A 144179-nucleotide genomic window follows, 5' to 3' on the forward strand; every position below is an offset into this window, starting at 1 on the left:
CACAACCGTTATCTAGAAGAACAAAGGGAGAAGGTGCAGTGGTTTATCTGGAGTACAGCTGACGAGTGAATGAAATGCAGGTGAGGAGGTGGGCGGGGCCGGTGGAGCTGATGAGGAGAATGGCAACAGGTGTGTAGGTGGGAGGGGACGTCAGGAGAGAAGGACTGAGGGCATCTGGTGGAAGGACTACAGGATGGCAGGTCCGGGGCTGAGAGCCTAAGCTGGAGACGGGGACAGAGAACCAGGCCAGGCAAAACATGAACCAAACTATGAAGTCTGTGTTCATGCGGCCTTCATGTGCCAATAAAAGTATGTGTCACTATATTCAAATATAAGTGTGAATAAATGAGATAGCCTTATTGTGACACATTTTTCATTTGATGATGTACACTGTCACAGGATGATGCTAAACAGAGGAGCTGGAGGAACTTGGGGGTGTGATAATATATCCATCTACATTCTTCTCATGATGTTTCACAATGACAACAGCATTGAACACATTTACACGAGTAAAAATACATAAATTTCAAATTCACCACATGAAGAAGTCTAGGAAACTTATTGAGGTCCTTTTGTTTATGTGTCATTAAATCTGATATTCAGAGGTCTTCACACATAATCCCCAAATCAGTGCCGCTGTCTCAACTGACTTCTTCAGGACTTCACAGTCTAACATATTAATATCTGCTTTAGCTTTGACAGATTAAAAATAGTTAGCAATACACAAGATATGATACTGCAGGCCTACGTATAGTGGAACATAAACGTTAATTGATAATACATTATTTTAATTCTAATACAAAAAACAATTGTAAGTCTATGTCTTTTGTCACCATTAATCTCCTATGAAAAACACATGTAAAATTAAATTAAAAATGTTTAACTTTCCAAATATTCGCATCACAAAAAGTGAAAAATCATGACGTGGGTCGAGTCATCATCAAACACACCAGTGGTGCAGTGCTGTTGTTCCACACTGAGAACACAGTAATGGGATATGACAGGAGGGTAATCTTTGATTCAGTCAGATATACTGCAGATATTTGCATGTCACGAAGCTGAAACCCTTTGAGCAGAGCGTAGCTCATTCTTTACACTGTAAAAAGACAGAGAATGTGGTCAGACTAATGGCAGATGTTGTGCCTGTGGGCAGGCCGCCCGTCATTAAGCCAGGTAGCGGCTCAAAAACATCCCTCCATGCTGATTTGGCCGGTGCCACTGAAATGTTATACCAGTCATGTGTTTTTAAAAGTCTGCTGCCACATGTGATGTGTTCGAAATGGCCCAGACTTTGCTCTTCTGGTCCAGAAATGCTCAACAAATCTCTCTCTCTCTCACACACACACACACACACACACACACACACACACACACACACACACACACACACACACACACACACACACACACACACACACACACACACACACACACACACACACACACACACACACACACACACACACACACAAAGTCTGGGTTTTTGTACACTCAGATGCCCAAACAGGCTCTGCAAAGATGGAATGTCTCTTTTATGTGAAATTAAATAAGATCAGCTTGTGGGCCTCTCTCCTTCCTGTTCCGCTTTCCGTTTTATGTTCATTTCCATTCCCGAACAAAGCCGTCTCTCCACGGTGTATTAATGCCCATCAAAGGCCTCAATCAAGTTGCTTTGCCACAGGCTAAAGCCGAGCTGGAGAGACTGAAGTTTAATGTTGTCAGTCGGAGCAAGGATGTGGGCTCATGTCTCTTTTGCGTCCTTGTGTTTTCTTTTAAAGCCCACATTCGCAGGCATCTTGCAAGTCCGATTAGTGTAACAAGGCATCTGAAAACGGCACACAGCGAAGGGCCATTTCAAGGTCACTGACTGTGACAACAGACTTACTCATTGTGCCCCTAGAACAATGTATGTATGTATTTCACTGGAGGGGGACATTTAGGAAATAAAACATAATTACACAGGGCTTCCTAAAAAATGTAGTCACGGTTGAGACTCAATAGACTCTTAGTTTAGGAGTATCCGGCAATAAGAGATATTAATTATACAATAATATATAAGAAGCTGTCCACTGTCTGACATTTTTAGTGGAATATTGCTCGTGTTCCTGTCAGTCTCCGGGTCTTAAACTTTGCTTTAAACTCATTAACCCTACACCTCAGCAGTACAAATACATTGTATGTAATTAACAACAGGGATGGATTTGATATTTTCCTCGCTTAAGCATAAGAGATGGAGAAAAAAATGCTAAAAACGATATGCAAAGTATAACTTTTAATCCCATATATTTGTCTTTCTGCTATCGATGAATGCATTTCTCTTTATAATAAAATGAAATAAGATATATAATAGATTTCATGTGATCCTTATAAACAAGCCAATTCAGACCAGTTTTCTCTCCACAGGGGAATAAAAACCTACAATCAATCATATGATCATCACTCCAGTGTGAATATAAATGTTTCAATTCTGTCATCAGTGCTGACTTTTTCCTAAAAGAATTTGGCTTAATGTTTTTACTTGACGTAGACGGTAGCAACTTTTGTTTCTGGACATAAAATATGACACCAGTGCTTTATTTCCCTTGTGTGTAGGCGTGCAAGAATGCATGTGTGTGTGTGTGTGTGTTATTCGTTATTCACTGCAGGTGGGCTTCAGGGGAAGCTTTCACTCGCTGTGGCAGAAGAGTTACACGTAAATAAAAATCCAACAGTGAGGATCACAGTTCCTCTCGCTCTCCGGCGCATGGTTCTTATAATAAAGCAATTACAGTTAATAAAACGTGGGACACTTTTCCCTGTGAACTGAAAGGAGATCAGTTCATGCTTGTGGACAAAGCATGAACCACACTCTAAACATGCCAATGGAAATATAAAACACACTATATTCCATCTTTATTTACAGCGGTCGCAGACTTCCTGGAGCTGGAGATAAAAAAAATAAAGAAAAACGATTAGATTTGAGATTTAGGCAGACTTTAAAGTCCTGTTGGTGTCCGCTGTGCCTTCTGCTGAGTACAACTTAAATTGTAAATTAATGATGTTTCAGCTCTGGCGCCTTGTGGTGTACAAAACTTGTCTTAGTCTTAAATATGTAGAACCACAGCAGGAAAATGCTGCACACATGAAGTATTGATTTGCATTGCAGAAATCACAAAAGTCAGCCTTCTCACTGAACATGCCATTTTTGCATAAACATGATTACATTACAAAATCATGACCTAACATCAGCTCACTGCTATAAATAGCTCAGACAGAGGTAGCCTATACGGTTTCAGCCGGGTGAGAATTCGGCCAAGTAATCATTATGTCTGGTTCTTTGCCATAAATCTACTGCTGACACACGCAGAGAGACTTCAAAGACATTTGATATTTGTTGGACTGTATTGGATGAAACATAAAGTGTTGTAAAGCCATTTTATCTCAGAGACAGTCAGTTCACAGCTCAATGGGAGACGGTTTCCCACAGCTCGTCCGTACAAGTAACTACACCTTTCAGCCTGACGGACTTCATTTGAAATCCAATCAAATAATTGAGGAGATTTCTTTCTATATTTCCCTCACACATGTGCTTTTATGTGAGCATGTGTCCACCATGTGTGCGTGACTGTACAAGTATGTTTGTATCTGATGCTGCACTTTTTTACTTTAGCTGCAAACAGACAAGACAATATTAACAAAAACACAACAGATATAAAGGAAAGTTTAAAACAAAGCATCGCATCAACAGAATTTTAAGTGGTTCGTATTTTTTTTACAATAATTCCACTATTTCATCTTGTGCTCACACAAACATAATAGAATATAATAATAATAGAATAATAGAAATATCAAAAATATAATTGGACTCAAGGAAAACTGCAATATTGGGAAATAATTCCCTTGGGGATCACATGACTTTGAGGGACACACAAACACAGAATTATTGTGTGCACATACAGAATCTTTAATTAGGGGCTTGTCTTGTACTGAATGTTTTTCTTAATTTTTACACAAAATTACTTTTCAAAACAAACAAACAAAAACACACAACACAATTGCACTGAATTAAATTGGATTGAAAAGTAGTTTTATTCTAGTCTTTATTATAATTTATATATAAAATTTGTCGGTTTAGAATTTTAAAATCTAAATTCCGGTATCATAGTCAACAGCACACGATCTAATACGTCATGCATTGATGCAAAATGTAAATTATTGTCGATCATAACAATTGCAGGGCCTTTAAAACACGGTGAGGCCCTGCACTTGTTATTATCGACGGGTTTCCAGTTATGAAGGAACGACCTGGTGTGTTGGGCACAAAGGTTACGTTGATTTTCCACCCGATGTGTTGACTAAACGACTCGATGGCGCAGGTGGCCTTTCTTCATGACGACTCGCTGTAAAATAATCATCTCAACTCGCAAATACTTACAAATAGTTATGGACGCGCATTTGGACGCCCATACACAAAGGAATCACTTTATATATAATTTATTTGAGTTATTTAGGTTCTGCCTAATAATATGTTTTATCCTGAAATCACGAGAAACAAAGTCATTGATTCTTCAAATTTATATTTTCTTTTTAGATCAAAAATGTTTTATGACTGAAATGGGCGATCAGGATGTAAGTGACTCTGGAATTCGTTCCAATTGATAAAGAAGACATTAACGTTATTATAAACTACATGGCGGTTTTTATTCAGGGGCCACATAGTTGGCCGGAACACAATCAGCTGAGTGTGGCTGATCCGCCCTTGATGAACCATCGCGAATGAAGCGTAAAATTGTGCCCTCTCCGCCCCAGCGCCATCACTCATATAGCTATATTCATATCCAGATTGCATTAATGTCATGTGTTCAGCCCCCGCCCCTGCGTTGCAATCTTTTCCCCCTTTTTTTTTGCCAGCTAATAAGTGTCCTAACCGGTCCGTGTCGTCAGTGTGGGGAAGAGGTCTCGACGCCAGCAGCTCCGCGTCCCCCGTCCTCCCGAGGAGAAGCGGCTTTGTGTGTAACTCTGCTCCAACCTGAGTGGGAGTCTGGAGTGTTTGGTCAACGACAGGCAGCGGTTCCTGGAAAAGATCTGAATCGTTCTCTAACCAAACCCAGCTGCGCTCTGGTGTGCGCTGCGATCCCCGCGTGCACGCGCGCGCGTGTGTGTGTAGGTCCTGTCTGTATGAGGTAGAGGAAGAGGAGGGGGTGTCTGCGCGTCCTTTTCCAAGAGAAAGAGAGAGAGTGGGAGAGTGGGAGAGAGAGAGAGAGAGAGAGAGAGAGAGAGAGAGAGAGAGAGAGAGAGAGAGAGAGAGAGAGAGAGAGAGAGAGAGAGAGAGAAGTTTGGTCTTTTTCCTCCACTTCACTGTGTTTTAGGCATGAACGCCGAGACCTGCCTTTCATACAGCGATATGACATCCATGGATTCATATTATAGTCCCTCCGCAGCGCCAGGTAGGGATCACCAGACGGACCACTTTAGGACATTTCCAGCCACTGACACCAAATACAGCCCCGCCGCCTTCCTGCCCAACAAAGGTCAGGCTTACGGAGAAAAGTCCCGGAGCCCCTTCCAGCAGGAGTGCCAGTCATTGGATGCCGCCGCAGCTGGGCAAGGCACTTTCAGCAAATACCACCTCTTCATGCAGAGGTCTTCTTGCAAGACGCCCCCCGAGGAGGGCAAACTGCACCAGGAGAGCGGACACAACGGCGCGCTCATCCCCTGCTGCGGTGAGTACACTTAAGAAAAACACACACACACAACAACTTTCAGATGAGTTAGAGAATGCTGCGCTGCTGTTTCTCATCATTAAACAGAGGGGTTGTTGTGAAATCTGCAGGAGATGCAACATAATTAATTCCAGTGATCAGGATGATTTCTGCGTGTGCTAATTCATAAGTCGCATACCTGCGCAGATACTTTTAAAAGTCAGCAGTCGTCGTTGATCCACGTGTTCCCACAAAAGGCGCAGATGGTAAGTGTCGAGGGCAATTAAAGGCACTTAAACATGCCACGATGGTTCTTTTAAAAAGTCTGTCTTGTCTCCTGGAGGACGGGGATCCTCCTTCGTGCGTAAAACGCGCCAGTGAAGTTTTGTCTCCAGCAGCAGCGCGCGGGTCATCTCAGCTCGCAGCCACGCGCGTAACACCGTTAAGAAGAGGCACATATACTCTTCTCGACCATCAAATTGTCCCTTTGGCCATCAAAATTAAATTAGGGCGCATTTAATGCGATAATCTGCATTACAATCCTCAATATTGGAGCTGAGTCGGACAATTGAATTAACAGGTTTTCGGATGGCACAAATAGGGAGCTCCAAACTGATAATATTTTCATGTCATTGCTCCGCCTGATTGGCTCCAATTAGATTTAAGTGCGTGGGGACGCTTCTGTAATGGGTGGATGATGAGGGTGTAAATAAAACTTTGACCCTCGTTAGGCAGGCGGCCACTTTGAAGCAGCATTAAATCCTGATTTTTCTTTTTTTCCCTTCTTGCACCACCGCAACACAGTTGTTAAACACGAGACCGGGATGAAAACCGCAGTGTGAAGAGTTGCGTCAAAAGCGTCCAGCAAATTAAAACGTGGACAAACGGAATTTGGTCCGAAACTATGAGCATCCCTACCGCACGCACGCACGCGCGCACACACAGAACTCACATTTATATTTATATATGTATTTGAATTTGAACGTAAAAAAGCGACATAAATCAGGAAAGAAAGAAAGAAAGAAAGAAAGAAAGAAAGAAAGAAAGAACAAACAGGCTTTCAGAATGACTCGTTGTGAACGCTGAGGAGCAACATGGCTCATCCTCATGTCTACGGTTGATTTCGGAGGTCAAAGATCAAACATTTTTATTATATATGGGGAAAAAGCTTTGATGTCGGACGATGAACGTTTGGGTTTGAGGCCTCTCCTCGTATATACATATTATCCTGCGCATCTGAAAATAATGCTGCAAACGGATGAATCAAATAAATAACGTCAAAACAAAATACCCGATGAGCAGAATTTGAAAGACATTTTGAAATTACATAAAAAACGGTATATGGTAGGCCTATGAAGCTAAATATCAAGCTGCAATAATGATGATAATAACAATAATAATAGTAATAATAATAATGATAACAATATTAATAATTATAATGATAATAATAATGATGGAAGACCATTGTTTTCATTTTTTTTACTCGTCACGTGAAACCTTCACTCTTTGTCCGGTGATTTACTGAGCTGCTTCTCCTTCAGGATCACACGGAAATGTTTAAGGATGTTTTGACAGTTTGGGGAAATCGGTCTTAATAAAAAAGCTTTTACATCTCCACAGTGTCAGGGATCAAACTTTTAAAACGTTATATTAGTCTGTTTGTAATGGCTGTAAAGTGTTTTATTGCCTATTAACGTCGACATATCCGGCAAATCGAGACGAAATAAAAACGTTATATTGTGTTGTAAATAAACCGCAGTTATTAGGCGTGTGAACAAACTGCTATTTTGAGTCCAAAGCATGAAGAGAGATTATTTTTAAAACATCCCAAAATTATCTTTCCAATTCCTTTTTCTAAGGATTTGTATTATTATTTACGATCAAGCTGGGGATATCAGTTCGTGCGTAACACCATGCGCGCGAAGGGTTGAGTTATTCAATTATATAAAGTCTCTTTTCTTTGTTTGTCTTCCTTTTTACAGGGGTTAGACTTTTAAAGTCAAATACAAGCGCACGTTTTCAGGTTAATCGCAAAGCAGGCACGTTTCGTTTTACAACAGGGAGACTTAAATATAATCACCGGACTCATGGCAGGAAAAAACATCCCGAAGCTTATAGACAAGAAGAGCTCTGCATTAATGCGACTCAGATGGCAAACTTCTGTGTTTGCCTTTATTCCCCTGCTCACATAGGGACTTGGCCCTCAGAGACAAATCTCCTTCAACTCTCCAGTCTTGGATCAGGAGATTTATATATACATATATATATATATATATATATATATATATATATACATATATACATATATATATATATATATATATATATATATATATACATATATATATATATATATACATATATATATATATATATATATATATATATATATATATATATATATATATATATATATATATATACATATATATATACATATATATATATATATATATATATATATATATATATATATATGTATATATATTTAAGGTGGAAATAATGCAAAGATAGAAACTTTTAAAAGAAGTACATTTTTTGCCGGCTGTGGGTGTTTTCCTTATGAATGTCACAGACTAAAGGGATTCTTGTAAACTCATCTTTCTTTACAGATTTGACACCAAATGGTCATAAACTGAAGGCAGCAGTAACATAGTATGCTAAAGTTTCTTGCAGAAAAGAAAAACAAATGATTCCTGATGTGTTTATCAGAAATGCTGGTGTATTCTACTCATGGAGTCGCTCCTTTAATCAAACCTATATTTTAAACAAAGGCTGGGTATTTGTCAGAGAACGGCTTTGTTGTTGTAATTTGTGGCTTGATCCGTTAAGGTGATGTGATGACTGGTCTCAAGTCTGCCTGAAGCCGTAACGGAGACATTTTGGCCTATATGAAAATCAGCATGTCTGTCTAATAGGAGTCACTAGTTATTCTGTTTCTCAACATTGCCATTGCTACTGAAAGAAACCTCAAGAAAAGGTGTGAGATATTTTTAAAAAGACTGTTTGTTGTAACAAAAGTAGAGGGACGTTCCAAAATCAGCAAAATATCAAAATGATAAGAGATTAAACAGTGGTGGACAAAGTTTTCTTGCACTTTCCTTAAAGGTACAACATTATAAAATGACTATTACAAGTAAAAAAAAAATGCATTTAAAGGGACAGTTCACCCCATAATAAAAACATATTTTTCATCTTACCCGTAGTGCTATTTATAGATCTTGATTGTTTATGTGTGAGTTGCCTAGTTGCCTTGGAAACATTTTTAGCACTTTAAGCCAAGTGCCATATAGTCCCATATTCGAGACAAGGCAGACATCTCTACGGCCCAAATCCCAAAACCAGGCCATAAAGAAAAGAAGTCATCATGCAGAGTATTAGCACATATATTATTGGCATTAGCAGCATTTTATGTATTACACACTACTGGGTCATTTTAGCTATAGAACCACATCATATTTTATAATCTGATGCAAAGTCACAATAAATATAGTGTCAAATAAATGCAGAGAAGTAAAAAGTACAATACTTCTCTCTAAAATGTAGAAGATTTAAGTCACATAAAATAGAAATAGTTAAGTACAGAAAAATGAAAAAAGTCATGATGGTCACAAAAAATGTATTTTTACTGTATCAATATAAAAATGTAATTTAAAAAAAACGGGGCCCTGAGGATGATTCAATCAGTTCATAGTCTTAAAGTGCCACCTACACGTCTTCGTGATCCTCCAGAGACAACATCCCCCCCTCGACCTTTAGCCCGGCTTTCCTGCCCTTGTCTGTTTGGAGAGCGGGACGCGTTTCCCTGCACGAACACACCATAGCAAATCCATTTGAAACCCCCTATTTGAAACTCTCCGGTGTCAAAGCGGATTGCAACATTTGGAGTCCGGTTTTACGCTGTAAACATTTCACTACGCCAATAAGACAAAAGATGTCACTTTGGTGCCGCGTGGACTCGTAGGCCTAAATGAGATGGGGTTGTGTCTTTGATGACGTTGTTTAGTCTTTTGCAGCCACTGATTTTGCAGGGTAATGATAACTTTGGCCCAATAACACTCTGCTGATGTGATGTAGAGACATAAAGGACTGCAGTGTATTTTATTTTTGGGGCAAAGCAAGAATACGATCCAGTTCTCTTGCATCTCTTGCAACATTTGATGACAGTTATCTCCAGTAGGACCAACACTCAGGTGGGATTGCACTGGCTTGTGCGATTTTGTGCCCCCCCTTCACCATCTTTAACCCGGCACGACCATTTCAGCCTCTTGTAGCGGCCGTCTGCGTAGATTGGTTGGAGCAGGGAGTAATGGGAACCAGCCATGGCGCCCAGACAACTGTGGCACACTTCAGCAAGTCAATGACATGATCGGAGGTGACAAGGACTCAGGATCATTTTACCATTTAGCTTAAAGTTTGGCAGGGCAATTTACATTAGGCTCAGTTTGCATGGCCGAGTGAGAGCAGCGGGGCAAAAAAAAAAAAAGGCTCATGCAGGACTTCCTTTGGTCTCTTTGTCACCGCTTCATGTAAACTGAACACCGATACAGGACCGACCGTGGAGGACCGCAGACCAGAGATCCAGTTGTTTTTTTTCTTCTTACCTGTTGTGTGTCGGTATAGTAAGGTGCCTTTTTTCCCCACTGCACTCACTTTACTTCACTTTAAATGTCTATATTATGATTCCCTTGCGAGGCCAGATAATATGTATAGTAATATATATATATATATATATATATATATATATATACATATTACTTGACCACTGAAAGCAGGATTTGAACCTAAATTTTAACTGCAAATAGATATAAATACAATAAAAATGGATATATATTTGTTTTTATTAGCCGTTTCCTGCAGCTATTTTGCTTTTTTGTTATCTTGTTCAAAATTCAGCATCAGCTGGTGATTTTAATACGCAGTTTAAACGCATTGGTAGGCCTACAAAATATAATTTAATATGTTATATTTCTCCAGTTATGATCCCAAAACTCCAAGTATTGTTACAGGTTGATGTCTTCAGAGTTTTGTTGAAGTTGAAATGTTGGTGGAGGAAAAAGTGATTGTGCGTGACGTTAAGTGAGTTTCCCAGAAAAATATTTTTAAATTTTATGTGCGTGCACACAAAAATGTGCTCGAGCGAGTTTCCCCCACTCGTGTGGAATGTTCTCCTTCGATCAGACAACAAAAACATAAGATGAAGGCAATTCTGTGTTGCTCCAAAGTCTGAGAGAAACATTTGGACGGGAGCAGTGGGAGGGAGAGAGAGACACAGAGGGGGAGAAAGGGAGGGAGACAAAGAGTGCGTGATTTATCAGTCTTATGTTTTATGGAGGGATTTTTTTTTTTTTCAGTCTGTGAATTTCGCGCAGCCTGCTGAGATGGTTCATCGCTCTGCTCGGTCAGCAGAGTTGGATTTCAAAGTGAATGGCTACCTATCACATGGTCACGAAAGGAAACTTTCATTTGATAAAAAACAAAAGCAATGTGCTGCTGCTGTGTGTGTGTGTGTGTGTGTGTGTGTGTGTGTGTGTGTGTGTGTGTGTGTGTGTGTGTGTGTGTGTGTGTATTGTCCCAAAACGTTTGGATGAATGCACCTGACACCACACCAAGCAAGTATAGAGCATGCTATTCATAGTCGTGTTATTTGTACTTCCAAAAGAGACAAGGTTGGATTTCAAGAACAGAGGGTCAGAGAACCTGAAACTGCATCATCAGCAGTGCTGAGAGGCGTTTTTACATCCTTCACATGGAGGGTCTAACATGCTCCGTTTCTGTTATGTACATTTTACAGCGGCGGCCCGGAGACACTTTGTGCCGTTGGCTGGTGGAGGGATTTACAAACAGCTTGCTGGCTTTATTCTAAAAATGTGGAATTTGTTTTCCAGTCGGTCATTTGGTTCTCGCGTGTCACATCACTGCTTTGGCCGACGCCCCGGATGCTGACTGCAGATCATTTAACGGCCACTGAGGTCATTAATAACAAGGACTTTCTGATAGTTACACAAAACTATCAGACAAAAACAACTTTGCTGTTTTCGGTTCACACTCGCCGTCAACACAGCTAGCTGGTGAACAGAGATGAGCATTTAGCAGCTGAAGGGCCAGATATTTCCCTAAGGAGGTGGTGGAGACTGGTTTCTTAACAAGTTCACCATATCAACTTAAAAAGTGATAATATGTCAGTGTTGTGTTCATTGTGTTACTTGGATTACTTATTTTAAGGATTTGTTAAGCAGCATTTTAATGTTGTAGCAGGTTAACTGCTGTTTATAGTCAATTTAACCTATAACAATAAATCAGTCTTGATTAAGAAGTCTTATAATGTTTTTTTTTTGTATACAATTTATATTTGTAGAGTGACAGAAAAAGGCTGTGGATTTGAAGCAGAAAGTAGCAGAAGATTAAAACGACAAGTCCAGTATTTGAGCAAATGTACTTAAATTCCACCACTGATCCTCGGCTTGTGCTTTGTCCCTCTGAGGAGGCATAAATAACTGAATATATTACACGAATCGTATTCCTGCCTTGACTTGATTGTCCATCCCACATAGAGTCAGAATCCGCAGCTCAGCCGGCCTTCCGTTTCTGCAGCCGAGCAAGATTTGAGTTATCCGCTGTTCAAGTCTTCACGTTAAATCTCAATCCATCTTAAACCCATAAAACAATCCCCAGATACACATGCAAATAAATACTCTGCTGACGTTACCTTTCCTCTGTAAACTGCACTCTTCTCTTTCCTTCTCCATTTCCTCGTCTCCTTCCTCCTCACTGTTTACGTTTCCCCCTGTTTCGGTTTAAGCAACGTGTTGTTAATCGCCGCCGGTCGCCGTGCGGTATGTAATTTATAGCGTTTCCTCTTAACACCATGAGCTGACCCCAGTCGTCCCAGTCAATAAAGAGGCAGCGAAGGTGCCCTGTCGCTTTACAGCCAGTTAAATTACACTTTGATGTAGCCCCCTCGCGTTCAACTGTGAATGAATAGCTGTCCACGCTAAACGTCTGACGCTGATGTCCACGCGAGAAGTGCCTCACAATATATATATATTAAAAAAATGATGAAATCAATCCTTGTTTTTGATATCAACGACATGCAGAGTTGTAGCACCACACCGTGCTGTGAGTACGGCTGCGTACTCTGCTGCGTTGTTCAGATGTCAGGTGGAAATACTCCCAAGCTAAACCGCTGTTACTGCTCACCTCGTTCCGAAGCACTTCCAGCGTATTTCATTTCTGCAGAAGGTCCTGGTGGGGAACACACAGCGCTGCAGACTCTCCCCTCTCCGCTGCAACGCAGTAATTGGAACAGATGCTGCCCGTTGGATCCACTGCAGTGAAAATAGAACATTCTGTGGTTGCAACATTATGCATGGCATATTCATCTGAAAAGAAAAGGGGGAAAAGAACTTTGCCTGCTTTTGCCAGAGTATCGGCGGGTGTTGAAAACAGACGTGCAGGTGTAAATTGTCTTTTTGTGGAAGAAAAAGCCAATTGTACGAGCCAATTGCACCGAGATCGAAGCCTTCGATGTAGCGTATGTTTTTCATAGTCGCTCCTTCCTGCCTCCTTCCACAGAGATTATATCCTGACAGGCAGTGTTTGACTTCCCTACGTTCCTCCATACATATGGTGTTCCCTGCAGGAGGGCCCAGGGCTGTTCACCTTGTGCACTGCCGGAGAGCCTCACAGCTACAGCAGATCGTATGGATAACAAGCAGAGGATTGTCACAATATCCCGCTTCTGCCAAAAAAACATCAATGACACGCGATATAAACAATAGCCTTTGATCAGTGAGAGGCCTCGTGATTCCAAACAGCCTGACGGCTCTGGCCTTGTGGGGACTGTGGGTGCCAGCCGGGGATGTATGATGAAATAACTAGAAGGTATTTATGCTGGCATAAAACATACTTGGTCCCTTTGAGCCAAACAGGATGTGTTACTCATGGACGGCGAGGCAAAGACCCCCAGCACGCTGTCTGCCACCAAAACCTGAATCTGTTTCCAGCACTGTAGGGCCTGGAGCATCATGGTTCCTCCGTCGCAAACTACAGAACGGCAGGACACTCTTTGACATAGGAATACCTGAAAAGTAACATTTCAATTTCAGCATAAAGAAGGCAATAGTTATTTTCCAAATTTTTACACAAATCTGCAAAACAAAAATCGGTTCTTATACCTGAGCAGAATAAAATGCAACACCAGTACAGCAATGTCATATGACGCTGGGCCTCTGTATGCTTACCTTAAAGGAAAGACAGACAAAAGTCAAATAATGACAATAAAATGAAATAAATCAAAAATATCACCACACACAAATATTATGCACTTAAAAAAATAACGGCAAAATCTTTCCAGAAATAATAGAGGCATGTTTGGTAAATCTGACAACCCTTTGACCTTTTCAAACATCCTTGTTTTTAGATCTTTAAATCGTCACTTTCCCTACTGAGGCAAAAAAAAGATGCACTTAAATACATACTTTTATGAATGTGTCTTTGAGAGAGGATCTATGACAAGATATCCATTCGCCTCACCTTGCAGCACATTACCCAACATGGCTGTGAGTTGCGGGTCACCGGGTTTGTGAGATCTTCTGTGCTGACTGAGTGCTGAGAATTGCATTCGGAGCTCACACACACCTCCTGGTTCTAACCTGACAAATGGTGCGATGGGCAGAGGCGTCCTCCATCCTGAAAATAACTTGGTGTCGAAGGAGCTGCAGGGCTGTGAGCCGCCACTAGAATGAGCCAGAGAGAGAGAGAGAGAGAGAGAGAGAGAGAGAGAGAGAGGTAGAGAGAGAGGGGGCTCAAAGGCCTCATTAAGAAGCCTGAAACCAAACACTTTCTGATATTACATCCTCTTCCATGTAGATGTGTATTAATCCAGGTATGGATATAAACGGGATAATGCAGTGAAGTGCAGCGGCTGGGCAGCTTAGACAAGAACACTGGCAGAGACCCGGCGATGGAAATTTATGATCAGAGAGCTGCCTGAGGTTTTACAGTTAAGCTCCAGTTGTGAAGAAGGCAATCGTGTGTGTGTGTGTGTGTGTGTGTGTGTGTGTGTGTGTGACGGGGAGAGAACGAGAGAGCGTACAAAGATGGGGCTTTCGCTTCCTTGTGTGGCTAAAAGTGTCTCCCAGGCAAATTAATTGCGACAGTCTTGCTGCCAGGTGACTTTGCAGCCACATGATAGAGATCAACCAAATGCAGCAGTGAGTGGAAGAGAAAGAGAGCGGTGTGTATGTGAGGGTGTATTGGGTTTGAGGTGTTTGGGGCGGGTATGCAGTAAAAAAAAAAAAGCTGCAACTTTCTGTCAGTCTCGCATTCTAAGCCAGGGTGTCGGTTCCCCATCACATCCCAGAATGATCTACAACTGGATCCCGTAAGCAGCCAGTGAACCAGGCCATCCATTACACAGGCAGATGCAGACAAACAAATGGGCACACGTACGGAGCGCCGCACGCCAGATTTCACAACTGTCACAGAACTTCCTCAGAAAGAGCGAGACATTCCTTTTGTTCCACCCCATCAGACCCCATGAGTTATTAAGCTGATCCCACAAACAAATTATGCACACACACACACACACTGCCAGAGGCAAGCGACTGAATATTAGAGCTGAGAAAAGGCTCAATAAAAGTAGTTCAAATCTGTTTGCTTTCTAAAAGTACTAAAAGATGCCCCAGCGGAGATTGAGAAAATATATCTAATGTATGACAGAAGGTGAAAAGGTTCTTTATATTTGTACAATTTAAATGCACTGAAACTCCTTTACCCAGAATCTTTTTGTGACAAATGTTGCATTCTGGATAGACAGTGTTGCAAGAAGCCAGTTTGCACCAAAGAGAAGGTTTTGTGGATCTTTGAAGTCTCAATATTAATAACGTTCTCTGTCTTGTTCATCTGAAGAATCCACACACATGGCTTGAATCAGGCGACGCTGCATTACAGCCTAAATCATGAAGCATAGCAGCAGAACGAAACTACATAACATGTACATCTTTATTCTCATCTTCAGTTAGAGGGCGACAAGTTCACAAAGATCTGACTCCATTCTTTCTGTCCGGCTGAATGATAAAAACGTGAACCTCCTCCTCTCTGCAGGTAAAGACAGTTCAGGTCTGACAGACTCCGACTTGGCGCCGGACTCCGACCCGCCTGGAATGGACGCCGGTTATCTTGCCGTGAAGGATCAGGGCGTGAAGGCGGCTTCTGACAGGCCACCGGGCACAGACCTGTCAAGCCATCTGGACAAGGCCGATGGCAGCGAAAGCAACAAGGGCAAGAAAAGGCGCAACCGCACGACCTTCACAAGCTACCAGCTGGAAGAGCTGGAGAAGGTCTTCCAGAAGACGCACTATCCTGACGTTTACGCCCGGGAGCAGCTGGCCCTGAGGACGGACCTGACTGAGGCCCGTGTGCAGGTAAATGCACTCGACAACAGTGTCTTATATGCAGCTATATAGCCAAAAGACAGGAACACAAACAATTTAAAAAAAAACGTACAGTTCAAAGAAGTTGTCTATGGCAAACACATGCCTGTCGTATGAAGGAGGGGAAAAAAAGAGCTCTTCGCATAGCAGAGCAGAGGATGTTTTAACAACACAACCTCGCGGATCCTTCAACATCTGCAGAGATAACGTCACTCACATAACAACATGAGAGATTTATCTGGTAATGTGGGAGTTGAGGGGAGAGAGAGAGTGGGGGAGTGGGAGCTGACAGAGGCCAGGGGGCCCATGGGGCTGAGGTTGGAGCTGCCTGGGCCTCATATGTGCAGTTTTAAGAGAGCAGATTTTCATCAGCGTACGAGGACTCGACTCTTGCTGTGTGTCGATTTTCTTAGTTTCTTCGTACCTGCGCTGTTTTGATATCCTGAATCTGTTGGTTCAGTTCTGCTGGTACAAGCTGGCCTGAGGCCGACGGGAGACGCCTCCGACTGAAACCCTTCTAGCGACCTTCTGGCCCGATTTACACACAATGTGGTCACGAGTGGCGTAATGCATTCCAACACTGGAGAACAGAGAAAGACGGCCGCCACCATTTCTGTACATGTGTGGTGCATGTTGTGTCTTCATGTGCGAGTGTACGTGTGCATCGTGATCTACCAAAGCCCCTGGATTTCCAGTGTTTTTCTTTCATTAACATCCTGTTCAGACAAGAATGTCTCCCTGCTGTGGCGTCCAGGGGAGGTGTCAGACCCCTCCCGTGAGCTTTCAGCGAGTTAGCGACCGATATTCCAAGTCATATCTGAATGTTTGGACATTTTTTAGGCATGTGACGTATTGCCAGCGTTTGCTAAAACTAATGCAATGCTACAGTATTTTGGCGATGTTTTTGTTGTGCACATGGGATGAGATAAGAGGTCAATTAAAAGCAATCTTTTACACGACAATCTCAAACAGTGACCAGAGAAGTTTCACGGTGAAACACAGGAAGTCTCGGCAACCGCAGGGTTATAACTCAGCCCCGAGGCTCTGAAGGTATGTCTGCTGCTTATACTATCACAGACCTGCCTGAAGAGAATGGATGCAGCTTTACAGCCCCGGGCTCTCCCAGCGGCCCTCTCAAACACTCAAGTTAAAAAAGATAAAAGACACGAGATGCCTAGTCGGTCAGAGAACAGGGCTCTGTACTCTATTCAAGGCATTCACACGCAAAAGGACTCACAGCTCATGAAACCTGAGTGTGGGGTGAAAGAAATGATAGGAGGAAAAAAAGGTTACTGCTGCTGGAAAGTTTACTTCAACTTCAATTACAAGGAATTTTGTAAAAATCCGAAATTATGTGGTAAAACGAGGGCCAATATTGCACCTCATTGTCTGATGGTTCTCAGGCTAAACAAGGAAGGTTGGGTTGAAAAACTTCAGGGTTTTCAGTTGTTTGCTTTTTCAGTCTCGGTTTCAAAGGGAGAAAGTAAGTTCAGATCAGAGTCATATGCACTACAGATACACGGGGAGGTCAGGGGTCAAGGGTCGGGGTTTCAACAACATCACATTTCTCAGATTTGCCATTCTGTTAGTCCAGAGAGCTCACAGAGCCGAGATGGCATCTGACATGTGGAGACTGTCTGGCAAACACAGGTGTCCGTATGCGTTTATAGATCCCAACAGTTAACGGAAGATGAAACGGCAGTAAAACCTGATTTGACCAATTAGGATGTGATGGTTCCCTCTGACACAGGGTTAGTCCAACTTGCACACATGCTTAAGGAAGCAAACCCTTTAGAAATACATAAAACATGTAATACATTAAGAAGAGGAATTATGTGAAAGACATTTAAAAAAAATATTTTCCAAGTCAGGTTCCAAACCCATTTGTCAGATTTAGGGATGAAATTATTGATTCATCGATCAACCAATGAACGGGATAGAAATTGGCCACTATCACGATAATAAATTAAACATTTGTCATTTAACAAGCAAATATATCATCGTCTCTTGTTTCAGTTTCATAATTGTGATGGATGGATAATTGTTGGATTTACTGTTTTTATTTGTGATACTAAACGGTTGAACGAAACAATCAAGACATAACTTAAATCTTAAGGAAAATATTATGACCATGTAGTCAGACAATTGATGGACTAAACAAAACAAAAAATTGACAATGCATAATATTTGAATATTAAGTTGCGTCATCCTGTTTTTGTTCTGCACGTCGCCTTTACTTGACCGTGGAAATACGAAATGATGTGGTCGAGGCTTCATGCTAAAAACAAACTTATATTTAATGAGCAACAACACCGGTCGGAGGTGTTTCCAAGATATTCTTGGTGATTTGGGGGTGTTGGAGAACCGAAGCCAGGCTCAGCCTTGGATTTCTTTTTCCTTTGGTATGGAAGCTGACATGAGTGACAGCAGAGGCGGGTTATCAATCCTCTGAGCCGTTCTCTCACTTCAAAGTGTTTTCGGCCCCATACAGCTCTCCTGCTGGGGCCAGTTTGGCATTTCTCTGCTATTTCTCTCTGGGGCCGTAACATAAATAAAGCCTCATTGAAAGTCCACCAGCTACTTAAGCTGTCATGGTCTTTACCAATTACTGTCACGACGCAGTGTGTGTGTGTGTGCACAACACAAAAATATTTTCTCCCAGTGTAATAGCCAACAGACTTGGCACAAGGCGGACAGTGAGCATGTGATACCTCAGATGCATATTTTAATGTATAATAATCATGAAGCAACACTTACTGAGGGAAACGCAGCGATGTTGTACGCGGTTGTGGCTCCTGAGTGACAGCGAGGAAGAGGATGTATGAAGTCATCAAGGAGAGAAGGATTACCTTCTCTAGTGTGTGCTTCTTCAATTTAGGAGGGGACGTCGTTTCAAAGCAGGAGCTTTCAGCCTCAGGAAATTAAAAAGGAAAATGTAAACAAACCCAAGTCATAATCCCGTCTCACTTTTCAAATTCCCACATCGCCTCCTTAGATTTATGAGCAAAGAGCAGATACATGAAATAACAGAAATCAGTCGAATCATATCGGAGAAACAGTCAGGTCGTCAACGGTTGCATAACAAACCTTTACGTTTGGATATTTTGAAGAAAGCACGTCAGGTTTAAAGCCCACTTCCTCACACTCTGATGGTCATTCAAACACAATGATCTTTTTCAATAAACAACAGTGTCGTATTTAGATATCAGGGAGGCTTATGGGAAACATGAGTCATGACGAATAGCTCTTTACATACAACAAATAAGCAAAAGTGAATGTTACCACATCTGATTACATTTGGTTTTCAGGACCTGAAGGTTGCAGCAAACTGTTTACAAACGCTGGTTTCCCTCCTTCAGCTGCACTGACACACACTCGCATCTATATCCCTTCCACTGCTTCTGAATCGTGTTTGTACCCGTGTTTGTTTCCTTCAGAAACTCCTTAAAGAATTTAGCTAAACAATCCTTTTGCCTTTTTTTTCCCCGAATCTAAACTTCACCTTCACCCAAGACATCAGCATCAGAAAGGCGTTTATTGCCAAGTACGTTTTCACATACAAGGAATTTGCCTCTGTGTTCAGTGTGCACAACGATGACAAAGAATAAACCAGAAACAAGCACTGCAGTACATAAACATAAAGAAAGAAAATGACTTTAAATGGACAAAAGACAATATATATACATATGCAGCCATATATACATTAAAAAAAACCTTTTATGACATTCCGACCTTCTCTCTCTGCAGGTGTGGTTTCAGAACCGACGGGCCAAATGGAGGAAAAGGGAGCGCTTCGGTCAGATGCAGCAGGTCCGAACACATTTCTCAACAGCTTACGAGCTTCCTCTTCTGTCGCGTCCTGAGAACTACGCACAGGTACAGAATGACTACTTGTAGCCCTTTAACTCCAAATCACACATATTTATACTAAATTTGATTTCTACTTTCATTCAATAAACTTGCTTATGTCCATTACAACACCCAATTTAATAGCCTTATTTTCTTGCCAGACAGCTATGTGGTTATGGTGTGGTAATGCAGTTATTGACATGTTATTAACAAAGTTGCAGTTGTAGAAAAACAAGACAAAAAAATTAATAAAAAGGTACAGTCCTGTAGTGCATTTTGTGATTTTGCATGAGGAGGAATGCCACTTTCTTGGTGACAGTTAGGTGAGAAGAGTGCGACCATGTCATGTGTATACGACATATGAAGCAACAGGCAGTTAGCTTAGCTTAGCATAAAGACTGGAAACAGGGAAACTCCCAGTCTGACTCCGTCCAAAAGTAACAAAACCTGCCCTAAAGCTTCACTTTACATCGTACAAAAGTGTAAAAAGAAGTTACATATTGGAACTATTTTTGTTTTAACCAAGAAGAGCAACTTTTGCTTTTCAGCAGCGTGAGATATTGATATTGAATTCACCAAAAAGGAATGGTTTCAAAACTGTTTCTGTTCACAACCAAATTACCATCCATATCATATCATATCATATCAAGTAGGAGAAAAAGTTTATGCTCACAGGTCTAAAGTTAGATTTAGTTTCATTTAACTAACTAAATGGAAATTGGTGGCCAGGAAATCTATATTAAATCTTGGTAATCGCCTGACTAATTTATACTAAAGATGTTGTTAATGTGCTGAACAGCCAGTAAAGCATGTTTGATTATGTATATTCTATAATTAGAAAGGAACCGTTGGAGTTGATTCCACAGTTCCTTCCCTCTTTAACAATGTTGATTTCCCATCAATATTTCAGATTCAGAACCCCTCTTGGATTGGTGGCGGCAGCGCAGCATCTCCCGTGCCGGGTTGCGTGGTGCCCTGCGACACCGTGACCCCCTGCATGACACCTCACCCCCACTCCGCCAGCGGGATGTCTGAATTTCTGGGCATGCCGGGCCCTGGGGGTCACATGGGACAGGCTCACATGGGCAGCCTGTTTGGAGGGCCGACTGGCATGGCCACAGGCATCAACACGTACGATCTGAACATGGACCCCGACCGCAAGTCCTCCAGTATTGCCGCCTTGCGTATGAAGGCCAAAGAGCACAGTGCAGCCATATCTTGGGCCACATGATGTGTTGATGCCTGCTGGACGGGGGGAACCTTGTTGACCCCTGAAATGTCTACGCGAACCCTGCGTGGGGTGAGGGGGCGATATAACCGAAATCTAAAAGGCAACAGTGACTACCTTCATAATGTTGCAATAACATAATTATCCAAATATGGACGGCTGAAGAATACCAAGAGAGAACCAGAGATTTGGCAAGATAAGGTGGCCTGGCACTGCCGTGTTTCTCATCCGCGGCGTGTGGAAACCCTGGTGGAAGGCGACGCTGTGCTGTACAACAGGAGTAGCAGTGTAGTTCAGATGGAAGGTGAAGAAACATGTTAGGAAAATAATTTCAAACAAATCCATGCACTTATTTGCCAAAATACAGGAAATTGTGTTTGTACAGTGCTTCTAGTGTCATTATAGTTCTCTGTTGAGGTGCTGTTTGTTTTACTTACTTATTATTTAAATTTTGACTGTTTTTTGTGTGTTTTTTTTTATGTTGTTGTTTTTGCCTCCAGTTATTATTCTAAGGCTATCTTTAGCAGCGTTAGCACATGCAGACGTGTGTAACTTCAGTCACACGGTTGCTATCATAGTGCTCGAGGAAACGGTTTATATCCACCATATCTCTCACATTATGAAGCTTCTCAGATTCAACGCACACATTTCAGTCACTTAAAGGAAGTCAACATGCTCTCGCATTTAAAAGTCAAGCAGATGAAATGTGGGTTTTATTTTAAGTGCGGTCGGGCTGAGAGATCCACCTGCCGCACCGACGCGGCCTGCTGGTGACCAGCGAGAGGAAGGGATGGAGGAGGAAGTGGTGTGTGGGAGGACGAGAGGTGCACAGCAGGCCTGCTGCTCTCAGGGCCGGAGAGCCTGGGAGCGCCAGCCTCCTAACAGAGCCAGCTCTGTTTTCAGGAGGACGGACTGCGAGCGAACACGACTGTGCCCCCTTGCATTTCCAGTCTCGGGAGTTTCAGAGAGAGAAGTGCCTACTAGTCGGTCATTCTGCCAGAAATAACACCGAAAACAGCGGCAGCCACCTTTGAAACAGCGGAGGCTGGTGGAGATTACACACCGTGTGTTGACACTTTTGAACACTGAAAGGATGTCAGTGTTCAACAGCCTTTTCTGGACTTTAAGACGACTGCTTGGCTTCAATGGCTGACTGGTGAATGGTTATGAAACAGCTCTAGCATAATGTATTTCTTTCTCTCTTCTGTCATCTTTTTTTTTTTTTTAAATCCAATCCAAGGAAGCTATTGATCAGATTAATGCAGAGTAACCTCTATCGTCTTCAGCAAGACTTTGACTACATCTTAGTTGGATGAGAAATGGAGTCGGGGATTTCTAAATGATGTTTGAGCTTCCTGAAGTAGCAAAACCTCATCATCACCCAGGCAAATAACACAGGGCCCAAACTCCCAAATTCACTGTCAGTTGTTTTGTTTTTTCCTTTTGGTAATTTGATTGAATTGCAAATTTGTGATTTTGCACCGCAAAAGTGCAATAACAACTGGGTCCTGCATTATTTTGTAATCTTGTAAAGGAGCTGTGTGTCAAATTATTTTAATTATTTTAATTTATATTGTGCTAACATGGTGTATAATCAAAAAAATAAAAAAGTCAATCAAATAGCTGGACAACAAACTAAATGACGTAGAGAAAATGTGGGATCAGGTCGTTTTCCAGCATGTGTTGTGATGGTTGGCTGCTCTACGGTGAGCTGGGTGGACTGTGCTCGAAGGAAACATGGCTAAAGTCAACCCCAAACAGGTTCAAATACAAATAGCCGTAGGGAAGATCAAGTGTGAGGTTTGAGCCCATCCTCATTAGTCTTTTATTGTGATGTGTGAGCAGGTAAAATCAGTAAAGCATAATCAGGGAATGGTGTTCCCGGCCTTCATAATGGTGATGCCATTTACTCCCCGTTTGCTTCCATCTCGAGTTGGAACAATATGTCTGTGCTTGTTTGCCTCTGTGGAAAAAGAAGAGGAGGGGGCCAGCAAGAGATGAGACCAATCTCTCTGACCCCAAATCATATCCTCATATCACTCTAAAAACTAAACCTAGCCTTTCCCCTGGTAACTGCATCCACCAGTGACAGAAATAGCAGATGAGGCTTACCGATGAGGTTATGCATGCTTTGTTTGCAAGGCCCGATTTAAGCGGAACGAGGGGGTTTAAAGCAACCCTCGAACCTTGTACTGGCCGTACACCTTCAGGCTGAGCAACCGTTGCTAATTCTCTAACTTGAACCACATTCACCGTCCTTCTGGGCAGGTAAGAGAAGTGGGCTGCGGGCTATTATATGATCAGAGCGGGTCACCCGAGAGTCCTCGAAATTACATCCAGTTCTACTCCCCTGACCCAAATCCGAGGCATACGCATAATCTGCGTCCTGAGTATGGAGTACATATCTCGGATTTAGACCGAGACGGTCTCCTTGCAAATGTGGACATGGGGGCCCCCTGTGCTCTAGCTGTGAGGTTGGACGGAGGGCGAGCCGCGAGGGCGTCTGCTGTGTTCCAGTGTTCTGGGAAAAGGACAGTGCACACAGCTGTGCTCAGGGGGTTAATGCAAAACAAACATGCCTCACACATGCTTCCCCCTCAGCTGTCATGGCTCTGCTTTCAAAGATCCTCCCCCCCCCCCCCCTCCCTCCTCAATACACATTGCTTTGTGCCTCACCCTTTGCTCACTACCATCACATCCACTGGCTCAAAGCTGCAGCCCCCCAATCGGAGGGTCCGAGGCACAGCCGCACGGTCAACCCGGGAAGGCTTTTTAATTAACGCTGAGCCATGTGGAGCGCAGTATTGTGTGTCAGGACAGATAGGGCCTTCTGTAAGCCCGTTGGTTTAAAGTAGGCTGTTCCTCTGCAACGTGCACCCACACACGCTGGCATTCAGAAGCTCAGGTTAACACAATCCTCACCGATGTCACTAAGTTGCATTCATTTTGGGCCGAAGCATCACGTCTTCCGCCACTAGGAAGCGCAGACCGTCAATCAACTTGCCCTACAATCGCAATAAGAACTGATAACGCAGGATTACATTAAAAAAACAAAACCCCTCCTGTATGCTGCATACCTCCGTCCCTGAGTGATGAAGTCGTCATCCACTTTTCTCATTTTCTAATACTACTGAAGTCAGGCAATCGGTATAGGAGTAAATATATGATAAATATGTGTGCTGTTGTGTGCATGTACATTTTCGTGCATGCAAAAAGGATTGCAGTGTTACAAGACTCTTGGAAACATTACTATTTAGATGTTATGTTTTATTTTGTAAGACAGTGGAAAAATTGTATTTCCAGAGTCGTGTTTTTCTCTTGATATGTAATTCTTCTGGGGTTTTTTTCCAGGTTTTTGTGGCTTAAAGCTGAAATGAGTGTATGGATTTACTCATGCGTGTTTCATTTTGTGCGTGATTAAAGTACAATAAGTTATTGCACTTCTATTCAGAATTTGTATTTGCCATTTCATTTGTTATAAAGTGTAGTATGTCCTTGACCTTGACAGTAAACAGATCATGTTACAGTGGTAAACGTTTCAAATGTGTCCCTGTTTATTTCCTGTTACAGTGTATGTGAATGACACAAGCTGACAAGAAGTAAACAAGGACCCGAGCTGTTGCCTAGCAATGCAGTTCTGTTGAAATGGTCCATAGAGGGTAGAAGGTAATGACGGTTCCCTCCAGCTGTTAACACACAGTACAGAGAAAACCAAAACATCTATTCTCCCGTTAGTATTTTGAAATCGCCGTCATTTCCATTTGAAAGAAAAGCCCACGCAAGTCATCAGCTAAAGATTCTGGTTGACCGAAACTTGCAATTAACGTTGTCTGCCGCTGTTAAAAAAACAATTTATCTTCGGTGTCTTACTGCATTGCAGCACTCTGCCAAGATGTTGTGTCAGCGTTTAGTGAGAATCTGAAATCACCACACATTGCAGCCCCTTTTGAAGAGACACGAGTGCTGAAATAAGATCGCACAACCCGCAAGAGTATCACACTAATTGAAGTTGACAAAAATACGAACTGCGCCCTTTTGAACTGCTGACATTGAACAGGGTGGATTAGGCGGCGTATATTAACAACAGGTGACGGGGCTGGAGTGGAACAGTGGAGCGTCCGTGTCATGGAAGGTCTGCTCTGGACGGTCACAGACCGGACTAAAGACAGACATGAAAAGGAAGGAAAATGTTATTACTTCATCTTCTTCCCACCTCACACACACGCGCAGTTGGAGGAAAAAACATTTAAACTGTGAGTCTGAAACATATTAGTGTGGATTTTACTTAAAAAAAAGTCATGTAGGTACATAATCTCAGGCAAAAAATGGAAATGCAAATAAAACCATCACAAGGCATTGACATCATGAAGACTGCACCGCTCTCAATATTTATGTCTAAATACTGTAGCTGGGACAACTAGTGATGGAAAATTAAAAAAACAACAGATATAAAGGAAAGTTTAAAACAAAGCATTGCATCAACAGTTATTATATATATATATTTATATATATATATATCCGTTTTGAAAATGGTGGATTTGGTAATTGCCTATTCACTGTACAGCATGCGTCTTCCAATGCATTGTAAACAATTCATTACTCGTATAGTTAATGCAATGTTCGTACACTTAACTCAGCTCATGAAATGATTTAGTGACGTATATATAAATATAATGAAAAGCCTTGTGTATAAAATGAGAATTCAAGATGTCCCAGTAGCTCAGCATCAGTCTTTTAAAATCAGTAGTTACTCTCTCTAAATATTAGATTTATGGTACCGGCATTCATTTACTGTACATCGTCTGTTTAACTGTGTGCGATCACATTCAGTAACCATTAGATAAAGCCGCCATACCTGTAGATACGTCCGTGAAGCATATAGATCATGTAAATATAACATTTGTTACTCTTAATACAGGACAGCTAAAAGGGTTAGGTCCATGTCATCTTTTGAAAAGAAAAGAAAAAAAAAAATCATGGGTGGAGCATCATAAATTATGACTATATTACAGCACTGCTGTGAAATACAAATATATACACTGTATACGCTGACTCCAGAGCAGCTGGGCTCAAAGCTACCAGCTCCAAAACGGTAACAGTGAGGGGCCACAAGGCTCCAATCAGTCAGCCTGTCCATCAAACATCAGACTCAGGGAAACCTTCCAACAGCAGTTCATGCAACAATCGTCTCAGCATTTGTGTGTCACTTTAAGCAGAATTAAAAAAAAAAGAAAAAAAAAAAAAAAGAATTCTCATCACACTCGCCACCATCCTCAGATTTCAGTGTTCTGTCATTCAAGGTGTTGACCTAATGTTCTGTACAACTCTACTTTCTAAGTATAAACTCAAAATGAACGTGAGTCTCTTGAACCGAGAGGTGACAGGAGCTTGTACCTCTTTAGTCTGAATATTGACGTCTTCATATAAAAGACAAAGTTGCTGACAAACGTTTAAAGTGTTGAGGCTGCGTCGGGATAGGAACATCCGTTACAGGCTGGTCAGAGGCTGCCGATGTTGGGGAAACTCTTGAGCTTCTCTGGGAAATCGTCTTTGTAGAGCACGGGGTCTGCACGGTGTTCCACCACCTTCAGAGGCATCGTACCAAAAACCGATGCAAACTTGTTGATGCACTCAGACCTAGGGACGAAAAAAAACAAGTTCTTTACCTTAAAAGCCATTAGTAATGTCTGCATTGATGTAGATGGATGAGGTCTTTAACCTTTTCTTTCCTTTTTAATGTTGCACGGTGCCTACCCTCCTCAAATATATATATTTTTTAATTTTCTGCATTTTACAAATGTTTATAGCTCTATTTACAGACATGAAGAGGATATATCCAGTCATTTATCTTGTGTGGTTATTGTTGCACAGCTCACAGAAAGAGGTAACTGGAAAGAATGAAATAATTAAGGCGTAACATTTGTTTTACTGTAAACTCACCATTTACAGTTAAACACAGTTTAAAAACACAACGTTTTTAAAAAATGAGCAGATTATTTTTAATTGAGATTCGACCAAATTTTATGTCACTGTGGAAAGTTTGTGGTTTGAACTGCTGCAATAAAGTATTACAGCAGAAAATGCTTCTGGTAATAGAAAGTGAATAGAAAACTGGGGAGATGTATGATTGTATTTATTGTATTTATAAAATGTAACTGTGGTGTTAATATGCTTTGCAATATTTGAAAAGAAAAATAAACAAAAAACAAAAAGGCAAATAGGAATAAAAACTGCACAATACTGCACACATGCTTAAAAGGAATTATTGCAAGCTGAAATTTGCACACACACAACATTTGAAAAACAAACAAGATTCTGCTTTACTCTCTCAATTTCCCCCCCAAAAAAGAAAAAAAAAGCCATACCTTTCCACCATGTGCGTCTGATCCAGGGACAGTCCATCAATGGCAGTACACTCTGGGCACTTGAACTTCTTCCTGGGGGTCACCTAAACAGAAGCAGAACAAAGTCACACCAGTGATGTCAGCGCACTTTAACCGAGCAGTCAGACAGACACTAATAAACTATGCAGTCTGATGAAATAAGTCTGTAACATCCTACAAAAAACTTTTGTTAAGTACAGCACGCGGGGGAAAAAATGTCTGAATCATCAGCGGACTTGGAGAGATATAGGATGTATGGCTTTCCTCTGTCTGACCTCCATAACATCTACATCCACAACACATGCCTGCACCCAACACTCTGAAGCTGTGAACATATGTGTGCGTACAAGAGAGCGAGAGACACCGAGAGGAGACGGAGTAGGTTGGTGGGAGAGTGTTCTCTGAAGGAACCTGATGGAGCTGTGGTGGGAGGTGGGGAGCACGGGTGCAGGCGGAGGGAAGTTTGCAGCTTGTGATTTGATGGCAGGGTGTGCGTGACCCCCGGTGAGCTTAGGAAAACATACTCGGAGGGGGAGTGCCCATGAGTGACACGCAGATAAGGGAGGTTAAGGCTCGGCTTTAGCTCGGGCCCCTGCACCTGGGCACAGTCAGTGTGATGGGGAGGGGGAGAGACGGTGGAGTCGAAGGGTGAGAACTGATCAAACCCAGAGATGCTGGTCTGCTCTGTCAGGCTTCAGCCTCCCCCTGCGAGCTTAAAGCACCCGGACCAGTCCGAGCCATGAACGTACCTTAATGGGGGCTTTGCCCGTGATGTTTGCCACCAGGAAGTTCATGGCAATATCCTCACAGTTCATGTGGGCATCCACCCAGTTCTTGATGTCTCCAGGCATCTTGTATGTGTACAAATAGTTGAAGTACTGGAACGGAACGGGATTCACAACAACAAATGATTAGTAGGTGTCATATAGATATACTGCAGACGCCGTTTGACATGGTGACCCACGAGTATGTAGGAGAAACCACTGCACTCGAATTTGCTTTGAACTTAAGTAAGTGAATGAGCTTTTAAGTAGACGTGAGATAACCTTGCTCTACCTATGACACCCTGCTAGTCTATCACTGTAATCTTCTTCCCTGGAATCTGACATGTACCCAACACAGAGGTCTACAGGAAATTTCTCAAATCCTTTCTGTAATCATCATCTTTAAATTCTATTTCCAGATGTAATGGACCACTTCCTTTTCAAAATTGGTTCTGCGTGCATCATCGCTAAGCAAAAGTCCTAACGTCCATGAGTAGCTCTAAGGGAATCGTGTGAGAAAGAGCAGAGCTCCAGCAGTCAAAGCTCCTTGATTTCAGGCTTTTCTCAGGTCACCTTGTGGTAAAAGGCGGCTCCAGTTAGAACCATGGAGACCTCGTTGGTCCACTCCGACTCATACTTCCACTTCCCCATTTCATGGTCCCAGAGGTGCAGCCGGCCTGGGTAGCCCACCAGCCTGTCTGGGAACTCCCTCCAAACCTAGAGCAGGACAGGAAACAGATTGTCAAACATTTTCATTTGAACTAAAAGTGAGAACTGATGGCTTACACTAAAAGAAATGAATGATTAAAAATGTAGTTTTAAGTTTCAAAATATCCCTCAGCATTTTTGTCTGAGCCAAAAATCACAACTGAGCGTCGAATTAAGATATTTTCAGATTGAAGTAGCTTTATGTTCGGCTGAATATCTCACACTTGACACCAGCAGTCAGTCTGATTCTGGTTAGACAGACAGCTCCTCTATTCTGCCTGTATTTCCATGTAATTATCCTTAAACGGAGCACAATTTTATTAAATGGCTTCTAAATGGATTCAGGTGAGTGTGCCGGACTAAGTGGGGCCCAACAGGTATGTGGCCATGGAAAGCATCAGCTCCAGACCTGTCATCATTCCTCACACATCAAACGCATACGGCAGGCAGTCAAATCCCCAACTAGAGGAGAATGAGACTGTAATCCCCCTGAATGACTTTAAACTCTGGGATCAACTTGAAATGGTTCCCTGCTATACATGCCGTCAGAGGAAAGATGGGAAAGTATGGTCAAGGTTAAGGTTTTGTTTTTTTCTGGTTGTTTTTTTTAAAGGGGGGGGTCTTTTTCTCACCTCATAGCCAAACTGCAGTTCATCAGATGTCAGCATGATAATGTCATCATCGATGGCGAGCACAGCTTCCGTCTCGATCTCGTCGTAGGGGAAGAAGCGATTACTCAGCTTGTTCTCTTTGGTCCGCACCACTTTGAGAGGAACGCCAATCTTTGGCCAAAGCGACTCTGCCGGGAGGAAAACAATACAATAGCAGCAACTGCATTTATAGTTTTATACACATAGAAACAGGATGGAAACGAGTAAGTCAATTACTCGGTTAAAGTGGTAACCCTTAGGATTTCTCTCCTGACCCGATGTACTTGTGGTAACAGGATACTGGGGGTAGAAAACTAACAACTGTTGTATTTATAAAGAAGTCAGGCAATAATTCCCATTTTCCCATCATTCTGTGAGCAACTGTGTTTTATCTGTGAACGGCGAAAGTGAAAGCAGTTAGTTACCTGAGCAGTTAGGGGCGTGCAGCCTGTTGCCTGCAGCTTTTCATCTAAAACCTCCAACGGCTTCTCCTTCTTGTTCCACTGCTCGCTGCCTTATTTCAAACTGATCCTCTGTCACAAAATGCTGAAAATGACCGGTCTTGTTTTGGAGATGTATTTTTAATTAACAATTACGATCCATGTCAAGCTCACCGACAAACACACTGCAGTTCCTCTGACTACTTCATAATAAAAGCCAGTAACTTAATACCACATTTTTTTTCGGGGAATGTCACCACAGAGACCCAGTTTGTCATACTGCAGATATATAAATAATGCATTACTTTCACCAGTGCGTCATTGGCTCAATCACTCTTGTGTTACCTCATTGAGGAGTGTGTGCCATACAGCCCCGGGCTCGCTGGACTGCATGTGTGCGCTTTTCTGCTAGTGGATACTGCTCTGTGCGCTCTATCACGTACATGTGCCTGGTCTTTATGTGCACAGGTTTTGAGACTAGTTTCGAGTTTCAAGCTCTTTATTATCGTATGCACAAGAATTACTCACTTCAACAATGCTCGATAAATATGTATGTATAGAAAACAAGATTTACACTGTGCTTGTATGGTGTATATGTTTTTTTTTTTATTTCACACATTTCTTGTATTTCTCACTTCTTGTTTCTTGTATGTTATTTACTAGTTATTCTCTGCATTTATTGTATTATATATTTTAGCATTATGTGCAAAATTTACATTTTGCATGGTCCGTTATTTATATTTTGACAACTGGAAAAGGGACAAATCCCCCCCCTTAAAGTATTTCTGATTGTGATTTAATGAATTGGCCTAAATTTGCCATTTCTTGTATGATAGTAAGTTGATTTTTGTCTGTTGGATGGACTAAATTAATTATTTGAAGATGCAAATTAATTAATTGAAAATAATTATTCAGTTGCCACCCTTCATAGATGCATGACAACAGTATGTGACACTATAATACATTTTTGGTCCAACAACATTCATAAGTATAGCCACTATCAAGGGTCTAAAGATGGGTGAGAAATTCTGAGACTGAGAAATTCTGAGACTGAGATATTTGACGTCTGTCCTGCCAGTGGAAAACAGTGCTCCGGGAGTTTAACTTCACTGACTCATATCACAAAGCTAACCTCAAGCACGTGCAAATCTAACCACACAACGATTCTCCATGAGGCACATCAACAAAGTGTCTTTTTCAGGGGGAGCATTTCAAACATCTTGGGCAGTGTCCATGGCACGGACTATGCAGAGATAGATCACACAGAATGTGTCCCCTCATTAATAGGGTAACTGGGGCCTGGCAGCCTATAAGAAGAGCTCCAGGTCCTGCTAACCACGTCTGAGGTCTCCTGTCAAAAGCTATTGTCAGGAAATCTGCCATGTTAAACACCCAGAGTTTCTTCTTTCACTCCGTCCATGTTGCTGTCATTCCTTCTTTCACTTCTTAAGTTGGAAAGAGACAGTAGGAGAGAGGAAATTATAGGGTGTTATATGAATTTTAAAACTGCAGCCCCAACTCGGCATGGGTCAAAATGCCGATCTTGTTCATTATTCTGCGACTACTTCCTAAATTGTATTCAAGAACCAACAAAAACAAAATCCCATGTTCTGAAGAGCAAGCTGCAATTATTTTGGCTGTTTGGCAGTTAATCTAAGCTGCTGTGTCTTTACAAGTCAAGAGATGAACGGATACAAACGCTGCAAGCGGGTAAGGACCATTTGTTAAACGGAATGTAATTTAGGTTTGTTGTAAGACTCCGTCTTTAGACTCACAAACAGAATAGGCAATATATATATAATGCGATTTTGTGTAAAAAAACAAAACAATCAATCACAATTACTGTGCTTGGTGGGTTCTTTAACACAACACACGCATGCACGCACGCACACACGCACACACACACGCACGCACAGAGGCTCAGAGTCTCCAAGCACATCAGATCAAGGCTTGGTGCAAATGGGGAAATCTGCCTTCATATTTGACTGAGCCCCATGATCTGACCCGTCAATGGCCCCTAGTTAATTCTAATAGGTCACAAAGCTCCAGCCAGGCGCCGCTGATGCCTCTAATGAAAAGGCAACTCACAGCCACAAGGGAGAACTTCAAAGTCGTCTCAATACTTCATTACATCAGCCAACTCTTACAGCAGCAGGACCGATTTAATTCCCGGTCCGGCGCAGTCTTTGTCTGCGTTCAGCAGTCAGAGGGGTAAGACACGATTAATTGTTGTCGACTTAATTGCCATATTAAAGGCAAATAATTACAGCGTGAGGTGTAATAAATAACAACTAATAAGAGCCTGCTATGACACATCTATGATGGAGTACAGCTGATGATGAACACTAATGAAAGACAGAAACCTAAACTCAGCGTATGTACACACAACGATATTGTTCGGAAGGCTTCATGAACGTTCTTGTTTTTTTTATGAGAATGTGCTACACTCACCCTCAGGAGGACTCTTGTTCTGGTTATTCCACACCACCAGCAGCTTAGCCAAGCTAGGCACCTTAGAGATTTCTGTGATGACCCGGAAAAGGCTCTCAACGCGATCGTAGGTCAGCACCACCGCAGTGAACCCAGGTGCTCTTGGTGGGATAAGTGGCAAGAACAGAGGGCTGTTCACACTGGACCATTTCTACATGAGATAGGGAACAAAGAAAAAGCACAGGTTGTTTATTTTTTCATCCGTTTTCATTTGTTTTTTGTTCATTGTCATGGAAAGCTAACAGTCGAGTAGTGGAGCTAGCCTTCTGTGTTAAACTCATCTGTGGTGTTTTCCATGATTAAATGCACTATAATTGTGCTTCACTGGACAGTGAGGTCACCTGCAGCACTTTCCAGATTATGGTGTTTATTATGGAGCAAGACTGGTCCAATAATGTCTCTGAGGGGCTAACGGAGGCCGAGCCAAAAGCTTCCAGTCACAATGCCAAGTCAACCCTTCAGAAGTAGCAGTACAGAAGGAAAATAAAGACAGGTTGGCTGCCCACTCGTATCTACAGCTCTGGTGATGTTAGTATGATGGGTCTTCTGGGATGCAGGATAAATAGTGTGGGACAGACACTGTTGCTCTTAAAAACGTCTTGTAAACCCAGAGAGCTGCACTGACTCCGACTTAGATCAAGTGACGCTGTTAATGACGGAAGCTGCAGGAGAAGTTACTGGAGTTTTCTGATGGCACGTGTACAAAACACTAAAGTTTAAAAGTTACAGCCATTTGAATTGCAGTGACCAAATCAGGGATAACCAGTGTTAGTCTGTGTGCAAACAATAACTTTTGTTTAGAGATGTGTTTTCTCAAAGTGAAATAAAAAGATATCTTTCACAAGCATGTGCTACTCAAACACTAGCAAATGCAGGAGCGCCAGGGTTCACGCTTGATACATTTCTTCAAAGGCTTCAAAAATGTTCCACCCTGGTTACATTGACAATCAGTCTGAGAAGGGCAAAGGGAGCATATCTAACGCAGTAAATCTGTGGGCTTCTTGAAGTCCATATAAACCCCCTTTTTTTCTTCTCCTGGACCTAGGTGGCCACACAGTGATTATGTGGTTTCTTCCACAGCATCAACACACGTCTGTCAACAGAGACACAGCCACTGGCTATTACACAACATCAGTGACTCCTCCGCCAATAAAAAAACACTTTACTGGCAAGTGGAAACTTCCTTGTGGTCATTCTCACATTGTCAAACAAGCAGAGGGGGAAATAATTAAACTAACACACATACGCAGCACAGCAGCATTTGAACAGTAGAAAGACCACTTAAGTCATTTGTCAAGCACAATAAATTAGATGAAAAGAAAGCCGCAGCTCATTATGTCACCAACAGCTCTGAAGGAGATAATGTGTTTTGTTGTAATTTATCCTTCGACTAAAAGAAGAAACATTTTATTTGGCTATTTAAACTGTTTGAGCGTTTCTTCATTAATCTTAGGGGTGTGCAGATTAAGAGCAAGACAACAAATAACTATTAAGCATACAAAATACCTTCATCTGTCTGTCTTATCTATCTGTAGAAACACTCCCATGTCTTTAACATTCAACTCTAACACATAATATCCACATGTTAGTGTTACTAATGTAAACAGATTCACATGCACATTCATTTTGAACAATGAAAACAATAAAGTTGCAACATAAGATACAGGATAATCTGCATTAGTAATAATTAAGTGATTGTTATTATATTGGCTCTATTTCAGCCAACTGGTATTCAAAAGAAAATGACTGATGATCAAACTTTCATTTTAGAGGGTATTTAAAATATTCCCCCTCTATCGTGGCCAAAATTGTAGGACTCATTGCATTTATTTACACTTGAGAGATCATGTCTAATGCTATGTTTCCCCACGAGCGGCAAAGCAACAAACCGGCCAATGTGGCCAGCTACACTGTCGTTGAGTCGCTGTTGAAATGTTGCTCAAGCACGCCATGATGTCGTAAATACGTTGTCAAATAGCAACGGGATACGTTTTTCTTACAAAACAGAACAGGAATTGAAAGTAGGCGACTGGAAATGGTGAAATACAAAAAAATTTAATAAAAACATGATGGGTTGATCCTTCACCAGGAAGAAATTTGAGGCCAACTGAACTTTAATTTATTGTTTATCACGCCATTCAGGCTGCGATTACTGCAGGGCGCCGGTTTGTAGCTTCATGTCATCAGCTACCATTGAAAATGTCTTGAAGCCTGCTGCTTTGTTGCTCGTCGGTAAAACATTATACATGTCATAGTACAGGGTTAATTAGTTTCAGATTGTAGACACCCTCAAAATAAATGTGAAAGTCAACACTTCAACCACATAGCAGTTTTCAATTCTAATAAGCTGGAGAAACGAAAACTAAAATGTATTTTTAAACAAGATAGAGATCAAATAAAACAATAAGCAAATCCCCACAACATATTTTTTTAAATCCGAGATGCCTCCATTCTTGTGATGTAGAAACTTTACAAGTATGCCCATTACCTACAGCTCCAAAACAAAAAGCAGCTTGTCCCTTATTCTGAAACCACCCACCCCCACCTCCCTCCAAAGGCACCAGCAATCCTGGGAAATGTGCTTTCAATTATCAGCCTAAAGACTACAGGAGAAGAGGGGGGGGAAAAGTCTGCCTGATTTATTTAGTGCTCTGTGCAAGTTCTTCTCACCATCCAGTCACTGAATCCATCGAGAAAACACTTCATCTCCCATCGCAGGCAAGAATGGCCAAAGGTCTGTACCCTGACGTAATTAACCTCTTCTGGGTCTGAACAAACCTTGAGACATGAGTGATACTGATAGACTGGACTGGGGGGTTCGATGCTTTGACAAAACATTTTGACATAAGTGGGCAATGTCAAGTGTAGCTGCTGATTCACAATCTGCAAACAAACCTGCTCAGAGGAAACAGCCAGCTTGACCAGAAGCCTATTAACCCTGAATGACAAACACACACACAAAAAAAACAGCTCTCCCAGTGCTGCTTGTTTACACCAACGCAACCTGATGGTGACTTATCTTAACACTCCACTCTCTACGGGGATACTTGTAGCCGTTCGACAGATGCAAACACACTATTATGGGTCCAAACGCATGCTCGCATGCACACGCCTCTACCCCACAGACTGAGGATGGAGGAGACTATCAGATCCTGCTGATTAACAACTCCTGAGAGATGGTTGCCCAGCCAAGCTGTCTGCAGCCACAAACTCCCCCAACCACACACACACACACGCATGCGCGCGCGCACACACACACACACGCAACAAACACATGACTCAGACGTGCAGGAACTTATTTTTCACCACAATGGAGGCATCCTCCTAGAGCAGAACTGCTGACACAAACTGGCTGCCTCCGAGCTAGCTGGGTGTACACCAAACTGTGAAGTGCAGCATGTGTGGCGCTTCAGAGAGACTGAAGGCATCTTCTGTCACTCGGCCACAGAGGCTTCGATTTACAACGCACAGGAGAGTGGGGGAAATTCTGTGGCACTTCCAGCTTACGTATGGTCAAAGCTCCCATCCTGGATGGGTTTCACTCAGATGTCTACGATAAAAAGACTTCTAAGGAATTCAGCTGAGCAGCATAGCAGAGTAAAGCACACAGACTAAATGGATTATATAGCGGTACGTTTGGAGAGGTAAAGCTAAATATCATGTATTCTGAAAGACAATCAAAGTTTAGGACCCCCAAAAGTCTTGCTCAATATGAACAAATATTTGCAAAAAGCACATCAACATCAAGTCTACACTGTTACGTACCACCACAGGTGGATTGTTCCACTGCTCATAAGTTCGTGCAGCATACGGGTAGATGCGGTCGTTGATGATCTGAAGCGTTGTCAAGCCAATAGCCTTCATGGAGCTGAAGTAGGCCTCCCAGAACCAGTGTGCCTGTGGACAAATGGAGCAGACTTCTTAAAATGAACACATAAAAAAAACAATGGACCTTCCCTTCACAGATGTAGTCAATGCAGAATGGGATATTTGCACGGATCGGTGAAAGAACATATGATAACAGTTGACAATCCTTGCGTAAAACCCTGTTTTCTTTCTACTGAAATGTCAATGAAAACGTTTTTTTTTTTTTTTCCCCAACAGACAATCCAAATTCACTCTCATTTTTGGAAAAAAATTTAGTCCCGTTGGCATTTCGGCTGACTATATCTGGGCTTTTTTTCGGCATAGCTTCTTCTTGGATGCATGCTTATGATTTAGCATCTGGTCGCTATGTTTTTGGAGAGGTTGACGCCTGGAAACATTTCAAACCCCACACGATAACAAAATACTGGCAGAGTAGATCGATTTTAAGAAAATCTCACATTATGCCTTCAACTTGACTACAACTGTATTTAATGAAAATGTAGGCATGTTATTATTGCATATAAAACTTTTTTTCATTAAATTAATTCTCATTTTACGCTGTGGAGTGATATCTTTTACATGATAAAGGATAACACTTATGTAAAGTCATAGCTGTAAAATCCAGATCCCCCCCCAGTCGCAGACTTGAACCATTTTGCAGCCCTCTCTAGCCTCTGGACCAACAACTCTTCTTCTGAACACTTTAAAATCTCTTATGACTGTGAACGTTCTGCTTCAACTGATCTCTGATGTGAGAAGCAGAGTTATAATAATAGTTTAATTATAACTGAACCCATATCTTAATGATATCACATTGGCTGTTGGACCCAACTCCAACCCACCTCATCCGTAGTTCACATCACATTGAAAAATAATACCTAGTGAATTTGTTTACGCAGATATTTTGTTTTGAAGATACAAAGAAGGAGAAATTTAAAGAGAAATCAATGAAAATTCTATGGGGTTCATGAACTCTTTCCCACTTTTTATACCATCAAACATGAAAGTTACAATGATCAATCTAGAGTAGTGCCACTGACCATGACACATGTGTCTAGCCTCCTTGCCTCCTGCCGGCTTCTATTCTAGTTAGAAACTTCAAGGGACAGTTCAGAGGCGAGAGAAACCCATAAGAGTTAATGACGCTTCAAACAACACTGTCTACTGCCAGGAGGCACGGTGCTACACTGACCCGACTCCACGAGCCCCTCAGTGAACCACAGATCTGGAGTAGAGGATGTGAATATATGAGTATTTGTGTATAAAGCACTGAGATAAGATTCCCATCTCCTCCTATAGCAATGCACCAGCATGTACTAATGAGCGGCTCAAACAAAAACAATCCTAAGTGGCACGTTGACCAATTGCCTGAATCTCCTAAGTCTGAGTATAAGCACTGGAGTTGTACAACAACACAAAAACATCTCTTATTTTTACAGAGGGGGTGAGGAGAAGCCAGAAAGACGTTCTAATCTCAGGGGGGAATCCCAACGGCCCATAAATCAACCGGTGATGAAAGTTTCCTTTCCGAGCAGGAGGAGGCAGAAAGCAAACTTTGCTAGTACGAGGGCCAATACCACCAAAGCAAACAGTGCAAGCGCAAGGGCCCATACCGGCACCCACCACCCTCTCCCCGCGCCTGCAGGAATTTTTATGAGCGTGGAAGAAGAGACAGTGTTGCAGCATCTAGCTAATATTCTCTACACTTTGTTCCCGTTTGTTCTCCTGGCGAATAAAGTGAATAAAATGTGTGGCGGCAAATAGAGCAACTCTGACTAACTAAATCAGACCAAAATGTACTGTATTTCTCCAATAAAAAGGAAAATATGAATAAGAATATGTAATTATAAGCTTGATGCAAATATTGAGAAACAATGCAAATAATCCCAGGAGTCAGGTCTAAAACATAATACTCTCGCAGTTAAACAAAACAGTCGTACGATGCAACGCTTGGTTGAAACCGAATTATCTTCTCATTTCCCCCTGGTTTAGAAAGTTCCGTGGCTGCTCCCACTCCTTTGTAGTTTCAAAAATAAAAAAATAAAAAGGTCAAAGAGATGATCAAAAACTATTTATATTACAGTAGTCTGCATCACTTTGTTTAATTCAGAGGAAGTTGTCAAGTGCCTGACAGATGATTCAACCTATAGACCAAAATTGGCAACCAGTGAGCTGTGGACAACTAGGCAATCATTAGTGTTTTTGGCATAATCAAAAACAGCAGTGAAACCAAGTCTGGTTCAATCATGCGAGCTGCTCACTGGGAATATTGCATATTTTGTCCAAGATTTATTAGCACTTTACTTTTAACTGTGATCAAAACATTTCTATACACACATACACTGCCTGTTAATAATAATAATAACCTTGTCTCACAGGTGGAAATCAGTCCTTATTAGGAGGACTAAAAATAAACTAGCAGCACTTGACAGGGTGTAGAGCAGGGGTTCCCAAAGCGGGGGTCGGGACCCCCCGGGGGGTTCTTTGACTGAGATGTTCTTCTGGTTAAAATTAAGTTTACACATGACAGCAACGCTTAATTCGATACAAATATGTATGTACGATTCATCAGTTAAAATTTTAATGCCGGACTTTCACTTACGGGGGACTCTTTGTACTTTAGTTTTAATATTTACATTTGGACAGTGAAGCTCTAATAGCTCCTGCATTTGTGAAGGTCAGGACAGACATCAGGAATCTGGTGGAGGACCTCGATTTATAGTTCAAGGATATTAAATCTGCACCTCTTCACTGAAAAGATGTTATTACATTTTTGACTGACTTAAAAGCAACTGACACCTGTCATCATCCCGGCTGATGGTTCAGTTCTGCCTGCTGGGATTCAAAAAGAAGACTGGATTGAAGAAAAGCAGACGCCGTGTAATGTAAGGGAGAGTAGACGGAGATGATATATCAGTTACAGCCAGTGTGTTGTTCTGCATGGTGGAGTGCTGGGAGGCTACAAAAAAGTTGGGAAGACCAGTAGGATCAACAGAATGAAAGAAAATACAAGTTGACCCTCAATATCAAGGCAGTCGTAGAGGAATAACCTGAAGCTTATATATTCTAATTTAATAAAAATAATGGATCTGCAGGTGTTAATCTAATAAGGGTCCGTAGCGTATGCATCCTATTTTGAGGGTATGACCCACACAAGGCCCATGGAAGTCAGTGCACATGGGCGTAGTAGTCTCACTTGAGCACTGTGAACATCTCACAGCTGTTAAGTATGTGGCCTTTTAAAATGTGACCTAAATGGATGCTACGACATCACCTCAAAATTGAAAACGAGCACTACTGACTACTGATGGAAGCTCAACTGTAGTCTGTCACAGTTTGATCCGTCCCTGCAGGATGAACTGAAACTGCACTCATTAAATAGATCTTACTCTGCTAGGGAAAGAAACCCTATCAATATTTGAGTGAATTAACACTTTTGGCAATTGATGAATTCCAATTTGAGGACAGTTTTTTAGGAAGCTTAAGATTCAAAGCAACATTTTAGTCCAATACAAATATCATTAAAACAATTATCAATGAATTTTCTTTAGAGAAGGAGTTTCTTTGTTGATATCACAGGTAGTTCTCTGGCTTTCAACTCTTAAAATTAGTAACTTTTCTATTTATGTTGACAAAGCCTTAAACTATACTCAAGAAGTAAAATATAAGTTGTTAATTATATATTTTGTTCCTTTTCAAAAAGTATGCATCGTGTATTATTCTTTTTACATTTGTAAGCACAAGTCAGCCATGGGAACGTAGACAGACACACTATGAAAACAAAGGCTGCTGAGCCCTCTGCTGGCAAAACGAATTAATTACATCATCACCTTCACCATATCAACCAAAGCTCGTCAAAAATATCTGCTTTAAGAAATCAGAATCACAGGACAGCCCAGGTTTTCTCCCAATCTTTTAGACCAGGGAACAAACACTGACTGGTCCATTACAACACTGCAGTACACAGATCCTGGTTTAGATGTTCTGTACTAATGTGACAAATCCATTACGTTGACATTTCCATTCCGTATTACATTTCTGTTCCTGCAGTGACCTTTAGTTTCTTAAGGGTGAGACGAACCTCACTATGAAGTATTAAATTAAGCCAGACAGAGCAGCAAGTCATGTTTTTGAGCTTGTCTGGTGTAATCCAACCCCCCAAGTCCATCTCTGAGCCCTCAGTCTAAAATGTCTGTTTGGCCAGTATAATTAGTAAATGGACTAGAGTTGATACAAGGGAACGAGGAGCAGCTGAACTGCCTCACTCCTCTCAAAGCTGCATTCTCTTTTGTTTATTGTGGCTCAATGCACATATCAAATGGAAGGAGAGCTTGAGTCGTCTTCAGTGCATTTGACTCAAGCTAAAATCAACACAGCTGAGTCCTCTGAAAACTTTTTAAAATCTAAACTGAGAAAAAGGAGGAAATTCAAACTTACAACAATGACAGCGCTTCTGACCACAATGTCAATCCGAGTTCTCAAACAATAACTAAATGTAAACCACTTTAAATCTGTTTTGTTACATCGTGACGGTTACCTGTCTCTGCATCTCTTCCACTTGTCTGTGAGGAATACTCTTTAGGATGGTGTACATCTCTGAAAGCTTCTCCTCTGGAATAACCACAGACGCCCTTGTGCACAGACAGAAACATTAAATTAGTGAGCAGAAAATGGCTGACTATCAAACCATTTTTTTTTTTCTTTTCAACTTTTCAGTGGTTTACCTTTTCCAATCGAGTACTTCAGAGAATGGCAGAATGTAGGAGTCAGCGAGGACGACGGGGACACAGCCAGCCTGCAGCACGTCGCTGAGGGCGGCCTGTCCCAAGCGCGCCCCGCGCAAAACCACACAGAATGAAGACTCCTGTAGGGACACATTGGGCGTTGTACAAGCAAACTCAAACCTATTGACCAATTTTCAATTTTCTTTGAAGTGGTTTAAATGCAATTGTGCTTCCTACCTGCAGGATCTGTGGGTAGTCATACACCTGCCCCTTGCAGCAGCGCTTTCGTGCAGAAGCAGCACCCTGAGATAGGTTGCTACATTTGTCCAGGAGGAGCAGCGCTTCTCCATTTTCTTCCTTCAAGCGCTCCAGTTCGGCCCGGTACTCTCGGTGGATGGCGGTTTGAGAAGACAGAATAAAGAAGCGTCTTGGCCTGGGTGTGTGGAGACAGGAGATGTGCAACTAGTTATAATTTATATTGTTGACTAAAATGACTCCTCAATCAAGACTAGCCTCGAGAGTGATGAACCACAATTACTTTATTATATTTAGAAGTCCATTCTAAATGTCACACATCATTGTTTCCTTGGAGCACTTTCCGAAGAGAACTTGTTGACGGATTACTTATGTAAAGTGTCTGTGATCCGGTCATGATGTGCTACTCAAACAAGATAATGAGAGTTGATGTGTGAGATGTGCTCACCCTGGCTGTCTCTCGGGCAGCTCAACATCTGCGGAGAGGGGGCTGTAAACTGGAATGCTGACATCATAACCTTGTCTGTAGGTCCATGTAGAGAATCCGCCTCCAGCCAGGAGCGCTCTGAAATACACGGTCCTGGATTGTAACAATGCTTCAACACTCATCACTCACATGAGCTGCCGGAAAAATACTTGAAAACACCAAATTATTTATTTTCTTTTTATGAGAATGCCCTGGTTAACAGATTCCATGTAGTGTACCAGGAGATGAGATGTACTTTGGATTCAGTTCTGTTCTCGGGCAAGGTGAGTATAACAAAGAAACACACCGCCAGTCACACACACCTGGTTCTGATCGGGCTCCGAGCCAAATTGACTCCAGCTGGATGAGCCCAGGAAATTCCTTACAGTCAAAGATAGCGTTCATTGTCTCAAGGCTGCATGTTCATAAACCAAACCAATTTCATCCTCAACCATCACTCCAGCCTGCAGGACATCTTGATACACATAGGCTATCCACTGGTAAATACAACCAGATTTGAAATATCTCCTCAAGGCCTCAGCTTCATCATATCATCATTCTTAACACTTTGTGAATGACTGCAGTTAAAATGCTACAAAAGATTGTATAGTCAATTGGAGCATGAACACTTATTTCAACTGTCCCAGAAATATACAAAAACAAGAAATTATTTATCATTTAAAGTTCTACCTAAAAGTGGGAAGTTCCGCTAGGAAAGCGGAACAACATGCTTCCCTCCTCTGATGTTGTGAATAAAATGTGTACTTTTAAGATGATTCTTAAAACTTTAGATGTCTGTGGATCAGTGGATGACATGTTTTTGGTTAATAAAATGCAAGCACCAAGCCTATTCTGCTTGATGCATGAATTGTGTTTCTGTTCTTCACATTTCCATTCAGATTATTGGGAATATATTCTGCGATATCGAGGCGGCTTTGAAGATGTACAGTAGCTACCTGTCTCTGGGCACATCCAAGGCAGTATTGTAGTCTGGTGGGCCTCCAGGTAACATGTTGAAAAGCAGGTGATTCATCCCTTTGTCCCATCTACAAAAAAAAACAAAAAAAAAAACACAAGATTAGTATTGGAAGAACAACATACCTAACATATTTGAATTTGAATAGAAAATGTAATTAGTGTTTTAAAAAAAATGATTTAAAAGTCATTTTTATTAAACGCCAAAATTAAAATGCTTTTCTCCATTTCAATTGACTTTTCATTAAAAACGGTTTGTTCTTTTGAATGTTTGGCAAAAAAGACAAATTTAAAAACATCACGTTGAATATTGAAATTACTATCTGGTGTGGTTGTTATTTCTGAAATTGTAAGAAATTATTAATCAGTATATTATTTGGTATTTAAAAACGTTTTTGTTTCGCTCTCACAACGTATACATGGTTACTTGACTGTAACTTGACTTGACTCGTCATTTTTAAGGGACTAAAATGCTTCATTTGAGATTTGACAGCAATGACAACAATACAGATTTGCGAGCAATTTGAGAAAAAGAGGTTCATAAAAAGAGCTAGAGAGAAAATGGGTGACAAACTACTGCAGGACGAACTGTTTAAGACAATGATTATTTCATGACTGGCTCTAGAGTAAACGTTTACCTGGCTAGCATTGCCAGAGCCTGTGCAGTCTCTCTGATACGCAAGGAGTTCTGGTTCAGCACATCAACAGATGGGATAAAAAGACAGGCCCTGGTGACGTCGTCAGTGTAAAAGTCACTGTCAGAGATGGCACTGAGCAGGTCATTGTATTCTCGGGACAGTCCAGTGCTGCTGATGGGAACCCCCAATTCATCCACAAACTTCTGCAGAGGGTAGATGTACACCTACAAAAGCAACCATTGCAACAATGGGTCAGAATCGCAAGAAAGGTAAATACTGAGGGTAGATTTACTTTGTGTGGGGGCAGTGATGATGTGAGGTTGTTTTGAGAGACACTTACCTTTATTCTGTTTTTAGGATTGTAGCCACATCTGTACACGTCAAAGCAGGTGTGCATCCGACAGCTGAGGTCCCCCCTCTCGGGAATGGGACTGGACACAGGCAGGCGGACCAGAGGCGCGTCGTGAACACTGCGCTTATCAAGGGTCCAGTCAGCGGCCGACTCAATTGAGTGGGGCCAGAACTGAAACATCCCAGTGGCGATGAGTCCAAGCAGCACCACAGAGAAGAGGGTGATGTAGTATATGCGGTGTTTGGTTTTCATCCGCGGGATGAGAGCAGGGCCCCGTGAGCTGTATTTCCCAGAGGCATACATGGCTGACAGACTGGCTTCTGATCAATGACAGCTTCTTTCCACCATGAATCACAGTCCACCCTAGTAAAAAAGACAAGAAAGAAAGCAAAGCTAACTCCAGAGAATGATCAATACGGCCACGGGTCCCACCCAAAACCTCAAAGTGGAGTTCAATTAAAGTTAGCTACCCCAAAACAACAATCCGATGTTTAAATGATAACGTTACATATTGCCGTGCCTTTGTTGCCAACGAAGGGGATAATATCCTTAAAATAATATACCAATAACGTTATCTACCAATATCAGCAAGGCAAAATACTGACCATAACGCAAAGGAAGCATCTTACATATTAATGAGCTAACGTTAGCTTAATACAGAAGCTACCTGGCTAACTGTACCAGCTGTGTAAACATCCATGCTAACGTCGGCTGAGATTATTAAACGTGACGAAACGACTCCAAAAGAAGAGGATAATTCAACTGTTAAAGGCAACGTTGAATGTTGTACCTACCGAGACGTTTAACGGAACGGGGTTCGACGGTTCAGTCTTGGTGTTAATTCATGGCATGTTAGGAACCAGGCTACACTTGAGAATACAGTGTAGATGCTAAGCTAGCATCGAGCTAACGCTAGAGCTACGGCAAATCAGTGGTTTTCGGAAGTCATTCTTCTTCGCCTCTTACAAGTAATGTAATGACTCAAAATACTCTGCTTCCCTCTGGTGGCAGTGAAGGTATACTGACATATTTTTTTTACATTTAGTATCAAGTAAAATGGTTTTAACTGGCTGCTTCTATTTGTCATAACTCATAATAATACTATTTGAATTAGTATTAGCTTGTTATTTCTGAAACCAATGAGGGCTGTGTCAATTATTCAATAGAATTCAAATAATACAAGTTGATATGGGCCTGTTACAACCGTGTTACATAACAGTCCCAGTGATATGCTAGAATTATAGAAAATATATTAGGGAATCTCGACACAAAGATGTAACACTAGTGGGATTTATATAAGGTAATTCACAAATCTGCTTAGACCAATAAACAAATGGTTTACAAATTAAGTCACGGCTCTAAATATTGACCCCTAATTGTTCAGCCTTTACATGTGTTGGTTTTCTTCAAGTGCACTTACCTGCAGTAAAAAGTGGTATATTACTGTTGGATTTATACCCAATACTCTATGCTGCAAGTCAATCATCACATCATTATAATTTAAGTATTGTTAAATTAAAAACAGAGACTTTACTGATCTGATCTGTCCTGAGTTGGGCAGTGGTCACAGATTTCACAAAAAGCCATCCATTGGCAACAGAGTAGTTGAAAGCAATATTGATCTATAAATAAAACACCCACAGACTGTGTTATTTCTGTATAGAGTATGCAGTACACTTTACTTGTACTGAAGCTTTTCCTCATCGCAGTTCACAGTAATTAAAATTCACCAAACAGGTCCGGTAACGCTTTTATCTAACGGTCATTTGACCAATGCAATCTCCATGACGCTCAACAGTAGATTTTGATCTTTTTCAGACTAACTTTTGTCGGACCACACTCATAATACTCTGCACCTACACTTGGGCTTAATTATAGCTCAGAACAACTCAAAAGTCCTAAAACTGATGACACATTCTTTACATTACATCTAAAAGCACAAACCTTTTTTCCCCCACTATGGGTTAATTTGGCATAATCTACTTATAAATACAGTCCTCATGTAGCCATGGTACTTTATGTATATGTATATATATAAATATATATATATACGGTGAGGAAATCAAGCAGACAGTCATCAAACACAGACAATAGTATAATTGTAGTCCATGGTAAAAGAGATTTGACAGAAATTCCTAGTTATTTTTATGGTTTGTAGTTTATTCCATTACAGGCAGGGCAGTGGGGGGGAGGGATTAAATACATTCTCATTGTGGGGCAGGAAAGGAGGGGAAGCAAACCAGGTAAACATGGACAAGACATAGTTGAATTATTCTTCTTTCAATATAGACCAATTTGTAAATCTGCCAATAATTTGGAATAAATAACTTTCAGATCATGTCAATACTGATATCTTTTAATATAGTCATCATCTCCTTATTGTTATATAGTTGTTTTCTATGTGACTATTGGAATTCATCTTTTTTTCTTCTTTTTTTTTTTAGACATCTGCATACATAATTACACATGGAACATGGTGCTGTACACATCATGGTAAAAAGTATTATAGTGCTTTCTTTCAGCAGTGTTTGAGTGGATGACCGGCTGCAAGCAAAGTTACCGTACGTAGGAAATTGCTGGCCCAACCGTAGTGTATCTTGTGAGAGTCTACTGGGACTGGCAGCGCGACTCGAGTAGTGTCAGACTGTAAACTGGCTGGTACTGTCTGCCGTGACTAATCACAGCAAATCTCAATCCAAAACGGAGAGACTGCACCGATCACTATGGTGACTCCGGGCTTGACGATGGCGCTGCACAAAAGGTGAAGTGCTTGTAAAAAGAGCATATCGTCACCATGCCATGGCAAAATGGAAAATACTTTTCAACTAGGACAGAAAAAAAAGCTGAAATAAATAACTCCTTACATTTTGGGAAAATCTTAAAAAAAAAAAAAAAAAAGTTCCCCGCACTGTCCGAAAAAAAGAAAAGTGAGATAAAAACCACTAACATCAAACCAATCTGTTCGTCAAGAGCAATAAGGATAATAATACCATCAAATATAGCAATAAAAGTGATAACAACATTAACGGTAATAAATAATGCAAATTGTGAGCCACCTGTTACACCCAGAGTGATATGGAAGATTGTACGCCTTGTACAGTATTTTAATTGGCATACGTGATGTTCCGAGCCCATTCATTCATTCGGTCCAACCTCAGGAGAGTCTGAGATGAACCACGTTAAAGGGAAGCAAACACCTTGACGTCCAAAAATGACTGGGAGCACCTTGAGAACAAGAGATGATAACCTGGGACGCTTTTAGAATACACAGTTTGGTCCTGTCTGGTGGTCCAGGCGTTTTTATGTGATGCTCGAGTTTACAGTGCAGAGCTTATTCAGGGTGACGTGATGACGAGACATGTTCCATACCAGCCATGCTACTCTGAAATGCATAAAGCATGCAGACTCGAGGTGCGCATTGCTAAGAGCTCTCCGGCGAGAAAAGGTGCAATGAGACCGGGATGACCATCGGCAAATTAGTTATTGGTTCAAACCCGAGTGACGGAGGTGGTTGTTCTCCAGATGAAAGCCATGGCAGTGTTTTAAGGTCAGTATAGCATCTTCTCTGTGGTGTTGCTCGTGTAACAGTCTACATGTGATCCAACAGAATGGGAAGGAGATAATGAACTTAGCATTTGTGTTTAAATAAAGCAATATCCATATACATATACAAAACTACATCTCATAAATACATTTGGCAATACGATGTATTACATTTTTTGGCAAAAAGGGGGGGTGGGGGAGTAATTGAGCATTATGATGTGTGCAAGAGTACCCAAATGTCAATCGAAGTGACTTTCTGACATTTTCTCTTTAAAAATAATGGGGGTGGGGGGGAGGGGGGGGACTTCATGCACTATAAAGAGTAACCAAAAGACTCAAAAACATCCATAGGCGTCTGTAATAACTTTGTCACAATCACTACATTTTTAAGACACATGAATTCTCACCAATGTAACACACGTACTCTCTTTCTCAAAGTCAATTCTTTGTAGACCTGAGGAACATTTCATAATGTCTTCTCACTTCTGTTGATAGATGAATATGTCCTTCACATTCCTGATTTGAAAAGAAAAAAAGAAAAAAATGAAATAAAAGCTGGACAAAATAATAATAATAATAATAATAATATTCCGGAGCTGCTGAGGGTGCAGGAAGTTGTACAGCACATCAACCCAGATGATGTGCCTATGCTAACCTCTTCTACAGTGTTAGTTTTTTAATCCCTGCTCAGTTAAGTTTTCTCCCTTTTGTTTGTCTGGGAGTCGGAACAATGCTGACGCGTCCCCACGTGGGTGAGACGACATTGTTTTGGAATGGCATCGTGAAGCTACAGTTATTTATATTCACCCAAAAGCAGTACAGCCCCCTGGCATGCAGAGAGAGGTATCTTTTTTTTTTTTTTTTCTTAGTCATTGCAATCGTGTGAAAATGCTATAAACAGCGTTCACCGGGGGACACCTGAAGAATGGAAACAGTTTGTGAGTTGGTCGGTCAAGTTCTGTCGTTGGCTCTCCGATGAGTGACTGCATTCCAATCGCATGCATGTACTGTGATATGTTTTACATCTTAAATGACTGCACCTCTCAATTTAGAGCAAAAGGACATAGGAGTCTTCAGGAGTCCACTACACCACAGACGCTAGTGTGTTCTCCTCGGGACAGTGGCAAGGGCTAGATGTCCGTAGGGAGTGCATGGTCGGCAGGGCGCCCTCGCCGGGGGAAAGGTCGTTGAGCTCCTCAGACGACGAGAGAGGGAAAGAGGGTGACAAGGAGATGCCCGAAGAGGGGTCAGCAGATCCAGCAAAAGTGCGTGGGGGTTTGGGGACTAAGTTAGGCTCCAGTGTTGCTCTGGCCAGAAGTTGCTTGTCATCCAGCGGCTGTCCGTCTCCGAGACACTCGCCCTGCCCGAAGGAGCCCCGGCCCGACTCCGACTCCCCGTCGGACAGCTCCAGAGGTGGCGAGCTGCTGCCGTCTAGTCTGAACAGAGAGTCTAAGTACTGGGCGAACTCCAGCACTGCCTGGCTGGGGTTTCCATTGGATAGTCGAGGTGGAGGAGTAGAAGCCGCCAGTCCGGTCCCGGCGCTTAACTGTTTCTCCACTGGCTCCAGCTCCCAATCTTCATTTTCTCTATCCATTGGCCTCGAACCGATCTCTGGGCTGAGGGGAGCGTTAGGGGTACTCCCCGGGCTGTAGACACCAGGGATCTGTTGGTGGTCCCCATCAGGAAGCATTTGGCGGTTGGCGTTAGGCTCTGGCTTGAAAGGCTGAGCCAAGACTCTCTGATGTAGCGGAGCCGGGGAATGGTGTCCACTGTAGCGAGGGGTTGCAGGAGACAGCCGCATGGTGTAATCCGGGGGGGACACGGACTCCAGCGGGGTGAAGAAGGGCCCGACCTCCCCGAGGTGCTCGGGTGTGTCCTGGCAGAGGCAGTCAGCACCCAATAGTTCAGTGCGAGAGCTGAGAGACGGGTTCTCCTCGGGGATCGGCGCATCCAAAGGGAACGGGAGGCAACTCAGCATTGGCGAACCCCTTAGTGCAGCCGAGGAGCGTCGGGAATCCAGGCTATAGAGGGATTCGGCGTCCGAGAGACTCTCCATGACAGCAAGAGGCGCTTTGCGTTCCCTCAGCTCCACTGCGAGGCGCTCCCGTGCTCCACGCAGCACTACAGGGACTGGGGGAGGAGGGCACTCAGAGAAACCATCCAGGGATATTTCAGACTGGGCACACGAACTAGAGGAGAGGAGAAGAAGGGGTTGGAGAGGAGTGACGGGGAAAGGTGGGGAGAGGGGATCCGAAACACAAGACAGACATGAAAAATGGGACAAAACAACTAACGGAGGGTTAAAGAAGAGGTAAACCGGAGAGGTGTTAGTATCTACGCATTCTACAGACTAGGTGGACCCCAGCAAAACACTACACAGAAGGAAGGAAGGAGAGACGGGGATGCCAGGAGTGTATCCTAGTGCACTTGTATTAGTGTCTAATACAGGAGAGACAACATCACAATTCAACCCTCATGACCAGGAGGTCACACTGACTTCGGACAGGGGCTAAACCAGAGAGGGCGAGGTGGGAACTGAATACTACCATACGTCGCAACTGCTCTGTGGTCAGACAGCGTGCATGCGTGCATGAGAGAAGGGAGCACATTATGCAAAGTTAGTATTAGCATGCATTGCTTACCGTAACATTGGTTTTTGTCTTTGTTTTTTTGTTTTTTAAACCAAACGGAACAGACAGAAACAATGATTTTGAGAAAACAATAAAGTAGCAGTTAGTAGCAGTAGTTTGTTACGTTCAATGACAGTAAGAACATGTCCCCGTGATTATCCCTACAGTTGAGGAGAGGGGAATGTACAGAGGATGAAGTGAAGCGTATATATCTTTCGGCTCCAACACACCCACAGCGGTGCCTGGTGTACTAACCGAACACTACTGTTCCTGCGGTGGTGGGTCGTGGGCGTCGGCTGCTGAGTCGTTGACGTGTCCACGAACATGCTCTCCGGGTTCAGGTCCACTTCCGTGGGGCTCACCATGATCTTGGCTGCTGACAGCAGAGCAGTTTTCCCTTTGTTGTAGTTCTCCAGCACCTGTCACAAACACAAAGGTGTACAGATGAGAGGATGAGACAACACGGATAGAATAACTGCACGAAAAAAAAAGATACAAAAGCTCTACCTGGGTGAAAAAAATAATCTCCCAAAATCACGTTGCTGTTACATTTAACCAACAGACATTCAAAAGATTTTTTCTACGCTCAAAAAATACAAATGTACACATTTTCTCTTCTAGGTCAGCAGGTGGAATGAAAAGTTTTAGATAAATGTACATATTGGTGCATTTTCTACTGACCATTAATAGTTTAGCGATCAACACGCACCGTACTACATCTATATCTAGAGGCAGATATGACTGCATCTATTATTTATTTTAGTATATCATGGTATAGTGCAGATCAATGTAAGTGCAATCTAATGGTGAGCTTACACCTACTCCAACTGACATTAAACACCCACAACAGAGTCATGATGCCTGAGCAAGAGCTATGCAAAAACCTACAGTATGATGAAGAGGCCGTAAACCAACTGTATATGAAACTTTCCAAAATGTGCAGGAAATTGCTGCCCCACAAAACGTTATTAATAATGTTAAAATGCGATGAGAACACTAATGGCAAATCACATCAACACACAATTACATGTATTTGGTTAACTTTAATGAGTTAAAACACTTGGGGGAAGCACATTATGATAGAAAAACATAATGGAACAATGAGAGGACATGAAAATACAGAAAACATACAAGTAATGTGACAATGGAATATATAAAATTACAGAATTTAATGTAAACAAAGACAGGGATGGAGGGGGGAGGTTGACAGGTTAAAATGGCATTAAAACAAATGTTTATGTTGTTTATTATGTTTGGGTTATGCAGATGGTTATGGAGCGCCAATGAAAACATGACAATGTTACATGAGTGAGCGACCGATGATATATGGAGGACAAGATTAATGAAAGTGATAAACGACAGCAAATATTTGGCACAAACAATAATTAATTATAATAAAAATTATATTATAAAACCTGCACTTGTAGACACAATGACTCAATAAAAAACAAAGCAAGAGATTGCCGACCGAGTACCCAGAGAAATGTATATACTGCCATTATGTACTGTCATCCCTACAGCGACTGATCCATAAGACATATCATTCCTGAAAGCACATTTTGACATAAAATACATGGAGAACATAAAAAATATTATCCCAGTTTTCAGTCTTGTTAATGAAAGCACTCTGTAAGTCCACAATAAGAGTAAACTAGAAATCCGTTCGACTCAGTGAGCAGCAATTCTACAGCAGAGATGATCAGAGTACTCCACATTTACAGATCCGTCCCCCCTCGTTACTCCATCTGCTGCTGATGAGTAATTGACAATTTCTTGAAGGGACCACTGAGGGAGGCTAAATATGTGCTTTCAAAAGGCAAAGGAAAAAGAAGAGAAGAGCTGCAGCTTCTGAAAAACCCCCGGCCAAGAAGGAAGAAAGAGCAGTTAATGTGGAAGAAATTAGGTTACCATGGAAACTTTGTGCATACAAAAGAAAACTTGTTAGCCTGAGGAACGGGGTTAGCGAGTTCATGCCACAGCACTTGACCAAATGTACCGCAGCTGTGAGACGATGAGTGCAGGTGGGTTTTGACTCATCGTGTTGACATTTTTTGAGTCCCTTAAAAAGATTACATATCCGTGTCATACATCACGTGATGACATTTATTCCATCACTTCCTTGCCTCAACTTGCCTCGTCGATTGTTGACATTCTTTGAATCTCATCTCCCCGTATCCTCCGGAGAACTTGCCTGGACTTGTGGCACCCGGCCAACAGTTTTTATGTTTAAGTGGAAAGAGCAAAAAAATGGAAGAGAGAAAGTTTTTTCCAGTTTCTCTGTACTCGAGAACTCACACCAAACCCTGAGTTTTAACATCAGGCATCGTATTAAACTTCACAGGCATGACATCACGTCATCAGTTAAGCCATTTAGTCAGATTACTAAAAGACAGATAAATAAATCTGTTGTGCAAAGAGGCCAACGAAGTCTAATGCCGCGTGTCATAAAGTCTAAACAAGAGTATCAGAAGGAATGTTTGGCACTTGTAAATGACAGACATCAGGTTTTTGCGTAGAGCCATGAGATATTAGTATCATGTGGGGAGAACTTTCTATCAGAGCACCGTTGGACTCATCGGATAGGATTTCAGAAAAAGGAGCAGCGATCGCATCTACACAAGGGTGGGAGTCGGGTGGCTCGGACTGGGATTGTGTTGTAATGCATGAATCATCTCCGAGAGGGAGCAACTCCAAGTGAGAGTTTGAAGGACTGTTAGAAAGTGGCGGGACAGAGACCAGGCACGGCTCTGAGGCCGAAGTACATTCTGACAGAGGAGGAGGAGGAGGAGGAGGAGGAGGAAGAGACTCAGCATCTGAAAAAGAGGATGAAGCATCGACAGACAGAGGGACAGAGACAGCCTCAGTCTCTGTGACGGAGGCAGTGAGAGACGGGTCTTTGTGGGAGGGAAAGGAGGAATCAGAGGGAAGAGGACTAGAGTTTAGTTCCGTTTGCGAGGTTATGAACACAGTGGTATCGCAGGTGGCTTGATTGACTTCCAGTTCTTCTGATTCCGCGGTTTCCTGCTCAGACAGGGGAGAAAATGGTTCCAGTACCTGCAGAAACACCAGAGGTATCATACTACAGACGAGGCACGGCACACAAACACGTATCCCACACACACACACACACACACACACACACACACACACACACACACACACACACACACACACACACACACACACACACACACACACACACACACACACACACACACACACACACACACACACACACACACACACACACACACACACACACAATCCATCCTCAGACGTGCCGATACAAGGCTGAGATACAAAACAAACCAAGTCAAAACTCCTTCTTCATAGAAAGGAACAAACAAAAACAAGAAAGTGCAATCCCCACAGTAGATCCATCACATGCAAAAACATACATTAAAGCCCAAGTTATGCTTCCGCGTTGACACAACGCAAGGGGGCATACGGACCCTTTACGTCCTTGCGGACCCCCCTTACGTCCAATGCAAGGGCCTGACGTGCACCTCCCAAAAATCCTAGACGCGCGTCGAGGCGACGCAGCACCAACGCAGCGGCATTGGCTGTGATTGGTCCGCTAACTACATCCGCTGGAGACCGCTTTTCCGGTTTCCACTCATAAACACCGCCATTTAAACTTTTAATACTTTTATTGTTTGCACCTTGTCGCTTTTGCACAAAGAAATAAAACACTGAAAAATGGTGGATGTTTAAAGCCGGAAGGTAAACAAATAGGCTATAACGAGGCTAACGACGATATACGTCAAGAGTCTCGGTCGGTCGGTCAGTCTTTACAAAAAACATAGCGCCCTCTACCGGTGTGGCATTGAATTGCATTTCGACACGTAAACCCAACGCAGAACCATCACGGTCTCCAAGCAACTGCGTGGCCGTTGCATGGCCATTGCTTGATCACTACGCGGAAGCATAACCGAGGCTTAACACCCTGTTGTCCAAACAGTTGTTCATGATTACGCTAATAAAGAGCACCATAACACCAGGAGCACGTCCCATGCTTTGAAACTGGAGGGAAACAGAAGGTGTGGCACGTTAAACGTTAACGATGGGGAGCATGCATACATCGACCGTACAGAGATTTCTTTTAAGGGAACACTTAAGGGGCATACCACTGACAAGAGGATTAATGTCTGGAAATCTGACTTTGCAATATTGTGGTTTTCAACAGGAAAATGAAATAAATCCCTTCGATGCATTTGGTAATTGTCTTGCTGCAATGTTCAATGAAGTCTGAGAGATGATAAATGAATCACCCATCTTCAAATGAGTTCTCTCTATTAATGCCAGAAAGCTTCCACTTCTATTACTGTTAATAACTGGAACACTAGAGATACATATGCACGACTGCATGATATTTATAAGGCCGGGCGTCAAGATATTCACAGGATGTTTCTATTGGAGGAGAAAGCTTTCAAAGCATCAGGTTTTTAATGAGAAATACAAAGCGGATCCATTTATTACTGGCATTTACTGCTATGAAATCTGTAACTTTGTAAAAGTTTTATTAAAGAAGAGTTTTAACAAATATTTTACAGTTGAAACGCAACCAAAACCCGCTGGTCTCGAGCTTTCTTTAAACAAGTGGTATCCCCCTTTGTGAACAACTGTCAAACAGATTTGCATTGGAATTTTGATTGATAAATCACACACACTCATCATCCACAGATTCAGTTATCATGGAAATCATGAATTTAAAAATAACTTCGCCACCACCACCCCACCCTCGAATGCATATGCACGCACACGGATAAAAACAGACCTTGTTTAGGCCCTCCATCACCATGTGGGGCATGTGCTCATTAAGCATGGCAGGCGATATGATGACCTCATCGAAGGCCTTGTTGTCCCCCCACAGAGCCGAGTAGGTTGGCTCCTCCTGGCCACAGCTGACAGGGACAGAGAGAGGACGTCAATCACAGCACACGACAACGTGAACACGTGTTGATTTGGAAACAGCCTGATGAACTCATTTTATAAACCAGAACAGACTCTCAAGTTGGGGCAAAATCTCAATGGCTGCAAAAGAATAGAACGAGGTGAGAAGGAATGAATAAAGAATGAATAAAGATAACAGAACATTTTCTGAATTTTAACATTTATTACCATAACTTCTATCCTTTTTAAGATCTAGAATGACATCCATCTGTTATCCAAGGGCAATATATTTACATTTATTACATAACACATGTCAGTGATATTTCAAAAAATAGCTTAGCTGATGCAGGATGTTTGAACCTATTCCAGAGATAATTCAATTTTAATTCGGATTCTGTTACATTCACGACACAGTGTCAAAGTTTAACACAGCAGGTATGAAGAAACATGTATGAGAGACAGGTAGATTATAAAACAAAATATAATATTTGGATTTTGCACGGCAGAGAGTGCAGACAGAAGAGGAGGGGAGTGATACACTGTAAACCCACACTGTTCCCTGTATGCAAGGTATACCTTTGCCCACTGAGCTAGCAGTTCTTTTGAGTCACAGGTGTGAAACAAGCATACAGTAAGATTGGCTTTGTGTCGACTGTATCCACGCATCCGTTACACAACCACTTCACCACTTTGGATTTGTGAAAATGTATGTTTTGTACAAAGACGAGCTTTAAGGGTCAATACCACTCAAGTGATGACTGAACTCGCTTCCGGAATCTTAAATAAATAAATAAAAAAAACAGCATTTGGGGGATTTAATTTGCTATCATCGATAGACAGCTTTCAAATCAATTTTCTCACCATGTCTCTGGAGGATGGTTGTGAACCACATGGATGATCCTGCCAGGAGGGTAGAGGGGGGTGGAGGCTGAAAGGGCAATGCTGAGGTCACTGGGGTGGAGCCAGAGGCGACTGCTGGGAGGCGCTGCTGGCTGAGTCTGAGGATCATCATCCTCTACTGGAAGCTCGGATTTTGGGATGCATTTGGTGCCTCCTGCGATGATTCTCCACTGTTGCGAGAAAAAAAAAAAAAAAATAAGCATTTTAGTTATGTAACAGGACATCTGAATCTAAATATATCTTCTGCACGGCGTATGTGTTTCTACAGCAGCCAGGGGTTAACTCAATGATGCTTTAATTACAGCAGAGATACTGTGCCTGCAGTGTTTCGTGAAAAAGGTTGTGCGGAAGCCTGCGGTCTATTTTTATCAGCCACCGCAAAACCTGAGAAATACAGCAGAAGTGTAATGCTACTGGGTTTGTGTGGTCGATTTGGATATGCTTTCAAACTATTAAATCATTGATTAGTATTCATTTCTACAGTGGAGATGTTTTTTGTCAATAGTCCATATGGCCTTCACCCTAATGATGTTCTTGCCAAGACGATATATATTTCTTTTCTATGTTTTCATCGAACAACTGGTCTGCACACCTTATCTGATTCTCATCTTCTACAGTGTCAAGAGATCAAGTCACCTTTGGCTTGTTACTTTTCTGCAACACTTCCAGAAGGTGGCGTCGGAAACCCTCCAGTTGTGACAGGCCGAGCCTACGAGAGACCAGCAGCACATAATGTGGTCACTCTGCAGCAAAGTGAGGTTAATCACAGTATGTTGGATGGAGAAGAAGAGATACCTCGGTACCAGGTCTTTTCCTAATACCACAGATGTGACAAACTCTTTGGAGTACTCCATGGCATCCTCACTGGGGAAATACAAGAAAGAAACAGTTCAATCATGAGAACAGGACATGTGAAGAGGGTTTAGGGTGAGAACTGAGAGGAAACTACGTTCTCCTTAAAAAAACATGTGTTTTAATCGAAAGTTGTTCAAATAATGGAAAATGATGTCTGTACATTATTCTACATAAATGTAGTTTATCCACAAGGTTGCACACAAATGTGAGTGCATGTATTCTCTGGTTGACACAATACTCCAAATGATGGACAGAAAACAAGTAAGAGAAAATGATCAAAACAACCGAAATGAAGAAGTTGACCCTCACTTCCCATTGTGTCACACTTTAAACGGTTGCTAAACAACAAAAAACTCCACTTCCACCTTCGATTTTCATGTGAACAGATGACCAAAAACTGGCATTGAGTGTGATCTCACCGACTTTGAAAAGGGCATGATCAATGGGGCCTGGTAATCAGGTAGTTTCTGCTCTTTTAATGTGCCGGGGCAACCAGAAATGAATGAATGAAACACAAGACAAACATATCAAAGTTTCTGCTACACAATGGCTTTTGATAAATCAGAATAACAGGTTTTCAGTATAACAAAGCATCCCACCTTTGCTTTATACTTGCTGAATGGAAGTCTTTGAAGGCCACGGCCTTGATTCAGATCATTATTGTACTCAAATCATTCAGTGACCCCTGATGTCCTGAAGGGAAGCAACTAAGTTTATTATATTTTTTTATATTTTCCATTATTTTGTCACCAGCTGACGGATTTGCTTCTTTTGACTTCAATAAAAACACCAAAGGTGCACTAGTTTAGTCATGTCTTGGTACAGACTCTCTTCCTGCATGATGTGCATAGCAAACACAGATTACACTGCAGCCAGCTGATGGCAGGGTGTTAAGATATTGTTCGAGTGTAGCCAGACAAAATGCTAATTAGCTCCAAAGCACCAAACAAACAATATTGTTAAGAAAAGAACAGCAAAGCTCAGCCACAGTCTTTGGGTTCATGTCTGAAACACCTCTGTGTGGCAGCAGGTCTGTCCCAAATGTACGCATATTTCTATAACAACCACAGCACTTCAAGTCAGTTACCATGGAATTATTCTAACTTCTAATCCATAAATTCAGATTTTTAATGAGGTGAAGAAACAAAGAAAAATCCAACTATAAACGATATAAATTTTTAAATGGTTACAGTGCATAATAAGAAACAGCAATATTCCCGGTTTGTGTGAACCACATTGCTCACACCGATATATATAATTCAGTGGTTTAGCAGTGATGTGAACTGCTCAACAGCTATAGACCCAGAGCTTCAGTAAACAGTAGGTATAATCTGTGACAGCAGTCTGGTATGAAACGGTCAAACGTGGGATTTATACACATATAAACATGGAATCCATATTTTTCATGACTTCCTTCACGACGCACTAAAACATAACGACTGATCCTCTCTTTTGTACATCCTATAAGAACACGGAGATGGACTCACCTGAAAAGGCCACCAGGTGGAGAGTAAGAGTAGCAGTGCAGTGTGGGGTACTGAGGCCTCAGCAGGAAGGAGAGGATAGCAGCAGTGCCTGCACCAAGAGAATGCCCGACTATCACCAGCCCGTAGTGCATGGTGCCCTTGTTCTGTGAGAGAGAGCCAGAGTCATTACACTTACAACAGCACACTTTTGTCACCACAGTGCAGATAATCATTTAGACAAACGGCTTCTCCTGCTATTTGCTGAATGCTTTGTACAGAGTAGGATTAGTAAAGGTTTAGCGTTCTAGCGTGGCCTTGAATAAAGTACTACGGAGCTGTGGAAACAAATTCAGAATGCAAAGGTACAGGTTCATTATTGAGCTCGTTCTTTCTTTATTAGGTATACTGAGTCGCCTACCAAGTCTCTTCCAAACGCTTGCGACAAGATCATTTCCTGCTCCAGTTTCTTCTTAATGTATTCTGCTGAGTAAACCATCCCCTGAGAGTGGAGAGAAAGAGGATTGGACTCAGTGGAGGGGAGGATGGCGAGAGGAAAATGGACATGGAGCATGCGTCATTAAACCCAGAGCAATTATTCTACTATCAACAACTGAAACGACCCGTGGAGTCTCAGATAATGTTCTTATTAAGTGTGCAATGGACAACACTGAAGAGGATATTTGAGTATACTCCATGCGTTGTAGAGTGAGTGTTTTAAAACAGTAATCCCGGACCTTGTGGCCGAGCCAGGTGCCGTGCTGCTCCTCTACGGGCAAACGTTCAGAATCCCCCGTCAGATCAGTCAAGGCATCCTGATGCACACAAGACACGGTAAGAAAATTCCACAAAAGACAGCAGAAAGCAGAAGAACACACGTGGATGATGTGAAACACAGAGGAAGAGAACAGAACATATCAAAGTGCACAGCTTAGTCAGAGTTAAAAATACCATTCATAATTTCCCTTGCAAATTGGATTATCATGCTGTATAAACTGGATCTGAAGAGCAGTAGTAAGAGCTGTAGGACTAGGAAAGAAAGGTATATGCCTGTATAAGTCAGTTTTTTTCTTTAATCTCTGTACTTTATGTGCAAGATGCACAGTGCCTGTATGTTTCAACTGGTTGGGAGCAAAGTATCGGAGGTGTTTTGCCTTTGTTATAAGGCCGTTGGTTCAATTCAGGAATTAAAACACTACAGCCCATGTAAAAAAACAACAACCTGACATTTAGTAAAAGTGGACAGTCACGTTTCTCTATGCGTGAAGGGTGGAGGAGTTCAAACTATGAGAACTTCACCTGTTCTGGAGGTGGTGGAGTTGGGAACCAACCAAAGGGAACAGGGTGCACTAATGCTTAGAGGGGGTTGATGATATATTTCCAGAAAAACGAGACGAGAAAGCTAAAACTCACCTTTGGCGATAGGGTTCCTCTGATACTGATGACAACCTTTTTTTTGCCGTGATCCACTGCCACAAAAAACGGGGTCTCGTAAACCTGCATGGAAGACGCAGAGCGCACGGTAAACAGTGGTGATAAAGTGAGAGGGACAGGTGACGGGTAAAACGAGCAGCAGTTCCAACGTCCATCCCAGCAAACGGAGCGCTTCTTAGGTCTTTATCGTCAAACATTTCCACACTTGGCACTGCACACATAAGTGCATGGGAGAGATTTATAGATGGAAACTCAGCGCTAACGTCCCCAAGAAGTGTTCTGCTTTAAAAATCACCGTCATGTGGCTCGACAGCTAATGCTGGGGAAGTTCCACATAAAAATAGAATTGGTAAATTGAATGGCTGATGAAATAAGGAAACTATTTCACTCACTTTTTTTATTTGGATGTAATAGTAATGTGAGTTATGCATGTCTGGAGTGAAATTATTTTAACACTACAACAGTGGGATTCAACTGAGTTTCTGTAACTAAGGAAACATATTTTTTTGTGTTCACTTTGGCCAATTTATTTTAAAATAACTGGTATTTCAAAAAAAAAAATGTTGACTGTGCGCAGTTAAGTCCCGTCCACACCAGAGGGGAAAACAATTCATTGCTCTCCATTGATTTTGTAAAGTGTGACGGTGTCTCCTTGTTAGTTCCGTCTGCTAGCAAATGACAGAAAAATGCCTAAAAGCAATAACAACAGGGTAAAAAAAAACAGAAAATGTCTTTATAAGCTGCCGAACTGAAAAAGATGAGGATACAGGCAATAAGACGTGAGGCATCAGCAGAAAGAAAACTATGGGATCCTGATGCTCAGTGTGCTTAATGTTACCTGTGCAGCAAAAATGACAATTATATTTCTAGAAATTAAGCTAAAACATTTTGACAGTATGCAACTTAGCAGAGTTATAGTAACTTAGAGTAACTTAGATTGCCAGCCGACCTCTCCATCAGCATTTTAGTTCATTGGAAGACATAACGTGCTATAATAACCCTTTGAAATGCTGAACTGTTACAGTTTTTATTTAGCTACAGGCATTTTGCAAGCGTGTCAGTACTTGCTGGTGGCACCGATTGTTTTCCCCTTCGGTGGGCGTGGCTTTCCGAGCGTGACGCATTGCCTAAACATGAGGATGCAGCAGCTTTACTACATACAGCGTTAAAACAAAAGGAGGACGAGGCAATCGTTGGCTGAATATGCAGGTATTATGCACCATTACCCACTCCTCGGGTGGTGAGATTTGTTTCCCCCTCTGCGGCTGCACCTTAAGAGTCTGACCGAGACGGTAACAAACAGCTCTGGCGGCGTCCCGACACCTACTGAGAACACACTAGACTTACTGCCGAGGATGTGGACACGACGACTCGGCTCCCCATATCTCAGCAACTCTACTGCTGAGTGGAGTGTTATCAAAACATTTACACACGATGGCCAAATCTACGAAAATAAAGCCACTCAACTGAACAGACTGGCTCCTAGTTTGTGGATGTGCAGCCCTGCGTAGCAGCTCTGTGTTAAGTGATGTTTGTTTAACAAGATTCACGCGTGGTTTCCGAGCATAACATTCGAGTAGAGGATCTGGGGCTCTATGTGCCGAAGAAGGACCATAAAACAACTCAACGGTGTCGAAAATGTGGACAGATGGAAGAAAAAAAATCCTGACTTTGTTCCTCATACTTCTGCATACAACCGGTCCTTTGTCTAATTTACCAGGTGAAGCCCAAACGCCTCTCACTGCCCGCGAGCCAGCTGTCGGATTACTCACAGCATCGTGGCAGGAAGTGTAGACAATCTGAACCTGCTTGAGGTCCCTGTCCAGGAAGTGTCTCCGTATGGCCAAGACATTACAGCCGCAACAATTGTCTTCCTCAACTGTCACAGACTGAGACAAGCGAGAGCCAGACACGGATGTACAGCTGGGTGTGAGAGGGAAAACAGGAGAACACGTGAATAAAACAGATAAATACAAGAGAAAAACAGGTAAAAGCATAGAGGTGTAATGTAGTTTCCCAGTGTAGGCGAGAATGTGATTAATTCAATTGTCTTGTGTGCTATCGTCTCAGTGGATTACCACTTGGCAAGTGTTGACACATGTGATATTTGATCTGCACTCGAGAGAGAGACACAGAAGCCGAATAGGTCGGAAGTGTGCAGGTATACGTTTGGGTTCTTACGGGCAGGAGCTGGCGAGACGGCACAGCCCGCAGGCGGGCTTCCTCATCAGGTACATGGGCCAACCGTACGCAGCCAGGGCAAAGAGCATGTAATAACACACATCCTTGTACATGTTCATCTCGGTCTGGGAGACACACACACACACACACACACACACACAGGTCAGAACAAACAATCGAGGAATAAGAGTAATAACATAGTCAGAAATCCTGAGATATTTAAATCAGCAGATTTTTCATTTCAGATTAATGTATAAAAAGTGTGCTGCACAAAAGTGCAGAAAAATAAAGACTTTTTTAAAGACAGCATCATCAAACCGACTGGTGGCTCTGGTTCAAAAAACATTGTTTTGTTTGAATAGTGTGAAATACACACAAAACTGCTTTCTATGGAGCTGATAGCCAAGGGACCCTGGGCCACCTCGGTCACTTCACTTATTATTATATCTCCTTCTCTCTTAATAATGATGACAGCCTTGTGAAACTTGTCAACTACAATAGAGCACTCTGTTTATATCTTTTTCATCCCTTTAAGAAAAAAAAAAATATATATAATCGTGAGTCTTTAAGAATGTCTTGAATGCATGTTGTATTTTTATAATCCAGTATTTCATTGTTGAGCTGAATTCTAAACCTTTTAACTTTAAAGCTGACATGAATGCTTTGACCTTTGCATTCGAGTCAAGTCAGATTTTATTCAGTATTCTAATGCATTGTTTTTTGTTTTGCTTTTTATTAACATAATGCTTTACCTTTATGAGTAATCCTCAGACTGATGGTATTGTTTGTGTGTGTGTGTGTGTGTGTGTGTGTGTGTGTGTGTGTGTGTGTGTGTGTGTGTGAGTGTGTGTGTGTGTGTGTGTGTGCTATCCTCGGCACTAAAAGGCAGCAGACTAGATCGATACAGTCTCAACAAGGCCAGGTATTTTGTTATAGGCCTCTACTGTTTCCATTGGCCACAGTCTATTTATTAATTGGTTTATAGGCCTATATATGAGCAAATTGGTTTTTATGGGCTATCACTGTAATGTATGATGTAATTATTGACATTTTGTAGTCATTATTGTTTCAATAAAAAGGATTTATTTTCCCCTCGTCTCACATTAGACAATAAAAGCAAAGTAAAGTACAATACATGGAAATAATAATCACAATAAGGGAGAGGAAAGTATGACAGCTCGTGTTCAGCAGAGTCCTGTTATTTCCACACTGTTTAGGTGACGTAGACACAACTTTCACTTTGTCAATTCATCACACGGATATATAAACTCACAGAGTTCTTAAGGTCCAGGTATCGAGTGTTACGAGTGACAGGCATCCCAGATAAGAAGGCTAAAATGTCATTGTTGGCCTTTGGAAGAAAAACAGAACAGAAAAGTTATTTTCATGACGGCACATGATTACGCAAGCAGAGAAACACAGGCGTTGATGCGTTTTCATAGATACCTGGTCCAGGATGGAAGATCTCTTAGACCTCTGCCTCTGGCGGAGAAGTACCAGACCAGCAATAATATCACTAGGCACAATGTCCAGGTCTCTGAAGAACTCTGCAAAAAGGCTGGCCACTTCGGAATATGCATCCTGAACAGGAGAGCAGCAGATATCAGGTCATCAAAACCCCGATAACAAAAAGAGGATTGGACTACTAGGTTTCATCTCATCATGCATGATGTGCTTGTTTTGCTCTGTTCAAGTGAATGATAGTTCATAGCAGATGTAAAAATGTATATTCTCCTCCCCCCATTTGGACATTTCTATTCCTATAAATACACACTTGTATTTTGAATGTCATGTAAGGCAGAATAGAAGTGCCTGGTACTTTCAATGCTTCAAAGCACACTAACCTGAGGGTTTGACATGTCCAGTCCATTTGTACCAACTCACTGAAGACATGTCTTTAATTTAGCCAGAGAGGAAAAACACATCGGACAGTTGGCTAAAAGCTGATGGCAATCTCTCGGGAATTATTTTTTACTTTCATTTTACTTCGGTTCTGCAGTCCAGTCTAGTGAACGGGCAGTTACTAGAATTTATATGACTGCAGTTATAAGGACTGACTTATATTTATGAAACCTTGCACTCTGATTTAGCCTGAAACTACATTCATTTACATTCTTATTTTAATTAAATAGCTCCTTTGTGTCACAGTCTTGAGTCATCCTGTGAGGTGTTGTTTTAATAACCAGCTCACTGGACGTTATGCCGGACATATTCATGGTTTCATTCTTTTCTTTTTAACCGCAGAGAGGAAACGGGTAAGTGAGTGTTGTGACTCACTGATTGTGTATCCTGGGCTCTTGTGCAGCACATGAAGAACTTAAGTCTCCTACTCCAACTGCTGGCTTGGCCTTCCTCTAGCCGGTGTCTAGTAGGAAGAGAAGTGCATGGAACACTGTCAAGGTGGAATTTGCTTGAAAAACAGGATGGATGCTTTCGTTTTCGTGTCGAGGCAGAATAAGTGACAGAGCGGGAAATAAAGCCCCGTCAATACCTGAGTGTGTACGTAGTGAGGTTGCGCTGACGCCGACGGGTGGCTTTCAGTTTGACAAAAGTCCGACCCGTAGGATCGAAGGTGCACGTGAGGGTAATGCAAACGCTGAATATCACTAGCCAGTTGCATGAAACGATTCCTGCAGGGAATATTAAAACATCAGTCACACTGAAGCGTAACAAACCACTTTCAAGTTAAAATGTCTCCTTTATATCCTCCTTCACTCACCCAAAGCCAGGTTTTTGGCAGTGACATCAGAGCAAGGCTGATAATACTGGACAAGCCAGGCAATTCCCACCACAGCATATACTAGCTCGACCAGCAGAATAGCTGGAGAGAGAGAGAAAGAGGCGGAGTGGGATGAAAAATGATCCTCACTTGAAACCACAATTAATCCTCACAAGCACATCCTCACAAGCACCAACAGGTCATCCTGATTAAAGAGAGCCTTAGAAGAAAAGGCTCCTCACCTAGTCGTATATAGATGACATACTGCACAGCTTCCCTGGGCTGCGTGTACAGAATGCTGCCTCTCATGCTCAACCACATGATGGCGCTCTCACAGATAAGGCAGCTGACCAGGATGCCCAGGTACCCTCGGCCATGGTCCACCAGAGTTACAGAACAGGACTGGTCTGAGCCGTATGGGAGGCCGAACAGCACCACGGAGAGTACCACCAACCTGAGAATTAAAGCCACGGGTAAGGGATATATACATCTTCATGCTGAGACACACTGATTTATTGAAAATTAAATATATATATATGCAAAAATAAATAAATACGGTGACTCACCAGATGCAGTGCAATAGAAAGAGGAAGAGGGCGGGCAGCACCAGGTCATCACTGCCAACTGACCAGCGCCGCCGAAACATCACCATGCCAGGCATCACTGCCCTGTGAGGGAAGACCGGAGGGAGAGGGACAACTTAGGAATCATCAGAAAACTGGCTTCAATATGAGTCAATTCTCTCTTCTCAGTTCTCCACAGACATTTATGAAAATGTTCAACCTAACTCCCGACATGCTGCCCTGTCATAATCTCACACGACGAGCTTTAAACGACAAGGGAAAGGGGTTAAGGGAAACTAATGATGAAGTGACGGGGCAAATCTCGCTCAAAGCTCGACATGATAGGACAGTGATTTACTTTCTGTTTATGAAACTGAAACTGAGAGAAGGCTGCAGGGATTAGAAGGAAAAATAGACTCGCACAGGAGGAGGAGTGAAGGATAATGGGATGTGAAGGGATGCAGAGAAAACGCACCACTCAATGAACAATAGACAGAGAACCAGCTTTGACATGATGGTACCATGCTGGTTGAGTGAAAGAGCTTCGTTTACGTCATCCGTCTGTTCCCTTCGTTGAAAAAAAGCATCGTGAGTTCACTCAAGTTGCCTCTGGGCTAAACTGAAGTGAACTGCAACGACATGGCAGGGAGGAAATAAGACGGGAGAGAAGGAGCCGCAGAGAGGCTGATGCAGGCCTTATGGTGCCGATACGGGCTGATACAGCCTTTATCGTACACCGCTACGACATATTCGCTGAGAGCTAAAGGACAGATTTTTCAATTCTGTCCAAAAAGTATGCCATCCATCATGCCAATGCAAAACTGTAAAACATAACGAGGCGCAAGTCGGGTTTAAGATTTCTTGTTGGTCACTCTCCAGCACACTTTTAAGTATTGGTTCAGAACATTTTTTCACATTTTTAAAGTGATCAGTAGTTCCCTCGTCCAAGGTTTTTTGGATATATTATATGATTATATTATTATTAGATCTTCCTGTTTGAAATGGAGAAATACTGCAGCAAAGATGCAATTCCACAAAAACTGTTACCGCAGAGTAAACAGCCAATTTGGTGGGATCATATAAGTGACTTACAACAAGTTAACTTAGATTGGACCAGGAGACCCAAGTACTGGGACGACGAGAGCAACTTGGTCGTGTACACGCTGGTCTATTGAAATGTACTGGATCGGAACATATAGCAACGTTCTTTCACCCCTTGTGCATGTCAGGTATTTACAGAACGTTGTGTATGTCATCCCATTCCTGGAGTGTCTAAGCCCAGTGAGTGACATGCTCAGTTAGATGGAGACAGTGCAAGCTGGTCATAAAAATCCAGCTCAACAACTGTCTGTTTGCAGAACAATTCTTGCTGTGAAAATAACACGGGTAACTCAGTAACGATGACAGATGCATGGATGAGACGGTGTCTGAAAGGACTTGCCTTTAAGAGAGACAATAGTTCTCGTTGTCCTGCACTACCATGAGTAATGGTTTTAAATCAAGAAAAAAACTAAAATCTGCACTAATAATAAAATATAAGAGATCAGAACCTGGATAGACTGCAAGGAGTTTCCCCTTCACACAAGTACAGAAGACCGAATCGATCCTATGCTTTATACCATGAATTACATGTATACAATTTACTAGCTCAGCACATTATCATGACTTGAAAAGGTTTAATACAGACATTTCTTGTGCAAAGAATCTCCTGTCCCTTGTTTGTACTTCTTAATTACCTCTGAAAAAAGAAATAAGGCAACAAGAGAAAAAAAAAACATTAATTGAGGCATTTGTGCCACCACCTACATAGCTCTCAGGAGAGACGTGTGGAGTATTACAGAAAAACACTGGCATTTCCTTTGAGCAAATCTGCTGAAGAAATACCTTTTTAAAAAAAAATGTTTCTGCTTTTATTACTAAACACAGAGAGAAACTGAAGAACATCCTGCCAGAAGGAGCCCTATGCCCCCTGGGCTCACCTTTCATTCGAACAAAATTCAATATTCACAGTCCAATAGCCTTGAATTGGCAACTATACTGTAAGTTCCATCATATTTTCATCAGATTTAAAATTGTAACGCATCAGACTTCTCAGCACCTTCCTTCTCTCCAATGTTTCGCTGTGTGCCAGTTCCCTTGTTTGTTTCTATGTTGAGCCTAAACACCTGCACTGATTTGTATGTGGTTTCCTCTTTTTTGGGACCAACATGGAATATGGACTCCTGGACTTTTTGCTCCTTTATGTACATACATTTAGCAATTATATTTACTTTTATACACCTATGAAATTAAGCTGGTACAGTCCAATACTGCACCTTTAGTGCAAATTTGACCTACATTACAGTTAACTGGAGACCTACTGAACTGTAAAAGCCTATATAAGCCTATTATTGTTTCAATAATCTGATTTCTTTGTCTTAATGTGTATATCGTCAGGTTCTCTCTAAGCATGATCAAAAATCCTAAATCATGTTGAATAAAATAATGTCTCTGCTCTTTGGTTATTTCAGCAAGAATTCATTATTCCACTTATCACGTGGCAGTGAATCATGTTGTATCAAAATGCTTGTAAACAATACAGTTTTCAAATACATAAAAGAAAATTGGCTTTGCAAAAGTTTAATGGGGAAGAAAATGCATTCAGTGCGTTTGATAGGTCTCAAGGATACACCATGTGTTTTGGTGAGCAAACTGAATGTCAACATATAAAGTACTGCCATATCACCTCAGCGTTGTTAAACTGGGATTCACTCGGCTGCTGGATATCATTTTATCGTGTTTCTGTTATCTAATGCATCCCTCATTTCAAACCCCTGACATTTACCTGCATGAAAAATGGGCTAAAACCAAAGGAAAACCCTGCAGACAGAACAGCACATTGCCACCACAATCGTCACATTCATATGGTAAAAGCTCAAGAGTAATAGGAAATTATGAAAGCTCTCGAAATCTTTGAAAATTACACCGTACGGAAATAACAACACACCAAGTATTGCAGGGCAATTTAGGCCCAGTAACAAATAATTCCTTCTGTTTTCAAAAGTGCTTTCACATGAACTTAGCCGGAGCTGTGTTGGAAGGTGACAACAACTGGCTCACAGCAGCAGAAGAGTCCAATCAAGAGCAGTGTAGTGACAAAATGAAGGTTTCCTTCCAATCAAAGCACTACAGCAGGGGGCTTCACTGATTGGCTGACCTTCAACCAAAGAGGACAGATGACACAGTGAAATCTGCAGGAAGACGTCAGCGATGCCTCAATGCAAGCTCGGGTGCCTGCTGGGACTATTTGTAAAAAGCCAAAGCTTCGGCGGAGACGGGAGGGCGATACCGTTCATTACGTGTAGCGCAACGATTGACCTGGAGATACCGGTTCTTAGTCTCAGCCCACAATGTGGCTCGTCGGCTTTGAGATAACGTGAGAGATTGGAGGAAACAAGGATATGTGAATAGGTTTGTGTGACTGAAGTCACCTCACAGCTTCTTGTCAAACTTTCTCTGAGTTGGAGCAACATTAAAGGAGGACAGTGGGAGGAGGAGGGAGGAAGAAAAGAGGGGAAAGGAAATAAGGGAACATCTGAACTCCCGCCAAATCTCATTGAGGCCAAAACAATCAGGCGGGTGAAATCAAGCAGATCTCTTGAATGCAAAAAGGCACCCGCTAGACCTCCAGGGACACCGTCATCAGCACTCTCCCCCCGGCCTGTTGTTAAGATAGGGCTTAAACTCCCAGCAGACCCCAACGGCCGAAAAACATCGTGACACAGTTATAAATTAAATTGGATTACAGTAGAAAGTAACAGGGTGACCTTGTCGAAGTGTAAAGTTATTATAAGTGGGTGGTGCCAGCTCCTTCCATCTGTCCGGGCATCCATCCCTTTATTATGCATCCATCCATCCATTTTGTGGCCTGGAAACTGCCTTAATCCCTCAGTTAGAACACTTTAATTTTGGCACAAACAAAGCTTTTTTTATGATCATTATTTTAGCTTACTATCAAATCAAATATCCCTAATGGAGAAAGTATGTATGTGTCCAATAACATAACTACCGACTGCTAACAAAATTTCATTAGGTAAAATTAAAAATCTATTATTTGCTCGGATGCCCAGTTAAAAATAGTACAGAAATGTTATATGAATAACTTCATGACTGCTCATATTTCTTATATATTTTTGATCCTTTATTCCTTATGAATTCATTTTATTGAAGATTTTTTTCATATTGTTTGATTCGCAATCACGGCTGCAACTCATGATTATTTTCAAAATTGAGAATTCTTTTGCTTAAAATCTATGAAAAATAAATGAAGATGCCATCACCATTACCCACGAGTGATGCCTTCAAATGGTTTGATTTTCCTAGCAAACGTCCAGAGGTAAGCTCTCTACATGAATATGCAACAGGAAGAGGCAGCACATCACTTTTAAGATGATTGATATATTTAAGCATGACCTGTGCTTTGGAAATAGTTTCCAGACGGGCATTATCATTAGCCCCAAAATCAGATACCAGTCACTATCATAATTTCTTTGTTAAGTCTCGTAAATCATTTGTAACACAACCACGAGCCGGCCGTTTGTTTCAAACTCTATTCAAGTATTCTCCCATTTTCAGACCTCTGTGAGGCAGTGACTGTAACCACTGATTCTGAGGTCAGCCAATAATTCAGACTGATCACTCTCAAGGTTCCAAGGAGATCAATGTGCTAAAAACACCTCTGAAAAATGGCCCTTTAATGGTCGGTGAAACCAAGACCAGCCACGAATGCCTCGGATAAGTACCGCTGCGACTAGTCCCAAGATCAGGCTTACAGAAGCCAGTGCACTAGCCCAATAATCTGAGTATTGGTTAGCTATCAAACTGCACAGAGATATACTCAAATCGGTACCGTGACTAATTAGCGCTGACCTCTGGCGAGATTGGCTCTGCTCCTCGTTTCATGGACGAGGACTCCGGTCATCAATACAACTCCACATCTCTCCTCACCAGTTGCCTCCTCATGGGCTCTCCCATCCATCACCCAGAGGATGTTTATGCCTGTTAGTGGTGCTGTTAAGCTTCTACTGTCGACATTAGGAGATGCACTTGCGTACACTGTTTTCACCACAGTGAAAGACTAATAGATCATTACGCACAGGGACCTCAGCCATCAGTTAAAGGCACAGTCACCCAAACATTGGGAGTGGAGTGGAGACTATTTTCTTTTAACCAGTTTAAACCATTACTATTTGTTTGGCGCTTTGAGCACCACAAGCCAAGTGTCAAGACACACAAAAACAATCCAGACTGATAAATAAATAGCATAACAGGTAAGAGGAAAACACATATTTTTGATTTTGGGGTGAACTGTCCCTTTAACTTCTTTAACCAACTGCAAATTTGTGAGTAAACCAGAAGGGTGGATAAAAGATGTTTCCAATCAGAAAACTGCATATCTTCAGAAAAATAAAGACCTGCAGCTCCGTGACGAGCAAATTGGGTTGTTAGTTAGGAGTGTGAAACAACACATTCCTGTGACAATGATGGTATAAAATAGACCAATACGCACAAATGCTGCCAAATCCTATCCCGAATAAAGGATTACAGCATATTTTTTCACTGCAATAGTTAATTATCTTTCAAAGAATACACTATACTACAAATGCTACGATATTAAGCTCTCACTAGACACAATTGGTCTGATGGAATTTATTTTTTATCTTTATATTATTATATTTTGTAAATGGGGCAAAGAATGACTTTGTTTCCTGCAACCCTTTCCTGCCTGTGATAATAAACAGCTCTGACACAATTTGGATTTATGTTTCTATATACCCTAATGTGCATTCACGAGTGTAAAATCAATCTTTTTGAGCTGTTGTGGGCGAAACTATTTCAATAACTGCCTCTGATCAGTGAGAAACTGTCATGCCTGCATAACCACAATTACATTTTTCAGATTTAAAAACCACATAGATGTACCCAGCAAGTGTTCCTAACGTGCATGACTACTTATTATAATTTAAGATATCCTTCTTGGCCGCAATTTTTCTATATTACTGTGAATATTGATTCAACTAGCAGATGCTTTGCTCGTATCATATAAATGATATCCACCATGATTTACTTAAGGAAACTGCAGAGTCAGGTTAAAGCAAATGCTGAGTCAATCCCTTATTAATCTTGAGGGAATAGAAGAGAAACTTCCTGACGTTGAAATTTTTTGCAAGTTCGTATTTTTCCTCCAGCGATAAATACAGCAAATGCCACACACACACCCATGCTGTGCTTGTAACCTGAGATCAAAAGATCATCTAAATGTCTAAAAGCTGACCTTTAGGGGAAACTCTACTACACAGAGAGCTCAGGGCTGAGCTGCAGTCCCCGACTCTGCTTGCTTACTGCATTCAGCATGACTCATGCCAACACTTGACTCCCATCCTGAGCTAGTGACTCTCGTCTGAATCCAAATGACATGCGTTTTTTTGTGAAAAGACTGTGACATATTCCTGCATGTGAGCAATGCTTTTGTGCTCCTCGCAGCATGCTACTGTGTGCCAGGCCCGGGCTCGCACCCACGTGACGCAACAACAATGATGTAACAACAATGACAGTGCTCGCCGTCCGTCATTACGGCTTTGTCTTTGACATGGACATGAAACAAACAGGCCACAGGCATGCATGGGAAATGTTTTACTGAGAATGATTGCCTTTGACTTTTCTGATGAATCTCCTACATGCTATGGCCTAATAAAATCCACTTACACACGGCAACACTATAAGTGAATTGTAAAAAAATCTAGCTTTGCTATTATGTCCACACACACAGGCTAATAAGAGGGAAACGTTAAAACTCACCTGCTCTCACTCCTCAAAGAATTACACAGAACACAGTCAACACACCACTACACCATCCCTGAGGTAGATACAGATACTGGATCTGAATCTAAAATCTGCACAAAAGGCAAACTGGATTTTCATCTGACTCGACATGTATACTCCTTGTTTCACAGACAGCAGGTTGATCTGGTATGACTAGCAGCAGGTGTTTTCATATCCTGCTCTACCATCTCACTTTCATGAATCTGCTGCAGCAACAGCAGCAGCATCAAGCCAAACTGTGGCACACATCCGCTTGGTTACAGCCTCTTTATTTCCCATCACATCCTCTCCCTGAGAAACCACTACATCTATCGCCACTGTAGCCAGCTATAAAAGGAGCATTTCATTTGTCATCATAAAGCAAGTCATGAGGTCGAAGGAGCTGCCTGCAGAGCTCAGAAACAGGATTGTGTCGAGGCACAGATCTGGGGAAATTCACAAAAAAATGTCTGCTGCATTGGAGCCCCCCCAAGAGCACAGTGGCCTCCATAATTCTTAAATGGAAGAAGTTTGGAACAACTAGGACTCTTCCTGGATCTGATTGCCTGCAGCCAAACTGAGCAGTCAGGGAAGAAAGGCCTGATAAGAGGTGACCAAGAATGGCTGAGCTCCAGAGATCATGTGTGGAGATGGTAGAAACTTCCAGAAGGAAAACCGTCACTGCAAAACTCCACGATCTGGGCTTTATGGCCAGATGGAAGCCTCTCCTCAGTGAAAGACACATGAAAGCTTGCATGTTTGCAAAATAAGCACCTAAAGGACAATCCGACTGTGAGAAACCAAGATGGAACTGTTTGGCTTCAATTCTAAGCATCATATCTGGAGGAAACCAGGCACCGCTCATCACCTGGCCAATACCATCCCAACAGTGAAGCATGATGGTGGCAGCATCATGCGTATCGTGGGTAAGGGACAACTCTGCGAATGTCCTTTAGTGGCCCAGCCAGAGCCCTGACTTGAACCCAATCGAACATCTATGGAGAGCCCTGAAAATAGCCGTCCATTGACCCCATCCAACCTGACAGAGCTTGAGAGGATCAGCAGAGAATGGCAGGAAATCCCCAAATCCAGGTGCAAAGCTTGTCGAATCAAACCCAAGACGACGCAATGCTGTAAATCGCTGCCAAAGGTGCTTCAACTACGTACTGTATCTTGTCGAATCATGCATTTTCTACGAGGAGACAGTAAATATGTGCTATAGAACTACATTTCTAAATTGCATCAATCTTAAACCAACATGTATGTTGATGAAGTGACTCTTGTTCCTGCTTATAGATCTCTCCAAACACTGACTAAAGGTCAGCATCAAACGCTCACATACTGGATGTGAAGACAAACAAAGGTGTGTCCCCTCGGTTCATCCATATGTACATAATGCATCCCGGATGTATCTGACATTAGGTATCTGCATTAGGTTACGGATGTCCATTTCACGTCCATGGGATGCGACTATTCAAGTAGTGCTTTTATTTGGCGATTGAAAAATGTGTACATTTGAAAATAGCTGGAAGTATCTACTGTTTATTATCCAGAGAACAGTGCCTTTAATGTCATCCAGGCTGTCGGCGCACGCAAAAAATATAAGGATGTAGCTTTGGCGGTAAAGTTGACGGACCGTATGCCGACACTGAATCATATCAATATCATGTGATCAGTTGGTGAAGTATTATGAAAGAGAAGCTCTGTGGGCACACAGTGAGGCAGACAGGTATGCAGTGACTGCCCTGTCTTGGCTTGTTGTAGTGTCAGAATCAATACATCAACAAGAAAGGAACAGCGTTTGCCTGGAGGGACCGTGACGGCAGGCTGGAGAGGAGCTGGCATGTGGTGAGCTGGCCACAATCATGGACAGACAGACTCCCGAGGACGGCTGGAGAAAACGCTACGGTCGTGCCTGGTTGGCATGCTGGTGCGACTGCAGCACCGACCCAAATCTCTCCGTCTCCTTTGCTCGCCATCGTACATTCATCTGCTCCGGTCCCTCTCTCTTTTTCTGCCCGGGTCAGTGTTACATTCTGCTCAGATCAAGATTCTCTCCAGCATTTGTCACATCCCTGGCTCCGCTCCTGCCGTCTCTAATGATCCTGTCTGCTGCCATTCTGTCACACCACAGGGGTATTCTGTCCATCCTAAAGAATCTCACCCATCTCCCATCTCCATCCTCCGCCTTTCTCATCTTCCGTCTTCCCATCCTCATGCTCTCTCCTTCTACCCACACGCTCATTCAGTATTCATATTTTAGAGGACATTTATGAGCATGAAACCGAGCGTGTGCATCTGCACCATTTTCAGTGCAGAGGGAACCTACATTTTCTCCTCCAGCCTTTTTTTCCTGTCCCCCTCCTCTTGCTTATCTAGCTTATCCAGATTCTGGTTTCATGTTGCCCATCTTTTTTTAGACTGAAAGCCATGTGCCACTCACTCCTACTCTCCCTCTGCCTCTTTCTCCATCTTTTTCTCCCACTGCCACCCACTCAATCCCTTTCACCTCTTCCCACTCCGTTTTCTCTTCTTTCAGTTGATGTGATAGTATGTGCACCGCACATCGCATGTGTGTGTGTGTGTTTGTGGATGAAAGGTTTTTTTGTGTTGGGGTGGTGACATATGTGCTGTGCCAACCTGTCTGTGGCATACGGCCACAAACCATGTACATATCTGTTCGTCAGTGTATCTCGTCAATGAAAATAAACTGCAGCAGTTTGCTCCATGCAACACAGCGCTGCAGCCATAGGTTTTCAGCAGTGTGCTGAATGCATAGTGGCCATATAAATTGGTGTTTTTCACACATTTGTAGTTTTCACACAGCTGTCTTGTTGTAATGGCGTCGCTGCAGAATCGCTTGATTTCAGTTCTGCACCTTATAGATTTTGCAATACATCTGCCTGCAAAGCACCTGTCATATCGTCAATACTGCCTCCCGGGTTTTATCACGGAGTGAGGCCCTTTCACACATGGCTTATTCAGATCACATCTCCCATGATGCACTTGAAAATATTAATCGCCTCATTATCTCTCATGAACTTACATTTCAAGCTCCATGCCTGACAAGAGAACAAACAGAGGTAACTGGAGCTCCCGTTTCCTATTTTTCCAAAGTTTTAGAATAAACAATGTTCAGTCCAATTACAATACATGTTATTAAATACTGACATGTATTCTGCACGCTGTCAACAATATGTACATTTCAAGAGGCCATGGCATATTCAAAATAAAAGGGTAACTTATTTTGGTTCATTATCTCAGATAAAGCATTAAATGTAAACCTGAGCAGAATATTTGCAGTTTAACTTCAAGTGTAAAGGTTTCACTCAAACCACTCCTCACTTTACCTGTAAAAGTATAAATTCATGAAAGGGATTTCCCCCAAATAGAGCACAAGTGTGTTTTTTTTATTAAAAAGTCTGTTGATTTGCTTTCTTCTCTCATCTATGCAGAAACACAACAGTACAGATGGGCTATTGAGATTATACAGGCCTTAAAGCCTTAGTGCTTCTTACAAAACTTAACAAAAATACACCAAACTCTGACAAAAGAGGAACTTACGCAAATACAAGGGTAACATTAAACTCTCATTTCCTGTCTGGAGATCAGTAACTGTATCACACAAAAGTGGCCATGGTATGTGTCATATTGATGACATAAAATAAGATGCTTGTCTTCTTCTAGTCCTGTAGACACTTAAACACCAGTACTGGACTGTTCAATCCAATAATCTGAAATAATTAGTCAATAACAGTTCAGGAGCAAGTTTTCTGGCACAAGGCAAGGTCACGCATCATGTGTGCACTTTGGAAAACAAAGAGACAACATACTGTATCTGCCAGGACTCCCTGGAGGCGCTTGGTTTCCACTAGGGCTGAAGCCTACAGGGATGCCAGGGAACCAAGTGTAAACACGGGTGTTGATGCAGCCTAACATGGATGAGCTTGGGTTGATTTTTTTAATTTAAAATATGATTAAATATGTATGTTGTAAGCTCGCCTTCACTCAATGTGCTTCAGGTGTGAGGCTGGACTCAGTGCAGGAAGAAGATAATAAGAAAGATGTTAACAGTAAAAGGGTCCAGCACTCATCTGTGGGACGTAAATTCAGCAAGACACACAGTGCTTCTGCTAAATAACAAACTTATCTGGTGTCTTAGCATTAAACAGAAGACTACAGCGTGTGCCACTTTATGTTATAACTTAATATTGTTAACTTGTCTTGTTTTTTCCTCAAAAATGGCCAAACTCTCTTAGACCGGATTGTTATATTCTTATTTTAATATTATTATCTTAATTGCAAAGGTCTTAGTGTTGTCGTTGGGACACGTATGGTCCTTTATGCTGAAACATGGCTCAATGAAGGCTTTCTGCACTCATATGGACATGGAGAAAAAAATATATGCACGACTGGAAGTCATGAGAAAAGGAGGGACCTAATTATGAGTGAAAGATTCTCAGTGTGTGTGCCAATAACAGGTGTGACATTCCCCTTACTACTGTGGTGCCATGGTGCTTTTCTTAAAAAAGAAACATGTCATATATACTGTAGCATAGACCAGATATTACATGCATCAAGTCTCCTTCTGGTAGTGAATGCTCCAGTGGAGGGGATCATGCAGCTGCTATAAGAATAAGAAAATAATTCAACATCAATATTGCTACTGGGGTTTGTCATTTACTTTACTTTAAGTGAATATTTTTTGGAGTACTGGCTGTACTTCACACCTATGAGGCTAAGAAACTGCCCCATCACTTTGGACTCCTGTATCATGTGATTGGCATTGGATACAGTAGATTAACAAACTGTATTTGAAGCACTGAGCTCCGTTTAGCTGCAGTCCGATGTGTTTATGTGTGCAAACAGCATGTTTCCAGCAGCCGCGGCAGTAGTGTCTAATCTCGTTTAATCAGGACAGCTGTCTCCGGTGGCATCCTGCGGGCCTAGCTGAAGGAGATGTGGCCTCCAACCAGCACTGAATCGTGGATTAAAAAGCCGGGTCACAGCGCCGGTGCTCTACATGTGCATACTAACAGGCAGGTGACCAGCCAGTCAGACGCGTCATCCCGTCGCTCACCTGTATTTTGACGATGCCCTGCCGAGACCCGCTGCATCGGTTCCGCTCGCTGTCCCATATCCTCCTGCTGACCCCCCCTCAGCCCCGCTCTCCCCGACACCGGCCCCGCTCTCCCCGACACCGGCCCCGCTGGGTGGATGGATTCACAAATGTCTCACCGACGGAATTACACCAACGTCATTTCATCGGGAGAACGAACGGACCCAGAGACGTCAAAGAGCCGGCGCCTCCTCGGTGCTGTCAGAAGCAGAGCTCGTAGGCTACATGCCACCGACGAGCGTTATTGATTACACGGTCGCTGGCGGATCCTCCGTCGGTCCGCTCGACTGCAACACGTCGTCAGCTGTGGCAGACTGCGGCTCGTTTTCACGTCCCCCCGCCGGAGCTCGGCATGATGAGTCCCGTCCACGGACGGTAACGGAGCCTCTGGGTTTGACGAACAAGTCGAGCCTTTCTGTTCCCCCCCGTTGCAGTCGGCGGCTTGTGTGTGCGCTACCAGGACAACTCCCGCACCCCTCCACGGATACCAGCTACACGGAGACGGCGTTTCCACGGGATCTGGCCCATCCCCTCGGTGATTTCTCCCACAGAAAGGGAGGAAAAAAATACGTACGAATCGGCTATTCCCCTTCCGCGTTTGGCTGCGCAAATCCCGTACAACGTGATGTTTACGTACACCTGCCTCGGGGTTTTTTTTTGTACACGGCGGACCGCAGGAACTTCGGAGATCCTGCGGAGAGAGAAAGGGCGCCACTGGTGGTTTCTGAATATCGAGGAATCTGCATCTGAATCAAAGAGGGCAGTGTTGTCCAAGAGGCTACCGCTCCTCTCTGGGAGACGACGGTCAAAGATCCCGGGAATCTCAGTAGAAAGATCACGTGTTTGTAAAACGAGTGGCTACACAAACCTACACGTAACCATCATACAAATCATACATTAACTCGTTATTACCCTTTATTATTACCAAACGTAAAACGTATTAAATGAACGTGTCTCCCACAGGTGTACGTTTACACGTTATTTCGATTGCGTCACAGCGACCAACAGAAAAGATCAAATTGTGCTTTCGGTAATAAGATAGTAATTGATGCAAAAATGGAAGGAGGATTTCGACTTGTTCGTTTTGGTGCCGTATTTTGCGTCAACCAGTACGCATTTCACCGATAACGCCGTCCTATACCGATTAAAATCTTGGCATACTGCAATCTTCGTTGGGTCGGCGTATACTGGGCGTGGATCCGCGTCACGTCATAAAAACGCATTTACACACACACACGCACGCACACACACACACACACACGCACGCACACACACACACACACACACACACACACACACACACACACACACACACACACACGACTAGGTGTACTGTCATCTGTCAAAAATGCAGGGAAAAGCCAACAATCTATTAAAAAAAAGAGATCGAGTTAATGGGAAACACCTCCTGATCCAGTCCAGTCACAGGGACTTCTCACTTTCACACAGACTGCTGAGCTCAGGGCTCCAGGTTATTTGGCGGACATCTGTCTGAAAATAGATCCAAAGCTATCTGTCATCAGTTTGTCAATTGCAACATAAATCTGCATTTTTAGTGTGTCATTTCATTTCAACATTGTAAAGACGGGTCCAATGACTCACCTTCATGGAGTAGAAAGCATGACTCATAACTCATAACTGAGTGGCCAACCATCTTATGGGAATTGACAGAAAAGTGTGTGGTGTCACTGTGGTATGTGCTGTGGTGTCACAGTGTATCATCTGCTGCCCTGTCAGAGACTGTGGGGCTTCATGTAAAAAACAGGATAAAACCAACCAGAAGAACTGGAATCAGAAAATTATTTTTAACCAGTAGGTTTTCACATACAAGATTTTCCATGGTATGTATAGCAGCAACAATAAACGTAATAATGGAGGGCATTAGCTCAGGAGGTAGAGCTGGCAACCGCAAGATTGCCGGTTCGATCCCCGGCTCCTCCTAGCTGAGTGCCTGGTGTCCCTGAGCAAGACGCCTCACCCTAATTACTCCTGACGAGCTGGCTCTCGCCCTGCGTGGTTGACTCCGCCGTCGGTGTGTGAATGTGTGTATGAATGGGTGAATGTCAGTCATTCCTGTAAAGCGCTTTGGATAAAAGCGCTATATAAATGAGGCCATTTAGAAAACACTAAACAATGAAGTCTCCTACAAGTCAATGAATGAAATATAAATGTCCAATACAAATATGTAAATCTTTGAATGAAAAGAGCTATAGACTGTTTAAAATAAGGATGGTATGTGCAAAGCATTGAAACCCTTAAGCACTTTCAAACGTGAAAGTCATCACTTTAACCTCAGTTACTATTTAATCTGAAATCAAAATGTGCTTGAGTAAAGAGCCAAAACAATTAAAATGTTACTCTCCGGGAGAAATTGTACCCCAAAAATGACTGGACTTTATTTTTTTCTCAGAAGGTCCTATGTGCAACATGTATTATATCTTTAGAAGTAATCTAACACCAAGATTTGCCATGTTGAAATCATACTAATAATCCATTGGATTCTTTAATAAAAAGCACTTCTAAAATCCAGGACATAGTCAAATAGTAGAACCCCCCTATTCTTGAGGACTAGATGGTACATCCCAGTCTCTCCTCCTCTCCCTGTCTCATTCTCCTCCCTCCTGCTTTCGGTGTCCTCCATCACTCCGCTTTTTTCATTTTGTAATATTAAGGACATTCTCACTTCCAGAGACTGCTGCAGTTCCTCCTCCATCTCTACTTCTATTGTAATCTCAACAGAGCTGTTGGAGAGGTATGTAAAGTCCATATTTCCTCTCATCACGTCACAGCTGGATTTAATTGGAAGTATTTTTGCGAAGATGTGTCCAGGCTACATTCTGTAAAGTGTGAGCTGCTATGACGCCTTCATTCCATTTTGAGCAGCGCTTATTCCTCTTAATTCCTTCCGCCTCATTTGCATTTCACTGATTACCTCGCAGACTTGGTGGTCTTTATTTCTTTCCTCCATCTTGTTCTCCATTTATAGCACACATGACTCATGCAGTTTTGCAGAGAGGACGGAGAGCAAGACGGGGGGGAAACAGATTAAATCTACATGTTATTGTATTTGTATTAGGCTCTCGTCAGGGTAAAAAAAAAATTACGTTTAATTCCTAGACTCTAAGCTGTAGTTCCCTCTTTATAACAAAACTCGTAGATTTTCCTATTAAAAAGCTTTACACAGGAAGGTGCCGCAAGATTATTTTTTTCAGAGGAAGATTATGTCACAGCCGCTGAGACCAAACTAAACTATTCTCTGTCCTCTGAGCACTGGCGTCTTCCCACAATGTCATCTTTTTCCAAGGTCACATATAGGGCCCCACCACCACACGACTACTTCACCGCTGTACACATGGATTTTAGGGGCTCTTTCGTATGTCAGTCTACATGCATCAGAGCAGATAACATCATGTTTGAGCTTAATATAGAGGGATAATCTGGCTGTGTCTATTTACTGTGTTTCATCAGTGAAGCAGCACAGAGCCGACCTTATAAAGACTCATCCTGAGCAGACGGCACCTCTGTCCCTGAGTCCATGGAAGCCAAGGCCAAGTCCGGGGCTCCAGCACCCAAAGCAGCAACTAAAGCAGAGAAGAAGGAGCCGACAGCCCCACCACGCAAGGCTGACCCTGCACCTGCAGCTCCCGAGCCAGAGCTTCCTCCTCCCCAGGATGGGGCAGCAGAAGGTGATGCAGCGGCGGAAGGTGACGAGGCTGCAGCCTCCGGCACAGACTCTCTGGAACACCTGAAACCCTTCCTCATCGGTGGTGCCGTCATGGCTGCAGGAGCCATCTTGCTGGGAGTGTTGCTACTTGCGAGGAGGAATTAAAACCAAATCATTATTTCAAATTAAAATATGTATTGGTTGATGAGTTAGAGAGTTGTTGCAGAGCAGTTGGCAGACTATTATGGTACCGATGGGGGATGGGGAGCCACTGTGCATCTTAGGTTCTTTTTTTAGCCTGCTTTCACTTGTAGTGAATCAAACCATTCATGTTTTGATAAAGGCTGTATATGGAGCATAATTACATATAGTATATGCATGATGTTGCTTCAGTACTGCACCTGAATTGTATGAATCTATTTTTTTTTTTTTTTTTTTTAAACACTGTAGGACCTAACAGCCTAAAATCTCTTAAGGTAGCTTAATCAAATACTTATCATTTTTAGCGCACAAATATTAACATAAGCTTGCAATATTTGTACATTCTTGCTCCAGAAATCAGCTTGGTTCACTATGCTAAAAGTTAATGATTCCTAAAAATGAAAGTTATAGTACTCCAGGCTATCAGCGTTGTTCTAGGTTTTATTTTACTTTTAAATAATACAATTGAAAGAGCATATGTGAAAACAGATTGAAATATGCATTGTGATGTATTGCACATATTTGGGCTAAATCAATGCCTACATGAAGGGATTGAGTTAAGAGAAACTTGATCCCAGCATATCCAAAAAGAAGATGGCAAAGTGCAATTTTAAAGTTTTTTTTTTTGAGACAGAAAAATAGAAACATGCAGCAGTTTAGGAATGTTATGAATGGGGATGTTGGAGATAAAACATGTACAGTGTGTGTCAAAGAATAATAGTGAAGTTACCTTTTGCTGTAGAATAAGAAAGAGTTTTATTTTACTGTCAAATGATGTCAGAAATCAATAACCGTTCACGTCTCACACACCATCCACAGTAGTTCTAATTCAATCGGTTTACATCTTACAGTAGATATTTAGTTGTGGCAGGATGAACAGTCATTAGTGTTAGCACTATTAGGTTTAAAGCCAAAACATGGGATTCGTTTATGTCTTCATTGTGCTCCACTTCTGTAGCTGTAGGAATACAATTAAAAACCCATTTCATAGCTATGTACCACTTAAATGTAATAAGAGCATCATGGGTTGTTAATACAATTAAAGTGGGGTGTAGATTAACTACTGTTGTATAGTTTACACAAAAAAAAAAAAACATTCACAATTTTGTTACAGCAAACACTCACCTGTACAGCAGTGCACAATAGGGTCCACTCATAAGATCATGGGGATGTCACTGCTGCATAAGTAGATAGCAGAAAGACAGGTTTGATACACTCCATTTCCATTATTTGATTTTATAAAAGTCACTAGTGAATATTACAACACATTCATTGGTAAGATAATATGGTAAGAACACATCTCATTCATCAGTCAACACCCCAACCATATTCAAAAGACGGTATGCCAAACACCAAAACAAACTTCACCTTACGATGTACAATACAGTGTACCAAAAAAAAAAAAAGAAATCCTATTTTCATAATTTCAACAGCGTATAAATGCAATAATTCAGATAGGACTCCTTATTTAGCACATGTGCTGTAGCAGGTTAAATTACATAAATGATGATGATGTAATAATATTGTAGGTGATGATGATGATGTATGAAGTTAGTGATGGCAATGAAGGTGATACAGATGATGATGATGGCTATTATGTATTTCCTGGTGACTGTAGTGATGATAAATGATGGTTATGATATATTTTGGATATATTTCTAACATATTTTCTTATGCACACTCCCCTCTGCTCCCAAACTCTTAAGTGTAAAAAGTTAGAGCTCATAATACAACCTTGATTAAAGACAGTGAACCGGCCCAAGTGAGTGTTTCATTATTTGCAGTTATTCCGGGATGAAATATTTTTAGATACAACTTCAGCTCTATGAATTAATTAGAGGTTTTATGAAGTGGTATTATGTTCCTTAGAATTATCAAAAACGACACAATACACTTAATTCAAGGCTGCTTTAATAAAATGTGTGAAAGTTAACAATTTTGAGTATTTGCTGTCAAAATGTTTCATGTTCATGAACACTGAAACAACATAGCTTGAACACATATTCAAAGTGTGGACTACTGTATTTAGTTATCTTTGACAACAACGTTCATGATTCAACTGTAAAATATCTTGCAGTCAGTCAGTCAATATCAGCAGTCATGCCTCAGGTGGAGGATCACCCAAAAGATATAGGCTACTGAGGTGCAACAAAACTCCTGACAGTCAGCAAGATTTCAACAAAACATGCACCGTCTCTCATCTATAAATTCTCACATTTCTGAAGCCAGACAAAATGAGTGAAAGCTTTTATTTTTAAAGGAGCGGACCGGAAGTGCTGATGTTGTTCCGGTTGGAGGGAACGAGGGAAGCTACCATCACTTTCTCACAGCTAGTTTCGCTCAATCTTAACATTTACGTTTTACGTAAACTAGATTAGTGACGGTGAGTGAATACGATTTAACACGTGTCATAATCTGTTTTGACTGATAAAGAACTAACAGTTTGTGGTTTCGTGGCCGCGAACGTTAGCTAACAGTTAGTGTTGTGCTAATCGCGTGGCTAGCCTGTGTGCTCGAGCTGAAACTAGGCGCTAACGTTGCATCTTAATTCCCCGTCTGCGCGAGAAAAACAGCGTCCAGATTACACAAAATACTGTATTTTAAGACTGTTTTTGCGATAATCTTTCGACATAAACGGGTCCATTGAAGCTAATCGTTGTAGCTGGAATTAAAGCAAAACATTGAAGTTAGCCGGTATAACACATGACTTCCCAGGAGGAGGAATCTCGTCCGTATTATTAAACTTCGTATTTTGTGTTGTTCAAAAGCAAATAAATGCATTAGCCTCAGTAGTTTTTTACGGAAGATATAATTGGTTTTCATTAACTGGTTAATTGACGCTATCTGTCTCGTTCCCGTGCTAGCATAACCTTTTACTCTCGGGTGTGACTACTAACATGGTGATGTGCCTCGTCTGTCCCCAGGTGTCTTACAATGATCATCCCTGTGCGGTGCTTCACGTGTGGGAAGATTGTGGGTAACAAGTGGGAGGCGTACCTCGGCCTACTTCAAGCGGAGTATACTGAGGGGTGAGATACATACCTACTGGTCACTGCACTCATTCTTCCATTCACATGGTCCGAACAGTAAAACAACTTGCCATATATTGCCTCATCCAGTCACCCCTCTCAGCACGTGTCCACTACCTGCACATGTGGATTGTGTAAATGACAAGTGTGGACACAACATTACACTCAATATATTTATGAATCCTCATCATTACGCCAGTCCAGATCACCACAACATATATCATTTACCTATCAAACTTACATTTAAGAAATGATATCCAGTGTGGTGGACACCACTGATTGTTGCAATCATTTTCATTTTTAGTCTTTTCTTCTGTCTCCTGCTCAGTAGTTTCCGTGGTAGTTTATGCTCCTTTCTATTCATAAACCTTTATATGGTGCTTTACATTGAACATATATGTGGGCGTGTACAGGGTGAAATGTGAGGCTGATTCATGTGAAAACATTTTCAAGTTGATTTTGGATTTATGAAATAAAAGTTGTATGAATCAGAATGTTTTGGTAAATTTATATATTATATTTTCTTGAAGCAGTGAAGTTGAAGTACAACGTATGAAAACAGTTTAGCCTATTCATCTGTTGCAGGGTATGCTCATTTCCTCCAAGGTTTCGAGTTGTCTAGGCTCAGACTATTGATGCATTAAATCATAGCAGTTACCTGAGGCCATTACAATACAGTGCTATCCTTACTTGTATGCAGAAAATATTGATTCTGTATTGATCGATACTGAATGCCATGCATTAGCACTAACATTACTTCGTCTCTGCCTCTTAAGTGATGCCCTTGATGCCCTGGGCCTGAAGAGATACTGTTGTCGGCGGATGCTCCTTTCTCATGTGGATCTTATTGAGAAATTGTTGAATTATGCTCCACTGGAGAAGTAACCCGCCCCCTTCAAGATGGGCATGGACTTTGTGGGGCTGTGGCATGGACATTTAATGTGGTCATGCCACATCTCGGTGATATTAATGTGACAACAAATGGCAACTAGAGTGGATACTTTTGGAAAATTCATTTGTGCACCTGTATGATAATGCATTTTCTTTTCTAAATAAAGTTGTTAAATGATATTGTTGCTATTATTCCTGTTTAATCTCGTTACCATTATCTTTCTACCAGAACTATAAGTTTAAAATTAGTTCTCTCACGTGTGCTGTGTCAAAATAAAGCACGGCAACGCCTCACCTTAGAGAAAATGACAGCTTGTAATGGTACTTCATTTCTGTATTTAATCTCTACATCTTTTTAATCAATATTAAAAAGACCCAGAACACACTTTAGAATATTGAATTCACCAAAAACAGTGTTGCAGTCCATGTGAATCTGTAGTGGGACCAGAATTATTAAATTACAAATATACGTAATAGATATTTGTGGTCCTCAGTGAACAGATGCAATACAACCTAAATAGAGGAAATAAAACACTGCAATTATATTGTCAGGGAATGTGTTTTTATTCTATAGATTTATTACAAAACAAAGTGATAACAGTACACTGTATTTCATAAATTAAGAAGAGATGTTCCTGCACATGCAAGCTTTGGAATCTAATTTCCCGGCAACAAATCTACAACCACATTTTTTTTCTTAAAACAGGTAAAAGTCCCAGTATGTACAGACAGACACGTGGACCAAATAAAAGTACACTTTAGACTTTTGGAGATACATCTTCAGTCTCACCTTGGACTATGGATTTTTATGCAACTTTGTGAAGAAACAAAAAAATCTCCTCTTCAACTAGACTTCACTTGAACACTCGTCTGGGGAGGAGAAAAAAAAAAGTTAAGATGTGTGTCAATTGTCCTTGCAACTACAGCACTACTTTGGCAATTTATATTAGCATATAATACCAATTCCTGCAACTCAGAAAGCTTTACCGTTACAAACTGAAACATTTCCTTACATATTTAGTTTTTAAAGTTTTGCATGTACTTTACCTCACTATGTATTGCACAGTTCATCGGGTTATAGCCATGCTTGGATCTATTCATAGCATGCTTAAAAGACTATAAATGTGATTATGAAGATGTATCAACAGTCTGGTGACATAATGGGTTGCAGACCTTTAACAGTTCACTGCACAGTAAGAACTTTGTATTACAATTAACTACTTTACTGACCATCACTTCATAAACCGTAATGTGCTCAAAAGGGTTTCTGGGCCATTAAAATAGCACTAGGAATCAAAGTCTTGTAGGTCTTTTAAAAGGTTTGATCAAATACTGTTTAAAACCTTAAAATAAACCTAGAAAACTGCACTCTTCAGCCAAAATCACATGTAAAACAACTCCTGTAGAATGAAGCCGTTGTTTGGCCAGAAATACAGACGGTGCACACAGTCATAATGAAGGTGAGCGCAAAAAAATATGCATGTGAATTAACTAACCACTAACTGTCATCATATCATACAAACGGCAGAAATAACCACAGACATCTATTGAAAAGGTACAATCGTAAATGTTTCAATTAATTCAATGGGGTGAAACTTAAGTTTTAATGTCTTTTGAAGTTTACTGCATTTATATGGTGCCAAGTACTCGAGGCAGTCTGCTCAATTTCAGCTAATTTACATTCGACAATAGACAGGATATACCAAATCAGCCAAAGTAGGAGACATTTCTGAACAAATAATGATGGTGTGTATGGCAATGTAAGTAATAAGATCATGACTGAAGTTCAGAGGGTTGGACGTGGTGACCTTTTCTTAGATACAAAATGTGTAGGTAGTGGAGCTACTCAATATCTTTCTATTACTATATGTAGGATAATTCTGCATTGTTGGGATCATTAAAGCCAATTTCACACTGCAGTACTTTCAAAGTCACCTCCATACGGGGTTTGGTCCTGGTTTTCACACTACATGACTGACCGACAGGGAGTTACACACTCATCCCGGATGAGGTCTCCAAATACACTTCACATCACACGAGAAGTGACACTAACATGGTCATGATTGTTGACGTTGTCATCGGCGTGTTTACTTAATAGCCTGTTTCCACACGTCTTTACCATTTCCCCTATGTAGATCAGTCACTGTGTTGTGTAAAGTTTGTTCATGTAAACTTCCGACTCCCTAGCCGCAACAGCAACTGCGAACGCAACACATAGCCCCTCTGCCAGGTTTCCTCTCAACCACTGTCTTTTGCTCTCATTGGCTGTAACTCCCCAGCTGAGTCGCTAAGATTTGCAGAGTTCTACAAATTTTTGGTCAGATTCTTCAGTTTGGTCGTGATGTACTTGAAAACACAGAAGCTCAACATACACTAACAAATCCAACAGAAGAACTGATAAGAACACGGCAATTAATTAAATGGTCTGTTGGATGAAAGAGTACAAGTCTATGAATTTGAAGGAAGCTTACCAAGTTAGCGGTACCGGTCTCTGTGTTCTCTGTGTCGTTCCCGTTCTCGGGAGCGCTCTTTATCCCTCTCCCCACTCCGGGAACGTTGCCTGTGCCTTCGAGACGTTACCGCTCCATCCCAGCTGTAAGAATCCTCTCTGTCCCGGTCTCTATCGCGCTCACGCTCTCTGTCGCGACCCCTGTCCCGGTCTCTTTCATCTTCTCCAGAACGACTGCTGCTCCTGCAGAGAAATGTGCATTTGTATGATAACTGACTGATCCTCAGATTAGATTAGATTAGAATCCTGAAGCATAATTACACAAACCTGTAGCCATAGTTGCCCTGGATAGAGACTAGACAGTCTTTGAGTGAGGTGACCAGGGCTTGGCAGCGTTCATCTCCATACACTCTGGACTGCTTAATGATGGCAATGGCGGTTAACAGAGTCTCCATGGCCACTCGCAAGTCTCCTGCATTAGCAATTGGAGAAATTAGATATGAGAGACAGTTATTAAGCATGTCAAAGTTGTTGTTAGGGTTAAGAAACATGGATCACATCTACCCTAAACATACAGTTAAGTTAGGCAAAACATTCCAAGAGTTCACATCCATACATTTCTGCTACAATTAGACTGGAAAACACATCAGTCAGTTGTGGTTACAATATTTTGTTACACTGATGCCATCCGGTGGCAGCTACTGGAAATTACGATTGGAGAAACAATACACTGAGATGTCCCTTAAAAAAAGCTGCGCAAGAAGACGCAAAATCTTGACTACTGCGAGGATTCGGCTTTCAGTATTACAATGACCCAAAGCACACAACCAGGCAGGGTGTCTGAGTTTGTGTCACTGGTTTGAAGTGGGCAGGATTTGGTCGGAAAAAGGTGATGTCATGTATTTCCATTTGAATCAAACATGATGCTGTGGGTTAGTTTGCTCCTGTTGCCAGGACACTGTCAAGTCAATCACATAATACCGTTAAGCTGAGTTTTTTAGTATTAAACTCAAAAACTAAAACAACTAAAACTAAAAATGTTCTATTGAATAAATCAATTTCAGGTTTGTCCGTCAGTCATGGTAGGGTCCACTCCTTTTTCCACATAGTTTACAGAATCTATTTGGCTGTACTTACCAGCTGTTGCTCCCGACACAGCCTTGCTGATGGCACTACTGGCAACAGCTTTATTTCTGTTCATTAGTTCCTCAAAATCTCTATCTGAACTTCGAGTTGTGGGTCTGAAAAACACAGATTTTCGAAAGCAACACCACATGTTAAAAGTAAAAATAACTCTTGACATAAAAGTTATTTTCAGGATTGCGATGACAAGGATGCCTAATCTCAAATTGATGTTTTCCCCTGATATATTTTCTACGTGCTTTATTATCCCTACATGTTCTATTCTTTTGCATTCTTCTCAGTCTTCTGCTGCTTTTAATGCTGCCTTCAGGTGGTATCGGAATTATAGTAAATACCAGTTGCTGACTCGGAAATTGCACATGAACGCCCCCTTCAAGTCGTAATTGCGACTGGGAAACTGAGATCATTTTGATATCAGAGTTCCCCAGTTTGGCTGACCAGAACCTTTCAACATGTTACGCAATTATTTATTTTCAATAGTGCAACAAGTATTAGCTGTTACTTGTGTACATATTTTAATCTATAATCTATGTACACTTTAATTGGTATAGACCAATGCTATTTCATGTTCTAGCTATCAAAAATTGACTATAGTCTGCTAGCTCGGTGGGAAATTACTTTAAATCCGCCATTATTTCAATTTGTCCCGACAATAAAGCACTTGAATTTGACATTCTTGTGATTTCTATTTCACAAGTGACTACCACATGAAGGCATACTCTGATTCACTTTCCACTTCAATATTATCATCTAGTCTCATTTGGAAACACAACATATTACAGTTTATGGTTTGCAATAGCTATGAATAGAAAACAGAGTGTGCTCTCACTTTTGTTGGCTGTAAGCTTTGCTGCTGTGCCCATCTTGTGCTGGGGTGAAGAACGCTGGATTTACGTGCAGACTGGGAGGGGGTTGGCTGGGAACGTGGATCGGATGAGGAGGGAACAAAGGGGGTGGCATATGTTGAGGGATGTGTGGTGGCATATGTGGGAAGGGAGGAGGTGGATGACTAAGGAAAGGGCTGGGTAAAGGGGGAAACCTGTTTGCAAGTGGATGTGGATGTGGATGTGGAAAGAGTAGAGGTAAAGGGGGAGGACTGGGCTCCTGTGATAATAATGAAGGAATCTTATCCGAAGAATCCGAGTCCTTAGGATCTCTGGAATTAACACGCAGGGGTATACCTGCAGAGAACACATTGCTTTGGTAAAAGATGACAGTAATACTGACATTTTGCGATATAATGTAAATTCAATAGTGTTTTAAGATCTGTAGTGCTCTTACGTTTATTTGCTATGTCCTCAAACACGCCGAGGTTTTGACGGGTAGCAAAGCGACAGTCTATCCTATCCCCATTGAGCTCACATTGGGGGATTTTTTCCAACAATAGTTTTAATGACTCCTCAGAGGTCACCGTCACTTCAGCGAATCTGTGGTGCACAAAAGAAGATACAACACATGTATGTACGGCAACACTAAGACATGGACATCAAAATATTTAATTTAAAAAACATTAGTTTCTTACAATAAACAAATCAAATACTTTGATTTTTTTGATAAAACATTAGATCTGCAACCACTCACCCTCTTGACTGGCCATTAACTTTGTTCTCAGCAAATTTGATATCTTCAATGTCCTTCACACCCAACGTTTGAGCCATGCATTTGATGTCCTTATCAGATGTCCACTGAAGGAAATGGCAGGTTTGGGGAAAATGAGGGCAAGAAAATGAATTACTAGTGAGATGATAAGGAAACGTATTTCTCCATTCTGTTTCATGTAATCAGTAATTCAGTGTTCTGCAAGCCCCTGTAGGCAAAACAACAAAAATGGTACTGAGCAATCCAACAAACTGCAATCAACATGAACACAGAGAGGGCCTTACTCACCCAGGGGAAATTTCCAATATATAAAGACAGTTTCCTCTGTGAGGTTGTTCCATGTTGGGGTTTCACCGTTGTTGAATTAGCCTCCTCTTTAGATGGTATCTTGTTAGGAGGAGCCACTTTTGTAGTGGCTTTCTTGTCCCGATCAACTGAGCCAGTCAGAACAGCATCATAAAGGTCATTTGCTTCAGCGATTCTGTCCAAATCCTGTGTGGAATAGAAGAAAAAAACAAAGAAATGTGAAATACTGTCATCTTCCTTGGGCTCGTGAGCAGCCACAGGAAGTGTGGAGTGGCATGGGATATTCCTATATTTTTTGGAAATGCTTATTACCACAGGGGTTTTCGCAGAATATAAAGACCAAAGAAACCCAACTTGATTCAATGCTTTTTCTACTCTGGGGAATATAACACTTAATACAGCAGCACAACTCGAGATGAAGATGGAGGCTTTTCTAAGAGTGATTTGATGATGTTGATACCAGACGATATGAATGCAAAACGGAGGACTGTCGTTGTTTTATGTTGCCTTCATATACGAGGTGGAATAAACTCCACCAAATCAAGGTACAGATCACATTTTACGTTATACTCCTATGCTGCCTTCGCTGATATGCGATTAAAACAAAAAATGCAAACATCTGACTCACCTCGTCGTTTTGATTGAGGTCACCGTAAAGATCTATGGAGGTACTTGGTCCGGCTGCAGGTCCAGCAGCCATCCCGTGGGCCTAAAATGATCCAGTTGATTGCACTGCAGCTAGTTAGGTCTGTTTTGAGTGCAACGTTAGTTCGTACATGCACGCTTTGTAAATTATCAGTGCTTACCGACAACAGGTGCACTATCAATATTCAAGAATCGTTGCAAACGTTACGCCTTGTTTCCAACGTTAGCTAACGATAACAAACGTTCAGCAACGTTCCTTCTGGAGTCCGCTAAAAAAACAAAAAAACAAAACATAATATGATGATAAACCGAGAATACGACAAGCGGACATAAGTCATAAAATCATAGTTTAATGAACACTTCAAGATACATACACGGCTTTTCATGCAGGAGTTTGAATACGAATAGATTCGGACTATTGTAGGCTCGCTCTCTGATAAGCTAATGCTAATGATGCTAGTGCTAATCTTTCAGTGCTTTCTGTACGTGAACGGGAAACACATTTAAGTGCGTCAGGAATAAGGTCCCGGCTAACAACAACAAACTATATTTGGTTCCCACGGGTATGTGTCTTTATTTTCTGATTCTATTGATTATTAAACAAATATGCGTCAAAATAAATTAACGAAGTAACGTTACATATACTAAATTGGGGCTAAATGTGTTTTCACGTGGCTAAACATTACAGTTACCAGAGCACTGTGTTGTATATCCGGTCCCCCACCCCCAGTTGCCGGTGTGCTGCTGTTACGTGTAACCTGCTTGTGTAATTTCACTGCTTTGAGTGACTTTCGTCGGTCAGTCGAAGCAGTCTACCAGGAGATATCTCAACCTTACACGAAAGGAGGGTTAAAATGATGGCTTCTGTTGTTGCGAAAAGGGTGAGCTACCTTATAACTGTTACCTCGTATTTGTACATTTGTTGCTAGTTTACTGGGGGACTGTTTATGAGAGTTAACGAAGACTAAATAGTGGAGCCAGATGTAAAAACATGATGTAACAACATTATATTAACAATGTATTACATGACAAGTCGTAGTTGAGTTGAGTCGTTTGATGCTGAAACATTAACCTGAGGTTTGTCCTGCTGGAGGACAGCTTCGCAAACCACGACTTTATACAACAGGGCAACATGAGATATTATGTAATCCCCCTTTGCTTTGCTCTCTTCCTCGGTGTACTAAATGTAGGCTCTAAACCTCAGGTACTTTGTAAAATAGAAACCACTTTTAAGATCATTAATAATTAAAGAGCTATACTTCGATTGATAACCTTTACATGTATCATTGTAGGTATCATTACTTATTTTCTCGATATTTCCTCATTCCATTGTGGTTTTACATTGTCAACCAATATATCCAAGCCACAAACATTGTCTGTGTTGTTTCCAACACAGCAAACACACACACACACACACACACACACACACACACATAGGGGGACTTATACCAAAATATCTGATGGACGTGGATAAACTGTGAAGTATCATTAATTTTAAGCCTCCAGCTTTATAAAAGTACAATATTTGAGACTTAAAAGTGTAATCAATACAAAGCCCTATTCAGATATGCACCGAATTACAAACAAGGACAAGAGCTCAATTACAGCACCGTCTTATTCAACAGATTTTTAACTGATGACACAGTAGTGCAATGCGATCTTTAACCCATCATATGCATTTGATGAAAGGGGACAATGCAAGGTTGTAGTATTTGCTTAAATGTCTGTATTTGTTACCTGTCAGCTGGTGACCGGTATCTGCCAGGCAGCATGGAGACCAGCAGTCACGGGGCTTGTATCATCTCGCCGCGGTTACCGTGGAGATTCGCCAGAGGACACCAGGGGAGACCTGATTGAGATCCCTTTGCCCCCTTGGGATGAGAGGCCCGGCGAGAAAACTAACATCAAGAGGCGACGCCTGCTGTACGAGAGTCGCAAGAGGGGCATGTTGGAGAACTGCATTTTGCTCAGGTTGTTAAACTGAACTGTTTTGGTTATGTATTTTACACACATACACACACTTAAGAGCAGTGGCACTTTTGTGCCTTTTTACTTATTTATACATTTTGGCCACTTCCGAATCTAAGTTCTCAGTGTAGAGTAGGATGAGGATGGTGAGATGTAGGGGTAATCATAGGAAAGAGCAGGCAACACTAAGCCTAATGATAATCATCCATAGTAATTGTAAAAGCCCACTTTTTTTATTATAGGTAAACACCCCACAGGCCATGTGATGTATAACTACACAGTAGAAAGACAGTACAGATATTAGGCTTTTTTCTCACTCAGTAGAGTTGCCGCCCCATGTATGGAGGCTATGTCCAGGTTCAAGTCCAACCAAGAGGGGGCAGTAATGCAATGTGAAGGACCCTTAAGACGAAGAGAAACTCCCAGTGTGCAGTCTGTTCACCAGCCACTCAGATAATCACCAGCAACCATGATTTTCCATTTAGAGAAAAGACTCAAATTAATTTCCCATCTCTCTTGCAGCCTTTTTGCAAAGCAATACCTGAACACAATGAGTGAGAACCAGCTGCTGCAGTATGACAGACTGATTAATGAACCAAGCAACGACTGGGACATCTACTACTGGGCAACAGGTGAGAGAATAGCTCATAGTTTCTCCTCAGACATGTGCTGTACTCGCACAGGGCAGTAGAGATAATGCATTAGAATCATTGCTTAGAGAGCTGGCAACAGATTGAGTCCAATCAAGTCTGTAGCACAAAAACAAATGGAATACTCCAGTGGGTATGATAATTATGAAAAAGGCCTTGTTTTTTTTAAAAAAAACAAAAAACCTCTAAATCGTTTGTGACTGATGATGCTGAAATAATTCAATCAATGCTCTGCTTACAAATGAACTCTGATTCTGTTTCTGTTTTTTCACTGTTCCGTTTGGCTCGGGCTTTATCCTGGGAGCCCATTCACTGTCCCAGTATAACGTACCACTTTATTCATCTAATTTTCTCTAATTTGATTCAATTATGTGTCTGTTTTGTTGTTCAGAATGGCTAAACAACAGAATCAGTGTGAGAATAGAGTCAACGCGTCCAATTGGCAGCGCCACTCAGCAAAACCAGACAAAAACTGTTGCAGGAAGGCTGACTTCACTGAAACAGCTTCTCCATGCATGCTTTTATTCTCTCGAATTATGAACAGAAATAGTTTACATCTCAAAATGAATAAATAGAATTTCAAGTCATTTTGGAATGAGCCCTAAATAACCAGGTGAGACCGGAGTAAAAGATCACGTTGAGACGATGTCAGCCTTTCAGTTTTACGTTTTCAGCGTGTCCTAAAATAGATCGAGGTGATGTCAGAAGGGCTCCCCTCCGTGTCCTCATTGTCCTTCCGCCATCTGTCACAAATAAACCTGTTCTCTTCGTGCTTACAGAGGCTCAGCCCACCCCCGAAGTATACCAAGGAGAGGTCATGGATATGCTGAAGGAGTTCACAAAGAACCGCAACCATGAACAGAGGTTAGATGCACCGAGCTTGGAGTACCTGGAAAAAGAAAGCCAATGAGGTCCATGGCCTTTGAGACCTCGTCAGAGACTAATCTCGGGTGGGGCACGAGATGAAATATCAGTGACATCTCCAGTTATACCTCGCATAATGAACAAGATATTGTGGAGTGGAAACACTTTACTCTATCTAGCGTTATACACCTCGAGAAAAATTCTCACCATGAAAGCATCCATCCTCTATTTCCTCTGCTAACTGCAGTCCGTCATTATAAGGAGAAGGCGATTTGTGGAAGGTGAGGGAAATTTGTGGATCGAGCAACACTGATTCAACACAATATAAGCAAGGTGCTCTGAATATGTACATTCATTTCTTCTGTATATTTTTGCTTTAAGACATTATAACTGCTGAGTGTGTGTGAGACGCTACTGACTAAGCCAACATAGTAGACTGGTAAATACAAGGTGATAAACTGTTTCTATACGAGACAGTTATACACATTGACTCACTCTTCACTGTAGCTTTTTGAATTGTTTTATGTCTATTCATAGTGCGTCTATTACAGGCATTATGGGTTATTTAATAAATGTTGATGCTTTACTGTACATTTCTCCTTCTCTCATTGCTATTTTCACATACCAGGGTCAAATAACACGTTGATGGTATGAACGCTGTTGCATAAGAAAGGTTGTGTTGCCTGCAGTATCAGTACATGGCCACCAGATGGAAGCAGAGCATCTTATTTTCAGAGACAGTCGAACTGAAGCACCTGCTGACCTCATTATTTCTGAGCAAATGGCTCACCTGCAAAACACATATATCTCACAAACCTTATCATCTGTGCAGAATACAATGAGAAAATGTCAGCCCACCACGGATTGGACGCTGGGAATCTTTATGCAGCGGTTTACAGATGGAAAAACTGAGATGCAATCTGGCTGAAAAAAACAACAACAAAAGAATCACCCTACTGTCACTACATTATGTCATTTAGGAATAAAATGGATGGTTGCCATGGAATAGGCGGTGCAATTTTATTAAAGCTTTTCTGAGGCAAAGCGGTTTTCTGTCAGGCAGAGTCTAATTAAAGCACATATTTTTTTTTTGCTTAAAGCCATGTAAACAACAAGGTTATATTTCTCTCCGCCGCCACTGAATCAGTGTGTGTTGGCTGTGGGGAGAATTTCTAGCCCGGCCGTGTGTCATGTCGGTTCAGTTGAACCGTGTACCGAGAGCAGAAGGGAAATGCCCTCTAGCCAGGAGATGTGCTCAGAATCTCAAAAACGGATGACAAGCCTGTTTGTGTGCGCCCGTAGAATCATAATGTTCACATGATATCCACTGCCGAGGTGTTGCACGCACAAAGCAGCCGTACACATACGGGACCAACGTTGAGGTCATTCTCATCACGTTAAAGGGAAAATATGACGAGTAAGGATCCCAGCCTTCGCTGTTTATGTTCTCAGCTCGACTTAAAATAGACCACAGTGATGTCAGAGGGGTTCCCCTCTGCGTGCTCTTTGCACCTCTACCATCTGTCTCATCATATAGCTTAATTACTGGTGGAAGATACTGCGCTACAATTACACTTACTGTATTTCTGCGACTTTCTACAGAGGGAAATATTTCTTCTTAGTCCACATATATGTTCACACTTTATTTTTTCAAGACTTTTTCAATTCAAAACGTATGATACACTACAATATATTGTTCAAGATTAAACCACTTCTTTCTCAAAGAGGTAAACTTATCCAATATTTCACCAAAATAAAGCAAAAATTAGAAAAAGGGTGAAAACAAACATGTAATAGATATTTCTCTTCTTCTTTCCTCTCCCATTAATCATGATTTATCTCGCGTCCCTTTGGAAGAGGCCTGAATCATAGGAACCATGACCTATTTGTTATAAAGTAATGAAACAAGCTCAAACAGTAATGCAGTAATGCATCCACTTTATATACAATGTGTATAATGTATACTCGAGCACACGTTGCTGATAATACATATGTACTTTAATTTAAGTAGGAATTTGAATGCAGGACTTGTAACGGGGTCATTTTAAATAGTTTTATTGGTCCTACCTGTCACCTCATTGTGCCTGTGTGAATGTTACTGCACTATTCATTTGACATTAGTTAAATCTGAGGCTGGCTGGGTGTCACAATTCCCTTCTTTGAAAAAAACAAAAAAACACCTGAGGATCCCACATGCAGGGGAACACAAATGTCTTCATTGCCGAGTGTGTGTTCATTTGTTGCCCACGCACACCCACTGTGCCTATCTGCAGCCCTGCGCTCCTGTCATACTCCACTGCTGCTTCCTATGTCGTGACGGCTCTCGGTTTTCTCCTCAGCCCCGCCGTCACCCTCCGCTCCCCTGGAATTTCATTCCATCTCATGTTCTCTTGTTCCCTCTCTCCACCTCCAGCAGCTCCAGCCTTCATATTGTCTTCCCATGACTGTTGGAGAGTCGTGATCAGGGGAGCGCAAAGGGAAAGCGGCTCTCGCTGTTAAGAGTTACTACCGCTGCCAGGTTTGACTTTGAGGACGGAGGGGTTAGATCAGCCGGAAAATAAACATACAGCCTTGCATAACATTGTGCACAGTTTCCCCTGTTAGATCGTATCTTGTGTTGCAGATGCAGTGAAACATAATTTCCTTCGTTCTAGAGATCCGCACCAACGCGGGAGATTAAAATCACACTTTAAGAGAGGCGAAATAGAGAGCACATGTGTATTTTCAGCAGTGTCTGTCGCTTTAACAACTGATCCATGTATTTGCAATTAAACATCTTCAAAAGAAGTCGATGATATCAACACCTGGAATCAGACTGAACTGGGATTGACAGGGAGTTAGCAGCAAGTCTGTGAAATAGTGAAATAAAAACTGGACTTAAAGTCTCACAGTTTACACTCAGATCTTCATGGTTTTCATTTTAGCGTTCTTGGGTTGTAAGTCAATTAGCACCAATCAGTGGAAGGTAACTAAGTAGAGTTTTACTTCATTTGAGTATTTCAATTGTATACATTTCAGAGGGATTATTGTACTTTTTGCGCCGCTAGTTTGACTTGACAGCTGCAGTTACTTCTTACTTTTCAGGTTAGATTTGACAGAAAAAAAACAATGTATTATAGTTGATACTTCTGTACTTTGAGTGCGATTTGAATCAAAGGACTTATTGGAGTAGATAATAGAGTATTTCTTTATATTAATGTATACTTTTAGTTAAGTAAAGCATCCACTTACTCCTTCCACTTCTGCCTTTGAGTGGATTCAACAACACAGTAAAAACCTTTTTGCTGTTGTACCAATAATAAGAAATAATAATAAAAAAGAAGCTTCTGAAAAATTCATAACAATACCAGAAGTATCTTTGTTTTATATACACATCTATATTGTTATATACACTGTACAGATTTCAAAAAATAAATGGTTGATATTTAACATTGTGCACCCCACAGATGTGTAACTAGAAAGAGAAAAGGGAGTGAAAGAGTGATACCAAGGACAGACAGATATCAACACCCCCACTAAATACTGATGCTTTTTTTTTTCTTTCATTTTTTTTTTTCATACAGGACACTTCACAATCATTTTTTTTACAGTATATAAATTAAAATGTTGCTGGTTAACCTCTCTTTGTCTCAAGCAGTCCTCCAAGAGAATGCCCTAAATCAGAAATGCGAGCTTTTTCCAAGTAAAATGTACAACTTCAGGGTATTTGGCCAGTGACGAGTGCAGACATCCAAATGTAGCTCGATTTCTTAAAACTAAAACATACCAAACCCTGACTGTTATTTAACCAACATGTAGGTTGCATTGATTAAAGCGACTTTCACTTAGCCTTTGGAATGTAATGCTTTGTCAGCAGCACTGAAAATAATGCCTCGTGTAAACGCACAGGGCCATCAGGACAAACAGATGACTGCGTTCCTGGTTATTTTGGGAATGCTCCGACGCTCTGCTCTGACCTGAGACGTAGCTAACAGTGACGAAAGGAGGTGATGATTATCTCTTGTCTCACCTCTCCCCCCTCCCTGACACCTGGGGAGGGGGAGCACATATGGTATGGTGACGAGCGAGGCGTGGCAGGGTTTATAAGGCACACACAGAACACTTTGTGCCAGAAAGCATGTGTGCACGACGGGGGTGTTTCGGGGGAGCGTCAGCTGTGATGGTAAGGTGCCGCCCTCCGTTTTTTTGGGGGGGATCAGAAGGACAGATAGGACAAAACGTTGGCAGCCGCTTCTATCTGAACTAAAAATTCTGCATGATGGTCAAAGAAAACAGGTTTTATCTGTTGTAAAACCTGTATGTGACATTTTTCCTGACCTTTGCTCTCAGCTCATGTATAACAAATTTGCCTCCCCCTCAGACCAAAGGTCCCTGTAAACCACACACGAGGAAAAAATAACCCTGCTATGAAGAGAGGTTTGTTCCAGCATCATCAACAAGTGCAGTGATTCTTAAAGGAGTGACAACGTTTTAAAAAAAACATACTTCTTTGTACATTTGTTCCATACAGAATAAAAACGGTAAACAATGTTGTTCTGTATTAAACTGGCAAAATAGAACTCAGTGCAGATATAGACACACAGAGGGACTCACAATAGATACAGTCGAACCAACTAAAGTTCGGACACGGACGCTCACACACATACACACACCCAGTAGACGAGAACGAGCAGTGGAATGTAAAAAGAAGTTTTCCCCTCTCTCGTTTGTTTCATAAAAGTCTATGTGAGACTTGGGGGAGGTCACATTCAGGCAGTGAAGCAAACGACTGGAAGACTGACTTGTACTCGGTTTAACCCCCCCGTCAAATATCGTCCATGGACTCATTGTGTCAAAATAAATAAAGGTTTATAGTGTTCTCTGATGCATATTCCAGGTTTAATGCACAGATTAATGCAGCTAATTATGACTGACAGGGATAGTGCGTCTTGATTTTATTTATTAATTCTACAACTAAATTTTCAACAAATTACCATCTGTTTCCCTCCCGAAGAAATGTAATGCCTGCATACATAAATTGTCAAAATAAACTAAAGGTCCACTTTCTAGCTGTCTCCCTTTGACGCTCCTCCTCAGCAGATGGAGTTTGCTCAGTTGAATCAAAGATCTCACGGTGGAAGAATCACAGACTGTTCAATTCCTGGTTTGCATCAAAAGGAGCTACAGCAGAGCTGTACATCCCTAGCTTTCTTCTTTTTTTTTTTGGCGCTGTCACTGATGTCTTGAGTTTGGTGCGCATTGGTGCATCGCCACTGTGTGCAAGCGGGGGGTTGAGCAGTCTGTTTCCCAGCACCAGGTGATCTTGGACTCAACCGAGCAAACTCCATCTGCTGAGCAAAAAAAATGTGAAATGTGGTTGAGAGGGATGGAGGAGACTCAGTTGCCACACAACTGCTATGAAGCCATGCAGCACGTTTTCATATTTAGATCCTGGAATGGAGGCCGTGCTCAAATAATGGATGGTGTTGAGCATAAATGTCGCTGTCACTCGTTTTCTCCCATTTCTCCCAGCTCCAGTGGAAACCATCCACCGAGGGGTTCCTGGATTATCCGATTAACCAGAACATTGTTTTCTGCAAAGACAAGCTGGCGCTGCTGTTGGATTTTTTCAAAAAGCCATTTCAAATGCAGTAAGCGCTATAATACAATCCTATTTATCTCCTTTGTTTTTTGGTGGCTGCAGTGACTTCAGGGAATCAAACCCACGACATCTGAAATGATCTGCCTGGCTTAGTGCCTCCAGGGGTACGCTATAAGTGTGGTGAGTGACCCTTTAACCCCAGTGACCTCCCCACGCCATCAGCGAACTTCAACACCACAAATACTGACAACATCTTATTTTCATCATTGTTATCAAGGGCTGTTTTCAACGATATCTTAGTATTCTATTAATTTAGCTGTTCAAGACCAAAATACTCCCTTATTCACACACACACACACACACACACACACACGCACACACACACACACACACACGCACACGCACACGCACGTCTATGGAAGCTGGCTTTTTGCTTATTTTCAGTGTCTGGAAGAACAAGTTGATTCTCTAAATTCTTTTAAAAACTAAAAAAGAACACACAACATTCAGCACTTGACTCTTTTTTCCCTGTCCATTGGGATTTCTTTTCAAAGAAAAAGACAAACGTTTTTTTGGGGGAGGGGGACACTTTGCCCTATTGGACCAGCATTAAAAATGTTCATATCCTTTTTTTTCTTTTTCTTTTTTTAAAGTTCTTCAGTTGGGGTTACAGCACATCACCCACAGCACGCACAGACAACAAAGGGTTCCAGCTAAGGGAGAATTATTACAGTGGTGCCAGAGAAAGAGTGAAAAAGATCAAACATGAGTTGAGTGACAAGAGTCCAATTCCATTTGAAATACAGCCCATCGCCCTTCCATCACCTGTGTCGGGTTTTCTGATCTTTCAGGCATTTTAAGGGTATGGAGGGATAGTGACACTAATGGAAGAGGACTTGAACGAAGAGCAGCAGAGTGAAAGATTCCTCGCTGCGACACCACATGTAAATGGATCGCACAGCTTGCTGCCATTCACACTCAGGCGCACGTTTGAACGCAGCGCGTTTTGCCGCCACAGAGGATGGTTTGGAATATTAGTTTGATCCATTTTTGGTTGGTAGTTTGTATTCATGGCTGGCAAGAGGCACTGCCCTGATGTTAAACACTGGGAATGGTCGACAAGGTGGAAAAAAAGACTGCAGAGTAAAAAAAAAAAAAGGAAATCTTGTAAAATGAGGTCACAAGGAGGAAGCGAGTGAAGACATCAAAGACAAGACATCAAGTTCTGACAAAGAGATGAGACGGGGGTCAGGTGGGAAGCAGAACTTGACGAGGGTGAAATTTAAGGATGGTGTCACAAGGACTGAGGGCGGAGGATATCAAAGAAGCCTGAGAACAAAGAGATGACACACTTCGCCTGCAGCCCAGGACTGCATTTGGGGAGTAGGGGGGATGTGTGCTGAGGGCAGGGGCCGAGGGGCGGATGCTGAACTCTGAGAGGACAAACACTGCAGCCAGGTTGGTCGCTGCGTCCCTCAGGCCTTGAGAGCATGCCACTGGGACACAGGGTTACGAGGACGACCCATCATGTCTTTCCAGTGTTTTACTTCTGCAGGGCCGCTCTTCCATGAAAGATAAATCTGTGAGAAAGAGAGAGACAAAGTAAGATTGATGTTGTTTGTAAAGAGCCCGCTAAAAAATACAGGGACAAACAAAACTCTCACCGTGAGTCTTCAGCCCTGCTTTCACCACTAAGCACTCTAATCAGAATTTAACTCAAATCCAGGGCAGAAAAGGAGCCGTTACGAGAGGAGATTCCACCTGCTGAAATACTCTGAGAACGGCTAATGCTGCCGCTAATGAAGATCAAACGCAGAGTCTTTAAGTCCTTCTCATGTAGATCCGTACACGTTGCAGGAAATACTGCTTTTATTGTCCTCTGACAAGTTATTTATGAGTGTGGTTATAATAGGCAACATATTATTAGTGCCGTGTGTGGGCAGATAATACATGTGGTTCAGATGGCAATTACTGGAGATGTTTATGAATGACAGGCAGTAGCTCATCCATGCAGTACACAGCTCAAAGAGTATTATTACAACGTCTGAAGGAACAAGGGTTTGATTTGAGCGTCGGTGTCAATCCAATATTTTAGACACAAATCATGCATTCATGAGCTGTGTTAGTGCTCTATTCCCCGGTATGTATCCATACTTATAGAACTGTGTGTGTTTGGTTTCAAATATATAAATCAGTCGGTCTACACAAAGACCTGGGATTCGAGTTGAATCAGCAACACGATCAAATTGATGTGGATGACGGAATAGCAGCGACTAAGGGGATGCTTTATTTGATGGGTGTTTAAATTTCTAATCATCGCCGAAGACGTTTCCTGAAAAGAGCAATGTCATTTGGCAATAATTATAGCCGAAGCAGAGAGTGTTAAATTGGTACACTTCCAATTAATTAATCACAATTCATTGTTGAGCTCGACTCTTTCAGTTACTGAACCTCAACATGCAAAAACGTGACTTTGTCTACAAAGTTGAACTTTGTACAGTTGAACTTATATGGATGATTATGTTATCAATGAATGAATACTTCATGAATATAAAGAATGGAGCTGTTTTTTCAAAGAAATTCTTCTGGAAAGCAAGTATCGAACTAACTGACCATTACTGTCTAAATTCAATGTTCTCCAACATTACCCCCAAAATACACCATTTGTTTTTCTGAGAGTTCCTTAGGAAACAACAGACCCAAACCAATAAAAAGACAACAACAGACATACAGTATATTGGTAACACTGTGACCTCAGCATTCAGGTTAATTTGCCTCCGTTATTCTTGGTGTGTGCAACAGATTTATAGGAGTTTTGCTCAGAGATAAGCAGAACATTTGAAGATTAATAACAAATGAAATGTTCAGGCAGCAAATGGTCAAAAATACAATGTGCTGTATGTCAAAATCAGAGGCATGTTCCAGTTTTTTTTTTCTCCAGAATTTGGACACACTTTCTACAATTTGTCAAAAAAGCAAAATGTCCATTTTAAGGATCTGTATTTAAATAAACGAGCATTTGCCTGCATGTCATGCTTATTTGTTATTGGTGGAAATCTAAATTCACACTCAAAATGAAGTGTTTTTCCATTGTTCTCATTGACTCATTGACTCATTTACAATGCAGAAGATGGGTCTGCGTGATCCAGCAGGGGTCAGTAGAGACTGAATCAGTGATTGGGTGCCGATGGTCTGTCACCGAGTCAGGAGAGCACAGAGGAAGAGGAGAAGAAGAAGAAGAAGAAGAAGAGGGAAGGAGTTACCTTTCCAATGACATCATTGCGACTGAGCCTGTCCTTGTCCATGACAGTGATAATTATGGTGGTCTCCCTCAGTACGTGGGCAGGCACGTCAAAGGGGAAGGACTCGTTGAAAACGGGGTTCAGGCAGCGCTTCATTACGACCGTCTTCTTCTTCTCCACGCGCTTGTCCTTGTGCATCAGCCACACTTTTACGTAAGGGTCTGAGGAGAGGGAGATGTGTCAGATTGTTCACAGTAACTCACTCCCGTTTACGTTGTGTTAGTTTATAGGCTGTCCTGGATTTGATATCATATTCTAAGAGGGAACAATTTTTCATTTTGAAACAGTAATGCTGTAGAAGGGCAACAATAAAAGGACACGGGAGATGAAGGAGCATCTTATACCAGAAGTGCCTCCGATGTCCATGGCTTTGAGGTTGCGGGCTTTGATGATGCTCACAGTGATGGTGTTGGCCGTGGGGTTGTAGCACAGAGACACCAGCAGATCCCCTCGACTCCCCTGGAGAAAATCACACACCAGAACAGCCAGCCGCTTACTTTTTCATCCTCTTTTCACACGGTGTCCCTTCTGTTGCATACTGTGTGTTTCTGTCTCGTCCTCCGGCTGTCTGCGTTCACTCCATCTACCTGTCAGCCTCTCCATATTCCCTCCTTTCTCCTCTCCCACCACCACGCTGCCACATTTCCCCTGAGAGCATCACAGCAGCCAGGAATGACATCACCCGTTACATTCTGTCCCATCCTCTCCCTCCCCCCCCCTCCTCCCTCTACCTTCTTGCTTCCCTCCCCCCTCCCCCCTCCCCCTTTTCCATCTTACTCACGCTGCCGTCGCTGCACGGTTTCAGCTCCTTCCAGAAAGTCTGCATGTTGGCCAGGTCCAGTTTGTTGAGGGGGACAGACACCTCTCCTATGGGGTCATTCCTGCTGAAGCGGTCGTAGTCGAGGACCTGCAAGTACAGAGTCCTCTGGACCACCTTGTCATAGGGGAACCCTGTGAAACAACACAGTGCTAGGGAATCACAGGGATGCACACGGAAACCAGCCTGAGAGTGCCTGCCATGTGCAGGGAATTGTGAAGTTCATGTATTATGTATGTATTATCCATCAAACCTTCAAACAGGAAGGTCTCATTCCAGTGGGGGTTCAGATTCTTCCTCTTGACTTTGGTCTCCAGTTTGTGCTTCTTATCTGGCAGCAGGTAGAGTTTGACAAACGGATCAGAGGTGCCGGAAAAGTCCTTAGCAGGCAAATCCTGGCCCTTGAGAATTTTGACGGTGAGAGTGGAGTCCTGAAAGCTGTATCCGACACTGAACTGAACACGACCCAGCTTCTCACACACCGGACCCTCGTGGTCATCTTCCTCCGAACCTGGAGACAACTAGAAGAGGAGGAAGAGGAGAGAAATGTTGTTATCTTTTACATTGTAATGGAAGTAGTATTTACTGATTTATTACTGGTTCATTACGCTGTTTTGAAACAAGATATTACAAATTTGTGCTTTTCATAAGATTTGCAAATTACATTTTCAGGAGCATCTACATTCTTAGAGGGAAAAAAAGGATTCTTTCTTACAATGAACATCACTCAGAGATACATTTTAAGCTCTTCTTACAAAGCATATTTCCCTTCAGATTAGTTTTCACTTTAAGAAGACAATTATTATTTCATTGTGAAGTAGAACCGGGGAGAAACGCCCTCCTGTCAGTAGTTTAATGATGATCCTCTATGATTCAGTTAAATGACGGGGTGAAAATAATAAAAAAAACGTCCCAATATAACACCAGTATAGTGTTAGACAGCATCACCAACTCCAAAATGACCAAACAATAACAAAAAGTAATGTTATTGATATGAAAAAATACAGTTTAGCAACAACACACCTGTCTGTGATGATGATCCCAAAGTGTCTGAAATGTCAATTTACTACTCACCGTAGAGTAAACCCCTGAGTATCTATTACATAATAAGGATTAGTGAATGAGTGAATGAGGAGTGATTCAACAGCACTAGAGTTCCTCTGAATCATTGAAAGTTCAATAGCATGTGAACGAGGGTCGTGTAACACGGTCGAAAGCGCCAGAACCTTGAGTTGAGCCGTTGAATTTGGATCAACAGCTCGAAAACATGAAGGTTGTTCATGAAGGTGAGATTTCTAGTACTGTGGATGTATTCATCTGTATTAGTTTTAACCAGAACTGTAGACCCATGAGGCTTGCCCCACTATCATCAGACTACTGGGTCAATCTCAGCCATATTCCCAGTATGTCCGCACACAGATTAAACCCTCTAATCCACAGGGGGGCGCTGATTCTGCACTTCAACACCAAAAACCCAGCTCCCAACCAGCGAACTAGCATGTTTTGTCACATGGCTGCTGTCTGCTGTGCGATAAAGGCTCAAATTGTCCATCGCTGTGTGGAGATGAGAGACAGATTATCTATGGGTAGACAGACCCTCTGACTGATGGTGGCGTGGCCTGGAGGGAGGGAGAGAAATCCAGTTTTAAAACGTGCTATCTGATGAGGGAAGAGCTGGAGGCATCACTCAAGGAGCAGTTCCAGAAATTTAATATCCAATTCTGTATTCTCCCACATATTTCTGATGGTGCTGCTCAGCCTCATTCTCCATGCTGAATATGATCACTTTTCATTATGCAGTCCTCCACCCAACAGCTGGCCTAAATTGCTTTTCCCCATTTTTCGGTGTTGGGCTCTCTTTCTCTATTTTTTTTTTCCCAGGGTCCTCCCTTCTCATTCAATTCTTAAATTCTCCTCTCTAATTTATTTTTTCTGAAACCCAAACATCCCATGTGCACTAGATGCAAATTCTCCCGGAGCACAAAAACACTGCAAAGTCTGAAAGGAAAGGGATAAATCGATGAAATACAAAAATAAACAATGAATGATCCTGCTAAGAAATATTCTCTGTCTTTCAAAAGCTTGACGTAGCTTATTCCTCGATGCCATTGACCTCCATTGTTGTCCAAAAACTACAAACATTAGCCACATGTCGCGCTGACTAACATGTACCTCCATTAACCATAAACATGGGCACTGTAGTTTCTTTTGAGTCCTGCTGCTGAAAATACTCACATGCCCACAAAATGTGTATCAATCCGCATCTGAAAATAGTCCTCAAGAAATGCACCCGCCGTTGTTTGAGTAACATTTCTTTAAAGCTACATTGCCCTGCTGTTTTAGGGAATTATTATTATTTTTTTAAATGATAGTATACCAACTTGTAATGATTAACGTCATCTGTAAGAATGAATGGGCTTGGTGCCGAGTGCCACAGATACTGAAGGCTGCAGAAGTCAAAAAGTATTGAGAGACAGATTAACGCACTGCTGCTTTTGGTCTTTTTATGGGATTTGTTGACAAATCCCAAATGGAAAAAGAAGAGACGACTGGCAGCCTTATGCTTTGAACAAAAAAAAAAGCACATATAAACCTCTGCAAATGTGTGGATGTGCATCGACACAGAGGTGAAAACACGTTCCCACCACACTATCACCGGCTCTGTGAGCATCTCAAAAAATGTCAGAGTACATCCTGATAAGGACCATGTGATGCTGACCCATTCTCTCTCAGCTCCTATCACCTGAGACGCTGGGATGTATATGTACTCTGACGTTCAATGCCATGACTCTTTATCCCTTTTTTTCCTTCCCAGATACAGTCTTTGAAATAAAGTCTCTATATACTGCCACTTTTTTTTTCCAACAGCGGCACAAGTGGCTCAAAAGTGCAGGATGGGTATTTTCAGCATGAAAGGAGGGTTGTGTAATATATAGACGCCTTTGGCAAAACTGCCCAGAATGAGTATTATCATTAAGCACTAGCGCTGTGAATCCCTCAGACACACCACGAGACCCACATAATTACACATTGCTCATCCCCACCATATCCTCGCAGCACCCACAGCACTGCATGTTCTTTCACAGCTAATTACCAAACCCCGCTCCCCTCCCAGTGTCTCGCTGCATGGTGATGATTACTGTATGTTTCAGCTAGATGGGATGCTGCATGGCAACATCCAACTGTAGTGCTCTACAGGTGGGTGAGCTGAGTGGGATGGAGACAGCACTTTCTGAGCGATGAAAGACTCGCGAGGAGGAAACATTTCGCACAGGACTTCACTCAATTGAACTGAAGTGTGTAGGCTTCCTTCTCTCACATTCTTCTTCAGAACCGACACAGTGTATTATTTGCAGTAGGTGGCAAATAAATGGAAACATGCAAGATGTCTTAAAAGTGTACTTCTGGTATAATCAAACTTATCTTTTGGAGCATCGGCCATCGATTCAATTCCACAATATGACAAAATATTCCACTCATCGACTGTGATCTGGCAGTCAAACTAGAGCAAAGTTGAACCAAGGTCGTTCAGTAAATAGTTATAAGATGTTTGCAGTTTTTGTGTTTTTGTCTAAATACGTTGGGGTAACCTGGGGTTTGGTTTAATACCCGCATGATGGTCTGAATGCCTTTGTTTTCTCACCCCAGCGGGCCTATTTTTTAGTGAAGCTGCCATGTAACTTTAGAGGTAAAATGGTAAATGGACCTGCATTTATAAAGCGCTTTTCTAGCTAACTAGCTACTCAAGGTGCTTCACTACTACTTTTACCCATTCACACACATTCATACACTGATGGCAGAGGAGCCGCCTGCACATCAGGATATAACTCACTACATACACATTCACACGCCGATGGCGCAGCATCGGGGGCAATTGGGGGGTTTAGTATCTTGCCCAAGGACACTTCGGCATGCAGACTGGAGGAGCCGGGATTCGAGCCGCCAATCTTCTGATTGGAGGACGGCTAGCTCTACCTCTGAGCCACAGCTGCCATTATTATGACATTATCACTGACAGGACTGATGGCCAGAACTGCAGAAACAGACCCAAGTTGTACGAAAGTGGAAGTGCATCATTGAACCCCAACTTAATCACAATCCCAAATGCTGCCATAAAGGTGAGCCATTTTGGCTTCAGAGGCGGTTATCGCTGAAATCACTGTTCTTTGAAGGAGCTCTCAAAGAATATCAACATAAATCTTAGTTAAATTGGCAATATTGATATGACATCAAGAAGAGCTCGGGGGCGGGAAGAGGTAGCCGTGGCAACATCTGCTGATCAAGAACAAGATACAGTGAGTAGGTGGACCTTGAGTGGGGATTGCTTGTTTGCTGATGTCAAGAATAAACTATAATAAACATAAATCAATAAACAAATAAAAAGGAGACTTGAATGTAATGCTAAAGTTCATTTAAGCTATTATAACCTATGTTTATTTTAACCTATGTTTATTACAATGTTAAAAATGGTGATAAATGACTAATAAATTAAGGTAATATATTATCTTTTACATTATTGTGTGTACACCTTTCATTCCTCATCCACTTCCTTGTCTCGAGGCCTTTCATCTAAGGACACACAATCATGAAGCTCTATTTAAGTCTCAGCTGTCTCATCTAGTATGATTTAAAAGGCTTTGCCGACAGCAGAACCACTCGTCTTAATATAGATGAGTTCCGTAATGCAGAAAACAGACCATGGTGAGTTAGTTAGGGAGTGGTGTATCAATAATAAAGTGTCTCATGGCGCTTCAGACATACTGTGTTGATATCGTGCGTTACCATGAGCATGTCACTGGTGACGGAGTTGGCCAGGTCAGAGACAGAGGAGTTGGCGTCGTGGCGGCGTCCGGTCTCGTCCGGGGTCTGACCTCTGGGGCTGCTGCCCGGTTTGTTACCCGGAGTCCTGTTGAAACGGACACAAACAGACACATATTCACATAAACATGTTCACATTTAGGGAGGGTGCCTTCCTTTTTGCAAAATTACATCTCCTCTGTGAACAAGACATGGTCCATAATGAAATGTCTTCCAAGTTTGGTGTGGAAGAACTTGACCTCGTGCCCAACATCAGTACTCAACCTGTCCAACACTCTGGTGGCTGAATGGGAGCAAAGCAGGTGTATGACCAATGTATCAGAAGTTGATGTAGTCACCTTGGCGTCACCCATTGGTTTGTGGACTGCAGTATTTAAGCCTTGAGTTCAGCATTTGGGCTACTGCCATCGTGGCTTTTTGCAACCAGAAGTGACACAAGAGGGTGGAGCTAAGTACAACCAACTAAATAAGACAGGAACCAGCTTTCATGATCTGAAGATACACCGTGGTATCACCTGTCAATCCCAAGGTTGCACGCCCTAAATCATACCCTGCTTTATCATCCATCCAACTCTAAGCGGGATGATAATTTACTAACATATTATTTTGCTATATTGAAAGAGTTGAAACTCATGGTTGAGACCATAAACTCATGTTTACACCGTTTACTGAGGTAATAAATCAAGTGAGAAGTAGTTTCAGGTCATCTTCTCATAGACTTCTATACAACTGCTGGTTATTCAAGACACCTTTGAATTGGCTTCAGTTTTCACACCCAGATGTTGCTGCCTGATTTCCCTTCTGTTTCAGTCAGCTACTCCAACAGGGTGCCGGCAATACCTTCATATTCACCGTGCAAACATGGGAGTTGTGTCAAGCTCACTCTTGGTAAGAAAGCGAATATGCTAAAAATGGCAGGCTATCACTTTAATGTTCATTGTTTTGGATCGGGTTGTTTCATGAGTGAAACATTAAACTGTCCACATACTTTTGGCCATATAAAGTCTGTCAAGCAACAGAGGCGGCGGTGAGCATCACTGCTGTGGGCTGCACAAGTGTTGGATGAATAAAGAGACTAACATTACAAATCATTACAAATAATTTCGTGCCGTATTTACGTTTTATAAAAACTAAATAAAATGTTCTACATCACCACACAAAGGCCATCAAACGGAACCAAATCCACTGTTCAAGACCTTCAGAAATAAACAGTATTATATGTGACTGATAATCCTCGAAGCAAAGAAATTCACAAACGGCAAAATACCGATCCTCATTTTGAGTAACAATTTGGTAAACAGGGAAAATACACAGATCTAATAGCAGTCTAGGCGTATTGACAAATACGACTAATGAGCACTTATCGCTGTGAGAGGGATGACCCAGAAAGAAAAAACGGAAGGCGTCGGAGATACGGAGAGAGCAAGCGAGGGAGCAGGTGAGCTGTAAAACACAAAGGTAGAAGCAGAAGTGAGATTAGAAGAAGGTATTGTGGGAAATATGATCTGAGAAGGAGAGCTACATTTGAAGAAAGAGTGAATGAGAGGATTTGTCTTTGTTGAGATTCGGAGGATTAATAGAATGAACAAAGTGAGGTCACAGACTCAAACACACACACACACACACAATAACACACAGGAGCTGATTGATTTGGATAAAGAGTCGGATGCCCTGAAGCAGAGGAAAGGAAGCAAACCGACACGTTAGATGGGCGAGGAAAATGGAAGGAGGCTGGAGACGGACGGGCTCTAAACTAAAAGCAGAGCGAGGGAGAGGAGGAGAAAAGGATACGGCGAGGACGAGAACAGAACCGATTCGTCACTCTGCGTTTCTTTCCTGTGATCTGCCGGTCAAAGCGCCAACAATGCAGCGAAGGCTTAATCCAAAACGTAATGGTTTCCATTCCAGAGGCTCACTATTTAATGTATCCACTGATAAAGACGCCTGAAACATTATTCCCCTCCCAGGTCAAACTGATTTACGCAGAGAGAGCTAAAAATGTTCAATTACAGCTTCTAATATCAACCCCGAACACAGCAGGCACATAACACCTGGTCTTGCTGCGCCACTGAGTTGACTCCCACCTGTGGTGCTGTGATCAAGGACCTGCTAGTGTAATGTAAAGCATGCCATAACTTTTTAGATCATTTGTCTTTCATCCAGGCAGCTAGATGGAGTCCAAATTGATATATGAATTAAGTTTGTTGTCATTGTAAATTCCATTATTATGATGGAATAATCATATGATGATTTGGGGGAAATGGGGCTGTGTGATCAACTTGTTAAATAGGCAAGCTAAGTTAAGAGTGGAACAAAAACTTGTTTTCTTTTTTTTTTAATATAATATGTAGAAGAATAGAGGAATAAACAGGTTTTGTTTTTTTTCCTCAGAGGGATTTACTTTTCTGGATGGATATTGAAGATAGAGAATGTCTAATAATGCTTTCATACCCAGATAACCTGATTGTCACCCGTCCTCCAACCAAGCATGTATTTTCAATATATTTACGAGGAAAATGAATCAACGTTCAGAGGTTTAAAACCTGCTTTAAATCCATCAGTGTTTTGTCACCAAGCTTACGTTTTCCCAGTGTGGGGAAAAGTTGGGACTGGTTTAAAAACGGTTGGAAGGTAATTCTGAGTGTGGCTGACATCGACAACATCTTAATTTAACATTATCCTACTCACAGGGGTTAAGCCTGATGGGCGGCTCATCTACCAGCCCAACAGCAGCCGCCTGAAGTTTAAAACTTTTCCAATAAGTGCTTGAGGACACACCGTTTGTTTTAATGTACCCCTCCATCACCTCCTCCCTTCTTAATAATCGAGAGCATTAGAGAACATAGAGGAGCCTTAAAGGCATTCCCCCACTTTGACTATAGAGCACATAATACAGGCCTGTCAGCGGGGCTCTACCCAAAGAGTTGATAAACGTTACTTGTAGGAGGGGGTTGGCTCCTTCTTCAACACACAAAACAGACACCACATGCATCTTGAACGATCAACCTCACACGAACACAGCCTGGAGTTGTCTTCATTTCATTCTGCTGTGAATATTTGGCTATAAATCATCCCAGCCATTCAGAGCACATGCAATTCTTTAACACAGGGCATATAAAAGTGTCATGGTTAATAAAGGCCTGCAAATATCATGCAGGGTTTGTAAACATATTCACTGCTCGGTATTCTCTGGTACGTATAAACTGGTGCTGAGCAGACGTAAAAGTCTTGTCGAACAATAAATAAACAGAGGAAATATTGTAAATCTTCTAAATAATCTATCTAACTAGCAGACACTATATATATAATATATTATATATATAAATATTATAGTATACAATGAAATCTAGTGTTTTATGACAGTCAAAATAAAGTATGTCAAAGTAAAGCAACACTCTCACTTCATGTCGATTTATCAGCTAAAAACAAAGCATCATAAATTTCACAGCTGCTGTCTCTTTACAACATTTGTACATTTCAATGACGAGTTTGTGCAAAGCTTGACTGACAGGAGATGAAATATGAAGCAGCCAAATCAAACCAAATTATGTGCAAATACATCCTATTTAGTCCGTGCGACAGTGATGACATCCATTTGTCATATCTTAAAAGAGGCAGTGAGTTCATAAGGAGGAAAAAAAGAGTTTCAGTTTGGATCTTGAAAAAGGAGAGCAGCATGTTTCTTATTTGTCTTCGTGGATTGTCTTGCAGGTGTACAAGTGCTTTTTATTTTTTTACTTGATGCAGCATTTACAGAGAAAAGGGTTTCACGCCAAATTAGCAGGAAAAATTATCACAAGATTATTTTTTCACCTTTTTCCCCACTGGAGTTTCTGCCTTCATTCATGATTTTGTTTGGGGGACACAGACACATTTAATAGAGACAAATCAGCAAACACTTGTTTCATTAACACCCCACATTCCTAGAGGATTTGTATTTGACAAGTATAGCTGTGTCTGCTTGTCATAGGCAACAAAAATTAATGTACTGCGACATGAAAGGCAAATAAAGACCTGCTGCTGCTGACCAGAGTGTCCTCGAATCAAGACTGTTGACACGGCAACAGCCTAGGGGACATGGAGCACTAGGGTGTGGTAGTGAGGTGAGTTCATCCAAGCGGGTAAATATACATATTTACTCACCGTCACACACACACACACACACACACACACACACACTCTGACAGACAGACAGGCTGCAGGGCACTGGTGTTGCATAATATCTCAACCGGATATGATAACATCCTCAAATTAGCTTTTAGTCCAGGGATATAAAGAAATGTGGAGACATTTTGCTGAAACAGTCCTGTGTGACCTTCAGGAATACTTCATTCTTACTCAATACAAGTGAACTACTCTCACCGAAGTTATTCTTTTTCTTCTTCAGTGACATAACCACACATAAATTCAACATTTGTTGCACTTATTAGAAAGTGAAAATGAGTGTATGTATCATGCTACGGTGGTGAACTTTGGAATATGCCCACACACAAGGAGAAATATCTGGAGCTCTGAGTTGCGTTTCCTACTGGGGACTATCTTGTCTAAAACACCAGTTACATAATTCACTCTTTAGAGGTTGTTGTTACCATGACTACTGAAATGTGTGCTCCCACTTAAGGTTGTACCTCACTACCATCATGAATTTTACACGGGGTTGCAGTAACTATGGTAACAGGAGCCTTCAAAAGAGGGACGTTAAAATCCAAGGAAGTTTCACGGAAAGGGGCATATATATATATATCTATAAAAAGTACATACATACTGTATACGAAGGTCACATTTAGAAAGGCTTTGAGACACACTCTTCAGTCATATCTACACTTTCCCATCCCGTTACCCTGTATGTGTGAGCTCATGTTGAATAAGTATTAATAAATGCCACCAAAGAAAAGTGCAGAACAGCCTGCAACCACGATACTCAAAACAACAGGCAGCGACAGAAAATGAGCAATTATGGAGTTACCTTCTTCCCCTGCTAATAAAAACAGTCTGGATCAGCAGACTGAAACAAGCTCTAATCTAACGCTGCACTTCACATTCTCGATGGGAAATGCAAATGAACTACCAGCAGGTCTATAGAACAAAATAAATGAGCACACACACACACACACACACACACACGCAATCCTCCAGGAGGTCGAGGGCTAAATCCCCAGAGAACGACCACTTCGATCTTACACATCGAAACCTAAAATCCCGACATTTGACCTCCCGACCTCAATCCGGGACTGAGTTGTAAGCCATCTTCTGTGTAATTGGACAAAGCGGGTCATCACATCCCAGGGGACAACGCTGTGACGCCTTATCTACCTCCTATGTCACATGCGTATTGTCTGTTGGAAAGTCTGTTTACCACTGATTAAGAAAGACTGAATGAATGAAAGCAACATTTTTCATTCACTCAGCTATGATAAAAGGCAAAAGGTGTATGGGACATTTCAGGAGAAGCATCTGGCTGAGAAAAAGAGAATCCAAGCAGAGGTCCTGCAGGAATATGAGCGAGAGACTTTGTCTTCACAGAAGATGCAGAGCAGGCAAAGCAACATGTCAAATCTTTGAGGCCATATTGTCCTGCTGAATACCTCCACGAAGCTGGGAAGAAAGCATTTTTAGCTGCCATCTGTTTGCTCAGAAATGGCAGTGAAGTATCTACATATGCAGATTTAATGAAGCAGGCACAAAGTTTTTATTTTTGTAAACATAGCCGAGGGGCGACAAGAACAAAATACTCTATCAAGCAGACTTTCAGCATCTATTTTGAATCACCATTGAAATTATGTTTTTTTTTTTAATACTTAAACTCATCTAAAAAGGAGATTTATTTGGATACAAGTTGTGTTTCAACAATATGTTAAATTAAGGAGTTTTCTTAAGTCATCTGATAACATCTTGACCTGTTTGCAATACAAACATAATCAAACATAATCATGATAAAGCTTTTTTTGTGTATTTTAGCAGGATAAACGTTACAGTTGACGCACTCACAGCTTTTGGTTAAGTTTAGGGAAAATGAGGCAGAACACATTTACTTTATGGACATTTAACTGAAACGACAATGTTTCCCTAACACTAGTGTGCTTTTGTTGCTTGAACCACAGGACCCCGCCACCAAAAACCCACACGGCCCATCATTTTGTTTGTTAGCAATATTGTGGAGCAAGTAATGAGAGGGGAGACACTTTTAGGCCACAGTCACTGGTTGGAAATGTACAGCAGTGAGGACATCGTCAGTTGGTTTCATTTGAAGAAACTAACTATGTGCCTGACTGACAAGTTAGCAGAAGTAATGAGCCCTGCCACACGGGGAAGCCACAGCATCTCTGCTCTGCAGATTTTATGATAATGGATTTTTTTTTTTTTTTTGGATCGTTACACCATTCACCGGATTTTCACAGTAAAATGTCCTCGTTGAATTTGTCCAGAAGGTAAACATTTTTTCGCTGGAGTGAACAGATGTCTGAGCAGTTTGATGTGGGTCCTTGTTTGTTTTTTCAAAGTCGTAATCTACCCATAATTCTTAGCAAATTAGACAAGAATTAGACATTTTTTTGTGCAACAGATGAACTGGGACTATTAGTTTGATCCAAGCCACAGTCAGAGTCCTGTGCTTCCTCCCATGTGTTATATAAAAATGTAATGTTGCCATTGAATATAATCTCCTGTTTCTTATCAAAACGTGACGGCCAAAACAGATGTGTATAGGAGTGAAAGGGTTGAATGAGAGGATTCTACACTATTTTATATTAACCAACTAAATACTCATGACAGAGTTATTATTCTCTCAGAGTCTTGCAAAAATAATTAAGATAACGTGCCTTAGGATATGAGATAAGATACAGAGTGACAAAGATGTATTGCATTTATTTTCTTTGTGTGGGAAAACAATAAGAAACAATATTGGCTTCTATCATTTAGGTGAATTAAACAGAACTAGAGATCGGTATTCAGCGTTGTGTATCTATATTTGGAGCCAAATCTGATCAGGGGCAGCTGGTACAGACATCTAACAGCGATGTTACAGAAAGCTCATGGGCGTGTGGGCAAATATACTGTACACCACGCATGAAAACTGCCCACGAGGAGCAGATTCATCAGACTGGCCGAGCTGACGGTCATCTACAGCGACGGAAGAGCGAACGGCAAAATCATCCCATCACAACTCCAGTCAGTGTCCTCAGGAAAAGTATGGATCGGGTTAAAAAGTGGAATGGAAAAGGAGAAAGAAAACAGGTTTAATAGATGCAATTAAATAAAGTGTGGAGGTGAGATTGCGAGGGGGAATGGGGGAGAGATGAGGAGACGGCATCTTACTGAGGAACAAAATGAGGGGCTGGAGAGGGGAAAGAGGAAATAGATGAGGGATGGGAATGAGTAGATGGACGGGTGAGAACATGAGGGATGAGGGTTACCAGCAGGGCCTGGATAGGAAGTGTGCCTCCATAAACATTACTGTATCTGGGTCTTGCTGATCATACACTAGCCCTAGGAGATCATGAAACACAATATAGGTCCCCACGTCCCATGATGGATGGGGCCCAGGCTCCAATGTCAGCCCACTCAGCGCTCCCCACCAACAGGGACAAATCACCCGGCCACCGCCCCCCTCAACACACGCTAACACAACTAATGGAGCCATCTACAGGGTTCGACGGGCCTCATACTCAAATACTTCAAATAGACTTCCGCTCTCTTTTTTTTTCTTGGGACTTATCCACTGGGGAGTTTTTGTAACGCATAAATAACCTGCAGTGATGTCATACCCTTTAGAAATTAGAGGTAAACGTCAATAAAATGAGTTCGAGAAAACTGTCCACTGTTTGCTGTCAGCTTCGCTGTGACGTCCCCCTCACTTTCCTTTTCATGGGCTCGCTTAAATCAGCTCCCCGCTCATAGCCACAAGCAGAAAACCAGGGAAGTGGTGAATGAGCTCCCGACTTAGATGTGACAGGTTTTTTAAAAAGATGCCTTGTTTGTGCTGACCTACATCACTTTTTCGTTCCAATCATCGTTTCCCCGCCGCCCACCGCCGGCTCCAGAGGCTGCGACGGGGACCAGTGGCGGGCCTGGAGAGCCGTTGGGAGGCTTGAGGCACTGTGATTGTGGACTCAGACGCGATTGAAAGAGTCAGCTACAAGCCAGCTGATAAAGCGGGGCAACAACTTTTGGCTTGATTAATACTGTACAGTCTGGCATTGAGCAACTCAGCAAGAGCAGTACGACGCTGCCGCTGTCGAGATTCGGAAAAGTAATGATCGGAAAATAAAGCGAACAGAGATGTCGCTCATCTGGCGATAGCGACGTCCCTTCATGCGACTCTTCTTTTCGGCCATTAAAACTTTAAATGGCACTCACATCGTGAGTCTTGCTGAATCATGACAGCAGACTGTCGTTCAAGATTAATATTCAACATTTAACTCAACGATTTAAAGATGGAACTCGGCTTTTTGTTTAGAATGAAAGGATGTCCGTCTTCTTCCAACCGTAAAGCTGTGGTGCTCACAACCTTCATGGATGTCCTTGACTTTGGAGATATTCTGTATTGTCATGCTGCCCCATCAACACTTCCGCTATAAACCCCCGTGTATCATTATGCTTGATCACAAATGACACATTTCGGACTCATCGCTGTTCCCTGTATCACACGGTTGGATGGGCCTCCTAACAGTCGAGGAAATAGCCTTCTCGTGTTGTTCCGTTACAAAGCTTCACTGTTGAAGCTTCCAAACTGGCTCACATCTCTTCTCTCATTTAACTTGATCTACACGTTTATATCCCTCATGAACGCACTAATGTTGGCAGAACAGCAGGCTTCAGGTTCTATTCACCTTTTAAATGAAATAACTGTGAGTCTTGCATTCCCCTTGGAGATTTTGAAGCTTTGCTATCTGATGTTTTTCTTGTAACTGTTTTAATTCCTTGTTTATTGTGTCTGTTTTGCTGATTGTGTTCTTGTGAATGTTTGTTGTTCTCAGGTCTCTTTTGGAAAATAGATCTCAATCTCAATGAGACTGCCTGATTAAATAAAGATTAAATCGGAGCTTTTTTATCTGAAAACAGCTGAAATGAAGCTGATGAGAGCGGTGAAAGTGAACCAAAAGTTGTGAGCCGGAATGTTTTGGCCCTTAAATGCTCAATAGAGCTGCAGGTGATGAATATCCGTGGGTTTGTCACTATAGTGACCCGCTACACGTTACTGTCATTCAATCCATTGTTAAGATACAAATGATTGATTGGTGCAGCTTTAAATTGCCTCATTTCACCAGGCAATTAATTTAACGAGTTGCAATAAATAGATTGATTCAAAAGGCTTATCGACCAAACGAGCGATCAATTATACAAAACAAGAGTGAACACCTGGTGGTGCCGAGAAGGAGAAACATCTTAAACAACAAAACAAAATGTAATCATTTCAGTAAAACCCTTTTGCAGGGATTAACTCCCAAAGAAATCTGTAAAACAGAAGATTGCAGCAGTAAACAGCAATATCATCAAACATGATTCAGTGAAAATGCCTGACGAAGGTTTTAGCAAAACTTAGTTCTTAAAACTTACCATAAGGGTTCAATTTTGACTCAAAACACATTCTTGATATAAGCTTTTCAATGCAAAGTTTACTTTTCAAATTTTCTGCTTAGACATTCATGCAAAAGATGATGTCCGTGAGGTTTTTCTTTCTTCCCCATAAAGAGCTTCCTGCTTCTCTCGAGCAGAGATTTTCTTTTTTGTGAGAACATGGTGCACGTTTCTCATTTAAAATGATGAATGGTCAGCCTCACTGAAAGCACTTAATGGATTTTATGACACAAGAACTTTCAGTGTTGGAAATATAACAAATACCTCAGTATCAGTGACTTAGTATGAAGGAAATGATTATTAACACTGAAAGCAAAAGATATATCCAGTATAATATTATATTATAACCCTCATTCAGTGGTCCACAATCTGATATTTGACGTCTTATCATTCAGTTTTTTTTTAATGGAAGCGGACTTTGATATGCTCCATTTCAGAAACCGTTGCATATTTTGCTCCGTGTTCGGAGAGGAAGTTGTCTGGGGCCAGTAAGCTCTTCTGGGCTTATTCATATTTATTTCCCTGTTGCGTCTCTGTGTGTGGTGAATCTCCGAGCTCATTAAGATTCGGCTCAGCCATGCAACAGCAGCTTCAGAGCTTCCATCATAGTTATCTGCAGGTGGGTGATTATGTCCAGTCCACCGCAGGGCTTTGACCGGCCTACCACAGTGACCCAAACAGACTCGCATAACAAGAAGCACATAAGAGATTAGAGGACCTTTCACTTAACGCAGAGCGCAAAAACGCTGGGTTCGTCTGTAGATAGCGGATCAGCAAGAAACCAAATGAGTCCTTTGACAATAATATAATTAACCATAATCACGATTGCATTGGTGTCTTGTGGGATTTTATGTCAAAGTAATAAGTGTAAGACAGCTTTTGTAGGTAACAGCTTCGGCTGCTTCTCCATCCCGAATCACAGATTAACATCCGACTTTGTACACAACACAGCCCTGTGGTGATAATGAACTCTGTAAATTTGTTCAGGTTCAATTTTACTGTCACAATCATGCTCACCTCTCCGCGTGTGAGTTTAGCTGTTATAATCACATTAATTACGGCCCTGTTCCATTTAGTTGTGCCAGAGCCCTGGCATTGTGCGTGCTGGCTCATTGGAATGACTCCAAAACCCTAAATGGAATGGGACAATAATTCATTGGATCAATTACAACTGTGTTTACCCTTCCTTGACACGAAGAGGGCCTATTGTCTAACACACACTCTTCTGAACAAAAGTACACTGCACAAACATTTTAACGCAACATTTGCTCCCATTTTGCATTGAAATAATACATTTAAAACAATATTTAAAGGCACACAAAAGGCTTATATCTCTCAGATTTTGTTCATAGATTTGTTTAAATCCCTGTGTGTGGGCACTTGCACCTTTGCCACCATAATCCATGCGCCTCACAGAAGTGTCTTATCAAGATGCTGATTAAACAGCATCACTCACACACAGGTGTGCCTGGGGTCTAAAACGTGGTGTGTCATCTTCAAAACATTTATTAGGATTTCACCTGGCTATGGCTACAGGAATGGGGTCACAGATCCCCCAAAGAATCAGTCCGTATCTGGTGTGATCCCCATTAGCCTGAGGCGGCGCGACACATTGCTTGGCCTGTGGAAAGTTGGCGTGGACGGCTGGGCTACGTAGCTGGTTATTAGCGGAAACTGGAACACGCTGTCGCACATAGCAATCCAGAGCATCCCAAACGTGCTCAGTGGACGACATGTCTGGGGAGGATGCAGGCAATGCAAGAACTATTTTCAGCCTCCAGGAATTGGGTCCCTTGCAACATGGGGCCATGTGTCATCATGCTGCAACAGGAAGTGATGGCTGCAGATGAACGGCACGACCGATGGGCCTCAGGATCTCAAACTGCCATCAATAAAATGCACCTGTGTTCGTTGTCCGTAGCTTATGCCAGGAAATACCATAATCCCATCTCTCCACCATGGGGCACAGTTCACAACCGCTGACGTTAGCAAACCGCTTGGCCACACAACACCATCTGCCGTCTATGAGGAGCATATATGACCTTCAGTCAGGCACGTGCACACATAGATCAATCAGGGCTCGAGCTCCTGCCCTTTGCCCTTGGAGAGACAAAGTGCCCTTTTCCTGCACGGGATTTTAAAAATTGTCATTTAGTAAACAGATACATTCTTGTTTCCCCAGAAATATCGATTGATTTTAAATCAATCCATATATTAGATAATAAGTCGGCTGCCAGACTATGACAGGGCCGACACATAGAGACAAGCAACTATTCACACTCACATTCACACCTACGGGCCATTTAGAGTCATCAAGTAACCCATCTCCATCTTGCATGTCTTTTGGGACTTATGAGAGGAAAACGGAGAACCCGAAGAGAACCCAAGCTAACACGGGGAGAACATGCAAACTCCACACAGAAGGAACCCGAACCCAGACTCAAACCTGGGCCCCTGTATATGACACAGCAGTGCCAACCACTAGACCACCGTGCAGCCCAGTTCATTCTTGTTTTATATTAATATGTCGTATTTGACTTAGGGAATTTTAATTAGTGCAAAAAATGCCTTTTTAAGAATTTGAGCCCCTGCCCCTCTAACATCATGCCTTTCGTCATTTGGTTGTGCGGTGGCTGGTCTCAGAATATCTGGCTGACATAGTTACACATCTGTGGTTGTGAAGCCGGTCGGATGCACTGCCAAATTCTCAGAAACAACATCGGAGGAGGTTTATTGTGGTGAAATGAACATTCAAGTCACGGGCAACAGCTCCGGTGGACATTCCTGCAGTCGGCGTGCCACTGGCACCCTCCCTCAGAACCTGTGACATCTGTGGCATTGTGTTGTGTGATAAAACAGCACATTGCAGAGTGGCCTTTTATTGTGACCAGCCCAAGGCACACCTGTGTAATAATGCTGCTGTTTATTCAGTATCTTGATATGCCACACCTGTCAGGCGGATGGATTATCGTGGCAAAGCAGAAGCTCCCCGACACGCATTTGAATACGTTTGGGGACAAAATCTGACAGAAAAATCCTTTTGTCTGCATTGAAAAAAAATCTTGATCATGTGTTTCGACTTCAGGAATGCAGAGAGCAAAAACAATAGTGTTGCATTTATATTTTTGTTCAGTGTATTTAGGTATTAAATAAGTTACAGGCAGTAAAAATAGATTCCATCTCAGTGTTATGTTGCAAGCTTTGAAGAGTAATTGTCAGCGCCTGAATGCACACCACGACAGTGTGTGCACAGATATCACAGACTCACAATACTGATACACACATTTCTTCACTTACATAAGCAACGTTTTCCATTAAACAAAGGAAACAAGTGCAGTGTTTTATGAGGTGATTATGACAACAAGTTCTCTGTGATTGGAGACTACTGACTGAAGTCTAAAAACCCATTCATGCATTCATCAAAAAATGATCTTGAAGTTATGAACTGGCAAATAATAATCACCAAATCAGCAGTTTAAATGTTAGTCTCTTCTGGCTCATTGTTTTGGTTTTAGAGCTACAGTTATTTTCTGTGCACACTATCTGCCCAGCACAGAGTTAGTAACGAGCTGGTTAGTGGAGCATTAAGCACCTAAATACACAAAGATGTTTCTCAGATGCTGGTGGAGATGAAAACAGAGCTACGAAAGAGAATGAGTAAAAATTCCCCTGGGGGACACAAAAACATCTTGAAGCGAATGCTAATGTTTCATGTGTGGTTGTTGCATAAAACATCAATGTTGTCTGCTGCATTGTAGCCCATATTTGGGCAGATATTATAACATATATCATTATTACAATTATAAATGTCTAAATCTATAATAACAGTGTTCCACTCTGTCTGCTTGTTTATGATCCATATTTAGACTTGATGCAATACAAAGCGCGCACAGCTCCTATCATATGTCTATTATCGGATTTGGCTTTTGTAGATATTTGTGCTGCAAGCTGTAATTTCATTAATAAACCAGCAGAATCTCAAACCGGAGTGTCTATTTTTATCCTGTAGCATATTTCTCTAGAAAGCGGAGAGCAAAGGTGTCCCACTCTTTCTGTCTCTCTTTCACTGTCTGACAGCGTCTTGTCTTGTCACATATATTCTTGGCCGGATCATCCCGCCTCAGCGTCCTCCGTCTGCTGGGCTCCATGAATACGGCCCCCGGAGCGAGCCAGCGAGCGGACGCACGGAGCTTGCCGGGTTACTACGGAGCCGCGGAGATGAGGGAGACGGACGTAGATGATGATGGAGGGCTGTTATTAGTCGTGGAAGGACACTAGACGACTTGGCCCCTGCCAGCCCTCGGGGTAGAGGCTCGCTGGCTGTGATTACAGTTAGGTGCTTGACAGACCTCCAGACAGCGAGAGGGAGAGAGGATGATGGGAGTCACAAGAGGTACGCTGGTCCTCATCCCCTGACTGACCCTTAGACATTTTAAATTCAATTTTTAAGGCATAAAAAGGTCATACTTGTTGCAATAACATCAGAATCGAGACAAATGTTCTTTTCTTCTGAGACAGACTGCATATTTTTCCTCAACAAAAAAAATAAATAACACAGATGACCTAGTTAGAACAGCACACTTGGATGCACTGCAGAAGGGTTTGGAGAAAACTCCTAATAATCTATATATTGTTATGTGGTGCTACATTCAGGTTCATGCTCAGCCTACTAGTGTCAAAACAGTGGGTTAAGCATTTATCCCTCAAACACTCTGCTATGATAAGAGAGCAGCGGCTTTGGTCCTTTGTTTACCAGCAGGGAGATTTAGTCTCTGACAGCTACTCTGAGATCACTGGTAGATGAGAGGTGAGCATATTTTTAGATCATCATCATGTGAGGAACCTTACTACTAAATAATGAGGGTGACCTTCTCCTGTGTCTGCGGCTCACAGTGTTGAACGGTAAAGAGCTGCAGACTTACAAACGGTCTGGGTCTGGATGAAGAATACAGATAAGAGGATAGAGGAACAAGTGGACCTAAAATGTGAAGTTGGAAAGTCTATCATCAAGAAAGAAAATGATATCTAAACAGAAGGAATAGGAGTGTTTAGTTCAGTGCTGCAACATTAAGAGGTAGAGTACTAATATAACAGCATCAAGCAGGGCCGAGAATGCCAGGGTCATGTCATGTTTTAATGGCCTGAGGGCTGCTTTGCAAATAATTACATCTACAATACATTACACACGTTGATTTGTTCACCAGACATATTTTTTCTGGCAGTATAGAGAAGGCTTTGAAACATAAATAAAATATGAGGGGAAACATGGCGGCTAGTCCAGTGTTTCTAAACTCCTGGATACGAGCCATGTTCATATTAATGTGATTACAATATTTTTTCACAATAAAACCTCTTATCTGATGATGACCGTTTCTTTTATTTTACCCAAAAATAATTGAGCACAGGCAAATAAGAAATAGAGATGTTTCATATCGTACATTTTCAATTTAAAAAAGTGCAGTCAGTCTTGATTTATGTTGCTTTTCGTTAAACAGCTGTAAGATTTATTACGTTTTTAAGGCTAACATGGGAAATGACTTCACCATCTCACACCATGAAACTTGTGATCTCTCAGCTCACCTTAGACCACTACATCAACGCAACAGAGATAAATAGTCCCGCAAGCACTTTAAATGGCACGTTATTATATATCATTACGGACCCCTCCGCTATGACAAACAGCCACCATATCTACTCACCTAGCAAATCATATTTCTCATTTTCTCTCTGTCTCGTTACCTCTTTTCTGGCGTGGTGTCGTTTTCTTTGCTTGCCGGAGCTTCCTGTAGATCTGGGAGGTTGGCAAAGTCATCCTGTTCAGCCAGTCCGATTGCTAGAGACAGGACAACCATCTTCCCCTCACTGGACACACAGACAAAACAGGACATCGCAAGGACAAACAAGTGTGTAGGAAAATTGACACACACGTACACACAAAAAACAACGCAAACAGGCAGTGACAGAAAGACACAAAGCACACATTCATTTCACAAACAAAGAGAGAGGGAGACTGTTGTGAGGATTCTATTTCATTTGAACAAATACTCAATATAAACATTATTGATTTAACACTTAACCATTTTTCTCACACTTTCAAAACAAGAAAAACATTGAATTTTGTTGGTTTATTTTCTGTGCAAAACCATAGAACCATAACCTAGAGATGGTTTACTTTATGGCAAATCTTCATGTTCCGTTTTCTGTCCTCCTTATTCGACATGTGACGCCGAAATGAGCTCCGATGTCCATATTTATATTATTAACACTAATACTAAACTTCTAAGAAGTGCAAAGTTAATATGGTTTCATCTGTGGCGGGTATTCATTCAGACCGAATCTGCCATTGGCATCATCAGGAATGTCCTTTATGCAGATAATGAATGAATGCTGTGTTTTTTAATTTCTTGTATTAGCAAATTAGACTGCATTACAGGTCAGAAGAAAGTAGATCTGCTGTAGATGAAAGGGGATCTAAAGTTTTTTTTTTTTTTAATGCTCTCTGAACCAACTCTGTGAGGTTGAGAATGTGCTATTAAAAGCCATCCAGCCTTTGAATTAGTACAAAGTATGACTCTCACAGTTTGAACAATGCATAGTACCTATGATTACATGTACCACATTAGTATGAGCAATTTCAACTTTTTAATAATACTACTAATAATAATAATAATAATAATAATTAAAATACACTGGGATATTCATCGTGAGGCAACATGCATTATAATCTGTCACAAACAAGGTGCTTTTTTCTATAATGCATCATTACAATATAACACAAACACAGGGATGCATTCAGTTTCTCATGAATTTTAATCCACTGTCTGGTAGTCAAAGCATGTGCTTGGCTGAAACAAGCATCGTTAGCGGAACGACTGATGCCTCCGCAGCTTTATCATCCTCTGTAATCTGTTTCTTAGAATAAAAATACATGTGTAAAAATAGAAAAGCTAAAACCTAAACACGAGGGATTGGATTGGAAACAAATAGAGGCAATGAAATGACATGCAGGGGGTTGGAAGACGAAGAAAAATGCTTAAGAAATCTATGAAAATGAAGGTGGTTTTAACAAAAACCTGCAACAAAGAAGCATATCAAGTTGATTTTCAGCTCTTGTTCACCTCTAACCATGCCTGAGGCCATTTAAATGATGTCTTACTGAAGTATGCTGCACCGTGAATTCAAGAGGCCAGTGACCATAACAACATAACATTTGCCCACAACTAACCTTGCAATTCAAATCTTAAAATAAAAACCCACACGGAAGCACGTATTTACACTATTCTGGCTTCTCACGCGTTCCTCTCTGCCTCCACCATCCTCCTTTCCTCTTTATGGAGCCTCTAACAGCACACTGATCCAAGAACAACCTTTATGCATTTACTTTACTACAGTCAAAGGGTAAATCCAAAGTGATTTTTCCTCATCCCTAAACATCGCCTCGAAAGGCATAATTATAAAAACATTGAGTGCAATTTCACATTTTTATTCTGCGGATTAGCAGTGGTCTCAGGAAGATTCATAATTTGTGTTTTATTTTAGGAAAAAACACAAATGAGGCAGTATTAATACGAAACAGTGATCGAAACGATCAGCATGCTTAAATCCTGCAAAGATGAGCTTCATACTGTGGCACAAGTCAATACACTTGTGATCTCGCACAAAGCCAAGACGTCTACTCAAATAGCAAAACGATCAACAGATTATGTCATCCTTATTAGCTTGTGACCGATTGTTTTTTCGGTTTCATCATTTTTTCCTTTTTTTCCCTCCTGATCTTCTCATCTCTCCACATCTCACATTTCCGATCTGATTCTCCAGCGTCTATGCACCGTCTCTGGTGTTTTCCCTCCTTAACAAGAGGCAGCTTGTTGAAGCAATATCGACAACCAGAGGAACGCATTAGCACTTTTGAGTTCACTGGGGATGTGTAAACAGAACCAACATGAGGCCCGTCGATAAGGTGAATGGATTTGTAAAGATGTCCAAAAAAAATGACACGTGCACTCCAACCAGAGGGCTCTGGAATCATTACCTCCGACACCAGCTCTATTGATCTGAAATGTAAGCGGGGCGGTTTAGCTGCCACCCTGTGTGCGACAGGCATGGGACGATGTGGAAGGTGAAACTGCAGCATTTGGTTGTTCATACCCCTGCAGATCACATGATATGCCCACTCCCCACAGTGTGTTTCCACCCCTCCGGCTCAGCGGCTGACGTGTTTGGTCCAGCGAGATTCATGAGGACAGGGACGATGGGCGACGCCACCTCCCTATATACAATATATGCCTGGCCTTGTTTGAATGATGATTCACATAGGCAGGGAGGTCACTGGCCTGGAGACACTGTTAATGGGAAGACACGCAAAAAGTACAGGAGTGTAGGACCGCGTGTGGATGTGTGTTCATGGGCGGCAGGGGAGATGGTGGGGAGGGGCGTGTATGCGATGCTGCTTTGTGGAGCACATCATCTGTAATCTATCATTCAAGTCAAGCGAATGAGGGGGAGGGGGGCCCTCCGTGCTCGATATGTCAAACAATCAGTAGCCTTTGCACACCAACAGCCACCCGACTCAGGAGTGGATACATCGGGACATTGTTGCAGTTGTAAAAATGTAATGATCTTTGCTAACCGTGTTGTGAACTGTGTTGGTTTAGGGTTATGCTTATTTTATCACGTGTTACTTTTTTTCTAATTGTTGTGAGCCTATTTCGTAAAAAAAGCTGTATTTTGAAGCGTGAAAACAGAGCAACAGTGACAGTGCATCACCTGCAGTTTAAGTGCAATATGCAATTTTAACAGCTTTTCAATGCAGACCAGCTGTTATGCTGTGTCCTCCTCCACAGTGATGCTAATAATTTATCACTGCTTTATTACCATGAATCATAGTCACATAGAGGAGAATAATGTCACTGCAACCCTGCAGTTCATGTATGCACGCTGTGATGATGCAACGTTGTGTAAAGCTTGGTTCATGAAACCTTATAAAAGGTAGTCACATTGTGTCAAAATTCTCCTCCCCGGCTCAGTAAGCGGGTGAGGGAGAAAGAGGGAGAGACAGCACAGAGTTGGTCAAGTGAGGTAGGGAGTGAATGAAGAGGGGCACCAACGAGAACGGAGCCGTGAATCAGAAGAATAAAATGTTATTTTCACGGTGGTTTCGTTCTAAAGCACAAATAAACACATCCAGACCTCCTCACAAACCTGCGGGAAGGTGCGACCCAAGAAACACTTCATCCTGCTGTGGCCTGTCTGCTCTCTGCACCCGGCTTATTGCTTGATACCTTTAAACCTGGTTGAATTCATACGTGCACTTTGGACAAGTTCAAATATGTTTGATTTTCTGAGCTTCTGGAGTTGCTAGGTATTTGCAATAAATACAATACACTTATACGGTATAGACAATATAGGATACTATCAGATGTTATGTATACATATGCATTTAGCTGTTTGTTTAATTAACAGAGTGCACAGACTACCCACACCACTGGAACACACAATGACAAACAAATAAAGGACTGGAAGACCTTCCAAAAATCACTATGCAGCATACTCTCAGAGATTTAAGTATGTCTGAAAAAAGACACTATGACCTGCTGATGTGACTAGATATTAATATGCATAATGTTGTAAAGCCGGTCACATCTGACACGGACATCAACATCAACCATTTAAATAACAAAAAAAAAAGAAAAAATAAACATTATACAGTGTGGAGATCTTCATGACACTTACAAGAACGACTTGACGTCCAGCCCTCTGTGGCGAATCTGCTCCATCATGTGATCCCAGCTGCCAGGATTTGACCTTGATCGACCTGCTCCTGCACCTCTGTACCGGGAGGCTCCAGCCGGACTCCCCCGGACCCCACGTGGGCCTCCGCGGTGGCCCCCGCCCCCTGGGCCCGTGTGCAGCTGGCCCAGGCTCTGCGAGGTGACTGGGGGGTCGTTGGGGCCCGGAGGGGGCTGGTGAGTGAGGGGCTGTTGGAGGCTCTGCTGCCGGACCAGGGGCCGAGGGCGCGCAACGGCTGAGGACGGGATGTGCTCCAGGGTGGAAGCAGAGGAGAGGGAAGCGTCCCCGAAACTGAGCAGACACATGGGAGCACCGGAGGACAGAGATGGATAACAACATGGAAGACATCAGCGTTAGAGATAAAAATGAGACATACAGGGCGGGGCATTTTAAAAAAGGATTTAGAAGAGATGAACGTAACAGGTGATCATGTTGGATCACAAACAGGTTGAAATGTGGGAACACGGTGTTCGCAGTGAATACCCAGAGGGGCGAGGAGGGGATCACAAGAGAACAAAACCACAGGAGGAGGGAGAGAGGAGGGAGAGAAAGAAGAACAGAGTTGTCAAAAAGACAAGACTGTAGATCATTGTTCAATATGTGTAAGAAAACAACTGTGTGGAATTTCAAAGCATTTGCTGCATGACGGTGTGCGATGAGTGTGAGGATGGGCAGGCATGCAGCGTGTAAGCATTCAATTCTTTTTTTCTCCACGGGTGTCAAAGCAGACGTCTGCAGTGGAGGTGGAATTAAACTCTGAGCTTAGTATCGTCCAGCTGCAGTGCTAAATTGTTTCTCTATGTTACCTCCTCCCTTAATTAGCCCTGACCTACTTCTACCTTCTTGCCTTTTGCTTCCAAAGCCTCTCCCGACGGTCCTGTCTGCTCCTGCTCTGTTTAACCTTCCCACTCTTCCCTTTACCTTCGTGCTTCTGGGCTCAACTGCTCCGCGTCTCCTCCGTCCATTCATCTCTTCTCCACTCTCAGGCCTCACATCAATCCATCTCCACACCCCCCTCCACTCACCGTTCTTTAAGTCTGCTCCCTAATTACTGGTCCGCTACTCTTACAATCATGTGATAACGCTTCACCGCTTATCCTCCCTTCAATCACTGTCCCGCCTGATAACTGTAAGCTTGTGCTAAAGAGCCCTGCCTGGAACTAACGCTGCGAGGGAGGATTTATTGCCCGGACTTGAGTTGTGTTCGCGCTCATTCTTCAGAATTAACCCGGCTCTAACTCTGCTGGGGAGTCAGGAGACAAGCCCCCTGAGGAGCAGAGCAATGCTGGATCAAGTACAACACAGAGCTCATGTATATGCACCAATGCCTGCAGGCTTTCTCTGTCTCTCACACACACACACACACACACACACATACACACACACACACACACACACACACTTTCCTTAGGATATAGGCGATGATGGGAATATTTATTTACTCAGCATACTACTGTAACTGAATACATTGAATTCATGTATGCAAGTAATTTGCAGGATTTCTGTTGAGCAAGCGTGTTATAGAGTTTTGTGGTAGGAGGAGACATTAAGGGTTCCAGATCCAGTTCTTTGTACATAAAAACCATACTAGAGACGTCAAATGTGACTCTTATTTTTTCTTTAAGATTTTTTTTAAATCACTTACATTTTTCAAATTTTGTCACAGTGTTTTGTACCCCAAAACAACAAAGACAGTGTTTTGAATATGCTACAGCTCTGATTTGCACTGCTGATTGGATTCTTCTCCATAGCAACTGCAGCTGAGGCTCATGGGTATCGTTGTTTTTAGAGCCAACCATCATGTTAAACTGCTGAAAAACTTGATATAACATAAACCTATGTGATCATAAAATTATGGAGGAGACTGTTGAGAAGTGACGAGAAAAACTAAAAATATTTCTGACAGTGGTTTAAAGCTGACCTCAATGAATCTCGATGCTGACTCATCCTCAAATAGGTTGAAATGCTTTATATAATTTCAAGTCAGTAATTACTTATTTAAATTTAAGTAAACTAAGACATCCACATAAAAGATATATTTTAAGTTTACCGAAACAACAATTACTTTTTTGTTCACACTGTATTGAGTGCTATATGTTTCAATTTACCCAATATCACTTTTCCCTCAACATGATGTATCGTTCCTCTGGTGAAATCACAAGCCTTGTCACGTGCCGTGAGGACTGATGTAGAGGTGAAATGAAAGGAAAACGCATGAAAGCGTATCAACACACGACAAAGAAACTATTGTTATTTGAACATCTGAGCGTATAAACCAAACACTGCAGCTACCGTACGCCACAGTCAAGTGTAGATATGAAGGATAAATAGAAAGCATCCAGTGGCACACATCGAAAGATTATTTCTGGGTGCGACAAACATCACTATCATATCTGACATTGTGATGAATCAACACATCTGGCTGGATTCATGGTGGCAATAAGCCAGACAGCTGGGAGCTGGTCCATGTGCTTATACATTCTGCCAGTCTGTTCAGTGTCAAACATTTGGCAAAGCAATCACTAATTTTAAAAATGTGAAGGCTCTGCAACACAGAGTCCTTTCCTTAATTATCGTGTCTACCTGTGCTTTCAGGTGCTGCGCCTTTTTTGTCTTCTGAAATGTCTGCAAAGCACCAGCGACCGCCATTCACATTCCCTGAGCACGAGCCTCTTTATCTGCTGTATTCTGTTACTGACTTAGAGGATTATTTTCCACATTTCTTCTTGCTTGAAAGTCAATTAAGAGGAGTATAAACCTTGAATGATTTTTGTAATTAGAGAAAATTGAGGAGGGTGAAGAACAAGGAGACTGAGTCAGAGTGAAAAAACAATTACTAACAGTGGAGAGAGAGAGAGAGAGAGAGAGAGAGAGAGAGAGAGAGAGAGAGAGAGAAAGAGAGAGATGGTGGAGAGGGAAATGCCCCGAAATAACAAAATTCAAGAGGCAAAATGGAAATACAGGTGGATCTGAAAGGAGTGACAGGAGAGAAAAATAATATAATTCAAATTCAAGTCGAGTCTAATTGTCATGTTATTTAAAATGAACAACAACGCATATTGTACCATTATAGTATTTACTTAAAACTTTGTGAAAATCAGTTAACCTTGAAGAATGATTGCTTCTTTAAGTAATTTATAATTTCTATAAATATCAATCCTGAGTTGTCTCTCTTATTTCTATTCTATATACTGTATCTTAGCAAAGACACAACGTAGAGATACAATGTTGGCTGAATATGAATGAATGAATGAATAGAAGATGACTTTTAATGTGAACCGTTAATCTACACGCTATACTTGTTTATTAATCTATTTAACTATATTCTATTGTAGATTTTCTGAAAACTATTTTGGCTATGGTACAAGAAACTGATTGATTATCTGGGCTACAATTTACCAACAGACTACAGAGTTCTTATATTTAGTATTAATTAGTCTTTTCATCCGTTCATCGTTTATCCTGTATTCAAGGTCGCGGCGGGAGCCGATCCCAGCTGACATTGGGTGAAGGCAGGGTTCACCCAGAACAGGTCGCCAGTCCATCACAGGGCTGACATGTAGAGACAAACAACCATTCACACTCACATTCACACCTACAGGACATTTAGAGTAATTAATTAACCTATCCCCATCCTGCATGTCTCTGGACTGTGGGAGGAAGCCGGAGAACCTGTAGGGAGAACATGCAAACTCCACACAGAAGGAACCCAAACCCAAACCAGGAACCGAACCCAGGACCCTCTCTGTCAGGCAACAGTGCTACCCACTACACCACCATGCAGCCTAGTCTGTTCAATGTGACAAAAATGACAGAGGGTCCTGTGTTTTCCAGATCCCGTTCTCAGTCCCAACTCATCAAATACTTTAGGTTTAGGCAACAAAACTACTTGTTCATGTTTCGGAGGAGATTGTGAGATTAGAACTGTTTAAAACATGGTGTTGTCCTGTCTATTCATCCTTTACTAAAGAAACCAAGCCTAGACCCCAACTGGCCATAATATTTACAAGCCCATCTCAAAGCTAGCATTAAGATCCAAGAATATGGAGAAAGTTACCTTCACTTGAGTCTTTCAATGTTATTGCTCTGCATAGCATTGAACGTGCCTGCTCACTGAACAACCTCCTTCACTGTCTAGACCTGGATGTCTGGATGGCGAGGACTTTCCTTCAACTCACTGAAACAGTAACTGCAGGAATGTCAACAACTTAACAAAAGTGCTTGGTCCCCTATCTACACATTTACAAAATGAAGTCAGAAATGTTGGTGTCTTCTCAACAAACAGGTTGGTCGTGTTGTGAAGGGCGGCTTTTAACAGAATGTTAAACGAAAGCCCAATTAAAGCCCTTCCATGCTTTTATCATCTCCCTGCTTGATTACTGTAACTCCCTATGTTGTTGACTCACTTCACCCTCTCTCCACGCCAGATAGTTCAAAATGCAGCTGCAAGACTTTAAACTAAAACAAAGACAACCCAGTGTCCTGTCTTGGCTCACCTGAAGTAGTTAAGAGTGAAATAGAGAATTGTATTACTCTTGTTTTAAAGCCTTAAATGGACTAGTTCCACAATTCATGACTGGCCTTCTAACTCCTAATCCTCTGGATTAGCCTCCCACCCCACCTTAAATACTGTTCCACCATTAACACGTCCAAATCCCATTTAAAGACCTTTTTAGTTCAGTCTGAGGAAGCCCCATTAACATATTTCTAACATCCTCTTACTGGCTTTTAATCTACTTTTGGTTGTATTTCATTTCTCCTCACTTATTTTATTGTATTTCTTCCTTTATTGTATTTTATTGTATTACATTGGGTTTTATTGCCTTTTATGCACCTTTTATGTATTTAATTGTGTATATCTGTAGTGAAGCTCGTTGACCTCTACTGGAAAGCACTTTGGGTCAACTCCTGTTGTTTCTAAACGTGCTATATACATAAACTGACCTGACTTGACATAGCCACAACCTGAAAAATGTGCTAAAATAGCTAATATTATTATGCTATGGGCTGTGGAAAACACAACATGCAGTTGAACATGGGGCCATAGTCTCTGATAGCAAAAATGATTTTGAATAAGGTTCCTTAATTTGTGTTAACAGGACATTGAAGTAGGGAACGCTCCCCTCCAAACTATTTAGTTAGGCTTTTCTTGTTTGTTTATGAATGATGACATTCCCGTCGTCTACAGACTTCAGCCAACAGTAACTCATGCATCACAGGTACAAAGCTAATGTCCTCTAACATTATGTCCATCTGCATAGTCAGAAAGAGCTTCTGTTGATGTCCATCATCGAGTGTACATGCCACAATGTCATTCACTATTTTCTTACAAACTCACACTCCTTGATAGCCCCACCATGCTGTTGTCGTGCCCCCTGTAACCCCTCATGCGTGCCCCCTGTCACCATGTGCCACTCACTTGCCAAACCGTAGGCCTCCGGCTTGCATGTGGCTCTGGATCGTCTGCCAGCGCCCGGCCTTGCTGCCCCCCATCACCATGCTCCGAACGCTGTCACTGCGACTGGGCCCAGCCCCAGAGCAAGCACCACCCCCGCTGTCACTGGCCCCCGGCGAGGGTCCAGCACCGCCCTGCCCACCCTTATCCAAGGCCCCACTGGGAGGAAGAGCCGGGTGGATCAGAGACAAAGTAACACGTACAGAGAGAGAGAGAGAAAGGACCAGGATACAAAGAGAAGAGAGAGAGAGACGGACAGACGAGAGACAGACGCACAGACGTACAGAGCCGGAGAACAAAAGATTCATCAGTAAAGTTCGACAAACTGGTAAGTAGACTTTGTGAGCTCTCAGTCTCAGCCACAGGCTTCCATTATACAACACCGTTGAAGGGCTGCTACTGGTCAGCAAGACATTCAGTAAAAAAAAGAAGTGAATTGGTTTGAGCTAAGATTTACTGTTACCCTGTGAGTTACAGTAAATCTCATATCTTCAAAATTACACCAGCCCATTTATACCTGATGCTGTGCAGGGCAACATTGCCCCTCCCACCGGTTGCACTGCGCAGCATCAGGTATAAAGGGGCGAGTTAAAACTGCACGGAATTGATGCCCAATGTATTACTTTGTCCGTTATATATTAGGGCAACTTCTAATGACCGATTCATTATATTGCAAAATACTAAAGTGAAGAGTTATTGCCTTTAGGGAACTTTTGGTTATTGCATCTTGTGAGAAATAGGTCAAAGACTTTTACGGAGTTTGGAGATGCAGCAGGTCGGCCTCATTTCACTCGACGCAGGGGACGGCAAGATTGGTATCTGCTGGCTCTGTGAATTTGGGCGTAAAAGTTGAGTAACAACGCAGATGCAGTTTTTAGATTTTAAGATGCAGGTGATGATAACAGAACACTAATGTCTCATCTCAAAGCAATTCACCTGCAGCCCACAATGAAAACAAAAGCACTTTTATCTAATGAGTTTGTGTAAAACCTTTCTGCGGGTAAAATGGAGCCACCTAACAACCCCGACCGACCACGACTTAAGACACCACAGGGACGAGACAGGACGTCGACTCCTTTGTAGGGACTTCCCACTGAGGGAGGACAAACCACACAATACACAACTGCACACTGGGACGATGTCTTCAACAACATTTAGACACGTGTATGCTGACGGAAACGTGAAGGAGATATGTTCTGGCTACCTGGGCTACTGTTGTGATTAACCTGTCCATGCTAAATGTTGTGCTAATGCATTTCTTCACCTTATGTAAAGCACTTAGGTGATAAACAAACCTGCCTGAAAAGAGTCATTATCTGGACAAGGAGTAAGAAATAATCTCAGGAACGTTGCTCACTGATTTCTTTTTTTACAATCAGTTTCAACATCACTGCACAGATGCAGAGTAATTGGAAGTAAGTTGTGAATCGAGATGATCAGGTTATGCCTCAGTGACGTTTGAGATGAATCTAAATGATAGAATGGAGGTTAATATGAAACAAGCGCTTTAACCACCAAACCACTTAATAGTTGTACTGTAAGCGGCAGAGACGGTGGCACTATTTTTGGAACAGGGCTCAGGAGACCGGACTCAGGAGACCGGACTCAGGAGCGCTATCAGGCAGACTTGAAGCACTTACAGTACTATGAGTGACAATGGGAGTAGTGGCAAGAAATGTGCAAAAGACTGAGCGAGAGGAAGAAGAGGAGTGAACAAAACACACACAGGACTTTACACAAACACACAGATAGACACAAACTACATAAGAGTGAAAAAAATAGAATAGAAATCACCCCATTAAAGGAACAGTTGAACCTTTTTGGTAAACACACTTATCAGCTTTCTGGCAGGAAGTTATCTGAGAATATCACACACCACTCTCATACTTGCTGAATGTGAAGCTAGCTGCCGGTTAGCATCGCTGAGCACAATGACTGGAATCCTAAGGTAATAGACCCCAAGGTATCAAAATCAATCTACCGGCACATCTTTAACTGTTTAATCTGGACAAAAAAAACTTTACAGGGTTGGTTTGGTGCTGGACTATTTATTGGTGAGTTGCAATAACTTTCTGGAGTCTCTGCTAGTTGCCTGGCAACTGGCCTCGGCCTAGTCCGGCACATAACCAACCTTATAAATCGGCAAATGTTTGGGGTTTTTGTATGATTAAAAGAAGCCCGATATAATGCGTTAATCAGTGAGCCTTAATCAAGGCATCTGTGCCTCAGAGGGTATAGCAGGGAATCCGTTAATCATTAGGGTTCAGTTCCTGGCTGCTCCTGTCCACGCGTCCACAATGTGTCCTTGAGCGATACACTGAACCACAAGTTCCACAGAACAGCACTTCACAGAAGCTCACAGGTTGATCCTAAGAATGTTGAGGATGGGTTAAATGCAGAGGTCATTTCATGTATGTACCTGATCAAGTTTTTCAAGAGGGGCTGGTAGGCGGATTTGTTTGGACAGAGCTTAGCTAATTATTCCCCCTGGCTCCAATCTTGCTAATGTACCTTATGCTATACCTTGAACTTAACAAAAACGAATGAGAAACGGAAAGTGGTGTTTGATCTTGGTGTTTGATCTTGTCATCTAACTCTGCTTCATTATATTCCCGTCTTTGTGCTAAGCTAACTTAAGATGGCTGTAGTTTCACATTTAACAGGTATGAGAGTGGTGTTGATCTACTCATCCAACTTCCAGCATGTCAAACTATTCTTTTAAACTAAACCATACAAGGATGTCTTTAAGACACCAGTCAACCCTCTGTGGAAACCTTGATGGATTAGGTAAGTATATGTTTTAAGTCAAGTCTGCTACAGCATCCTGAGGAGCAGATATGCATATGTGGAGAGAAGAGGCAGTATAAAAGGGGAAAAGGTTCAGGTGAAACAATGAGCTCTGCTCTCTGAGGGTTGTCCGTCTCCATGGTAACACTCCATGGGCTGCAGGTGAGAGGTAAAGAGGGTCTTATGAGGCCAGCAGGGCTGTAGGGAATGGGGCTATCAAACCTTTCGCTTGTACACCTGTGCAAGAGCAAACTATTATGTTATTTCCCAGATTTTATGTTCTGTATTTTGACTGCAACAAACACTCAAAAAGGGGGGTCTCCGACAGATTCTCTGTAATCCTCTAATCCATAAATATGTATGATTTAAAGCCTGTTTTCTGATAGGGTATATCAATTCATTTTGAATGGTTGTTGGCAGACAGAAACTGTCCTTCTATCCGAAAGCAATCGTTGGAAAATGGTCGTAATTTCTGTCAATGTTAGGACAGTCCTAGGAATCACAGCAATATTGCTGGTCTGGTGCTGCACATCTCTATCAGGTGCTGCATGGCTAGCAGTGCATACTAAACACCAGCTCGCTGTCGACATGCCTGAAAGCAAAAACACGAGGATTACCAGGGATGAGAGGAGACTTCTGTTAAAAAGACATGTGGCCAGACAGCATTACAAAATCAGGCTTTCAGCTGCCCTTCAGGCTATTAAATGTGACCTTTTCACTGCTCTGAGTGATGTATTGATCAACCTTTGCCTTTAATTCTCAGTATATTTTGTGTTATCTGTCAGATGCTTATGCACACAAATAGCCAAATTAGACTTCATTTAATTTTTAATTGAGTGTGCACAACACTCACACTACTTGTGTGCTAATAATGCCCGATTTCTATTTGGTCAAAGAGCTTTGTGGGAATTTCCCAAGGTGCACACAAGCCCCTGTTCATTACAGCCCTGCCCAGATTGAGGGGTCCCTTACCAGCCATGACTGAGACTCACTTGGGCGTGAGGCGAGGGTCTCCGTAGGGAGCATAGGGAGACATGTTTAAGAGGAACTCCTTGGGTGGGTAGGAGCTCCACCTCTGTTGCACGTTGCTGCTGTCATTGTTATTCCAAAAGTCTCTGTCCAGATCACTGTGGCTAGAGAGAGAGGGAGGGGGGAGAGAGAGGGGGGGAGAGGGAGGGAGGTAAGATGGGTTGAGAGCACCAAGCAATCAAGTGCAGTTATGAAGAACAATATTACAGATGAGAAGTGTTGTGGGGGTAAAAAAGCATCATAAAAAGAGCAAAGAGAAAATACTGTCTCATATATCTAAAGGTTGGGGAGAGAGTGTTAAATAGAGAATATATGACCATGTCAAAGCTCATAAAGTTGAATTCTAAAACACCGCTATTTAAACAGTTACAGAATACATTGTTTGTAAAACATCAGGTGAGACGAACATTACATTCATCACACGGTTCCACGGGGGAAAAAGGAGACAAGTCTGTTGTAATTCGCATGTCCAAAAACCACAGAGCATGAAATGTTGGTGCATAAAAACCCATAATGGACAAACAGAAAGTGACCTGCACGCTTTCCCCCCGCTCTCTCGGATGAGGAAACAAATCGAGGAGGTTGAAGAGTCAGTATACAATAAAAACAACAGGTTATTGATAAAGCACATCGGATATGAAAGAGGAAGTAAAACAGTGATTAATATAAATTACATGCATGCAGCAAGTCTCATGCACCTTTAATCTTTAATAATGTGTGTCTACTATATTTACAAGTTTCTGTGCTGAAAATGCAGAAAAGTAATTTCATTGATAAAAAAGTAACTTTTATCCACTGTGTTCTAAAGAGACTACAATTCAACCTCTTTGACAAAAGAGAAATATACCCATATAACACTGTCTTCAGTGCATCATTTCATGGTGGACGTTTCAGACTGTGTAGGAAGTGAAGGGGAGGAGGGGGCTATACAAGATTCGATTCCAATCAGAAATGGCTGATGCTAAAATGCGATACCATCACCACATCACAGATCATTTCCATATGCCTCCATCTACACCTCCCTGATACCTACTTGATGGCTTTATTTTCCCCTCGACCTCTCACAGAATCTGGAGAGCTTGCAGCCTCCACACCAGGCTTGTTCCTCTTCCCCTGCACAAAGACAAGATGGAGACAGATCTCAGAGCCACGTTTTCATCATTGTTTCCCCAAAGCATTTTTTTTTTAAACAGAAGTGCACATTACAGAGGCTTTAAAACAGCATCAAGTTCCACACGTGTTGTAAAATATGATAAATGAGGGAAGAGCAGAAATTGGTTTGATGCCAGGACAACAGCCTGCTCCTGAGGATCAAAACACGATGAGGAGCTACTCGACCACAATTAGATGCAAAAACACACTCTCACATGCAGGAACATGTCTTCAAATACAAACATGGAAATGTACATGCCTGCTGCATAACAAAATCAGGCATTAAGATACATACCAGAACACTGGAAGAGGTGTTAAACCAAACATTCATTAAAAGTGAGGAGCAACCATTGCATGGTGCATCACACCTGTATTCATAGTTATGCATTAAGAGGTTATAGCCACAGAGCCTATAGCACAGAGGAAATATAACTAAATGTTGGGGCTGCAGCACCTACTGTGTTACCACCTTAAAAGACACCAGAACAGTGCAGTGAGCTTGGGCTGCTTGTAGTTGTTCCATAAAAGTTTCCAATGCAGGTGGAGACTGTAAAGACAGCATCAACTAAGTTGATTCTTCTTCTTTTCAGTGACACACATCCAGGAACGCCTGCTCATCTAGTGGTGTGGTGTTGTTATTAACGGGTGAAATCTGACGCTGAAATATATATCACAGCGTTGTGGATGTACGCAACTGGACTGCCATGAAACCCCGGCATTAAATATACATACGGCTTAAAGCGGCTGGAACAACGATGCCCCAGATACGGGATACGTTACAAATCACAAACCCAACGGTATTCTTCTCAAATCGTGTTGATCCAGAGCACTTTTGGGGAGAAACTGGGTCATTTGGAGGGTGAGAAAATGTCTTTTTAACCACTTAACAGCTCATGCTTTCAGCAGAACAATACACTGGTTATAGTCATTGAGCTGATATTGAACTCGGTATTTATTGAACTGTTGAGGGTGATAACCGTGTTCTCTCCAGCTGAGTCACACAGACCCTCTACTCTTACATAACGTTTTTTCCATCTTATCTCACACTAAGCACATATGCCATTAGGTGTCCACTTAACAGGAGAGACCTCTCGTTTCAAGTTTTCATCCGTATTCAATGAAATAACTTCTTGGACTTGATCCCCTTTGGAGATTTCAGCTACATTACCGTCCATCTGTTGCTGTGGATCATTCAATTCAATTTCAATTCTGTCAATTTCAAGTCCCAACGTCACCCAGGAGCAAACGCTACAGCGACAGGGGCGAGAAAAAACTGCCTTAATAAGCTTTTAGGCAGAAATCTCATGAAGTCCAGGCCCTTGGGTTCCATCTGCGTTTGGTGTTGGTAGTATAGTAGTAGTAGCATTAACAGTAGTGGGAGTATTAACAGAATTAATAGTATCAACAGTAGTCCATGGTGGCAGACACAGCCACGCAGAGATGGATCCATCCCAACCATGTTGTCGTAGAGCAAAGAGCAGGAGTGGTTGAGCAGTCACACAGCGGGCAGGTGGAGCTACAATATGGTGTTTCCAGCGTCAGGCCAGTTTGCAGACTGTATCGGTCAGGACCTCAGCAGACTCTGCTGGACCAGAAAGCATAGCCGGATTTCTGGGAGTAGTCGAGTTAGTTACAGCCGAGATGCCGATTTTAGTCAATTTCTTTAATCAATTGTCAGCCGCCTTAAAAAAAACTAGTGGTAAGAGTCAAACAAGACCACAGCGTCGGTGCAGACGGGATCAGGTTCCACCGCGGTCCAGGGAGACCTGCTAGGCGAGAAAACACAGGGACTCCGGGGAACATACACAGAGAGAGAGTGAGCGAGAGACAAAGAGGGAGAGACTGAGCCAGCCCTAACTATATGCGTTGTCAAAGAGGAACGCTTTAAGCCTACTCTTAAATGTGGGAACGGTGTCCGCCTCCCAAACCAGAACCAGAAGACTAATTTTGGAGACTTTAGGAACTACAAGTAACCCTTTATTCTGCGAGTGTAGGACAGTGGGGTTTAATGAGCTCATGAAGATATGATGGTGCCCGACCATTAAGAGCCTTGTAAGTGAGGAGAAGGATTTTGAATTCTATTCTGGATTTTACTGGGAGCCAGTGAAGCTAATACAGGAGAAAGATCATTATCATCATCAATTTTAGTTTTAATCACACGTGCCATATTTTTTTTTACAAAATATGCAGTCCTTCACAAATGAGTAGCAAAATATCACATGGTGCCAAACAGATAAAAGACAAGGACTTTTACCAGCACACAATGTGCCTGGATGACAAATTACAGTGTGAGACTAATATGTTTTGCTCAAATTGTGATGAGTTTCATAGAACATTAATTTCACGTCTTGTAGAAGGGAAACCATTACACCGACAGGCCTGCTCTTCCCTGCTTTTTCAGGAGCTGTTTGGTGATGAAGATGCATCCTGTTTCCCTCCTACACTCTCACCCCGGCTCCTTTTGATTCTTTCACTAACTCTTTGAAGTGTCAATCTAATTCCTTCCCTCTTCCCCAAAACGGAGATTTTTCAGTAACACTCTGCAGCGACAGCTACAAAAATAAACCTTTGCACACAGCTCATAAGATGGGAACAGTAGAAGGCATGATGATGCTAAATAAGTCATGCGATCTGCCATTAAATGTTAATTGTGAAAATTAAATGACACTAGGGGAAGAAAATGTGTCCTTTGTTGTTGTTTTTATATGTGGTTTCTGTTCTGCTGTCTGCTATCAATATCTGCTGGTGTGTACAAGTCAAATGTTGCCATTTCATCACTTTAACAATCTCCCTTTTTACCCCAAAACTGTGTAATGTGAACATCCTATGACTGCTCATTTAGCCCCTGAAACGGGAACAGTAAGTACTGTAGACACCGAGTGTCATCGACATCATCTACAGTGTATCCGTTTCGCGTCACATGCTAGAACTGTTTAATATTCACACCTACGGGCTATTTTTAGTTTTCCGTTCACCTAACCTGCATGTCTCAGGACTGTTGGAAGGAGCTGGAGAGACTCAAACACATGCAGGGAAAATGTACTAATTCAGAAACTCCAGCAGAGCAGTCAGTGGGTTCAAACCAGGGACCCTCGGAGGTACCGTTAAGTGACGGTGCTAACTTATGCAGCCATGTGGAGACAACATTAAGTCTCAGAATGAGGACAGTCAGTCTGACATCATGACTTGCTGAGGTCACTGGATTTATGTTTCTTTCATTATTTATGATAGTGAGAGGAGGTGTGTCAGTGACTGCGTTCAGATTTAATGAGAATAAACCTAATCATGATATTACAAGACCTTATAGGAGTGTTAAACCGATTGGGCATCGACTCCACAGAAAGGTACATAAGAGGGGTTTTGGGTTGAACCTCCTTTCAAGGTACTGGGCAGAATCAGGTACTGTATGGCTGGATTTTAAAGCAACCTTATAAATATTTAAGAGTTGTCTGAAAAACCTCAGAACAGATGGTTCCAGATGCAGATAAAGAACACCACGTCCTGCCCACCACGTTTCTAGCTTCCTCACACTACAAAGCAGGTCACCTGTCCCCCATATGCCTGTTACAAAACAACTCATGTTTTAGGTTTTGTCCAGTTAAAACCGAAAATGTCATGTTGTGTGTCGTTTTGAGAGTCTCTGCTTTTGATAGAGGAACTTGTCAGGAAATGTATTTATTTATTACGTGACTGACTTCCTGACCCTTTGCTTTTTAAGGTTATTTAATTTAAAATTCAATTATGCACAGTATTTTACTTAATTGAAGTAGCCCGGAGTCTTTCAGACAAAGCAGATGAATGTTTATCTGAATGCAGCTTTCAGTGTCCCGCAGACAGGTGGCCTCTTTATGTATTCTACTGTATCTCTCTCTATTGCATCCACAATACACTCTATTATTAATCATGTCACATCTCGTGTGTCCAGCTCAGTCGGCGCAAACATTTTCAATAGAGAGCGAAGCTTTGGGGGCCTGACCTAATCTGTACCTCCATTGAGCCACTGCACTGTAAACACACACATACTGTACGATGCATACACACAGAATCATGATATTAGATTCAGGGATGCGGAGAAGGATAGATTTCTGGCAGTCGAGAATATGCTATCGAGTGCAGCTCATCAATCATTAAACAGAATCATAAAATCTAGAGGAGGCTGGAGAGGAGATGGTGGAGAAGGTACAATGTTGAGGGAGTGTGGGTGGATGTGAGAAACTGAGGGGAAGATCGACAGAGTAGAGGGGCACATGAGAAACAGAAGGAGACAGCGCAGAGGAGGTTTGAAGCAGACTCCGGAAAAAATGACGGCGCCTATCTGTGCAGAGGACACACCTGGATGTTCAACACAGACCAGCATCACCTTCTCTGGCTGGCCGTCTGCCTCTACGCCTCTGTGGCTGTTTCTGCCTCTGCCTCCCCTCCTCCTCCCCCTTCTCCTCCCACTTCCACTCCCATAAAACAACCAATGGCATGAGACCAGTTCCAGACAGCTTCATCACTCCTGGAGTAAATGCTTCCATATGAATGTTTTTCTTTTATGGCGAGAAATGTATCATCCATATTGATGTGATTCATCCGAGGAATGAGTGAACAAATACACAAAAATCTGGCTTTGCAAACTCCATCTCCCAGAAATTATCTTTATATGCTGCTAATTTGTTTTCCAAATGACTTTTTGCAATAAATACAGCTGCTGCCAGCTGGATTATGTTCATTTTTTAAAAAGCGCTTTGGTTATGGTTCGGGAAAGATTGTGGTTTTGATTAAATTAAATGGAAAGGAAACCTAGGGCGTAATCAGTCACTCAGAGGTCTAAATGTTACCGCTGGTGTTGATGAACACGTCCGGTCGGGTGTTTGACTTTGGAAAACTTGGGCAGAATTGACAATTTTATTTTGATAAACTTTGTGTTATTTGAGCAGCAATGCGGATTCAAACTTCTCAAATGTGAGGATTGGCTTCTTTTTATTTGTCTTATATTATAATAAATGTGATATATTTGTGTTTGGGACTGTTGGTTGGACAAATAAAGCAATGAATAATAAGGCCAACTCAGGTCCTGGGATTTTACAAGCCGAACGTTGCTTCGAGAGAAAAAAAAACAGCAGAACAGATGATGAAAATAATCATTTGTTGCAGCCCTATTACTGACCTTTTTAGATTGTCACTTCGGGGCACATTGGCTCTTTTTCCCTGTAGGTGTTTATTCATTTAACTTTTTAGGAGTGTAACCAACCAAACATAATGTGTAAGAAAGAGACAAGGACTACAGGGAACCTACAGTAGCAACAGAAGCAAGAGAAGAGCTGGACAATCCTGCAAAACAAAATCATTGACATTCTGACAAGGACATGGAGATAAAGTGACAAAAGGACGAATACAAACTGGACTAATTGGAATGAAAGGAGAAGGAGGGTG

At 42.0% G+C, this 144179-nt stretch overlaps 7 protein-coding genes and 1 long non-coding RNA gene across 13 annotated transcripts in view; 4 read left to right on the plus strand and 4 right to left on the minus strand.

Moving 5' to 3' along the window:
* Positions 1–5350: 5350 nt before the first annotated feature.
* On the plus strand, positions 5351–25323 carry alx4a (ALX homeobox 4a; the record flags this gene model as incomplete). The annotated part of the gene is made up of 4 exons (XM_084009185.1): positions 5351–5702; positions 15789–16108; positions 19865–19993; positions 20877–25323. The coding sequence occupies 4 exons, from the start codon at positions 5351–5353 to the stop codon at positions 21195–21197; spliced, it is 1122 nt and encodes a 373-aa protein (XP_083865311.1). The 3' UTR covers positions 21198–25323.
* A 135-nt stretch (positions 25324–25458) lies between these two features.
* ext2 (exostosin glycosyltransferase 2) lies at positions 25459–44839 on the minus strand. Its single transcript, XM_084009119.1, has 15 exons — positions 44701–44839; positions 43895–44269; positions 43555–43778; positions 42898–42987; positions 41924–42040; positions 41458–41653; positions 41221–41360; positions 41034–41127; positions 36395–36526; positions 32591–32780; positions 29682–29848; positions 28915–29058; positions 28327–28455; positions 27560–27642; positions 25459–26831 (listed from the first exon to the last, which is right to left on the minus strand). Exons 2-15 carry the CDS (start codon positions 44207–44209, stop codon positions 26693–26695), a joined length of 2160 nt encoding a protein of 719 aa, XP_083865245.1. The 5' UTR covers positions 44210–44269; positions 44701–44839; the 3' UTR covers positions 25459–26692.
* A 1207-nt stretch (positions 44840–46046) lies between these two features.
* dagla (diacylglycerol lipase, alpha) lies at positions 46047–77760 on the minus strand. Its single transcript, XM_084020901.1, has 20 exons — positions 77008–77760; positions 65091–65192; positions 64767–64978; positions 64525–64626; positions 64297–64435; positions 64083–64170; positions 63252–63386; positions 63079–63156; positions 61806–61930; positions 61397–61547; positions 59604–59687; positions 58928–59005; positions 58612–58692; positions 58215–58357; positions 56668–56736; positions 56509–56581; positions 55834–56042; positions 54857–54983; positions 50335–50498; positions 46047–49638 (listed from the first exon to the last, which is right to left on the minus strand). The coding sequence occupies exons 2-20, from the start codon at positions 65183–65185 to the stop codon at positions 48534–48536; spliced, it is 3258 nt and encodes a 1085-aa protein (XP_083877027.1). The 5' UTR covers positions 65186–65192; positions 77008–77760; the 3' UTR covers positions 46047–48533.
* Positions 77761–79178: 1418 nt separating this feature from the next.
* Positions 79179–82299, plus strand: LOC311017266. The gene is made up of 2 exons (XR_014597615.1): positions 79179–79798; positions 80515–82299. It is a non-coding gene; the product is annotated as an uncharacterized lncRNA (long non-coding RNA).
* An 886-nt stretch (positions 82300–83185) lies between these two features.
* On the plus strand, positions 83186–85011 carry polr2l (RNA polymerase II, I and III subunit L). The gene is made up of 3 exons (XM_084006153.1): positions 83186–83294; positions 83836–83940; positions 84717–85011. The coding sequence occupies exons 2-3, from the start codon at positions 83846–83848 to the stop codon at positions 84823–84825; spliced, it is 204 nt and encodes a 67-aa protein (XP_083862279.1). The 5' UTR covers positions 83186–83294; positions 83836–83845; the 3' UTR covers positions 84826–85011.
* Positions 85012–85382: 371 nt separating this feature from the next.
* LOC311013937 (cleavage and polyadenylation specificity factor subunit 7-like) lies at positions 85383–91454 on the minus strand. Of its 5 annotated transcripts, none has more exons than XM_084010248.1 (11): positions 91348–91454; positions 91135–91242; positions 90957–91037; positions 90311–90514; positions 90005–90108; positions 89705–89850; positions 89253–89604; positions 88418–88521; positions 87608–87752; positions 87303–87523; positions 85383–85701 (listed from the first exon to the last, which is right to left on the minus strand). In XM_084010248.1, the coding sequence occupies exons 3-10, from the start codon at positions 91026–91028 to the stop codon at positions 87307–87309; spliced, it is 1344 nt and encodes a 447-aa protein (XP_083866374.1). In that variant the 5' UTR covers positions 91029–91037; positions 91135–91242; positions 91348–91454; the 3' UTR covers positions 85383–85701; positions 87303–87306. The 5 variants fall into 5 exon arrangements, with proteins under 5 accessions (XP_083866374.1, XP_083866375.1, XP_083866372.1 ...); XM_084010249.1 differs by having other exon boundaries at positions 91135–91232; positions 91348–91442; XM_084010246.1 differs by having other exon boundaries at positions 90957–91242.
* A 252-nt stretch (positions 91455–91706) lies between these two features.
* sdhaf2 (succinate dehydrogenase complex assembly factor 2) lies at positions 91707–95046 on the plus strand. The gene is made up of 4 exons (XM_084010000.1): positions 91707–91854; positions 92718–92944; positions 93464–93573; positions 94371–95046. The coding sequence occupies exons 1-4, from the start codon at positions 91828–91830 to the stop codon at positions 94499–94501; spliced, it is 495 nt and encodes a 164-aa protein (XP_083866126.1). The 5' UTR covers positions 91707–91827; the 3' UTR covers positions 94502–95046.
* A 5598-nt stretch (positions 95047–100644) lies between these two features.
* The window catches only part of syt7b (synaptotagmin VIIb), a 90695-nt gene continuing 47160 nt past the window's right edge, over positions 100645–144179 (minus strand). Inside the window, exons 3-13 of one of the 2 annotated variants that reach the window (XM_084009131.1) lie at positions 138643–138722; positions 137573–137713; positions 133758–133952; positions 128282–128629; positions 124289–124411; positions 108938–109061; positions 104409–104676; positions 104120–104289; positions 103683–103797; positions 103300–103499; positions 100645–101616 (exon numbers count right to left, since the gene is read on the minus strand). In XM_084009131.1, the coding sequence (XP_083865257.1) occupies positions 101512–101616; positions 103300–103499; positions 103683–103797; positions 104120–104289; positions 104409–104676; positions 108938–109061; positions 124289–124411; positions 128282–128629; positions 133758–133952; positions 137573–137713; positions 138643–138722 (1869 nt within the window). In that variant the 3' untranslated portion in view covers positions 100645–101511. The remainder of the gene's footprint in view (positions 101617–103299; positions 103500–103682; positions 103798–104119; positions 104290–104408; positions 104677–108937; positions 109062–124288; positions 124412–128281; positions 128630–133757; positions 133953–137572; positions 137714–138642; positions 138723–144179) is intronic. The other variant, XM_084009132.1, reaches the window with a different exon arrangement.

Source organism: Eutrigla gurnardus (genome assembly GCF_963514095.1).
Source record: "Eutrigla gurnardus genome assembly, chromosome: 1".
Taxonomy (NCBI): domain Eukaryota; kingdom Metazoa; phylum Chordata; class Actinopteri; order Perciformes; family Triglidae; genus Eutrigla; species Eutrigla gurnardus.

Excerpts from the sequence above, each read along its gene's own strand:
- ext2 (XM_084009119.1), bottom strand. The coding sequence starts at position 44,209 with ATGTATGCCTCTGGGAAATACAGCTCACGGGGCCCTGCTCTCATCCCG. Across the intron at positions 43,779-43,894 it reads ATCCTAAAAACAGAATAAAG|GTGTACATCTACCCTCTGCA; the intron begins GTAAGTGTCTCT and ends TTGCTTTTGTAG. Across the intron at positions 41,654-41,923 it reads CTGCCCGAGAGACAGCCAGG|GCCAAGACGCTTCTTTATTC; the intron begins GTGAGCACATCT and ends CCACACACCCAG.
- dagla (XM_084020901.1), bottom strand. The coding sequence starts at position 65,185 with ATGCCTGGCATGGTGATGTTTCGGCGGCGCTGGTCAGTTGGCAGTGAT. Across the intron at positions 56,582-56,667 it reads GGAAAAGACCTGGTACCGAG|GCTCGGCCTGTCACAACTGG; the intron begins GTATCTCTTCTT and ends GGTCTCTCGTAG. Across the intron at positions 56,043-56,508 it reads AGAAAAGTAACAAGCCAAAG|TGGAGAATCATCGCAGGAGG; the intron begins GTGACTTGATCT and ends TTCTCGCAACAG.
- polr2l (XM_084006153.1), top strand. The coding sequence starts at position 83,846 with ATGATCATCCCTGTGCGGTGCTTCACGTGTGGGAAGATTGTGGGTAAC. Across the intron at positions 83,941-84,716 it reads CAAGCGGAGTATACTGAGGG|TGATGCCCTTGATGCCCTGG; the intron begins GTGAGATACATA and ends CTGCCTCTTAAG.
- LOC311013937 (XM_084010248.1), bottom strand. The coding sequence starts at position 91,028 with ATGGCTGCTGGACCTGCAGCCGGACCAAGTACCTCCATAGATCTTTAC. Across the intron at positions 89,851-90,004 it reads GTTAATGGCCAGTCAAGAGG|ATTCGCTGAAGTGACGGTGA; the intron begins GTGAGTGGTTGC and ends TGTGCACCACAG. Across the intron at positions 88,522-89,252 it reads AAAGCTTACAGCCAACAAAA|ACCCACAACTCGAAGTTCAG; the intron begins GTGAGAGCACAC and ends TGTGTTTTTCAG.
- sdhaf2 (XM_084010000.1), top strand. The coding sequence starts at position 91,828 with ATGATGGCTTCTGTTGTTGCGAAAAGG. Across the intron at positions 91,855-92,717 it reads CTTCTGTTGTTGCGAAAAGG|CTGGTGACCGGTATCTGCCA; the intron begins GTGAGCTACCTT and ends GTTACCTGTCAG. Across the intron at positions 93,574-94,370 it reads CATCTACTACTGGGCAACAG|AGGCTCAGCCCACCCCCGAA; the intron begins GTGAGAGAATAG and ends TCGTGCTTACAG.